Raw genomic sequence first — 112,332 nt, 5'->3', positions numbered from 1 at the left:
TAATTGAGGAGTGTATTGTGAATGATTATATACAATTGCCATCAACAATAGTAATATCTGATGTGGATGATAAAGTTGGATTAAATGTTTTGATTGATAGTGTGTTTCCTAGATTAGAAATGCATGATCAGAATATAGATTTGCTAACAAATAATGCAATTTTGACACTGAGTATTCATTATGTAGATGATATAAATAATGTTTTGATAGATCCATTTGTTGGTGATGTTGTGACTTATTATAGTTTTGATGAATCTATAAATAAAGATGAAAATGATGTTCATAAGGATTTTTAATTTCTTTGATTCCAAATGGATTCCCTCCACATAAATTAAAATTGAAAGTGAATTACCCAGTTGTATTAAGAAGAAATATTAATCCATAAGAAAAACTCTGTAATGGAATACGACTGATATGTTGTAAATTTAATCATTATATTATGGTTGCTGAAATAATTATTGGAGAATATAAAGGAAAGAGTTTTTCTGCATAGAATATCATTTCTTTCAATAAAAAATGTCAAAGAAGTTTTTCACTTTAAAAGAAAACAAATTCCTAGTAGATTGTGCTTTGCTATGAAGATCAATAAAGTCCAAGGACAAATGTTGATTTATGTTGGTGTTTATTTAAGAAAACCTATATTTTCACATGGACACTTATGTTGTAAATTTAATCATTATGTTATAGATGCTGAAATAAATATTGGAGAATATAAAGGAAAGAGAGTTTTTCTATCTAGAATATCATTTGTTTCAATAGGAAATGTCAAAGATGTTTTTCATTTTAAAAGAAAACAATTTCCTATTTAGATTGTGCTTTGCTATGACGATTAATAAAGTCCAAGGACATAGGAGATCATAGATTGACAAAAAAATATTGGTTTCCAAGAATTATTATCCTTGGTATATTCTTAGAGATGATTTTGATTTAATTGTGTTTTAATCCACAAATTCAATGGGTTTTATTATTTTGTTGGTATATTACTACGTAAGATTTGTTTTTTTTGTTTTTTTTTATTCTATGTTTTTAATGAATTGTCTATTATGGATAACAGTGTTTGATTTTTTTGTAGTGTAATCAAATCAAATGGATATAGTTAAAAAAAAAAAAAAAAAAAAAAAAGAAGAAGAAGAAGCCATGTATATATTGGATAAGAATATTAGAATGAAAAGGTAAGAAATTCACCTTTTGTTTTTAATTAATTTTTAGACTGCATATTTTAAATTTAAATGATATATCTTTGTTATATCATTTGTTACATAATTACTGTGATTGTTAAGTTGTTTTGTATTACTTCATCTTGGATGAAATGTATGTTTGTGATAATGGTAATGATGTGCATTAAAGGTGTAATATTTTTCTATGATATTATTTGTGTTCTTGATTGTGTACATTGTTCATTGTGTATAATGATTAGTGAAACCTTTAATTTCAATGTTTGGTGATGGAGATAAGATTCATAAACGACAATCATATATTCATATATCTAACAATGCTTTGTTTGTTATCAGAAAGGGGCTGTAATTTTGTCTTTGTTACTTTCTGATGTGTTTAATAATGATCTGGTTATATTTCTTTTGAAATTTTATCTGAAATTTTATAGACAGACATTAATTCCCTTATATCAAGAAGTTATTTGGAAAATCTTAATTAGGTCTAGCAAAAGAAAGGTAAAAAAATCACATTGGAATTGTTTTCGTTAGTTAATAATTTTTGCTACATGATTATTAATGAATTAAGAAAGGGAGAAAGAGTATTGCCATGTTTCACAAAATAACTTCTAAATTAATTGAATTGTAATGACGAAGCATTTTAGATATACATAACTTTATGAGTTAGTGGAGTGAAAAAATATTGATTCTTTTTTTTTTTTTTTTTTTTTTGTAATATTGGTACCTATAAATATAATTTGTAGGATGTAAATAAATTTTATGAGCTTTAATTTTATAACCATTAGTTTCATTGTGTATTTTTTCAATTTTTTATTCTATGTTTGCAGTTGGTCATTTTTGGGAATATATTTTATGCTATTACATGTAAAAAAATTTACATGGATATTTATATTTTTATTTGTGGGTGTAAATATCATATGATATTTTCTGATAAAACTACGATAAAGATTTGGAGTTGATTTATTTCAAAAAAATTAGATGGACTAAGAAGTTTGTAAATATTTTTTTGTTGTTATCATGTAAAAAAATAGGTAGACTAAGAAGTTTATAAAAGATTTGTAAAAGTTGAATATGTTTTGTGTATGCAGTTTGCTTTGTTCACTCAACTGTTTCTTGTTGTTTATATTTGTATTTATATATGAATAATAAAATAAAAAATTCAAAATAAGAAAAGAACTTTAACATGTTTTTAATAATTTAAATAATATGATGAATAATTATTGATAAAATATGTGAGAAAATTGAATCCAAATATTAGAAACATTGTATTGTATAATGAACGTATAATTTTGAAAATCTATTGATGGTTTAAAATATATATATATATATATATATTTTGTAATTTATTAGATGCTAAATGTTAAAGTTTTAACTAACATAATTTAAGTTTAAAAATTAGATTTTATATAAGAAAAATTTCGGTTACACCAAATTATTAATTTTATTATTATGATTTGTAAATTTTTTTGAAAATTTGATATTTATTTATTTACGTATTTGTGTTAATAGGTTTTGTAAAATTGTTTTTATACTAACAAATTAAATTAAAATTTTATTACTTGTTAAAATTACAAAGTATTGATTTTTTTTTAATAAAACATATTTAAACAAAAACGATTAATGTAAATGGAATTTTTTAAAATAAAATTTAAAAATTCATAAAAAAATAATAATTAACCACGTGCAACAACAGAGGTGGCAAAATCTTGTGTGTGTGTGTGTGTGTATATATATATATATATATGAATTTTGGCTGGATATAATTTTTCTATATATTATATTAGAGGTAAAAAGCAATTCAATGCCCTGCAACTCCAACTTGTAATGGAAAATGCTCTTCATTTTCTCGAGGCATCTTCGTGTCCTTTTTAGCTTTTCCATAAAAGTCTTCCAAATCATGCATATATGCCATGGTCTTATTATTATTTTATTTTTTATTTTTATTTTATTTTAACAAGTTTCGCTTGAGTGCCACTCTAGAAAATGATTGCCAATTTTTTTTTTTTTTTCGCTTACTCAGTATCCCAGAAAGCATGCTTGAAACTTAATGTTTCTCTTTTTGACACCTTTCTTCAATCATTTCATAGGATATATATAATTTAAAAGGAGAGAATGGTAGGATATCTATATTTAGCAAAAGGTTAAGATTATATCTATTTGTAACAAAAGGTTAAGATATCATAATTATACTTTTTTGCCTAACAAGGGGTTCAATATCAAATCATAAATGCTGATGACCAAAGTAGTAAATATATAAATAATATAAATATTTATATACAATCATACTCATATAAAATAAATCTAATGCCAAAATTATTAGTATTTTTTTATCGATTAAAAGGTTAAATTTAAAAATATATTAAGAGTTTAAATATATTCATGTGATATTGATTAGATCCATATAAATTATAAGTATAATTTAAAATATTAAACTATTAAAAAAGATAATAAAAATAAATATAATAGTTTTTTCCATATTAACTGGTAAATAAAATACATATTAAATTTGACTCATATATAAAATACATATTGAATGAAAGGGGGTCGGTCAAAAGTTAAAAGGAAAGAAGAGAAAAAGAGAGACAAAACAAAAGAAATTTTTTTTTTTTTTTGGATGAACGTAAGAAAATAGAAATTTCCATTAGAAAAAACCCTTTTGAATTTGATAAGTTAGAAAAGGGTAAGAGTCCCAAAAAAAAAAAAAAAAAAAATGAAAAATTGGAAAAAGGGTGGTAAGTGAGAAACAGACCAACCATGAAAGTTAGTTTAAAGTGGCGGGTAAAGAGAGGGACCCATAATGTGGGCCCAGTCTTAAGACAGTGGGTGTTTAGGGCACGGAACCCATTAAGAACCCGATACCCACACGTGCACTCTTTTTCATAATAATCTGAAAAAGGTTTTCTCGGTTAAATCCATTATTTATTATTCATTTTTTTTTTCTTTAAATATAACTATCTCTCACTTTTTTCTTTATATAATAATATATATTTAAATCTGAAATAATTGTATCTTGCCTTCTCATTTTACTATACTACCCCCAACATCCTCAATTAATTACAAAAAATCATACCCCCTTTTTTTTGGGGGTAATTTACAGCTTTTTTTTTTTTTTTTTTTAATCAATCACTTCAAAATAATTTGAATTCTATTAATAAGCTATGTTTTGGAGGTTCTAGTCATGGGTTTCCTGGACAACCTAATGCCAAAAATACTAGTTCTTTTAGAAAAATTTCAAAGTTTGGATTCAGCTGCCAAAAAAAAAAAAAGAATTTATAAAAGAGTTTTAAAATTTTATTATGTTATGAAAATAAGAAGTAATAAATATTCCTCCTTTTTAAAAAAAAAAAAAAAACAAAGGAATGGAATACTCTTGAAAACATGTGAATTATAACCAACCAAATTCAACAGAAAAAATAAAAAATAAAAAATTCGACTAAAATGGCATTATGGAGATTAAAGACGAGAAATGGGGTTAGTTTGGTAAAATCGAATATCAAATATTATAAAATAAGTCAATACAATATGAATATATAAAATACAGCCCCTATAAATCTTAAGATTAACAGGTTTTCGATAATCACATAGAAAACTAAGTCAATGCCGTGTTTGACCTCGAAAGCGTTACGCACCAAAATTATTAATTATATAAATAAATTCAGTACAGAAATAATAATAATAAAATAAAATAAAATCTCAGAGGCATACAGAGAGAGAGAGAGAGAGAGAGAGATTTTGATTTACATAAAGATTTTTTGATCGTTTTGAGTACTTCTTTTCAGTCTCTTCTTAAGCTCTCTAATCTTTGATTTTTTTTTATTTTTTTTTTTAAAATATTTGGAAAGCAATTTATAATTCTCGTTTTCATTTTGCTCGGTTCCAATTTTCTCGAGAAAATTCCTTACATTTTTTTCTTGTTTTTGATCCGACAAAAAATCAGATTAAGAACGACTTTTTTTTTTTTTCCTTTTTTCTGTTTGGAAGCTGAGAAAATAATTTTTGGTGGAGATGAGAGGCAACAATGGAGAGTCGAGAGCTGTTAACAACACTTTGGAGACTATAAACGCTGCTGCCTCTGCGATCGCCTCCGCTGAGAATCGTGTTCCTCAAGCTACAGTTCAGGTAAATTATTATTTTCTCTTTATCTGAATCAATCAAAATTTTTTTTTATATATAATATATATATGAAGAAATCAGTTTTCAGTATAGTTCTGTTGGATTTTTATAGCTTTTTGATTGAATTAATTGGAGAACCGAAATGTTGATTTTTTTTTTTTTTAATGGATTTGACCATTTGAGATCTGCGGAATGCATTCATTCATTGATTTTGCCTTAGTTCTTGACAAAAATAATTTTTTGATATATATATATATATATATTTTCTTGAAGTTTCTTTTTTTATGCAACTATGAATTTTTACTGTTTTGAAGGCATTTGATTATCGTTAATATTACTGTTTATTAGTAACATCCAAAAAGAAAGTACTTTTTGTTGTATTTTTACATTGATTTTTGTCTTGGATTTCGTTGAGCCAAATTTGATTCGGAAAAAAAAAAAAAAAAAAAAAAAAACCAGAAAAGGGGAAAAAATTGGTTATCATTTTGTTGAATTCAGATATCCTGGAAATTATGTAGTTTTAGTGATTGGGTTTCGTTGAAAAGTAATCATAAGGACTACACAATAGCTAGGCCTGAAGGCTTTTATAGTCTCAATACTCCCGAGTTTGTTCCGACTTTCTTTTTCTTCATTTTCTTTTAAATAAAGTGAGGTCCATTTGGTAATAGCAGAGCTATGGAAATTTACCATGGAGATGCAAGATGCTGAAGTGTGATCTAACTCTGGTCTTGCTTTGCTTGTTTGTTCTTCTCCATTTTTACTGTAAAAGGTACTTTCTAGTTGATGGTGAAATGAACAAAGTTTTTCTTAGATCATGATTGATGCAAAGGTAGAGTTCATGTTACAGAGTACGTTCATTTAATTGGATATTGGTTTGTCAAGTGCACATACGCTGTGCTTATTCAGGTGAAGTATTGGAATGTTTTGCAGAAACAATTTTTTTGGGCATCCTCTCCTTGGTTAAGTTACAGTTAAGTCCATAACTGCTGTTGCAATCCAAATTCAAGTTTATGGAATGCGGGTATATGGTGTTTTCTATTTGAAATGAAAATGATAGAGGTGGGGAAATGCTAATATAAGACGTTAAGGCTTTCTCATACCTTGTATTGCTTCAATATTTTTCGCTTTTTAACACTCTTTTAGTGATTTAGAGCTTTCATAGGCGAAGCCTTACCTGTAGAATAAGAGCTTGTAGTCAGGGCTAGATATTTTTGCAGATACCAATTATTTGTCTGGTACTTCAATCCACGCTATATTCATTATGAAAAATTGAGTACCTTTTTCTCAAAGAACCTTGCATCAATGAATGAAATTTTAGCTAAGTTCATCCTAGTCCATTTCTTGGATTCGCACATGAAGTGTTATACTTTGATAATTCAGGAAGCAAGATCAATTTCCATGTCCTCAGTGATTAGCCCATTTCCTGGATTTGGAGGTCTAATTTTGGTAGCAAGGGGAGTGCCAGTTTTATGCTCGAGTGAGATTCTTTAGCTTATACTGTTTACTTTAGTAGCCGGATTTATTTAAGCATTTTATGGACCTGCATCTTCTCTTCCTAGTAATAATTGACTCGGAGCAGGAGAAAAACGAGCACAGAAATGCTTAGGTAAGCTAAAGCCTATTCATCAACGGGAGCAGATTTGAGTTTGGAATTATGTTTAGCTGACTAAGTAGCTTTTTAGATTTTTCTTATTAGCCTTGTCTGATGCACATTGGGTTGCTTTTATGTACTTGATGGCTTCATATATACTAAGGCATATAAATTGGTGATTTATCTTTTATAGCCATTAGATAATTGATGATAGAGTGTTTTTCATGTTCTGTTTGCAGTACTTTTCAAAGTACTTTTTGTTTTGCGTTTTTGCATGCAATCACTGGTCTCCTGTCACCTCACACTGCCAAAATAAATAATAATAATAACAAAAAAAAGAAAAAAGAATATGGTATTGGGGATGTTTGTTAACCACATGTCAGAGAGGTCTAGCTCATAAGTAGTGTATCTGAGTTATTCATGTTAGAGGCTTGTGTTACTTTTATATGTTATCAATGATTATTTTTAATCATATAATCAGTTGACATTTCACTGTAACTACGGAGGAAAATTGGTATTTTTATGCTAAAGCTGTCATTATTTGATTTCATGCAGAAGAGAAGGTGGGGCAGCTGCTTGAGTCTATATTGGTGCTTTGGATCACTTAAAAGCAGAAAGCGGATTGGGCATGCTGTCCTTGTCCCTGAAACAATAGCTGCTGGACCTGATGCTCCAAGAGCTGAAAATCCAACCCAAGCTCCTGCAAATGTACTTCCCTTTGTTGCGCCTCCCTCTTCCCCTGCATCTTTTCTTCAATCAGAACCTCCTTCAGTCACACAATCACCTGCTGGTGTATTGTCCCTTACTTCTATTTCTGCCAATATGTACTCCCCAGGTGGGCCTGCTTCGATTTTTGCTATTGGTCCATATGCACATGAAACCCAATTAGTCTCACCTCCCGTTTTCTCAACCTTCACAACTGAACCATCAACTGCTCCCTTCACTCCTCCTCCCGAATCTGTGCATTTGACTACACCTTCCTCACCTGAAGTTCCATTTGCTCAGTTGCTTGATCCTCATATTCGTAATTGTGAAGCTGGTCAGAGATTTCCCCTGTCCCACTATGAATTCCAATCCTATCAGCTTTACCCTGGAAGCCCGGTTGGTCAGCTCATATCACCACGCTCAGGTATCTCAGGTTCAGGTACATCTTCTCCTTTTCCCGATGGTGAGTTTGCTCCAGGTGGTAATCACTTCCTTGAGTTCCAACCAGGTAATCCTCCCAAGCTGTTAGACCTTGATAAACTCTCAAACTTTGATTGGGGTTCAAGACAAGGTTCTGGCTCTCTGACCCCAGATGGCGCTGGAAAGTCCACCACTAGCGATGGATTTCTTCTTAATACCACCTGCAGTATTGAGGTTTTACCAGACCCTCAACCAGACAACAGATCCCAAAATGATGGAATTGTTGTTAACCACAGAGTCTCATTTGAGATACCTACAGAAGATGGTGTAAGATGTGTGGAAAAGAATCCAGTGGTATTGTCTCAGGCCATGTCAACATCATTAAAGCACGCAGCCATAGTAGAAAATGAAGAAGAAAGTTGCAAAGAAATGAATGGTTACGAGTGTCGTGTCGGTGTGACATCCAATGATGAACCAGAAAAAGCTCCAGCAGATGGAGCGCTGGAAGAGGAGGAGGGACGGCAGCACCACCACCAGAAGCATCGGTCGATCACTCTCGGTTCTATCAAAGAGTTCAATTTTGACAATGCAGATGGCAGAGATTCTCGCAAGTCAGATATTGGTTCAGACTGGTGGGCCAATGAGAAGGTTGCTGGGAAGGAGATAGGACCCACTAAGAATTGGTCTTTCTTCCCTATGATGCAGCCAGGTGTCAGTTAACTAGTAATGCGTCACAGTCATAACTTGATGCCTCCTCATCTTTGGAGCATTGGAGGAAACGTGACACTTAGGCTTTCCAAACCATTGGCATCAACACGAAAAGCCAGAATTGGCTCGGATTGTAGGCAGATTTTTGGGTCTAGAAAGTTGGAAAAGCGTGAACCCAGTTAAATAGGCTGTTTTTTTTTTCAGAATATCTTAGCCAGAAAACAGGGGCAGAAAATTACTGAAACAAACAAGTATTGAATAGAGTAGTACCCATCATATCTTCTTAGGCAGAAAACACAGGTTAACCTCCTCTTTTTTTTTTTTTTTTTTCCTTTTTCGTTTTTTAAATATTTTGGGTATTCATGTTTTTAACTGTTTCATGTGTAATATAAATTACATTAGAAAATCTGCTGTTAATAATGAAAGTAGGCGGCTATTGTTTAATGCTGTTGCCTGCTGTATGCATTACATGAGATCAGGTACAAAATCTTGCCCCAAGTTCACATCTTTTTTATTATTAAGGCTGCTTTTGATATTCAAAATTTGGCGATGGAAATAGTAGAATCCGGCATAAAAATCAGAAGGTCGTTAAAATATCGATGATTGGGAACCACGTGGAATTAAAATATTTGTGGGGAATAATTTGAGGTTCATAATTGAAATTCCTAAGATTAGGCACGTTACTTATAAAACATTTTTTTCCCAAAAGATAAAACAAGCCTTGAAACAACATTTTGCTTACTTTAATATCCTTTTTCTCCATGAAGTTTAAGTCTTACAATTTCCAGAGACAATTTAATCACTTCCCATCTCTCTCTCTTTTTTATTTTTATTTTTTTATTTTTATTTTTAGCTTAGCATAGACTAGAAACCAAAAAAATTCTTCTACATAGGTCAGGAATCCAAACCGTTCGATCCCTAAAGAAAATTGTAAACCAAGAAAGAATAAGGAGAGAACCTATGATTTTGAAGACACATAGACTTCTTTCCTTTGAAGCAGGAAATTCTATTTGTTTGTTTTTTCGGTTATTCTTTTCTTTTTCTTTTTTATTTTTCCCAAAAATTCCAAATGATTGTATTTGGTAACCAGAGCTGACTTGCTGTGATGACTGGAATTCATGATTCAACATTAAAATACAGAGACCTTTCTGATTCTGACATGTCCAACATCTATCCACCCAAAAACAAAAAATTCATGATTCAACATTAAAATACAGAGACCTTTCCGATTCTGACATGTCCAACATCTATCCACCCCAAAAAAAAAAAAAAAAAAAAGATTCCTCTTTTATTTTTCTGAATAATACAATTATGGGTACAAATTTGTTGATGGATGTTAATAGATTATCTTTAATATCCCAGTAAATCAAAATATGATAGGTCTTTTTCTTTACAGTCAGAAAATGACAAGTTCTGAAAATGTACAGATAAACAAATGATGCAGTTATATCACTTTTCGTGAAAAACCCATTTGAAAATACTTTTTTGCTTATTCTTCTAAACATTACCAAAATAATAATAATAATAAAAATAAAAGCAAAACAGAAAGGGAATAAATGATTATCTAAAAATAATTATATCAGATTTCAAGTTCACCATCTTTGAACATAGACAAAACCATTTTGACTGCATAGATTTGACCAATGCACACACGTGTGAGAAGACCAAACTATATAGTAAACAATTAGATGAGGAAGCTTCGTAATTAGCCTCAAGAATTTTCATTCATTGATGAGCACTATTGAGAGCTTGAAAACTATGATGAAATCGAAGTTTCCATTTATTTACAGAAAAAAAAAAAGAAAAAAAAAATTGGTGGTCAAGGAAGCTTCCAAATTAACAACGTGTTTTTAATTTGGGAAGAGAAAGTGGATTTTCCACTTTTTGTGTATTACTTTACACTTTTTCCTTTTTTTTTTTTTAAAAAAAAAGGGTGTTAGAAATTAGAGGTTCTAAAAAAAATTAATTAAGAATTAAAAAAAAAAGATTAAATTATGAGTGTAAAAATATAAGACTATTTATTTATGAGTTTTAAAAGGGTATCCTTGAACAAAAATGAGTTGTGCAAGACCGACCAAGCAACAGGTCCAACTTCTACAGCTGGAAAATATTAATTTTTTAAGTAAAAAACCTAAACCCCAATCAATTTTGACTTTCTAGAAGCCCCTCTTTTCTTAATTTTGGCGTTGTATATATAATCCTAATTTCATCTGCTTCATCAAACCGCTGTTAGCTTTTTCCCGCTCTCTCTGTTCTCTCTTGCTTTTTTCTTCTTCAATTATTGAAGCCCTTGAAATCTCCAGCGGTTCGCAAGGGCATAATTGGAGGTTTTCAAGGGCATAATTGGGATTGAGAGGAAAAAGTAAACCCAAAAATGCCGCCTTTTGCCCTTTCAGCTTCTTCTTCTTCTTCCCCATGTGGGTTGCAGCAGAACAACAAAGCGGAATCGAACATAGTCACCGTTGATGTAGGAGGCCAGCTTTTCCAGACAACCAAACAGACCTTATCAATTGCGGGTCCCAATTCACTCTTCGCTAGGGTTTCCGAAATTCCCAATTCGACGACCCAGTTCACCGCTCCGTTTATCGATCGAGACCCTGAATTGTTTTCCATCCTCCTTTCGCTTCTCAGAACCGGTAATCTTCCATCTAAAGCAAAGGCTATCGATCTTCAAGATTTGATTTTTGAATCCCAGTTTTACGGTATCGAATCGCTTCTTGTCAATTCGCTATCGAACCCGTCTCAGTTCGAAGCGTTCAACCTTGAGAAATCCAAGATTTTGTCCCTCAACGGCCGCGACTCGCCGTCGGCGATCGCTACGACGCCGTTTGGTTCGGTACACGTCGTGCACGGTAGCAAAATCACGTCGTTCGACTGGTCGCTGAGGAAGAAATCTACGATCTTGACCCAGTTCACGGCCGTCGATTCGTTGCTGGCGATCTCGCCGTCGGTGGCGGCTGCCGGTGCCACGGATTTCTCGGGGCTCCAGATTCTCGATCTCGAAAGCGGGTTCGTGAGAGAGACTTTGAATTGGGAGAACGTGACGAGGTCTAGCTCGACCGTGCAAGCAATCGGGTCCTCGCCCGAGTGTCTCTTCGCTAGTTTCGAATCGGGTCGTCGGAATTCGAATTCTATAATGGTCTACGATTTGCAGACACTGTATCCGATCACGGAGATCGGTCACTCCGAGATTTACGGAGCAGAGCTCGATTCCGCAATCCCAGCGACGAAATTGAATTGGGTTTCCGGTAGCAATTTGTTAATGGCATCCGGGTCTCACAGTGGTCCTTCAGGTGTATTGGGCAACATCAAGTTCTGGGATATCAGGTCCGGAAATGTAGTTTGGGAGCTCAAGGAGAAAATTGATTGCTTTTCTGATGTTACAGTTTCAGATAGCTTGTCAACGATATTCAAGGTTGGTGTGAATTCAGGAGAAGTTTTCTTTGCAGATTTGAGAAATATAGGATCTGAGAATCCATGGGTTTGTCTTGGTGATGGAAGAAAAATGGCTAGTGGGAAGAAGGAAGGCATTGGGTGCAAGATTGAATGTCATGGAAACCAAGTGTTTTGTAGTAAAGGAGGGAATATAGAGTTATGGTCAGAGGTTCCCATGCGATCTATAAAGAGTACTGGTGATGGTTCTGAGGAAAGAATATTCAGGAAGAACATAATGGGGAAAGTGAAGGATATGGGTGGGTCAAGGATTACCAACTTGGCTTTTGGAGGGAACAAGATGTGTGTTACAAGGAAAGGACAGCAAAATGTGGAAATTTGGCAGAGTTCAATTAGGGGATTTTGATCTCGAAAAAGGTTTTACTGAATGGACTTTGGTTCAGAAAAGGGAAATTGTATTACAAATTGTTGTTGTGTATCCATGGAATTTTGTAAATGAGTTGTCAATTTAATTCAATCTGTAAATTATATCGATTGTAATTTTTTATACAAAGATTTTTATTCCATGAGATTGAGCTCAGTTCTACAATTTGCTGTCTCTGACTCTGAATCATCTTATGAAGATGTATAAATTTGTTGCTCTCTGTGTGTTCATATAAATATATACCAAGGATTCAGATAGGGTAGGGCTGATGCAAGGAATGAATAAAGGGCTGAATAGTTGCAATTGGGAAATAGGGGGATTCTTGTTTGAGGCATCAGAAAGACTGCTCGTTTATGCCAGTTTGTTAAGGTGTCAAGAACAGCAAATAAGGCGTCTGATTTGATTACCCAAAAAAATAAAAAAATAAAATAAAATAAAATAAAAAATGAAAAGATTTAGTTCTATGTATTATGACATTGCTTGTTCAATACAGGTTGATGCTACCGTATCCAAAAAATATATTTGTTACATGGAAAGCAGTTAACCTTATATGTCATATTGTCTACTCAAATTCTGCATTTCATCCATCGTGGTTGAACTGCTTTACCTTCTAATATGCAGAGGATCTATCTTGTGATTTAGGACTCGTTTACTTTAGATTTGTAAATATGAAAGGAAAATAAAGTGTATTAGTATCGAAGCCAACATGGTGCAGCATTTCTTACTTGTGGATGGTATATATCAATTGTCTGGACTGAAGAAATAAAATAAACTAAAAACTCAAGGAATTTTATAATCCATTCCAGTAACTTATTCGAGCTATACGATTACTTTTCATTATTTTGTTCATCATTGTTGATACTAAAGCGTTTCTATTCTAAATCAGAAAGAAAAAGACTATCGTCATGGGCCTCCATCCTAAAACTTTAGAACTGAATATTTGGGCTTTCAGCCATCTAAAAGTATGTTGGGGTATGGCAAGCATGGAAGGGCCATGGGAAGGTTATGGTAGAGATTTTTTTTCGTAAATAATAAAAAGTAGATTTTTGGTGAGTATTTTCAGTTCAGATTTTAGGTAACTGTAGACCATTAGTAGCTGTGTTTTTATAATTATGCAGAAGTCCACAAACTGTCCAATCCACTATCGTCCAGCTGTTCCTATTATCCTTTCCTACAATACTTAGCATGTGGAATCCATACTAAACTTCAGATGGAGCTTGTTAAGAATTGAATCCGCAACTTCTGCAAGTAGGTGTAATAGGTTCGTCGGTTTCCTACCACCTGATCCACCCCTTGGGTGTAGGTTATGGTAGAGATTTTTCAAATGCTTTTCAAAATGTTTGAGTAAAGATGCCTAGTTTGAGTGGCAGTTATAGTTAAACAGAGATTTCCGGTAATTGTTATAAGTCTTGAGTACTTCTTCTAATAACCAGTAATTGTTATAGATCTTGGTACTTCTTCTTATAATCTCCTATGTTTTGACTTTGAATTCAAAGTTCGGGCTATATTCAGTTTGTTCCATACTGAGTTTGTACATCAACATACCTCATAAATATCATTGTAGTAAATTCCCATATACTCTATTTATCATTACCATCATAGACAGATTGCTATTCTTTAATCTCTCTTTTTTTCTTTTTTTCCATATAGAATCTTTTACCAGTTGTATGTTAATTTTTATGTGAGAGTTTTCTTTGCGGTCTCACTGGGCTTCTAAGTTAAACAAAGCTCCTAAAGAATACGTCTAAGTAGCAATAGATTTCATTCCAAATAACTAACATATGTCTCAAGCTTGTAGAAAAATTAGCATAATGGACTTGATTTGTACTGGAAAAATTATCCCTAGGTTTAAAGTCCTCTAGGGTTCATTGCATGGAAAAATTAAGTTGTTTTATAGGTCTTGGTACTTCTCCTTCTAATAATCTCTCGTGTTTTGACTTTTAATTTAAAGTTTGGGCTATATTGAGTTTGTTCCATACTGAGTTTGCTCATCAACACAGCTTACATATATATCAGTCCGGTAAATTTCCATCTACTCTATTTATCATTATCATCGTAGGGAGATTGCTATTCTTTAATCTTTCTTTCTCCCAAATAGAATATTTTACCCTTTTGATGTTTTTTTTTTTTTTTTTTTACACTTTCACTGGGAATCTAAGTTAAACAAAGGTCCTAACTAAAGAATACTACCAACTAGCAATAGAGTTCATTCCAAGTCATTGACTTCTATCTTAAGCTTGTAGAAAAATTACCATAATGGACATGATTTGTACTGGGAAAATAAGCCCAGGATTCAAGGTCTTTCTTGGAAAATTAAGTTTTTCTCTATAGATGGTTTTTATTTTTATTTTTTTGTGCATATGCAGCTATGACCTGCTCTGATACAATGTGTATTATATCATTTCCTCCTTGTCGTGGTGGAAGAGTTCCATCTACCACATGAGAGAGATATTTTTCCTTGGGTTTTTTTTGAAAAGTAATCACTTTCCGATTCAATTGTTGAAATATAACAATTTAAAAAAAAAAAAAAAAAAAAAAAAAAAAAAAAAAAAAAAACTAGCCAACTTTTGTTTCATCATGACTAAAATACCCTTTGTTTTGTTTTTTTAGTTTTTTTTTTTTCTCTATTTTTCCCTTTTCCCTTCCAAAACGCATTCTAGGTTTTTTTTTTTCCCCTCTACTTTCCCCTTTCCCATCCAAAACACATTCTAGGGTTTTTTTTTTTTTTTTCTCTATTTTCTCTTTCCCTTTCAAAAACATCATCGCTGTTGCCACTTTAACCATATTCTAAGGTTGTTTTTCTCTACTTTCCCCCTTTCCATCCAAAACGCATTCTAGTTTTTTCTTTTTTCTTTTTTTTTCCCCTCTACTTTCCCTTTCCCTTTCGAAGAATAATAATCTCCAGTAGCCACTATGACCACTTCACCATTGCCAATTGCCGATGTCATCCTCGTACCTCCATCGTCCCATCAAGAGCCAGAAGCAATCTTCATCCTCGCCGTCCCTTTGTCCCTTGTAATCCTTGTAGCTTTTTGTTTATTCATTGTCATCATTTTATTTAATAATTCATTAAGCTCTGCTTCAATTCCTTCGTATTTCTAGTACATTTCATTTGCTTACTGAAAGATAGGATTCTTCTATGGTTTATTGGATTTTGTTTTATTATTTACTTATTTATTTATTTTCTCATAGTTGTTATTGTTTGAAAATTTTAGAGTGCTTTTGCCCTCATGGAATACAGGATCATTATTACATTGTTGCAATTGGTATTTTGTTTTGGGCACTAAAATGACCATAATGTTCCGAAAGTTATGTTGAAGCTCTTGGTTTTAGGCCTTTTTATACTTAATGGGATAATCATCATAATGCAATAGATATGGTATATAATTGGGGGGAAAAAAAGCCATTCTAAAATGGCTTTATATTTTGATGTGTTACCTCCAACCTATCCAAGTTTATTTTTTTTATTTTTGTGTTTCACATCTGTATGAACATGTCCATTAGAAGTTTGAACAAAGTAGAAGCAATTCCAATCTTTTTTTTTTTTTTTACAAGTCAATTTGTCGCTGTGCTTTGACTTTGCAATTACTTTTTCACATTTTTTATACACTATTTTTTTTATATTATATATTACACTATTTAAATCAAGTTAGCCATAGGATTTCATGATAGCAAATAGCTTTTTAATTTATGCAGCTTCAGGATTTCATATTCAAATTTTGCTTTTCAGAATGCATTTATAAATATGTATGTAGCTAGCAATTTAAATTGCAAAGAGCCATAGTTATCATTGATTGTGTCTTTTTAAAAAAATCCAATGTACTCTATATGCTAACCTATAAAATGTATCCTTACTAAGTCATGGTAGGTTCTTATTTCCTTATAGAGAAGGGGATGAAAAACAATTGAGTTGATTGCTGATAACAAATATAGATGAAATATTATGGGTGCATTTCATGTACACATGGTGATCAGCATATGACTTTTTGTTGCTGACTTGTATATTAGTTGCTTCATATAGTGATTGCTTTCATGGTTTTCTTTTTATTATGAATGATATTTTGGTTATATGCCTCCGCAATATATGATTTTATTTATACTGTAGAGCATAAGTATCATCATAAGCTATATTGACTGCAAGATTTGTAAGTATGTCTTTATCAAGTCCTATAGTTCTTTAAGAAGCTGATGTTCTATTATGGATAGAGTTTGTAACAATGCATGCTATGAGTGATCGCAAGTGTATATCTGATGTTTCATAAATCCTGGATTTTCACATATCTTTTGGAGTGTACAAGAAGAGAGCTCTAATTTATATGTGCAAGTTTCTGCTTATTTTTTGGTTTTCATTTGCATGTATTCTTCTTTTTTGCATGTATTCAAGATTCTTTGCACCTAATATCTGGTATCCTTAATTTATATATTTGTTTTTCCTCATGTAGACGTACAATATCTTGGCCCTTCAAATCTCCTCCATTTTGAAGTCATGAGTTCTAATTTTAATAGATATAGCCTGAAGATTGAAGTTGAAATTCTTGAATGTTGAAGATATGGGAAATTGGGTTTGGAAGTGGTATTGTAGAAGATGATGATGCGGCCATGGTCATGATATGGTATTTCATGTGGCGTGCTAAGGTGTCTCAGTGTTGAGGTGGCTGTGATGACATGGAAATTGTGTATTTTTTATTTTGGCTACGTATTTATTTATTAGTAATATTTTTAGGTATTTTCAAATAGTATTTAATACAATTATTTTTTATTCCCTATGGTAAGGAGCAATTATTAGTGACTATAGAGATGAGTGCTACATGGACACGACTTCGGTGTGGCAAAAACTGTGAGTGAGATTTTTATTAGCAAAAAATATTTAAACTATTATTGCTAAACTAAATTGGCCAGAGCAATTATTTATATTGGCATATTAAGTATAATGGTACTCTCAGTATTTTACTTGATTTTTGCGAAATCTAAGATTTATAATTTTTTTGGATATATAAATTGAACATTTTAAACATGTTATTTTTGCCCATTTATTGCATATGATGATTTCTGGATGTGTGGTTTTGAAAATTTATTATATATGTTATACCGCTTGTGATGTTGGATATTATGGTTGATACTGGATGCTAATACTATGTAATTATTGATATTGGATATTGATTTGACATGTTTGAATATTGGATTCTTATATAATTAGGATCATGGTGGCCCAAGGGCTAGGCTTTATCACTAATTTGGTTTGGCCAATCAAGGAATAGAAGTAGGAAAGCAGATTGGATATAGGACAATACATGGTATAGGTTGAAATTTGCTCTGCCGGATTCTGCTTGGTATGGAGATATCTTTGCCAACTATAAGGAAATTTTTATATGATGTTGAAGTCAATTGTTAGTTTGCTCTTATGTATAGATAATGATGTGTTTTAAGGTAAGGAAAACTAATTTATCTTATAGAAAATGTGTCATGTTTATTTATTAGAATTCCATTAGGCACAAATCTCTTACATCTAGTTCAATTACAGCTTCTGTAAATTTTTCTGCTGGTCGAAAATTTTTTCTCCAAGCGGAAACATTTTCCTCCCATCAAAAACATTTTCCTCCTGTCGAAAACTAATTTTCTCCAGTTGGAAAATCAAGTTCCAATAGATGAGTAAATTAATATTGAGGTGAAAAAAAGGAGAGTGGAGACAAACTACGTTATGAACCTAGTGAATGGAAGTCCAATGGATTTAAATTTAAAGGTAATGATGGATTATTTTGATGTTTATTTATCAAAGATAATAATGGATTTTCATGTAAAAGATATCTAATTAACTGTCTACAAAATGTGACATGTTTATTAGAATTCCAATTTGCACAAACCCCTTATATGCAGCTCAATTCAAGCTCCTGGATAATTTTCCTCCTATCGGAAAACATTTTCTCCTATTGGAAAATGTCAGAAAATATTTGCTCCTATCGGAAACTAATTTCCTCCACTTGGAAAATAAATTTCTAATAGATTATTTAAATTAATATTGGGGTAAAAAAATTAAGAGTGAAGACAAATATTATATAAGATGAAGATGGATTTAACAAAAAATGTATTGACTTTTAAAATCAATAACCAATTGAAAGAAAAGAAAAAAATGATATATATTTATTTTTCTTTTCAAAATCATTTGGACATTTCATAAAATGAGATATAAACTAAAGATTCAAAATCAACTACAGAATGCTTCTTTTCATTTAGGATTAAATACTTTAAAAAAAAATTGCTAAATACGTACTATATCATTGTCACAACATAAATACATTATAACCATCGAGTAGAAAATATAATATCCAAGATATGAAATAATTATCAAAAGATATTAAACCATAACACTAAATTAAAACTTTCTAATTCAAACCATAAGACAATGGATTCGTATATCTCTGTCTATAATGTCCAACATCTACGTCCAATAACATTTTCACCTTGAAATGATATGCATTGCATTCTCGGCCTACCGGCTCGCCTACGTGTTCATCTCAGTGGAAAAATAATACGATTTGACACGTCATCCAGAGCATGCCACTGTGTTTCATCTAACACAGGATAAATGGACTCAACATAAGCTGTACGATATGCATTCGCAGTATAGTAGTGAGAACACATGCCATAAGGAGTAATTTTGCGTTCTCTGTAAGCAGCAATACAATGATTACATGGATATTGATCAAGATCGAAAACTTTGCATAAGCATGTTTTTTATTAGAAGTTAATTGTGCCTCTCAAACTCCCACCTTCCATAAGAAACTCATGCATATTAACGACCTTCACATGTAGTTTTCCAAATTGCGGAGTTTGAGTTGCTCTTTTATATGGTCATTCACAGATTTCGTCAATTTTACACCTGCAGTTTGTCGCTCATAAAACCATATTTGCAGTCGATCACGTATGTGCTCAATTAATGGTACTATTGGCATCTCTCTAGCATCTAGCAAAATACCATTCAAGTTTTCTGCAATATTGGTGGTCATGATAGTGTACCTTCTATATGGAGAAGAGAACGTGCCCACCTTAATTAATGCTACTATTGGCATCTCTCTAGCATCTAGCAAAATACTATTCAGGCTTTCTGAAATAGTGGTAATCATGATAGTGTACTTTCTATATGGAGAAGAGAACGTGTCCACCTTGTAGGGTTACATAATCAGATATACTGGGTAGCCCTACTGTCTTTTGCCTCAATTTGCCTCATATAAAACTCAAAATCTTCAACAAAATATGCATTAGCTGCGAGCATGAAATATTGTATTATTGTTTCATCTTTCGCATGTCCATTTGCTTTAATATTTCTGCTTATGTGGTACGTGCACAGCCTATGGTAGGCACTGAAAAAAACTTTGCGTATTGTTTTTTCAATAGCGGGGTGTCTATAACTCACAAACACCAAATCTGGAAAATCTCCAATGGCATCCTTGAGGTTTTGGAAAAACCATGTATATGTTTACTCGTTCTCTCTATCTCCAACGCCGAAAGCCAAAAGCTATATTTGCTTATTGCAATCTATGCCTGATGCAATATAGTTGTACACTTTGTATTTTCCTTTCAAAATAGTCGCATCAATAGCCAACATAGGTTTTATGTAGGATATAAATCCTCTAATACATGCTCCAATCGCCATAAAGAAATATACAAAATTGTTATTTTCATTTGTTTTGATACGTGTAAGAGTCACAGGATTCTTCGACATTAACTCATAACAATAGGCAAGCAAGTTAGCAAAATTCTCCTCTGGAGATCCCCTAACTGTTAAGTGCATACCCTTTACCTCTCCATGCTTTGTTGTAGCTTATATTCACTTTATATTTTTGCAGAAAATCATGTTAAATTTCTTTGGGTTTGTAAACACGTGCAATCCCTTCATATTTATATTTGATACATTGTTCGATAACTCGGCTACTCGCCTGCTTATGTTCTCGATGCACGATATTTAACGAGCAACTGTGTACATTATCAAAAATTCTCACAACAAATATTTCTCCATTTTTAAATTTGGTTGCACGTAGTCGCCATTTACAAGTATTTTCCAAACATATAACCTCATATCGTTATGTAGTTGACCTTGTCACTTTAAACCCTTTATTTTCATGCATGTAATAGATATTCAGTTTATTTTGTAAGTTACGTTTGTTGCGGACACCAATTAGAGGGCAAGCAAAAAAATGAAGATTACTCCTACTATCTGAAGCAAAGGTTGTTTTATGAACATTTCTAGATACATGTTCAACTTTTGAAATCACCTCAACATACAATGGAAGTCGCATCATTATCATCCCTCCATTCCTCACTTCTTGAAGAAAGCATTTCACATCCCTATCATTGCATATTTCTGTAAGATCCAACTTTTCCTGTCAGGACCCGTCTAGAATTTCTTCCCCGGAACCCTAGACAAGCCCTGATCCCAGGGAAATACCACCGAATCTTCCAACGGAAAATCCGGCAGCACCTCCCCTAAGGGTAGGACTTACCACAAATTACCTGCACTGAAAACACACTTCTATACTCATCCCTTTATTCCTCCCACGAAACTACAAATGGTTCCACAAATTTCAGCACTTCAAATAACAACAGCAGCAACTCAGTGCATAAATAAAGAACAACTATACGTCCAATACAGTATACAGAGCATTATACAATAAATGTGGAATTTATAAAATGGCAGATAAAGAAGCAATACAAGTTCGAGAGGAAAAAGGGAAGAAAAACTTCTTGAACCTTCGGCAACGAACTGAGAGCCCCGGACAATCAACGTCTCCAACCTGGACCTAGGGGAACGGAATTTAAGAGTGTGAGATGCTAATCATCTCAGTGAGTGACCCTATCTACTAAACAATATAATACCACGGTAATAAGTAGATAAATAATAATTATTTGGAAATAATAATTTCTCTCAAAACCCTTACAATTCTCTCAGTTGGAAAAGTTTCCCTTTAAAAACCTTTTCACAAAACCCTTTGTTCGTATTTCCCGAAAACCAAGACATCAATTAATTCACTAAATATCAAATAGAATATAATAAGTCAAGCATCCGACAATTTTAATTTAAAGGAAATTAATTTATTGAATAATTAAGTAAAGAGAAAATTAAACCAATTTAAGAAATTAAATTCCAAATATTTAAATCACACATAATATTCGCCAATTAAATTCCCAAAATTTATTCAAAGGTGGGTCACTCACCTTATGCACGTATCTCAATCAAGATCCTCCGTAGGATCGACTCCGCTACTCGCACGTGCACCTAAAACATACACAGTACACCAAACCACAAATATTAATATTTTATTCGGATAAATTCCCAAATGGGTACCTAGGGAGCGAACACCAAACGATATCTAAAATTTACGAATTATATACCAAATCGAAGCTCGAGTGATGGTGATCACAGATTCGGTGTTAATTTCCGATGATTGGACCCGACGGGGTCGGAATTTCGCCGGAAAATTTTTTGGGTTTCGGCTCCACAATTCTCCCAAACCGTCGCGAATTGGTGGAAACGGATGCCGGATTCGGGTTCAGGAGGTCGAACACAGTGGACTGGAGCCGGCTGGGAAACTGGATACTCGCCGGAACAGTACTTTCCGGCGAGCCGCCCCGGTCACCGGCAACCGTCTCCGGCGGCGGCACGTGCGGTGGCCATTGGCTGTGATTTTTTGTAGACTTGTAGATCATGGGGAGAGCAACCCAACGGGACCGGCGGTGAGGCAAACGGAGGCCGGACAGCGGAGAAATCACGGTTTGAAGATTTCCGGCCCCTCGCCGGAAAACGCTCCGATCCCGGCGCGTCGGTGGTCCGATGGCCGTGAAACTTGGTGGGTCGGTCGGACTTGAGGAGAGGATGATGGGTGTCAGGCGCGTGTGGCCGAAAAATGGCCAGAAGTGGGTCGATTGGCGGTGGCCAGCGGTGGAGGGAAAAACTCGCCGCCGATCTTCGAACGTCCGATCCGGGCGCGTCCGGTGGCCGATCGCCGTGAAAATTTGAGGTTTTTCCGGAAATGGGGAGGGGAAGCTTGCTGGCCGGTGCATGTATAGTAATTCAGCCGGAAAATTTGAAAAATTCCTGCGCCAGTCGGACTCTCTCTCTCTCCTTCTCTCTCCTCTCTCTCTTTCTCTCTCTTCCCCGAGAATTTTATCCAATAAAAGCCACTGTGTGGCACTGTTCATGCCACGTGGACCAATCAGAAGCTGACACATGGCGTTTCACTGTGCACTTAAGCCAGATATAATAAAATAATACGGTATTCGGCGAATTTCAAACGTCCATAACTTTTTAACCAAACATCCGATTTAAGCGTGCCGCTAGTCTATGAACTCGTATCGACGAGTACTTTACAACCATACAAGAATCAACTCAAAATTACACAACAAGAAAAAGTCAACTCCCAGCACCTTTTGGACTATTGGCACTTCAACTTGTTTTGCCCATAACTTTCAAACCGTAGCTCTGTTTTCGACGTGCTGCTAGTTTACGAACTCAAGGCGTCATGCACTTCGCCACGGTACCCTGGTCAACTGGAAATTCCAACTGGAGCAAAAAGTCAACTTTTGACCCACTCGGTCAACGGTCAACCTCGGTCAACGTGCACGGATTCTGGTGTGATTTGGGACGGGGTGTTACATTTCTGCAGACCGTCCATATATCCATTTTAGCTTTAACAAATATTCATTTCGGTCTAGCAAATATTCATTTCGATCTATCTCAATAGAATTGAAAATCTTATCCTCTAACTTTGATTTTGTGCATCTTTTACCAACAGAAACCATTACACTTTTACCATTTTGATACTCCCAATGACCACCATCATTTTCTACTAATGTTCCATTGTATAAAACCGCAATTACAATATCGTCATCTTCCATTTTACTATAAAATTAAATGAATAACGTTAAACTAAATTAATAAATATATAAAAATATGAATAATATTGAATAAACATATTAACTGTTCCAAAAAAACCGCTTTTGTTTTTTTTTTTTTTTTTGGCCAAATATTACGTTTTCCTACTAGAGGAAAATTAGCAGAAAACTGGTAGAAAAAAACTAGCAAAAACTGACAAACTGACGAAAAATGGCGAAAATTCATCTTTTCTCCAATTTTCCTCCGCTTTTACAAAATTTCTTGATTTTTCATATCCATACAATTTTTCCACTATCTTTATACCATATATCATCTAAGTATCTTTAAATGTAAATATAAAAGCTTATAAACTAATTTATTACATACCCATATCAAAAAAATCTTAAAGAAAGTAAGAAAATATAACATTTGCCAAGGAGAAAATATAAGACATGCCCATATCTAAATTTTTACTTGATTTAAGCTTCGAAGGTGAGACAATGTGAGAAAAAAGGAGTGAAACTAGATGAAATGCCAAGGGGATCGATATCAAAGTGAAAATGTTTTTTTCAAAAGAAAACCGGTGCTTATTGGAGAAGGGAGAAAAAGAGAAGGGTGAGAGAAACAACATTTTGTAATTTTAAATTTAGTCAATGACTTTTTTGTCCATAACTGGCTAGTTTTTTTTTTTTAAAAAAAAAAAAAAAAACTTTGCTATTTTCTTCAAAAAACAGTGGCTATTTTTCCCAAAAAAACCCTTTTTCCTTTTTCTTCATTTGAAGATCTGAAAATCTTATGGACATGGTGGTTTGTTTTCTCTTTTGTTTGCATGAAAGATGAAAGAGACAGCATCATCAGCTAGAATGGACACGGGCAAGCCAGGGCCTATGCTATGGAGCTTTTTGGTCATGCTGGACCAATTAAACAAATTGACAGCTATGTTGCAACCAATACCAAGACATAAAATTTGTTATTGGGAAGATAGTAACTAAGGTTGTGAATAGGTAACATGGCATTTCATGATTGGATATTTTTGAAAGGCGCAAGGGTTGGTAAGAATTGTGATTGCAGAAGGTAGTGAAATAAAACCATGTATATTGTTCTTTCTTTCGACTTCTTTTATAATATACAATTATTTTGGGTCAGGAATATGTATGTTCTCACCTTTTGTTAGAAACCGCATGTGCTTAGGTAATAGCTTACTCTTCTAGATCATTAATAGAAATATCAACACTTGATCGTATCGACATAGTTTTTCAAATATTAAAATTAAATATCTATGAACAGTCTAATTAGGTCCTTGAGTCTAAAATTTCATCCGAATTAACGTCCTGTAATATGTTGCAGAAAAAAAATTATCATATAACATGTTGGTTCACATTGATCCGAATAAAATATTGAATATTAATATCAACTCAACTCATGTATAAATGAAAGGAAATGTAGCTGAAAAATTAATAATGAAAGAGATGGAAGACTTGCAGCCAGACAACTGATTAGTTTTGATTTAGCTCTGGCAACGGTACATATTGTCTTACTTTATAAGTCTTCCAAAGGGAGCAAAACTATTTAATGATCCACCTGCAGGCTGCATCATGCCCTAACAATGCACTTCATTCTCTGAAAACCGGTACACGTTTCTTTAATTCTTCAGAATTTTCCATTGGTTGGTATTTTATATATATATATATATATATATTTATATATATGTAGATATCTAAACAGTTTTCTGATGAACATGAATCTTGAAGATTGGCTTTTTTGTTTTTCTGTAAATTAGTATTATTGCTATTATTCATTTTGTTCAGAAAATTAAGTAAAAACTTAGCCAAACTAATTTTAGAATATCCAATATCCATTTGTACTAAACATGTGCTTGATCATGGAGATTGGGAACAGTATTGGCAAAGCCATTTATAAAGAAGGTTATTGATTATTGGTATTTAGGTGGAGAGCAAAGGAATATGGTTTGGGAATAGAATAGAATATGAGCAGAGGCTGAACAAAGTCAAACTAACTATTTTCTCGTACCCTTAATTTGTAGGGCTAAGTGTACACTAACTTCTACATCCAATAATTATTAGGATTGCAGATATGGGACCATAATGTATTTAAAGCAACCTATCAAAAAGTCAAGCCTCATGAAAACTGTTTGTATCTAAATTATATTTTTATTTTATATGCAAAGATTTTAGTGTGTAATATTGAGTCCAGCTTGTGTGGAATTTTTGCTTTGTCTACACTCCAAAAATGCTTGTTTTGTTAATTTCTACCCAAAAAAGAGAAATATTAGGAAATAGGAATTATATAGATTTTGATTGGTATCTCTACTTTGGGTTTTCCTGAGAGAATTCCGTTTTCCAAAATCTATGTGTTGCTTTAGTTTTTCATGAATCACCCATGGTAGAATTTGTGTCCAGCACCACTTAAAATGATTTGTTTTTTATTATTTTTTTTTAATTTCTCTTTAGTAGGGAAGAAAACAAATATCATTTGGAATACAATTAAACCAACCACCGCTATTCTTTTTTATGAATGATTTATGTTCATATATATAAAATCAGTCCTTTATTAGTTAACAATAATAAACTAAAATGTCTTATCACAACCTTTGAATTTCTTTAAATCTTGGATTGGTATGGATCTATATTTTATTAAAAAGAAATTAAAAAAAAAATTGATCTAATATATTTTTGTATAATTTTATGAGGTGGTTAAGAGATTAAATGTCTATATTTAAAATGATGATAAATACTATATTTTTTTTATAAACACTTTGATGAATACAACTGCTATGACAATGTATAAATAATCAACAAATTGATATATAATTTAAATATATGAATAAGACATAAAAATAATTTGGTATTTGTAAATTGGAAAATATTTGGTATATATAAAATAAAATAGAGAAGATCGTGGGGATGAAATTAAGGAGGCAAAATGACACGTGGCAGGTGGTAGTGGTTGGTTGGTACTGGAAGAAGCTGCACGGCCCTTTACCTAATTAATATCTTTGCATGCAGTAGGCCTCACCGTAAGACTTTTTGGATCCAATCAATTTTTTGGGACCGTTTTCTTTTTCTTGAAATTTTCATTTGTTGATGTTTGGTGTGTTTAATTTAATTTGGCTACTACTTTAGGCAGTTTCTATTTTCATTTTATTTTATTTTTTATTTTTTAAGAAATTAGAAAAACAAAACGTGTAAGTTAAATAATATATTATTTATAGTTTGTTCTCAATTTTAATTTTTTTTAAATATTATTTTTAGTTTATAAAGTTATAAGTATTATAGTTTTGAAGATATTTCTTATTTAAAAAAAAAAAGATTAATTCACATTAATAAAGGGTGAATAAGCAAAACTAATTTCTTTTTACTTACTCTGCACATAACTTGTATAACGTACTTAATTAGCTGTTTATTTATTTCTTTCATTGTCGATTAATGATTTATCCTCTTTTTTTTTTCTTTTTTTTCTTTTTTTTTTCACGATCATGCAACCTTTTCTTGACGTAACTCATGCAATATCTTATATATGTATATATATATATATATATATATATATAAAACTATGGTTTTGATGTTTTATTTTGTTTACTAGGTCAAAATCTTATATAAATATGTTTATTCAACTTAGATATACACATATATGTATCTTTTGTCTAGTGTGTGTATATACCATGCATTCATGTGATACATTATACATACATATATATATATATATATGACCGAGGAACATCAAGCACATTCAACTTGGAATATTATCTAAGAATTACATTTTTGAATCTCATATAAATAAAGGAAAGGAGTAACCAGAAAGCAGATGTATAAATTGTAGTATCACAAACAGCTTGGAGTCAACATCATTCGCACAGACCCCCAACGCCCGTGATGATATAGGCTTCACTTTTTCCACACTTGTTTTTCCAGACAGAGAGAGGTCTAATAATTTTTTTTTTTTTTTTTTTTTTGGCCACCGACATTCATTTGCTTTCATGGGCAAACTTGGACAAAATTCAACCAAGTTTGAAAATTTTAATGAAGCTATGAAAATGAGAGATTTCCTTAAATTGACATTTTCTTTTTGATAACATGTAGTCCTCTTGACCATTAATTGGTCAGCTAGCAGTTACGTAATATGTATGTTAATTACATATATCCAAATCACTAATTAATCGTAAAACTTACGTTTTATATATATATATCCATTCAAATTCAACTTAATTATGCTAATTTTTTCTTTTCCTAAAGGTTGGACCGTTGGAGGATTGGAGCTATGCACTTTCACGTGAATAAACAGTATCTTTCATATTAGACTATTTCTTAAAGGACAATTTTTTGTTAATTTCCATATCAATAAGAAACCTACTATTTTTGTTTTTTCTTTTTGAATTCTTCACCCTCAAATTTTCAGTATATATAGAATATTAAAAATTAAGAATATAAAAAATTATTTAACATTGATAAAACAAAAAAAAAAAAAAATAGTCATATAAATAATAGATTTTAATAAAAATTTATTTAAAAAAATAAAAATTTTATTAAAATTTGAAAATTAATTTATTTAATCAATTTATTATTAAATTAATCATAAAAATAATAAAAAATATTGAATAAATATTATATTTTTTAATTATTTTATTTAAAATAAACGTTAATAGTCATAAATACACTATTATTAATAAAAATACAATAGAATATGTAAACTTATCTGGTATAATTTTGAATATTATTTGTTAAATATTAATTTTTTATTTTTATTTACTTAATTTTTTGAAGTTAATTAAAAGATAAAAAGAAAAAAAAATATCAATATGATTAATCTAAGCAAAAACTGTTGCTAAATATTAATAATATTTATAAATTTTTAATAAAAAATCAAATTTAATATATATTTAAAAAAAATCATTAAAATTAGGAATTTTTTAATCAAATTAGGAAGAATTGACATAAATATTTTAACCAAAATTTTTATAAAATTTATAATGAAATTCATAAATTTTCTTGGATATTATGTTTCCGTTTGGAAGTTATATTTTATTCATGTGTTGAAAAATGAAAATTTTGCAAAATTTTTGAAAATATTTTCAATCTTCTATACTATGATTTCAACCATCTATTAATTAGTGAATAAGTTAGCTAGATAATCACCAAGTCAAGTTATAGCGTTGTTGTAATCAATTACATGAATACGTTATTTTTCTTTTCTTTCTTTATTATTATTATTATTTAAAAAACAGACATGCATGATCATGTATTTTTAAATTGTAAAATTGTTTTAACCTGACTCTAGTTGTACATATAAATATTATGTACTTAAACATAGATATATAGATACGTCCAATAGGCACTGGAAACAAATGAAATTACATGACAAGGGGTTTCTAATTATAATGTGGTAGCAATATTACTTCGATCATTCAAATAAAAAACTGAAAACTTTGAAGGGTATATACACAAAACATTAATTAAAAGAATATCCACAAATATATACATGATTATGTAATTAAAAAAATTTAATTGGTAGAAAAGTACTTCATATTGGATGAATAACTAAAATTAATTAACTAAGCTGATGGTTAACATTCCCACTAATTTATGCCCTATCAAAGCTTTATAAAAAAATGTATACTTTTTATGGGTCTCATATCCATTTTTCACGTGTACCCTTTGAAGGTGCTCACGCATAATGCAGACCATCTATATTTTTATATATATAATATATATAGCTGGAATTTGCATGATAAATCTCTATCTCTTTTCTACTGCCTTTTTTTTCTATTACTTATTCTTTTATTATTAACTTTGAAATAGACAAATCGAATTTAGGTTATAATAATCTAAAAATAATAGACACCATAAAGTTATCTTCAAGTTACAAATTTATTTGGCAAATTTACGTTGTTTAATTTGTATAATGTTATAAATTCAGATTAATTCAATAATAAATCATTCATTTCTATATCTTAAAACTTATAAATTTGAAATATCAAGGTAAAAATATATATATATATATATTTTAAATAATAATAAACAAAAAAAAAACTTGTATAACATTATTTTATTAAAAAAATCCTCCATCCTCTTCCATAATATATATATTACTTTTGTTTTTCAGGAAGACATCTCGCAAGACAATGGATCTCACCTTAATGCATAATTAAAAAATAAAAATGTATGTGAAAGGACAACCTATAATCCTGGAGGGCTATGTCACCATGTTGCATGTCTACAATTAAAATTTAGTAGGATTTATAGGAGAATAGAACAACTATTATTATTATTATTATTATATAATCAGTTTATTTTATACTCAACGTTACGATACGAGTAGTTGTATTTGCTTTTAAAGTATTAACGTCTAACCGAATTAGGCAAATCTAAAGAACTATAATAGAGATAGATAGTATAAGAGACTATTAATATGTACATACATATATATATATATATGTACATACATAGAATCCATCTTCCAAGATCATATTTTCCTCTTTAGTTTGGAAGAGAAATTGATATGAACACAAAAAAATGATATCCACATACTAACATGGTAAATTAATTGAATATTTCACTTTTTTTATATGAAGTTTTAAATTTTATTATTATTATTATTATTTAAAACACAACCTGTAAAATCAAGAAAAAGAAAAAGAAAAAGAAAAAGATTATCTAGTAAATTTGGATATCTACAAAAGCATATATTTTACGATAAACTGGAAATAAGTTTATATATTTACATGTATGATTGGGATGCATAATGGTGACCTGAACTCAAGAAATAACCAAACATAGTCTGAAGATGGTCGTTGAAAAAGCATCCTCAAAAGGCCAAAAAGTATAGGCACGTCAAATCTCCATGTCTATGTATAAAATAGTTTCTCTTGCACTGTTTGCCGTCAAGTTTCATGATAAATAACGACGCCGTAAAAGCGGGTATAGAGCCCCAAAATTAGATGTTGGTGGGTCCTCACTGAACCCAAAACCAGTCACATGATCAAAAACTCATCCTATTTAATTAAAAATAAACAAACATATAAAAATGAAGGATTTTATTTTGTTTTGTTTCTTTTTGTTGCTAAAAATGTAAGGATTTAAGCAAGACAATATAAAAACCGACTATATATATATATATATATAAACTACTAATCAACCCACTCATCCATATAATATAAAAATAATAATATAATATTACACAAATTTGTTCTTTTCAAATCTACCTCTTAATTTATAATGAAAATTATAATAAAACCTATTAAGCATTTAGCGTTGGCATATCTCAATCAAGTCATTCATACCACTAATATCGCCCGTTGTAAATTGACAAGTCTCATATATTATGCTATGATAAGAGGAAGAACTCATAAAACGTTATAGTAATGATGTAATCATATCATGTATGGCAATTCACATTATTTAAATAATATCACATAATTTAAATATATATATATATATATATATATATATATATTTAATAAAACATAAGTAGGAAAACCACAACTCAAAATATTCGCATGAACTCATAAATAATTATTATAAAGATGGATGATATAGCTTATTATATATTCTTCACATCAGATTCCTTATTATATTAAAATTTTTTAATTTTAATATAGTAAATAGACCTATAGAAAACGTTTGTGTAAGAGTCGTTGATAATTTTTAAATTACAAAAATCATATAAATCTGATAATTATAAATATTATTTTTCGTAATCTCTTTTTGTAAATTTTTTATCATATTATTATTATTTATTATATATATATATAGATATATACAATAAAAATTTATGAAAAAAAATTATAAAAGATAATATCTATAATTGTTAAATCCGTATAATTTTTATAATATAATGATTTTGAATATCCCTTTTTATAGTCAATTTTTATAATTTTTTTAATATATTAAAACTGTATTTATATATACATTTTTAAATGTAAATAATAGATGGAGATCGGTGATATAGTAGTTTCCTCAACTAATATCATTAACTTCTTCTTCTTCTTCTTCATTGAATGCTTGGCATGCAAAATTAGGTGAGCATATTTCGTTGAGAAATAGAAAAAGAAAGATTGATCAGAAAAGAAAGTCATAAAAAAAGTTAAAAATAATAATAATAATAATAATAACAATAATTTCCACTTTGTGGTGTCTTGTTTGTGTTTGATTAATGAATGGTTGGCTTTTGCTCATCCAGGTTCGAACGCGGGAGATAAATTAAATGGAGAGTTTTAGCATTCATATCGTGTCCAACTGCCAGTTGAGGCATTAATGGTGGAGATGTATTTATTTATTTATTTATTTATTTTTTCTTTTTTCTTTTTCTTTTTCTTTTTCTTATAAGGAGGTTGAGCTAAGCAAGTGAAGCAAGAAACCAACAAAAAAAGAAAAAAGGCCAAAAAAAAAAAAAGAAAAAGACACAAACGACAGAGCCACTTTAAGTCCACTACACCATTTTTTCTTAGCTCTTTGAATCAACAATTTCAACACCAACAGCTGGAATTCTACTCCCTCGACTTTCCTCTATTTATTTATGATTATTGTCCTCTTCTTTTTCCCTCGTTGCTCTCCTTCTATTATAAATCATCATTTTCATTGTCCTTCTCTTTTTCTCTCATATACCCATTAACTAATTCCCTCCTCTTCTTCTTCTTCTTCTTCTTGTTCTTTCTTTTACTCTTCAATTTTCCCACATTGAAAACCCATCCAAACACTCTTTCAGCTAAATCCCCCATTGTTTGCAAGCCAAAACACCATTTCCCTGCATGCAAACATAGAATTCCTCATCTGGGTTTTCCTTCATTTTTTCTTATTCTCAATCCCCATTTTCATCTGGAGCAACTTCTTCTTAACTTCAACATCAGCAGGTTGAAATTTTTTTTTTTTTTTAAATTATTATATATATTATCTTTTCTTATTATTTTTACGTGGTGGAAGCGATCATTGGATTTTTGGGTGAATTGGGTTTTCTTGGCTGCAGCTGCTGATTAAGAAAGTTTCCCTTTTTTTTTGTTTTTTTGTTTTTTTTTTTTTTTTAAATTATTGTTGGTTAGGTACACGATCACATGGAAGCATCAATGGCCATCATAATCTTATCAGCTGTAACTGTATATTTGATATGGTTCAAATTCATCTCGCGATCAATGACCGGTCCACGTGTCTGGCCTGTATTGGGCAGCCTACCTGGTCTCATAGAGAATGCTAATCGCATGCATGACTGGATCGCTGACAACCTCCGTGCGTGTGGCGGCACGTATCAAACCTGTATCTGTGCCGTTCCATTCCTGGCCAAGAAACAAGGTCACGTGACTGTCACGTGCGACCCGAAGAACGTGGAGCACATCTTGAGGGCCCGCTTCGATAATTACCCCAAGGGTCCCACTTGGCAAGCTGCGTTCCATGATTTGCTCGGTGATGGCATCTTTAACTCTGATGGTGCCACGTGGTTGTTCCAGCGTAAAACTGCCGCACTGGAATTCACCACAAGGACTCTTAGACAAGCCATGGCTCGGTGGGTGAGCAGAGCCATTAAGCTAAGATTCTGTCCCATCCTCAAGACGGCTCAGCTTGAAGCCAAGCCTGTGGATCTTCAAGACCTATTGCTTCGGCTCACTTTCGATAACATATGCGGCTTGACTTTCGGGAAAGACCCAGAGACTCTGTCTGCGGAGCTTCCCGAGAACGGCTTCGCAACGGCTTTTGACCTAGCCACGGAAGCCACTCTGCAGCGAGTCATCTTGCCTGAGATGGTGTGGAAGCTAAGGAAATGGCTTCGGCTTGGAATGGAAGTCAGCTTGACTGGTAGCCTTAAAAGCATGGATGCATACTTGTCCAATATAATCAACACACGTAAGCTCGAGTTGCAGAATCAGCAGAAAGATGGAAGTGGGACCCCACACGATGACTTGCTGTCAAGGTTCATGAGAAAGAAGGAGTCCTACACAGAAGCATTCCTAAAACACGTGGCACTCAATTTCATCCTTGCTGGACGTGACACGTCATCGGTGGCGCTGAGCTGGTTCTTCTGGTTGGTCATTCAAAATCCGGAGGTGGAAGAGAAAATCCTACGCGAGCTTTGCACGGTCCTAATGGAGACACGTGGCAACGACCCATCGAAGTGGGTGGAAGATCCACTTGTGTTTGAAGAAGTTGACCGATTGGTATACCTTAAGGCAGCGTTGTCCGAGACCCTAAGGTTGTACCCTTCCGTGCCACAAGACTCCAAGCACGTAATCTCCGACGACGTTTTGCCGAGCGGTGCATTTGTTCCGGCGGGGACGTCGGTCAGCTATTCGATATATGCAATCGGTCGGATGAAATACATTTGGGGTGAAGATTCTCTAGAATTCAAGCCAGAAAGGTGGTTATCACCAGATGGCAAAAATTTTGAGGTACAAGATTCATTCAAATTCGTGGCCTTCAATGCAGGTCCAAGAATATGCTTAGGCAAAGATTTGGCATACTTGCAAATGAAGTCTATAGCCGCAGCAGTGCTGTTGAGGCACCGACTCACTCTGTCCCCGGGTCATCGTGTGGAGCAGAAGATGTCACTGACATTGTTCATGAAATATGGCCTGAAGGTTAATGTGCATCCGAGGGACTTGAAGCCAATCTTGGCAGGTATTTGCATGAATAAGCTGCAGGGTGAGTCTTACCTTAATGAAGGGGTTGAGATGGTAGCTGGGGTTGCTTAGCTAAGGCTTCGTTTGGTGCTTTTTAAGTTGAGTGTGAATACGATGCCTAATAAGAAATATAAAATTGATTAAGGGGTCAATTAATTATTTGCAAAACTATACGTGTCTCTTATATATGATTCATCTTTTTTTATATATTGTGGGGACTTAAAAAAACTAAGGTAGGGTGTGTTTATTAGCGTCTTTCACATGCACAATCGAGGGACAACGGGGGTTGGGGATGGTCTAATTAAGGTATAGGTTTTATATATGAACCGGTTTAGGTCTCTTTCACCTTTATATGTAGCTATTTATATAGCTATACAGGTACAAAGACTACTCATTTCTTGATAGTTTTTGGGTCATTATATATAGGGTTTGTGATGCTCTATGGAAAAAAATAAAATAAAAAATAAAAGGCATCATCTCCAATATCCAACCTTTTTTTTTTTTTTCTTTAATTTTCTTTCTTTTGGGGGAGTTATGTGTAATATTACTTAATAATGTTGAATAAAGAAAAAAAAGGCAAATTCATGTTGACTACTTAGCAAACATTTAGAAAGTCTAGTTTGGTACTATTCAATGATGACATTGTTTCCAATGGTTTTATGGAAAGCCGAATGAGGTTACATATATAGATAGATACATGAACTGCAGTCTTTGATTTGTTCCTTTGAAATTATATATGTTGTGATAACGAGGTCTTTTAATTAATTTCTATAGGGTGTTGAAGGAATTTCATTTTCATATATATATATATATATATATATATTACCTAACCAGATTAGTACTGTCTGTTTAAGGTTGGGAATAAACATGGATACTAATTTGTCATACCAAAGAAAATGACAGAAGAATATGTCAGAAAAGTCCTTTTTGACACTAATTTGGGGGCACATATTCACCTTAAAGGACAATACTAAGATCACTTTATAAATTATAAATTAAGAACACAAATCTAATATTATTTTGGAATGATCAATTTTGTTCCAAAACAAACATTTTTTCACAAAACATGTCTATGGAGTAGATTTATCTATTTTAAAACAAAATTGACCTTCTTAAAATGATAATGTGTGTGTTTATAAAAAAGATTAAGTTCACTTTGTAAATTGAAAGCTTAAACCAAATATTATTTTGGAAAGATTAATTTTGATCCAGAACGAATACTTTTTTTTATAAAACATGCCTACATAGTAAACTTATTTATTCTCCAGCAAAATTAACCGTCCTAAGATAATATTCGATGTTAGATTCTCATATATATAATAAATTTGATTATCTGTATACCAAAACTATCTATATATAGATATATAGATATATATATATATATATATATAAATATATATACATATAAGAGGCTAAGTTTTATAACCACCCAAATTTTACAATAACTAACAAAGGAAAAAAAAATAATAATAATAAAAAGAACTTGGGCGAAATGATATAGATTGCTTGCATGGCTTTAAACCTAACCCAATATAATTATTCATGAATGGATGCCCTGTCCAAAGATTTCAAATAATATCAAGATTAAACAAATAGTGCAGCAAAAATAAAATCGTTTTCTAAATTTATTTACCATACAGTGTGGTATAATAATGTGTCAATCTATAAACTACCGATTGTATGTGGTTGAAAAATTAATATACTTTAAATATAAATAATGAATAAGTGAATTATAAATATAAAACAATAAAATATTGCTATATCATTGGCCGTATCATTCTATCAACAATTGCTTATATTATTTTATATATATATTTTTAAAGTGCTTTGAAACAAAACCATGTATGTATATCTTTCACTTATAATTTTGTCTTGTATAATAGATAGCCCTCATGATCAAGTCACTTTCTTATATATCTTTACGTGCAAGTATAATTAATCTCCTGAAAAAGGAATATATATGAGCATTAAAAAAAGTCCAATTTTTTTTTTTTTTAGTTTTTGGGTGATCAAATTGAAAAGCAGAAAAGGGTGTATTTGGTGGGAAATATTATATTGTATATAAAAGGATCATGAATGTTGAGGGCAACAAGCAAGCAGCGACAACCCACAGAGAGTTTCTCATCCACATCCATTTCTCTTTTGTTAATTAATTTTTTGATGCATTAATTGGCTGGTCGGCAACGTCCATCTTCTTTGATCTTTTGCCTCCACCCATTTTTCCAACTTCATGGAAAAATCTACAATACTTTGGCAATACATATTCTTACACTCATAAACATATATGGGATCTACTTTGCCGTGGAGAATGTATCCATGATCCTTTTGTATACAATATAATAAATTTGTACTATATAATATCGATCATCAAAGATTGACTCTAACTTCAAAATCTACCCTTGAAATTGAAAGTTCATGTTTCCAACATGTGGTGCATGATATGTCTAATTTTGCGAAGGGTTTGTCCTATTGAGTTTCAAAGATTACTTTTATTTCATTTCACTTATATTTTCAGATTAATTTTCTAAAAAGGATTACTGATTAGACTTGACCTTAATTTTATGATAAAGACCGGATCTTAATGAAAATTGGACGTCTATTTATAGGATTATATTGTGATGGACATTAACGTATTACGAGAAATTAATCAATTACCTCAAAGGCAAGTCTCTCTGTCTCACAAGAAAAAGTTGAATTTTGTAGCACGAAAAAGACAAATAAAAAAGGTTTAATTTTCAAATTATGTCAATTTCCATTCTGAAAATCTTCCAATCTAGCTACTCAATCACTAAACATTTCGGTGGCAAAATTAATTGGCATCTTTAATAAAATCAAGTTCCAAGAACCACTCAGAAATTTGATTTACTCACAGATTTGTAACCTCTAAAAGTCAAAATTTCATTTCATAAAGGAGAAGTGGGAAAGCAACTAGAAACTGTTCTGCATGGCTTCTTAAATGCTGCTGTTGGCTTTTAAAGTTTAAAAATATATGAAAGTGTTTAGATTTGGAAAAGCTTTAGTTTTCGAAAGACTTACAATCAAAATCAATAAGGTGTAACTTTTTATAATTTTTTTTTTAAAGAATAAATAAAAATTATCCTAAACAAAGCCTATATATACATAGTTCAAAAGTTATCATGTGTGGCCGCATTTCATTGATCAATATTTTAAACTCAACCAATCATCCATTGCTACACCATTTATTATAATTTCATTCAAGCCTTATTTTACATAATTTTTAAAAAAGTAAGAGCAACTTTTGAGATTTAAAAATTGCTATTAAAAATATTTGAATAATTTTTGAAAAATGCTTGTGGCCTAACCAAAGCTAATTATGAGGAATAACTTCTTTAAAAATGAGTTTTGAAAAACCAAAAATAGAAGTAAAAATTATGATAAACAGGACTTTAGTTGTATAATGGGGAAGATCAAAGCTAATATGGTAATTTAATTAAAAGAAGTTATTGGGTTACATTTTCTTTAAAAAAAAAAAACAATTATTGCATCAGCTATTATCCAATTGATAATTATCAGTCATATTGACAAATAACAAAATAATCTTTTGTTGGGAATTTTAACTACAATAATTTGATAGTTTATGTGCAAAATCCACACCTATTGGTGGAATGGTCGATTGAAGTTTCAAACTCCAAAGGAGGATACCTTGACTTTTTTTATAATTTTACCAAAAAAAATTAAAAAAAAATGTATATATTAAGAATTATATTTGGACCAACCCATGTACAATTGATACCCTTCTTCACAAAAAAGTCCAAACCCAATCCGTGTGGTACTTGGCATATTGGTTTGGGTCAAGATTTGGCATCATTCTGTTGTTCAATTTACTATTCCACCCTTCAAAATGGACTCCAATGCAAAATTCCAAGAAATAGGAACCAATTTTAAATATAATAATTAAAAATAAAAATAAAAAAACCAAAAAGATGGATCTTAACACTTTTTTCCCACCCTTTATACAAAAAAATAATAATAAAAAATAAATAAAATAAAAAAAAGTGAAAAAAAAATAAAAATCACAATTGCGTAGGCATATAATGACGATGGAATATGTTAAATAAGTTGCACTTTAAAAAATTATTTATTTTTAATATTCCAGCTTATCGTATCACAAATGACACTTGAGAGGCTTGATTTCACTACCGACGTTGACTATCGTAGACCTCTGACATCATCAATATTGATTTTGACGGTCCTGATCTGCCAAAATAAATTACTATCATACATCATGTTTCTTGCGGTTATTCCCATTTTCAATAATTATCAATCGCTTATAGTTTTTTTTCTCATTACAAACTTTAATAAATAAAATAAATAAATAAAACGTTCCGACAAAAAAAAGAAAAAAGAAAAAAAAACTCTCTCTCTTTCTCTCTCTAAAATTCATTTTTTTTTTTCTTTCTCTCTCTCTCTCTCTCTCTCTCTGTCTATCCCTTTCCTCTCTGCCTTTTCAGCTTCGCTTCGACGTAACAGACGGCTTTCTGTGAGAGCTTTCTTGGAGCGTCGTCGTTTCGGGCTGTACTACGCAACACTCTCACACCACACAGTGTAAGCAATTGTTTGTTGCTAGGGTTTTTGGTTTCATGCTCTGAGCTCTACTTTCATCTGCCGAATTCAATAATTTTTTAAGCTTTTTTTTTTTTTTTTTTGGTTTTTCTAAATTTGTGGTAAGTTCGGCTTTCTGGGTTTTATTTTTTTTATTTAGGGTTTTGGGCTTCCGAAATGTTTGTGTCCGTGTATGAAAAACTTCGCCTTTCGTACAATTATTGGTAATTTATATGATTGAAAGTTGTATAATCATTCTTCACTTTCAGCTTCAACTGAAGATGGTTTTCTTTTTTTTTCTTTTTTTTTTTTTTGTTGCAAGTTTGAGCTTTTATTTGTTTATTTATTTATTTAATTTTTTCAGTTTATGTAATTGTTTTACAATATGTTGTAGATTTTGTTGAAATGAGTGGATGAATTTTGCAGATCTGAGTTGAGAAAACTGTGCTATGTTATGGGTCATTTGAGCTTTGAGCTTAATATTTTGTAATAATGTGGAAAATGAGGAGCTTGAAGGATCGATCTAATTATAATGATATTGGACTGTTAGGTTGTTCATGTAGTTGTGCTAATTATGCTGATTATTATTATTATTATTATTATTATTATTTTTTTTTTTTTTTCATGGAAGTGTTAACGATACCAAATGAGTTTTGAGTTTGGGTAGCTTTTGTTTGTGAGGTGTGGTTATTAGTTGGTTTATGTCTGAAATTTCTGAAAGCTTTTGGGTTCTCATTTTCAGTTTGACAATTCACCTTCTAGGTTGTTTCTTTGGTACTTGGAGCTGCTAGTAAACAGTGTTCGTAAAAAAATATGAAGTAGAATCCGAAATATTGGGATATCATGTATCCTGAAACTTGTCTTTTCTCCATGTTATTTAATATTGATTCAACGCGGTGCTTTGTGGATCCCAAATTGCAAATGTGTTTGCATTTATGTAAGCTGCAAAATAATAATAGAGTTCCTCAACTCTTTCTATTTAAATTTAAAAAACTAAATTTTATAATTTGAATACAAGTCCTTATAATGTGCAATTTCTTTTGAGTGTCAGATTGCTTGGCATGTGAGAATGGATGTTTGCTCCCGTTTCTGTTTTCCATTGAAGACTTTGTGGATAAGATCATTGGCTTAGATCTGATTGGCAAGTGAATAAGTTGGATAGATGGTCATTCATTTGGTGTAAATGTGACATCTTTTTTTGTAATCAAGGGACGTATTTAGGTCAGAATTTTCTGTAGAAACATGCCTTCTTGGTGGGGAAAGTCTTCATCAAAAGAAGCAAATAAGAAAGAAAACAAGGAGAGTATCATTTATGCAATACAACGGAAATTTAAGAGTGGATTTGAAGATAAGAGCAATAGTAGATCAGGAGGGTCTCGGAGACGGCGTAGTGATACTATCTCAGAAAGGGGGTCTATCTCTAGGGTGCCATCACGATCACCATCACCTTCCACTCAAGTATCACGATGTCAAAGTTTCGTAGAAAGGCCTCATGCCCAACCACTTCCCCTTCCCAAAGTACAACTGTCTAGTGTAGGACGTACTGACTCTGGCATCAGTACATCATCAAAACCTGAATTTGACAGAAAATCCAAGCCAATGCTATTTTTTCCCCTTCCAAAGCCTGAAAATGTTCCAAACAGGGCAGATCCTACTGATGCTGAAGGAGATATAGCCACTGCATCAGTTTCTTCTGATAGCTCCATTGATAGTGATGATGCATCTGAATCACGTATTCTTAGTCCCCTTGCATCTGACTATGAAAATGGAAACAGAACTACCATGAACAGCCCATCGAGGTAGCTTGGATTTATATATGCACCCATTCCCTCATGCACACACACACACACATGCATGCATGCACGCTCACACATGCACATGCACGCTCACACATGCACATGCACGCCCCCTTCCTCTCATATTTTCCTCCCTCTTTTTGATAAATTTTATCTTTATTTTGTTGAAGTGTAATACGCAAGGATCAATCCCCTCTTTTCAACCAAAAGAACACAAAAGAGCTATTGAAGCCAGCAAATCTTCTCTTCAATAATCAAACTCTGTCTACATCACCTAAGCGGCAGCCTCCAGGCATGCATATGCAAAATTTACAAATTCCTCACCATGGTGCTTTCTGGAGTGCTCCTGATAGTTCGATGTCAAGTCCTTCTAGGAGTCCTATGAGAGCATTTGGCACTGAACAAGTTATGAACTGTGGTTTCTGGGGAGGAAAGCCTTATCCAGATACAGCTTCTGCACACTGTTCTAGTCCAGGTTCGGGTCACAATTCTGGGCATAATTCAGTAGGAGGGGAACTATCAGGACAACTGCTTTGGCAGCACAGCAAATGTAGCCCAGAGTGTTCACCAAACCTTAGCCCCAGAATGACTAGTCCTGGGCCCAGCTCCAGGATACACAGTGGAGCTGTCACCCCTCTGCATCCACGAGCTGGAGGGACAGCTGCAGAGTCACCTACAAACAGGCCTGATGATGGGAAACATCAAAGCCACCGATTGCCCCTTCCCCACCCTCTGACAATTTCTAATACTTGTCCTTTTTCTCCTACATATTCAGCTTCAACAACTCCTTCAGTTCCACGTAGCCCTGGGAGGGCAGAAAATCCAACAAGTCCTGGTTCACGCTGGAAGAAGGGACGACTTCTTGGGAGGGGCACTTTTGGACATGTATATCTTGGTTTCAACAGGTTTGTAGCTGGTGAAGTTATGTGCAAAAGACTGAAAAATCTATGTGACAGTGGTTTTGGTTCTTTGTATCTCACTTTTGCATGTATGATTGAGTAATAGTTTCCCTAGCACTTTCGCATTGTAAAACAAGCCCATAACATGACTTAAGCATCATGTATTTCGGAATTGCTTATTCTCTACATGTGTTGAAACTTTAATGAAAATCTTAGCTGTGATGCTGTCAGTCTTTATATTTAGTATAATTTGATTAATCTGTAATTTTTGATCGACAATTTCTTTTCCAACTTTTGCATTCCTGATTTAATTCTTCTTCTTTTTTTTTTTTTTTTTTTTGGGTCTTTAGTGAAAGTGGTGAGATGTGTGCAATGAAGGAGGTAACTCTGTTTTCAGACGATGCAAAATCAAGAGAGAGTTGGCAGCAGCTAGGGCAAGTAAGTTTTGTATGTTGAATCTGTTAGAAATTTGATGGTGAATAGAGAACATGCTTTTCTTTTAGTGATCTTACATCTAATATTTTGTTACTTATTTTTAGCTTTCGACAAAATTTACAGTCATAAGTTTTGTCTTGCAGGAAGTTGCTTTGCTAAGTCGCTTACGACATCCAAATATAGTGCAGTATTATGGATCAGAAACCGTAAATTCCTTGTACTTGTTAGCTTAATTTATTTTATAAGCTCTATGTGGTCTGTTTATAAGTATGTCTCAAGTTCTGACCTTTAGGAAGCTACGGTGCTTATGTTAGTCAATAATATTTGTTTACATGTTTCAAGAGTTGCTCGATATGCTTATTTTAGTGCATTATCACTATTTGGTATGTGGATGATATCATGAGTTCATGTTTGTCCACAAATAAGTAATAAATTGAGGGATCAAAATTGATACTTCAAAATGTATTAATTGTATTTGTCTTTGTGTACTTAAACAGATAGATGATAAACTATATATATATTTGGAGTATGTTTCTGGGGGATCCATCTATAAGCTGCTTCAAGATTATGGCCAGTTTGGTGAAATAGCTATTCGCAGTTATACTCAACAAATTTTATCTGGACTTGCATATTTACATGCCAAAAACACTGTGCATAGGTAAGTCAGTATATATAAAGCTCAGTATGATTGTCCTAGGAAAATCAACTTTGGAGATCTTGTATTTGGTTATGATTATTTTGGAATTTCCATGTTGATAATGAGTATGCTTAAACTATGTTCAGGGACATCAAAGGAGCAAATATATTAGTAGATCCCAATGGCCGAGTGAAACTGGCAGATTTTGGGATGGCGAAGCATGTAAGATTTACTTTTTCCTCGTTATTTTTTATTCTTATTATGCAATAGTTTCTTTGTTAGTTCATTTAGTTTGAATCCTGATATTAATATGTGATTAGCGACAGAAAATTCTGCAAATGTTCTTTGTATGTTTTCTTGACAAGGGAAATAAGACCCCAAAAAACTTTCATAAAATTTGTTTCTGCAACTGGTGAGTGAGTAGGGGAGTTGAATAAGAGGCAAGAAGTTTACACTTTCATAAAAACTGGAAATGTTTCACTTAATTAGGCTAACTGCCATGGTGACATCCATTCGCAATTATGATGCACCTTTTGCTACCAGCTCTATAATAACAAGTACTGTTACAAGTCACAACTACTACCACATTGCTTGGATTGATGCTATGTTACGATCTCATCACATCATCATGATAAACTCTACCATATATTAATCAAGACTATTATCTTTACCATTTCTACTATTATAACTATATTGTCCAACAAGCATTACTGTCACTATTACCTCCACTCTATCATGCTCTCAATCTGACTACCTCACATTTATGTCTACTGCAAAATATAGTTTACATTTTTTTTTTTTTTTTTAACATGAAGATAACTCATTTCTCATTATAACAAAATAGAAAACCGTGAATAGTACCTACAAATCCTAAAGAAGGTTCTGTGAAATGGAATAGACATCTGTGTCTAAGTTAAAACTGACTAATTTCTGTTTCTCAACAATGGAACTATGGGCTCTAATGAAGCTTGTCTGTTATAATTTGCAGATAACTGGTCAGTCTTGTCCATTATCATTCAAGGGAAGCCCCTATTGGATGGCACCTGAGGTCAGCATGGTTTTGATGTGCAACTCCTTTATCTCCATATTTTACAAGGCTTTATAGTAACATTATTTATTTGTTTAGGTTATCAAGAATTCAAATGGTTGTAATCTTGCTGTCGATATATGGAGCCTTGGCTGCACTGTTTTGGAGATGGCTACAACTAAACCACCTTGGAGCCAGTATGAAGGGGTAAGTAGAATTTGGATACAGAGAATTGAATATTATGAAATTCTTGAGTTGTTTTAATGTTTCTCAGTTAGAGCACTTGCCTGCTAGGCATGTCTATTGATAATTCTTCTTCTGTTTGCTTCTTGGAAGGTTGCTGCTATGTTTAAAATTGGAAACAGCAAGGAACCTCCTGTGATTCCTGATCACCTGTCAGAAGATGGAAAGAACTTTGTGAAACTTTGTTTGCATCGGAACCCACAGAATCGTCCTGCAGCATCTCAGCTTTTGGAGCATCCATTCGTTAAAAGTGCTTCTCCATTAGAAAGACCTATTGTCAGTGCTGAGCCTTCTGAAGGACCACCTGTAGTAATGAATGCTGTGAGATCTCTGGTAAAAGCATTAGGTTCATGCTTTTAAATCTGAATTTAATGCCTGGACATTTTTCCAGATCAATTACAAGTTTAATTTGTTTGTCTGCTTTGTGGTAATTTTGGTGCTTTGTCTAATTGTTGATTACACTTGATTTGTTTAGGCTGTTGTAAATGCAAGAGCTAATTCGTCCATAGATTCAGATGGGACAAGTAATCATCAGTCTAGAGCCTCAAAATTTGGTTCAGGATCCAGGTATATATCTCTCTCTTTGGTTTTTTTTTTTTTTTTTTTTTGCATTCATGTATTCCTATTTATGCATGTAGAAGGGATAGAAGCATCAATGTAAATGTGCAAGGGTGGTTTCATTAATGAGAAAATCGCTAAAATGTAATAGAGCCTATAACATGACTTGTTGAGGCATTGGTATTGTTTAAAATTAGTAGTCATGGGGTTTCCATGTATAAAATAAGTGAAAAAGTTTGTCATGTCTATCTTTGATGTGCGATTATGAGGTAACCAATGCTATAGAACTGGAAAAAGTTAATCCAAAGTAGTGGTGACTTGCCAGTTTTGTATCAATGACTGGGTTATGTGGTCTATAATTTGTCTGCTATTCCTTTTCGGACTATATTTTGACTTTTTTCTTTCTTATTTTCTGCTTCTCAGTGATGTGCATACATTAAAACATATTTCATGTCCAGTTTCCCCAACCAGGAGCCCACTTCTACATTCTAGATCACCAAAACATATGAGTGGAAGGATGTCTCCTTCTACCATATCTAGCCCCCATGCTACATCTGGTTCATCCACACCACTCACTGGTGGCGGTGGCACTATCCCATTTCATCACCTGAAGCAGCCAATGACCTACTTGCATGAAGGCAGTGGGATGATCCAGAGGTGTCAAAATAGTTTCTATTCAAATGGTAGTTCACCCTATAATGAGTCGTTGCCCGATCTTTATCGAGGGATGCCACAGGCTTCTCATGCTTTTCGGGATATAATTTCTGATAGTTTTGCACATGGGAACCAGATGGGACGGCCTGCCCCCAGTGACCCCAAGGAGTTTTATGATGTGCAGTCAGTTTTGGCCGACCGAGTATCTCAGCAGCTCTTGAAAGATGTAAAGCTGAATCCATCCCTGGACTTCAATCTAAACTTACCAGTGCTAGATCGTACGGGTGGTATCTAATTGACTTTGAAGTTCCTTATGGAAGCAGGCTTCCAGGTGTATGTCAGATTCCTCTTTGATGCTTTTAAGGTGGTAGCATCACAGGGAACTTCTTTTTTTTTTTTTTTTTTTTTTTTTTTTTTTTTTTTTTTTGGGGTAGAAATTGAGAAGCTGGATGAATGACAATTTGTTTGGTATCCTGGAAGCCTCAGCAGCGAAAACGGACCAAGATTTTGAAAGGCTCAACTGCTCAGTCACCAGGTATGCAGCATTCATGGCAAGAGGATTTAAACCATATACTGCAGTTTTAGTGATTGAAGCGTTTATCCTTTGCAGAGTTTGTGTGGGGCGTCTGGGTATTCAGCAGTTAGCAATTCCTTAAAAAGGGGGAACCTGTCTGCTACTGTAAAGAAATGTATATTTTCATTGCACCTGAAAAAAAAAAAAAAAAAAAAAAAAAACAAGAAAAAAAAAAATCAAAAATGTTAGAAGATCGATTACCGTTTGCCCTGAGAATCATTTTTTGTTTTCCTTTTTTATGGGAGGAAAGAGGGTGTTGCGGCAAAAAAGATTATTGTACAGGAGGCTGGGAACTAATATTGGAGTCGAGATTTTGTGAAGATGGCAATAAATTTGCCAAACTTTGTTTCTGTTAACCAAGTATCAGTTTTATGGCAGATAGTCCATAATGGGCTCGTACTGCTGAATACTTTTGTATCTAAATTATACCCTGCATGAAATACAAGAAATCTAATTCATATGGTATCTCTTCTGTTAGTCCGGATCCTTACCTTGGATTGGAATCTAAATATTCTTAAAATTATGTGGTACTGCAGTGAAAGTTTTGGTTCATACAGGTTGTCTTGGTTGCAATGCAAAAATTTACTGTCAGAGCCCTACGTTTTTCAGTGTCTCCCAAGGGGGTTTCCCGGGACAAAAGAAGGATTTTTGGCCACTACCGATTCCAATGTATGCATGATGCGGTTCTCATGGTCTAGAAAGGGAAACGTTGAAATAGCTATAAGAAAAAATTGCAAAAAGTTTGTACAACTTATGGGATTATAGCCAAATTCTACATCACACGTAGACCATGTTGACATTTATTATTAAAGCCAGTAGAAGAAAATGGTGGGGAAATAATAGAAGAGAGTAGAGAAAAACTAGTTCACTCTCATTATGCAATTTAAACAAAGATAGCTTAAAACAAAAGTACATGTTATACTGCCAATTTTCCACACTAAGTAGTCCAAGTACTTTCAAAATGTCTATGGACACAGGTTTAGCAGTAATTCTGCTCCGGTTTTATACTAGTATGTGTACAACAAGTTTTATAATCCAGATACTGTTGAACTTATGAAACAATCGATTCCGTCTAGTTTGGGCTGGTCAAGTTCAAGCTGAAATCCCATAGTTTCTTAGCCAATTCTGCATCTTTAGCCAGATTGGATGGATTGGCTTTGTTACTGTCCATAAAGTACTCACCGCTAACTCCCTTAACTTGTGGATTCAACGCTACATAGCACTGAGTAGCCGCTCCCTACATTTATGCAGAATGCAATAGAAAACAAGCAAGTTCCATATTTTAGAATTTACAGTAAAACTGCATGCTTAGCGAATTGCAGATACATCACTTCATACACTGGAGTTGAACTAAGACTATGATTTACGTATTCTTACAAAGATATATAAGTAAACATGCAAACATACCTGCTGAACATTTTTAAGCAGAAATTTGCCGAACATATTAGCAATGACTGCATCAAATCACAATACCAAATATGTCAATAAGAAAGCAGATATATCGAAATAAAAAGGACTTAATTGATACAAAATGAAAAATTCACATCTGCTGATCATATTATATTTTATATTTACACAGTGTTCCAGAAAATATAAGAGGAAAATTTATATGAAATTAAAAAATTCATAAAAGGAATGTTTCATAGCAAGAATGTACATTCTACTGGCCGGAAGACAACAGGAAAGAAAATAAGAGAGTTCATACTTTTCATTTCACTTAGCTGTATGTTCAATAGCATATTTTAAGGCTTAATGGCATGTCCCTATCCGGTATATTCAAGACAAGCATGTTAAACTAGATTCATTGACCTTTAACATTGACTGGACACTCCAGGGAAGAACACAATAATGTCTTGAAAGAAAATATACCATTGAAGAAACCGTGGTGGCGTAGAAGATTGGTAACAATGGCTCCAGGATGAAGGGCATTGGCGGTTATATCCACCCCTTCTGCCTGTTAAAAAAGCGAAAATAAATCAACAGTAGATTCTACCTCGCATGATGACATAACTTGTTAAATATGACATAATTGCAGTTAACTTGTTAAACATGACATAATTGCAGTGACCCTTCTATTAGAAAAAATAATCATCTACTGTTTTATACCTATGTGAAATAAGGAAAAGGGACATGCCACTTGTCTCGGAAAATGAATTTATACTAGAACTGTACTTTGGATGCTGTTGTACTTCTAGAAAGTAAATAATAACCAGATACAACTGACTTTTATTATCATGACCTATCACCTTAGAAAATAGTACCTTCAAGATCCTTGAGAGCTCTTTAGCATGCAATATATTGGCAAGCTTTGATTGTCCATAAGAGTATATACTATTATAGCTGAATAAGCAAGTAAAAGTCATTTAGGGAAGTAAACAAGATAATATTGCTCAATGAAATTGCAACAGTTGGGGTCAAAATTGGCCAATGCCCCTGCCAAAGTGTTACCTTGACTCATCATTGATCTTATCAAAACGAATTCCTTCACGATATGCAAATCGGTGACCCTCTGATGATACATGAACAATTCTTCCCTCCTTATTACTTTCACGTGCTGTATTTTTCATGGTCTCCAATAGAAGGTTTGTCAACAGAAAATGACCTACAAAATGGCAACAAGTTCTCTGAGAATCCAATTTGACTGAGAGACAAAGACAGGCATCTTTACATCACTATAATCTTCCTAATAGGAAACAAAAAATGAAATAACTATTAAAGGAAAGCTCATAAGCTTGAGTAAGATGGCAACTTCCCCTTTACTCTGCTTAAGAAAATTGGATGTTGGAAAGTGGAACCAATCTAAGTTTGAGCAATTAAATAATTATGTTTGTTCCAAAACAGTAAAATAAAATAGGAAATGCTGTACACATTTTCCCATCCTGAAATTGTCATCCCTAATCTCCATTTTATACAGTCCTAGACAGACACCAAAAGAACCATTATATAGCATACCTATATGGTTGGTTGCAAACTGCAGTTCAATGTTATCTTGGGAAAGCATGAATGGAGTTGCCATGACACCTGCATTGTTACTTCACACAAAGAAAAAAGATTATAAAAATTCCTTTTAATTGGAAATCGAAGCACTACACAATACACTAGAGAAACCTATGCCAATATGCCTTGTTATTAATACCTAAAACCTCTTGAATTATAAGTAGATGCTTTACTTAATCTTCTAATAAGGAACCAAAAAAAATTAAAACATTGTAGGAAGAAAAATAAGAATCACTATCACCAAAAAAAAAATAATAATAATAATAATAACAATAAAAATAAAAACTCAAAGCATTTGTGCAAGCAAACAGGTTATCATATGCAGCCATTGGAGCATTCAAACTTAAAAGGGGGAAAAATCCCCAAAAAAATAAAAATAAAAATAATGAAAATCAAACCTAACTTATAAAGGCACCCATTCAAAAGTCTTACATAAGGAGATTCAGAGGAAGACCAGACGCATTGTACTCTGACGCAAATTTCCTTACTGATGCCATTGAGCTGAGATCTAGTTCCATGACATCAATTTTGGCAGTGGGGATTTCTTTAAGTACTGTTTCTCTCACATCCTTTCCAGAATTGACATTCCTTACTGCCATAATGACGTGAACACCACGCAATGCAAGAACACGTGTGGTTTCCACACCGAGACCACTTGATGCTCCTGAAAGATCATCAGAGAAGATAAGAAATTAAAATGACAAATGATGGGATTTCACCCAAGGGCTAAGTGAATATCAGGATAAGATTGCATCAGGTCAACAGGTTAATATCAGGATTGTCAGAAAATTACTTCTTGAAAAAGCACAGTGAATATCCTGTAAAGCAATCAGCAAAGTGAAAAATCCAGAAAGAAATACAAAGGGAAGGAAAAGAAAAAGATAAACTAATAGATTAGACTACCAACTCTAAGAAAATGCCCAATTTGGATCTTATAAGCCAAAGGGACAAAAATGCATCCAAAAGAACCAACACAAGAGAATTAGGTGGCTGCCCAATAATCTGAGTCAGTGAACATCCCACATAAAATGCCTGAAGTTGGTAAATCAACAAGCTCCGAATTCCGGTAGTGTACTCTACATAGGTTTTAAAGTTCTTAAGCATAACAATCCTAAAGGATTCCTCAAAAAAGAAAGAAGATCCAACATGTCCACAGCTTTATATTTAATCAAGAGTGATATCTCAACACCTCTTTGAAAATCAAAAAGTTAAGAACACAGCATTGATCCCGCATATGCATACACACGCTACTCATGAATCAAAAGATTATGTCTCACCAAAATTTCAAGCAGTAAGCTACTCTCTCAATAAACAATACCCTATGAACTTTCATGAAATCATAATTACAAAAAAGCACCAAACTTGTCTTTGAAAACCGATGTTAAGTTTAGTCATAAAAAATACCCAGTAACGATCATCAATAGAAACAAAAGTGTAAATGTTGCATCTAGCACATCAATTTAAATTGAGCCTATCGTAGAATAAATTGCAGAAAATACTACATTTCGGATGGATTATTCTATGTACATGTAAGGGAAGAAATGACAACAGAAATCGGTAATCTTTCATTTCCGTGTTCTTCCCTTCATCAATCAAATAGGGGATTGTAAACTGAAAACCCATGACAGAACATTCTTATGAAAGAAAGAACAGCCTTAAGAAAGAAAATCATCATACAAACTTAACAGAAAATATATAAATATATATATATATATATATATAGAAAACAAGACCACGGTCCGCTTGGTTACTTGGTTGTACGCATAATAAAAGTCAACTAAAAAAGCAGAAAAAAGCCATAACTTTCCTTTCCTGTGCTTTTCTCATCTACCAAACGGAGGACGAAGAGTAGATGGAAACGAAAATATGACCAATAATAATAATAAATTACACCCAGATTAAAATATATATACAAAACAAACTAAGAGAGAGAGAGAGAGAGAGAGAGAGAGAGACCTGTAACAATGGCGGTGAGACCAGCTCCATCGATTCCATGAGTAACTTCCTCAGCAGTAGAACAGGCAGAGAACCCAGATGGCCCTTTGAGCCCAAAAATCCACATCGTTCTGAGATTTGCTCAGAATAAATAAAAACCAACCAAATCCAAATATTCGAGAAAGTTGACAATAGAATGCTACACACTCATTAACACTCCCACTCTATCACTCTTCCAACCCCAACTCTGTTCTTTGTATTTTATAGGCCAACTGATTCATAGCACATCAAATCAAACAACAATACACACGTTTATACTGTACCATACGCAATGTTTTATTTTTAAGCCAGAAAAATATTAATAATATAAATTAATAAAAAAAATGGTTGGAACCAAAAAAGATAAAAAAGGAAAAAGGAAAACAAAAACAAATACAAATGTAGAAAGAAAACAATGTTGTTGGCCGGTTATATTCTATATTTAACGATGACTAGTCAAATTTTTGTTTTTTAACAAAATATCTAATATATAACCTATGCAAAATCCTGTATGATTCGAATTCATAATTTTATAAACTTAAATAAAAATGCTAACCAGTGAAACTATTTGTTTTGTCAAGAATTAGCTAATTTAACTTTTCATATATTTTTTAGGTTAAAAATATATTTATGGCCCAAAAAAAAAGTGTATATATATAGGGGGAGAGAGAGAGAGAGAGAGAGATAAATATGCATATTATTCTCTTTGTTTTGTGCCTGTTTTCAATATGTATGTTGTATATTAAGATTTTAGAGAAAATGCCCATTTATATTTTTCCTTTTGTTGCTATTTTATTATTTCTGCTACATAATTCTTTTTAATTTTTGACTAATTTTATGATTAATTGAATTTTTATTAAAATGTATAAATATCAATTGTGAAAACATTTAAACACTCTGTTTTTCGTATAAAAAATTTCGATTCGAAAAATATTTATGTAAAATGATTTTGCAATAACGAAGAAACATGAAAGTAAATTATTTACTCTAATTTTATTTTTTATTTGTTAAAAAATGGGGGAAAGTTGACAGAAATCATTTCAACTTTTTCCACGTTTGAATGAGAACGGATACAGAAGGTTATTACCCTTAACGGGTGGTTTACCGTTCGATTTCAGATTTTGAATCATCAAAGGCACTCAGCACCACAATGGACAATACAAATAATTAGTGGGGTGGCCCCACCATGATGAACTTATGGACCTCCACCTACACCATTACCATTGGATTTGCTCCTTGCAGTTGGAAATTGATTGATGTGATTTGAATCGGACGGACAGGACGTCTAATTGTGGGATATTTCCAACATATTGCTATTTGTCACCCCAAATAAACCATCTTGCCACTAAAATTGGTAATTGAGTGTATTTTCTTTTGTTTTAACTGTTCCAATTAAAAATTTAGCAGGGAAAAGTAAATTTGTTTAAACAATTAATCAAATGGAAAATTTTCATTTATATCTTTCGATTTTGTGTTAATTATATTTAAATTTTATAACTTTTTTAAGTTTTCTATATTTATCAAAACAGATTTATTTGTCTTTTGATAATTTTTATCTATTAATTTTAAAACCAAAATTATATTTTTATATTGTTATTCAATTATAAAAATATTTATTTTTAACTTATCTTTTGTTTTTAATATTAAAATTAAACGGTAAAAACTGATAAATTCATTATATTTTGATAAATATACAAAATCAAAAGGAAATAATGATAATTTTCCAAAGCCTTAAAGTTGAAGTGTAATTATAACAAATTAAGAGGATATAAATGAAAATTGACCTTGATAATATAGGATAATGATATCAATATCATAAAATATGTTAGCTGCACTACAATTTACACATATGCATTCTAAAATGTGTTTTTACTAGCTTCACTAATAATTTATACATATTTTATTTTATCTTAATGATTTAAATTAAATATACATACATCACAATTCATAATTTTTCTTAATACCTTTAGACTTTGTCTGGATGTTGGAAAGATTAAAGGAAAAAAGAAATAGAGGACAAATGAGAGGAAAAAAAATATGAAAGGAAAAAAATTAGAATTTCTCTTATGTTGGGTTCAATAATTTGCAAGAGGGGGAAAAAAAAAATATATATATATATATATAGATATATGCAGTATTTCACATATATGAAAGAGAGGAGAGAGAGAGAGAGAGAGTTATGGAGGAGAGAGGGAGAAGAAAGAGAGAGGAGAGAGATCGTAAGAGAGAGTTATAGGGAGGTGAGGGAGAGAAAAGAGAGAGATGGTGGAGGGGAAAGAACATTGGAAAAGAGACCAAGGGAAAGAGAGAAATGGGATAATCTGTTATATGGTAAAATTTCTTTATAATGATACTTTGTGTTTGAATAATTTCTATCTAATTATAAAAAATTTGATCCTAATTTGAATCCATTATAAATAACAATAAAAATAACACTCTAATAAGTTATATCTTTTTTCTTTTTTTTTTTCCCTATGTTAAGAAATTTTACCTCCACGTAATAATAATCATTTATATATTACAAAAATTATATGGTATCTTATATTTAAGATTCAATATAATATAAAAATATTTATATCAAATTATTTAAGATAATAATTTATTTTTTTAGAGTTGCCACAACATCTATTAACTTGTTGGAATGAATATCTTCTTGTTAACGTTAAAGTAATTTTAACTACAACTCGATTAAATTATAACACCTTCATAATTATAAAATTAATTTAGTTTTAATATATGATTATAAAAAAGTTTTAATGTATATCCAATTTTTTTTTTTAATATTTAAGGTTTTTTGACATATTTTATTTATAGATATCATTGGAATATTAAAAAATTATTAAAATTATGATACTGTTAATATATTTTATATTATAGATAAAACTATTTGTAAAAGAGAGAATATGAGTGTTAATATCAAATAATATTTTTTCTTTTTTAATTTAATATGTTCGTTGAATGATCATATGGGGTTTGGAGGTCAGGATATTATTACTTAATCAGGAGTAATATTGATTTTAGAAACTAATTTTAATAGTAATAATTTTTTTGTTTTTAATAAAGGGCCCAAAAAAATAACCAAAAAGACTGCAAATGCGCAGAATATGGATGCCAAATATTTAATGGTTTTAAAAATATAAATATGAACATTAGATTAGATTAATTCTTATTTGTCAAAAAAATTTTGTTATGGAGAACGCTTTCCATATACATTATATATATAGTTATATATATTGTGATTCAAATTAGATAATATTATAATTTTTTTTAATTTTTAAATTATATCAAAAGTTAAAATTTAAAATTATATTTATCTTATAAGTATACAAAAATCATTTTTGGTAACAAATACTTTTAATATGATTAAAAAAAAAAAGAAAAACTTGAACATGTGAATGATGATTCCAATAATAATATGGATTTTTTTAAAAAAAAAAGAAAAAAGAAAATAATTGATATCATTTTTAAATTTAATAATAAATTTTATAAATTATTCTTTATACTTTTAAAGAACATTTAAATTACATAGGTTTTTTTTTTAATAGAATTAAGGGTTTTTTTTCACTAGAAAAAGAAATAGTAGTTAGAAATTAAGTGTTTTTTTTTTTTTTTTGAAAGGCTCATTTTAAGTAAATTATAATTCATTTAAATTTCCAATTTTATAGTGCTCTTTTAGATATAGCTCTAGAAAGGTCTTCATAAATTTATATATTTATTACAAAAATTTCAAAATTTCTAGTTGTCTTATCCATGTAATTTCTCACCCAACATAGAATAAATACATAAAATCATGTTTATCCATTTTCATCTTCACTTTCTTAGCAATAAATACAAGGTAAAATTTCCAACATTCACTTTTCATGAATTGTGCATCGTGCACTTGGATTGTTTTTAAATTTCTTTATCATTTTTATATGTTAGTCTGGTTTTTTTTTTTTTCCTTGAAAAAAGCCAAAAGGGGAAACCTGAAATCCGTAAAGGAAATAGTCCCATTTCTTATATCACTTCATAAGAAGAGCCCCTATTCATTACTGAAAATGCTAATAAAACAAATTATAAACATCTTCATAACTATGGATTCTAGTTTATCTACCAATAGAAAAAGTATGCCAACCAAACCAAAATTTACCCTTTCAGCAAAAATATTAAAATATAATAAAACAGATAAAAACAAATTGACTTACAACATAAAAAAGAATAATTCTCCATTTAACGCTGTCATGCACATAATTTTGAATACATCACGAATACTGGATAATTAATTTACATATAATAATCTTCACATTCAGACCAGGTTCACATGGAGATTAGTTAAAAAACTACAAAAAGAAGATGAAAATAAAAAAAAGAGATACCAAAATAGGAAATAAGTGTCAACCAGAGATGAGCATGCAAGACTAGTTTCGGAAGATAAATCTAAGCCCTGGTCTTGAAAGGAATGGCTCTGATAACAATCTGGTGGTACACAGCAGCAAGAGCAGCTCCGATGAAAGGTCCAACCCAGAAGATCCACTGTAAAACAATTTACATAAATCTCCATATTCAACCTCAAAAAATGTACAAAGGCTTTGAATAAAAAAAATATACACTTACATGGTCCTTCCATGCATGCTCTTTGTTGTAGATAATGGCAGCTCCAAGACTCCTGGCAGGGTTAATGCCAGTTCCTGTGATGGGGATTGTGGCCAAGTGAACCAAGAACACTGCAAACCCGATAGGAAGAGGGGCCAAAATCTGCTTACAAAGAACCAATATTAATATATATTCCATAAATCAGTTTTCAAATCGTGTAGCATGTAAATCTAGTAGACTCTGGTCTAAAACATTGATACTGAAAGAACAATTTTGCGATTCATATTCACCACAAGTTCCAGAATAATCAGATCTAAAACCAAATTTCCTGCAGCAACTAGTTTTGTAGTATGGGAAAAATAAATAAATAAATAAATATATATATATATATATATATATATCTAGTTATTCAGAGGGAAATTAAAAATTAAAAAAAAAAAAAGACAAAACGATTTTTCAAAGGAATGGAAAATTATATATAAAATATTAAACCCCACAATTCTCCTACAAAATATTAGACAATTAACCAATAGCAAGTTCAGTCTTAAATTAACTACTAAAAAACTATATACATAGCAAACGAAATCCAACAAGAAAACAATTGCCTGAAAACACAGAAAATTTCAAAAAAACATATACAAATTGAGTAGCAAAAAGACAAAGAGAAAATTGAAAGTGAGAGATTTCATACAGGGACATGAGAGTCTCTGGCGCTTCTCTTGGCATCAGTAGCAGAAAAGACAGTGTAAACAAGGACAAAAGTGCCAACAATCTCAGCACCAAGACCATCACCTTTGGTGTAGCCAGGGTTCACAGAGTTAGCTCCACCACCCAACACCTCATAACTGTGCTTTTCGAATCCCTTCACAACACCAGCACCACAGATTGCACCAAGGCACTGCGCCACTATGTAGAAAACAGCTCTTGTAAGGGACAGCTTCCTTGCCAAAAACAGTCCAAAAGTCACAGCTGGGTTTATATGTCCTCCTGTACCAAAATAAACAAAAAGCCATACATACAGATCTGGTTTAGTAAAGGCCAAAACTCACATCTTTCAAATTAATGAAGAAAAAACTAGAGAAAACCCATGAACATTCTCTCTAGAATTTTCAGTTAAAAAACAGTATTCTGCTTTCTTCTTCTTCTTCTTCTTTTTTTTTTTTTTTTTTTGGCGCAAAGATCAAAACTTTGAGCACTATATAGCATTCTAAGAAGGAAATTTAGAAAACCCATGAATAATCACTAGAAGTCTAAAGTAAAAATTCATTTTTTTCTTGTATTCTTTTGTGGAGCTTGAGATTAATGAGAGAAAAGTTTACCTGAGATACCAGCAGTGCAGTACACAAGGGCAAAGATCATACCACCAAAAGCCCAAGCAATCCCTTGAACACCCACAGAGGCACATTTAGAGGGTGACTTAGACACACCCATTACAGTCAAGATAGTGATATAGAGGAACAAGAAGGTTGCCATAAACTCTGCAATCCCAGCCCTATAGAAGGACCATGAAGTGAGCTCCCCTGGCTCAAACAGAGGAGCTGGTGGTGGCTCTTTGTAATCCTTGTCTGTTTGAGCTGATGTGCCCAAGGGTTGCCTCTCTGAGTACTTGTTTGCTCCAAGCTTAACATCCTCTTCTTTCCCCTCCATTGTCACTCACCCCGAAGCTCTCTCTCTCTCTCTCTCTATCTCTCTCAAAAATGTAGAAAGTTGCTTTTTTTCTCTCCCAGAACACTCAAAGCAAAGAAGGATATGTGTAGTGTGAGATAGGTGGGGATGACTTTATAGCTAAGCAGTCTATTATTTGGCCCATGAATTTAATGAGTTGTACTTGAAATTTTAAAAATTTTTTTTTTTCTTTTGCCAATGAAATTTTTAAAATTAATTATGAGAAACAAGTTTTTATTAAGTGTTTATAAAAAGTAATATTTGTTTAATAGCAATTTGTTGGATAATAATGGACATAAAATAAGGGGGGGAATTGGCATCTTGGGGATTGTTCTGGAAAGGGCAGAAGGATGCTGACATGTTTTGGCTGGTTTGTGGTTGTTCTTATCCCCTACAGTTTGTCATCCTTTTTTATTATTTTTTGTCTTTGTGAACTTTTTTGATTTTCTTATGCCTTTTTTTTTTTTTTTTTTTGATTTGTTGTTCTGAGCCATTTGATTCGCATACCTAACCATAATAAAGAAATTGTGTAAACAAAGGAAATAAATTAAATTAAATTGGTTGTTGTCCCTTTGTGGTCACACACACCTCCATCATTTTGAACTTTTTTTTTTTTTTTACGCTTTAATTTTTTCTTTTTCATTTATTAGTTATTCTTTTTGTAGAACCTTCAGCTACTGTTTACTAGTTAACCGACCAGTGAAAACTTATGTTTTCCTTCCCAGATGTGCAAGATTGATTGGCTAAAGTGAAAAATTGGTATAGACTAACTAATTTAATGTCAATATTTTTCACAAAATTTAACATATTGCTTTTCATGCTTTCTCACAAAAAAAAAAAAAAAAAAAGAAGAAGAAAAAGAACTTGATTTCATTGACCCTTTTTCATTAACCTTTGGGACCATAAAACGTCGTATACTTTAAATTAAAAAAAAAAAAACAATCTTTAACTATTTTATCAAAATGAATTTCTATTAGGGAAAAAAAAAAAAAAACGCAAAGCAAAAACAAAAGAAACTTAAAGAAAATTAGAAGATGGTTTTTATCTCATAATAATAGATTTTTTTTTTCTTTTAACTTAAAATTCTTTTTCCTTTTCAAGGTGTGATAGGGCTCCACTGCTATCGCTATTGCATTTTATTACTTTTTGGAAGAAAATTCCAAAGGGTTCTGAAGTGACAGGGTGGGGAAAGAATTCAAATAAATCAGAGCCACATAGGTTAAGGAAAAGAAATCCAACGGCTGTGATTAATTGGCCGTTTTTGTGACCGTTAGGCAGAGTGTAAATGTATTTAGTGTAACCACGTGGCTAGCAACGGCTATATACTACCCCCTCCCCAACGGCTAACATCATCGTTTCTTTTTTCTTAAATAATTAAGATTACTTTTTTCTTATTGATTTTTAAATATGAACTAATGAAATCCATAATAGTTTTCTTAATCCATATAGATGGTCACAAAATGTTATGAAACTAATACTAATAAAATTAACCAAATTCTTTTAAATTTTTGAAGTCAATGAATCTTTTCTTTTTATTATTATAAGTACTTTTCCATTGGCCCTTAATGAATCCGACATAGAGGAATCGTTTTAGCTTTTAAGGTTAAGTGGCCACACAACGCTAAAAAGAAAGTTTCATCTTGATTACTATCAAATTGATTGTTTATGATTGAAATAATTAAATAATGTACATTTGCCTTACTAAATCCATCTTGTTTAAGCATATTTATTAAAATAAATGGGCATTAGACCCAAAACCAAATATATCTTTTGTTTTGAGAACAAGATAATTATTTTTTGGACCTAATATTATAGGACCATATAATGGTATAATAGGTCATATAAGTATCATATCAATTAACAATTAAAATCCCCAAAAAAAATTATAAATGTTGCAACCTTTAATATTTTCTCACATCACCATTTTTTCTATTTTAAGTTAGAAGTTAATTTTTAAAACACAGATTATATATATATCTTTTTCCTTTATAAATTGGTATAATATAAATATACAATTTTACTACGATGGATAATTTTTTATTTTTATGATAAATGTTTTTGAATTATACATTTAATTTAATATGCATATTATCGTTCGTCACACAAAAAGTGAATGTATGTATATAAATTATAGTTATATATATATGTTTTGATCAATGTTAAACTCAAACTTATTAAAATTGGTGGGGGGAAGGATTTCATGCAAATTAAAATTTGAACCCCTTATCATGTATTCTTAAAGATTTTATTATTGGCTAAGTCTATAAATATGTGTGTGCATAATTTGTTTTTTTTTTTGGGTGAAATACATGTATATATTTAATGATATGGATAGGTAGTGGTATTTGTTTTGTTATATATATTTGGAAAAAGTCAGTGAGGGCATGTGGGGGCAAATCCAATTTGATTGTTAATATTCTTTCTTATTGAGCTTTTGATGAACAAAATTTGGCACACCAATTATGCAAGACAACTCATACTCATGGGATACCTTCTTGGTCTTCTGCCCCCCACAACTCACATGCACTCCCTATGCCTTTATCGGTCCCATTGCCAACCATTTTGTCACTTTGAAAACAACAAAAAGATGTTAACTCTAAAAAAGTAATATTATCCACTTTTTATTTTAATAATTTGAAAAAAAAAAAAAAAAACTCTTTCCACTATCCACGTGGCATCATCACGCGCATAAAGAGAAAAAGTTTTATACGTAACTATTATGGGATTGAGAAAAGTGTTGTATTTGCAAAAATATTTAACAAAAATACATTTTGGCCATTGAATCATCACCACACACATAAGTGCTTGAACAATTAAAAATTATAAATAGTTATTATGGTTGCGGGTGATAATTTGCCCAATGGTGCTCCGACCTCACGCTATCCCGCCCCATTTCTCGGTTAATCAGGCGGGGACAGAAAATATAGTCCTAAATATATTATATATATAATAAAAATTATTATTATTTTTAATTTTTCATACATTCAATTATATGTTTCAAAATATTATTTAAAAAAAATATTTCATTTACTTTCGTTAAAGTTTGAGTTAAATATAAAAATATTATTTAGATTTCTAATAAATCATCAACACCTTACGAGAAGTTAAATTATCTCTATATCTTTAATAAAATTAAATTACCAATAAATGTTTTTTTTTCCCCTTTCTGTAAAACATTTTTTTTTTTGATTTTGTAAAAATTAATTTGAAGATTTGAAAGTTTGCTTTATTTTTTTTAACTAATTTTATTTAAACTATGTGATATTTTTTCAATTTTTTAAAAATTATGTGATGATTTTAAATAAATAATCTTTTTAAACTAAGTGATAATTTGTCAAATATATTTAATTAAAATGTATTAAAATATATTAAAATTATAATAAAATATATTTAACCTAAATGTATTTGTCAAAAATATACAATTTACTTTAAAAAGCTTATGTAATTAAAATTATCGCATAGTTTTTTTTAAAAAAAAAAAAAAGAAAAATTATCACATGGTTTAAATAGAATTTAATTAAAAATTAAGAAAAAAAACTTTGAAGTTTTTAAACTAATTATAGTTAAAAAAAAAAAGAAACAAAAGAAATTTAAAAGTAATTTAATTTAGAAGGGTATAAGGATAAATAAACTACTATAGGAGGGTGTTAATGATTTTTTCAATACTTTAAGGATATTTTTATATATATGCCAAATTTCGAATGGTGTAAATAAAATATTCCTTTAAAAAATTAAAAATTTTAATTTTTTTTAATAAAATTAAACCTTTTTAAAAAATAAATGGGGAACAGGTTGGGAACAGAGATACCTGCCCTAACGTAATGAATCCCTGCCTTAATCCGTCTCCAATATAAATGGGGAAATAGATGAGGATGGGGATGAGGATATATTGTGTATATTTATTTAGAGAGAGAAAGAGGATGCTAAGCATATCCTGAAGGAATATTATGAACTGGCTCCTCCTCATTTAATGTTTTGATGGTCCAATCATGGGATATAATGACTTTCTATTTTGTCTTCTAAATAACTTAAAATGTAAGATTTTTTTTTTTTTCTTTTGTTTACATTCAAACGTTAATGTATTGAATATTCAATTCAAAATAATTTTTCTTCTTTGCTCATAATTCATTTTAATTTATCATGATTTTCATATGAACTAATCTCCATAGTCAACACAAAATTTATGCTTGTGTTGCTTATATATGTTGATTTAAGAAATATCTTTTGTTAGTATATAAGTTTTATGCAACAAAATACAAATATTGGTTTTTTGGATTTGGAAGTCCACAAAAAATCTCCACCTCATAAAATATGGTAAAACATTATAACTTAATGCAAGCCCACATGTTCTTTGTCCCTTTTGAGACCCTTGTTAAATTGTTAGCCAGCTAAATGTAGTGCTTTTTATAAATTGATTGTGTTTCCTTTCCTATCACTTCATTTTGAGATGCCATGTGCACAAGAATATCCCCTAAATTATATGTCACTCTTCTGTTTGATTATTTCTGATTCTCCCAATAAATAATTTTATTATTCCTTAAATAATAAGAGAAATTAGATTATTTAAACTATAAAACATAAAAAGTTTCAAATTAGAATTAGTAATATAATGACCCTTAATTAAATTGTTCTTAAAGGGATCAATAAAAGTATACAATCCTTAACGCTCATATGATGTTTGTGTTTTTATTTTAGTTTTTGGTTTACAATTTTTTTCATGCATAATCAAATTGTCCTTTAAATGATTGTTATGGGGTATATTGCACCACTCCCTTAGTTTTCTTATTTGATCTTGTGATACAGCGCATTAGGGTTGGCATCCAAATTCTTTTTTCTAACTTGATCATCGAAGAAGAGTCTATTGTCAGTTCCATATTAGTTCTCTCAAAAACCTTCTAAGAGAAAGATACGCAATTTTTAATTATCAATATTTGTATCAGAAATTAATATACCTCTTAATTAACTAAAAGTGTAAATAAACTATCAAATGGTAAAGTACTAAAATGGAAGCCATGCATTTTAATTATAAAATGAGCTTCATTTTAATTTACATTTCTTTAAGACTATCATAATAATCAATCATTTATATTCTTGTATGCTTGCTCTCTATTAAATAAATAAATAAATATAAATATAAACATTACGAAACAAGGGGTTAGATAGTTGAAAATATATATATATATATATATATATACACATCACGAATAAGGGGTTAGATAATTGCAACCTTTTTGTCTTTTTTTCTTTCAACTAATACTGGGTTACTGAAAAAAGCATGACTTTTGAATATTAAAGTTGATTAACTGAGTTCTCAAAGGCTTCACAAAGTCAGTGGTTCTCTTTACTGAAGGCCTTGGCCTTGTCCCTTGGGATATGGGATGTCAAAGTTCATTATTTGTAGCTTCTAAATTAATTAGCATCCCAATGTCTAAGTACCAACTATTCCAAAAATTGGTATTTTATAAAGAAATAGATGAATATGTGACCATGTTGTATCAAGGCCATATGGCCTAGGCTTGGCTCTTAAATAGTTTTAACGTCCAAATTGTGAAAATTATATCTCCCTGTATGTTTGTTAAGACGTTAAGATGTGGATGTGAAAAACGTACAACTAAGTTAATCCTGTTAAAAATTAAGTGATTGAAATTGTTTGTGTTTTTTCAAATTTTTGGAAAAGCATTTAATGTACTTGAACTTGGAACCGAAGAGAGTAAAGCTATATGGATTACCGAGGACAAGTAGTTTAAGATATTAAAATACATAGTTTACAATAAATTTTTCTTCTACTTTTTAATTCTCACATTGATTAAAATATGTTTTCGATGTTAGCTTGGTTAGTATTGCAGTAAGAATAATCTAAAGCTTTATATAAAATCTAAATAAAAAGAAAAGGTTTTCTATTAGGAAAAAAAAAAAATCAGTAATAATAAATAAACAAATACCTCAATAAGAACTTAGGTGGACATAGAACACACGCACAGATTAACAGAGCCACAGAGAAACTTACATAAAAACTCATGAAATCATTAAAATTAACATAGAAAAAAGAGAAAAAAAAAAAAAAAAGCAATCAAACACTGATTACCAGCAATAGAAACGAATTGAGAACGGGTAAGACCGAAAGCACAAAGCTATTTACAACCAAACTTCGAAGCCATACAAATTTAAACACACACATACGCGTATATATGTCTATATATACATATATATATATATATATATATATATATATATATCATGGTTGGACGCTTTTACTCTCTAATGAATAGATTCTTTTCATAGCAAAATTATTATATATATATATATATATAAATATATAGCCGAAGATAAAACAAAATATCCAATAAGCAAACTAGAAACAATTAAACGCAAAACTTAGGAGAGAGATTGAATTAGATTTTACCTGTTGTTGCTTGAAGAAGAAAATGACAGCACCATTGCAAATTATTGGACCCCTGATATTACAAAAATACCCATCTGGATTTCATAAAATTTACATAGAAATGATATTGGGTTGCATTTTGTTAAGTTGGTTATTTTATTTTTTTTTGTCTACTTTTGCGCTTCACTTTTTTAAAAACTACATGTATCTTTTACTTCTTTTTTTTTTTTTTTTGATGAAAACATGTATCTTTTACTTCACTGTCAATTTGAGAAGGATAAAAGAATAAATTAGATCCAAAGTGCTTTATCACCAAATCTAAGGACTTGATGATTTTCAGAACAATCAGCATACATGCTGGCACCTTTGCTATTTTTTTTGTTGTGTTTCCAAAAAAGAGTCTATTAATGATTATATAGATATATAGATATAATTTAGTGGACCTCGTTTGAGGATAAAATTGATAAATAATATACATATATATCTATATCTATACATATATATATAGTTTTTTGTTTTGTTAGAATTATAATACTTCTATATTAAAAAAGAGGAAGATAACCCAACTTACAACCTCAAAGATATAAATGTAAAGGAGGCTTATTAAATGGATCAACCTCATTTGTCTATTTATTATTCCTATATGTTTCCTCTATTTAAAAAGAAAATAAAATAAAATTACCAGATGAGGGTTAGATTCGAAAATTGTAACCTTTTTGTTTTTATTTTCTCAATATTGGATAATTGAGAAAAAGCATGATTTGGGATATCAAAGTCGATTAACTAAGTTTGCAAACGCTTTCCAAAGTCAGTGGCACTCTCTGTTGAAAGCCATGGCCTTGGCCCTTGGGATTTGGGTTGTCAAAGTCCAATATTTGTATTTTCTAAATGAATTAGCATCCCGGTGGTTAAGCTATCACTTATTCCAAAACTTGGTATCTACAAAGAAATAGATAAAAGTGTAACTTGGCATAAATAAAAAAAAGAAAAAAGAAAAAAGAAAAAAAGAAAAAGCCACTTTTTCTTGGAAACTGCATCTCCCATGTCTACGGCTGCAATAGGCAAACTACTAAATCATAGTCAAAAATAACAAATATGGAATTGAAATTAGTCTATAAACAAAAGCATTTTTTTTTTTTTTTGGGGAAAAAACATTTAAAGTACGTGACCTTGGAACAAGAACCGAGGAGAAGCAGTTTAAGATATTAAATAATATAGTTAAAAAATAAATTTTCTTTTCTTTTTTTTAATAATCCCTTAAAGATTAAAAAATATCTTTCAATTCTAGCTTGGTATTGCCATTTGCTAAAAAGATTAAGAATATTGCAGTTCACAATATGAAGAAAATGAAGATGCACTATTTATACTAAGTCCTGCTCAATTCAAAGGGTAATGAGAGCTTGCTTACCACACTAGAACATATTACACATATGTTGCAAACCGCTTAACCAGATTCCTAAAACATACAAGCCTGTAATATTTTTACAAGGTTATATCCTATTTATCTTGATCGGATTCTTGAGCGTGCTGGAGTTGGATATGAGGACACGGCCTATCTGGTTCTCCCTTGCTCCACAAAATCCTTAAGTCTCTTCTCTTCCTCCCTAATGCTAGAAAAGTCCCTGCATTTCATGTTTCAATTGAAGGAACATATGTTATTTCAACTCATCTAACCTCATTATCGTTTTCAAACTCTTGCTATGTCAAAGAATACAGTATAATGCCGAAGAAGAGGAACAAAGAAAACAAAAAACGTAAAGAAATGAAAGGTTACCAAGTGTGAACGGGACAATGTAAAGCAGTGCTGGCTGGCCATGTCCATCCATCAAGTTCAATGCCACATATGTAATGAGAAGACCTGCAACAAATTTTGTAAAGAAAAAATTATAGGCATGTATTTCCACAGCAGCTAAGCAGCATTTTAAAAATTAGGCATATTGATTTCATATCAAACTTCTCAACGGACTTTTAAGCTCTTTCAGACTGTGTAGCTCTAATTTATTAGAATTTTGATAACCAGTGTGATCTGTTTCTCATTTCTTACCTAATCCGTAAGCTAACATTGCCCACAAGAAGTATCCAGCTCGGAGACTCTTATTTGCGAGCCAATCATACCTGCAAGGATAGTCAGTGGTGTAAATGAAAGGTAAAACTCTTGAATCTTGCAATTTGAATGAATTAAGAACTCACTTGAAAGTATGTTCATCAAAAAAAGGCAGGTCTAATGCCTTTTGTGTGTGTGTGCACGAGCTTATTTTTAGGCGGTTCAAGTGTGACTAAAGCTTTTAAAACAGAGTAGAAGAAAAGAGAAAAATGCACAAGGAAGGCTTAAATGGAATTTCTCAACATGAACAGAGGTCATCGGAGCTCCTTGTCATATTTTCTGGTTCTTCTGCCTTCAGAATTTTCCAACTTGGTTACTAGGATTTATAGTTTATAACTAATTACAAATATAAACCATTATACGAGCTAGAAAATTCAAAGATTTGATGGAACCAGTATAATGAATATTAAATTACCACCTCCTCCCCGATAACATTGAAACAATTTGAAGCACATCAATTACCAGCTATAACCATATAAGCATCTCAAAGTTGCAGCTATAGAACAATGATGAAAATGAATCTCCTGAGCAAGTTAGAAATGGCTCAGAGCTTAAACCTGAGTGAAAATGCTACAAGAAGTCCAGGTAGTAGGATGTCACCAAATCCAATGATGCTGTAACCACCCCATGGATCAAACATGCGTGGGATTTTCAGTAGCATTGGAATACCATCCTCTCCACTCTTGTCACCACGAGCTACCTAAGTGTAACATGGAAGAAGATTAACTCAGCATTGGAAACCCCAGGAGGTTTAAACCATATATCTAAATGGCCTATGTAGAGAGTGGAAATTACAAGGATTACTTACCACAATCATCACACTTTCATGGAACAACTTTTTGGAAACAAACACCCAGAAGATGTCGTACAAGAAGGCACAACTGAGAAGGATTGTACCAACCTGATGATTGACACACCACCACATATCAGTTTCCAGGAAAAAAAATTGCTTTTCTAAGAATTTTTATGTTTCTCACAAGTCACATCCATTTTGCTTAGATCTTTTGAATTGAATTAATATTGGTCCATAATGGAAAGATAAGCAGAGTAATATGGTTTTACCTTGAGATTGGGTATGCGGACTATTTGAAGAACTGTGATTATCAATGCAATTCCCTGATTCAGAAAAAGAGAAGTGTGAAGGAAAATAATCATTTAACGCTGCCCATGTAAACCCACTTGCAATTCACTTTCTTCCCCTTAATACAAATGAAGGAAAATAATCATTTAATGCTGCCCATGTAAACCCACTTGCAATTCACTTTCTTCCCCTTAATACAAATGACATGGGAAACCCTTCACAATTGCCAAATTCAAGCAAACGTCAAAAAAATAAAAAAAGGAAAGGAAAAAAAAAAAAAAAAAAAAAGCCCTATCCATGATAAAAGATGTTTTTTTGAGAATAACAAATTCGTCTTACAAGGATGTCTTGACCTATCCAGGCAAAGGAAACATTGCGATAAACTGCCCAAAGAACAGCAAATACTATGCAGAATGGAGTGACAGCCAAAGTTAGGTACGAGATTACTCCTAAGATAGGCACTTTAACATATGATTCAGCAGCGTGTTTGAACCACCTGTACAAGTAGGCACATTCAGCTTTGGACATATTGTCAACTCTCTCAACTATTATGGCAGGAATAAACAGATAGACCATTCACTATATGGTTAATGAAACATAGAAACATAGAACCATAATATGTTCGAAAAGAAGGCCAAGCTATCTGTTTCATATAACTATAGTGGTATTATCTTTGTCTAGCAATTTATTATGTGGAAAGATACAGTTGAGCCACATCAGGAGTTAAAAAATTATTAAACAATGATAACATATGCAAGAAGCTAAAAATTTTGACATAAATTGCAGCAACTAGAATAAGAAACTTATTCTATAATAGGTCCTCAAGAAAACTATATAAAATTAATCCTAACCAAGAAGGTGTTAATATGCCAAGCCCATTCTACAAAGTTGAGAAGAGCTTCCACCCTTGACTGATAACCACTTCAAACAAATACATAATATACCATCCTCAAATACAGCAGAGGTACAGTTGGGTTGAGTAACACATTTTGATCAACAGGCAACTTAAATTGAGGCACACACTAAGAACAGAACAGCTACAAGTAGATGGTGCTAGTTAGATGCTTAAATAGAAATTCTTTATAACATGCTGAAAGTCCGAACAAGTGAGAAACAACTGTACCTAGACAATAAAGCAACCAAGCAAGTTTGCAAACCCTGCATATACATAAACCATAAAGTTAGAGTTGGCTTGAGAGAGAGAGAGAGAGAGAGAGAGAGAGAGAGAGTGAACAAGGGGCAATAAACAGTATCTTTCCAAATTCTCGGACCAACACTTGAGACAATATGGATTTTTAATGTGCATATAATAAAGTATTTTTTGGTACATACAAATGCATGCATGCATGGATGGTGATTGAAAGTAGGCAAAACTTATACCTCTACACCACCAATGCAGAAAAGAACCACCAAAAGCTCAACGAACCAGTATGACATGAGTTTGTAAAGTACGATTAAAAAACATGAAGCAATAACAACAAACAGGACTGCTGATGTTGTGCTGATGTCTACTACACCACCTGAACCACTGTATTTGGTACTGGGAATTTCATCGGCAGCATCCTACAAAAACAAGATAATTTGTACATCAGTAGTAAAATCATGAGGCAAAGGGAGGAATACTCCCATAGAAGAGTTGATATTATACATCCATATATTATAAAGCTAGGTTACAATAGCACAGGTTGGCAGATGTTGACCTTTAATATCTTGTCGTGTTCAATAGCTGCTTCTCTGGCAGTCCATGCAGACCAATAAGATGCACACAAGATTGTACCAACTGCCATCAGCCACAAAAACACTTCCGCAATGTCGACTATAGGACGCCGTGGAGAGTACAGTTGCACAGACACTGCAAATGGCCTAGCACTTAAAAACTTATCCAGTGAAGGTGAAAGTAATGCTGTTGATTTACGACAATCCCAAATCCTAAACTAAACAAAACAAATTTTTTTTATGGAAATTGTAAAATTAATTTCTAAAAATGAAATTCAAGTCTGTAATCATCCAAAGTAAGGAAAAAAAGCTACCTGAAGAAGTATTCATTAGCATTTTCTGCAAGCTAGCACCAGCATCCTGTGGTAGCATGACTGCTGGTATATGAATATCTAGATCTGTTTCATCTGGCTCACAAACCATCTTGTAAAGTTCTGCAATAGAAAGAAACAAATTTCATATGGACTGAATAAAGATAGCACTGATTTTGGGAAGATCAAAATGCAATTGATCTCTTTATTAGAACCTCTAGTTAAATGTTATTATCATATAGTTAGCCGGAGACTCTGAGACCTGGCCCTTGACTATGTCTGAAAATGAAAATGATTAGTAAAGATAGATGGTTCAATCTTTGTATGAATGATATGACAAGTTGAAGCTGCCATTAACATGAAATTACCATCCGACCATACATCAATGTACACAGCCTGATTACCTTTCTGGTTATTTATGATTAGGACAGCTGAAGCTCCAGCAGCTTGTGCAATATTTGCCTTAGTTGTGAATTTGCACTTTCCCCGGTCCACCATGATGACATCTCCAGCAAGCTAGAAATTCCAAATTACCATTTTTTTTCAAATAATTATTAGTTAAAATATAGAATTTTCTATAAATGTGTGTAAATATGTATGAATAGATAGATTATGTAGTTCAAAAAGAAAGACCTTATTCTTTGGTGTACTGCAACAATCCCGAGGGTCAGAAAGGGTTAGGCGAATTTGATTTGCATTTTTTTCCTTTGATACAATAGTAGTGCCAAATCTGGCACCAACACCAACAAATTCACGATCCTCCACGCCATTAACCCAAGTTTGAACTTTCACCTAAAAAGCAGTAGCAGCAGATTAGTGATAGGCATATAGATAGAAATAACAAAGAAATGACATCATTTACACTAGCCCATCTGGTAAAAAGCTAGTGAAAACCTATTTCGCGCCAACAGATACCATTTATCAGATGCAACACAACATGGTGTATGCAACTAAGGCATGCTTCACAAGACCATCAGTAGATGTCCTCCAAAATTATACCTAACAAAAAGTCTAGAATTACTTATCAATTTAAGGTTTGGGGGGGGCGGGGGGGCGCGCGCGCAAGAAAATTAATAATATAGGGAAAAAAGTGAAAAGAAAGAAGAGTGAAAAGAAAGGATAAGTTTTTGCCACCATTTCTCCCTCTTTACTTTTTCAATTTCCTAAAACCACAATGCCGTAGATGGTAATGTCATTACAACTTCTTGATCTATAACTATAATACAAAATATATACAACACAAAATAAAGCAACGAATGAGAAATAACAACAAACAAAAATGCATAGAACCCAAACATTTCCACCAACCTACAGTATAGGAAATTCTGTTCCTTATAAAATAATTCTGAAAGGGGGCGTAGAATCATCTACCAAACACTATTGCAAGTGAAACAAGGTGCACATCAAATGGAAGTAAAAAAAAGCCTGAATAATTAAAAGAAACAAAAACCCACCGACCTAATATCTATGCCAATACAGAAAAAATAAAATAAAATTGGAAATTCAATCCAAAAGTTTGGGTGCACCAACAGCACCAAAATTGCACAACAATGGAAATTCAAAATCTCTTACAAAAACCATCTTCTGCAACAAAACCATCATTACACAAAAACCCACAAAACCAAATCAGCAGAAAGGAACTCAAATTGAAGCTAAAAACCGAACTTGAAAAGCACAGAAACCGTTAATGAAAGCATCAGAGCATACCAAAACGAAGTCGTTTTCACAACCGGGCTTCTTAGGAGCATTTTCATCATCGTGAACTATATCCCCAGCTCTCACAGAACAAGTATTGCAAAGTAGAAGTAGAACAAAAACTGAAACAAAAACAAACCCAGAAAGCCTTTTCGAATCCATAAAGGATTTTCGAACCAACCACCAGATTCAAGCACCGTTCTTCTTCTGGGTCTGCTTGTTTCTCTGCATCACAAGCTAATTAGCAAAGAAAGGGAGAAGCTTTTAGTTGCTTTTGGCTCTTTCTGCAACAAACAATGCGTGTATGTATATTATTACCTCAGATAGAAGTAAATCAAGTAAAACACAAAATATAAATAAAAAATATATATATTTTTTTTAAATAAAGACAGCAGTGGATCTAGTACACCGTTGTCGGAATCCAAGTCTCGTAAAACACGGTCGTTCCATGCTTGCATTTGCATTTCGATTTTTATTTATTTATTTATTTCTTGTATGAATAAATTATTAGTTGATAACCTGCTGTTGCCGGTAAAGGGCGTCCGTACATCCAAGTTAGTTTAGAGACCCGCGGGAAAATATGTTGAATTATGGTTGGGTCAATGCAGTAATTTATTTTTAATTTATTTATTGACAATAATATCTTATATATTTTGCAATAAAATTTTTATCTTTTATCATGAGAATTTAAATTTATAACCTTTCAAATATAAATATAAACCAATTCACTTAAAACTTTGTTTCACTCCTTTCGTTTAACACCCTACTCTTATTATCAATTTTGTGGCATTTTGCACATTTGGTTATATCCTTTCCTAATCTTGAAGTTTATACGCCTTTTCTCTTAATTAATTTATAAGCATGTATTTAATTTTTGTCTTTTTGTCAATGAAATATTATATTTAAATGAAATACATGAAATTTTGTTTCAATATATTACAGATTTTAAAACTAGAGGGTCAATTGGAAATTTTATAGAACAAAGAAGGTAAAATTACGAATTTGTCTATCCCTATATATATATATATATATATATTTATTTTTTTTGCATTTAAGCCCTCTAGACAAGGAAAGCTGAAAATGGGGTGGCTGTTTATCGATGTTTCGACTGTCCATGTGATGTGCCACATTGCTTATCTACAAACTAGTCCCACACATTATTCACCCAAATATATATATATATATATATATAGTCCCACACATTTAATAAATTAGCAGAAATATTCCAAAGTTAACAAATTGATCAAATGAGTCTTAATTATTGGTAGAACCTAACTTTAATCAAATATAATCATTGGTATTAAGTTTAAAATATAAAGTGGTATGTATTTAATGATTAGTATATATAAATTTATGTGAATCGTGATTAAGACAATGATTTCAACGTTGATATAAATTTGGTATACTTTTTATTTTTGAGGGGGAAAAAAAAAAAAGATTGCAAATTCTTCTCTATAATAATGAGGGTTAATTTGATGTCAAATGAGAATAAAAGTAACAATAAAAAAAAAAAAAATCTGAGAATGAGATGAATCATAGCTTTTCTTTCATACACTTTAGTCCCACCAGCTTTTTCGCATGTTCATATATTCAATGACTTTAAGTACACAGTTCTATCTTTGTCTTTCTCAATAATTTTCAATGTGTTAGGGGACATCTTAATAATTTACACATTGAGATGTATCTCACTGTCTGAAGATATGGTGTTCATGCACGCAGACAGGAATGGTACCATTCTGGATGTATATATATATGTATAAATAACTAATGCCCCTGTTGAGTTTTGATTTGTTGTTTTTATAAATAATTTGTATGTACTACTTGAACCAAGTAATATGGATCCCAAGAGTATATGAAATTCATGTGTAAGCTCATTAATAGAGAGCAAAATATATATATATATATATATATTTTTTTTTTTATCAACCAAAAAAAAATAAAAATTTATATATATATATATATATATAGCGTTTAAAACAATTACTTAATACAAATGTAAATATGAAAATTGAAATTAGGTATTAAGATTTGAATCTAAAACCTCATAAATCACTAATGCTTGAAGGCTTATGTTATACTACTATTTATTCTTCTAAAAACTTAAAGTGGACCAAGTGGGCCACTAATGTATGTGAAACAAATTTTAGATTGTGTGATGTGTAGGACCTTAGAGACACATGAGAGGCTCATATTCAATTTATTGTTTGGCTTGTGGAAGTGTCTATGTGCCTAGGACATTGAAAAACTCATTCATATTTAAGATGTTAAAAATAATAGAAGGCTGGTAACTTGTCTTAATGAAGGTTTCAGCCTTTCTACTTTAATATGCTCTATACCTCCATAGTGGCAGACAAAATAAGACTTTTCTTAATGGAGGAGAATCTGAGTGTGTTGTATAGAATCTTAAGCTTTCAAAGAACAGATACCATTCAGTTCACATGCACTCATTTAAATTAAAAAAATGATTGTAAACTCTAGAATCTCCTTTCCATCTAGAAAATCATATCCAAATCAGAAAGGAAGATTCTTGGAATCCCAACTTTATTAGCTTATTAACATGACTTAAGCATCTCCTTTTGTCTCAGTCAAAGAATTTTTCCCTGCAATGATACTGATAGATTATATGATAAAAAACTGACTCAAAGTAGGGATTCAGTGCATCAAAAGTGATTGAATGAGGCTAACAATTCTCCAAAAAACAAAGTGATTCGTTATTTCCTGAAAATGATCTCTTGTCATTGCTAAAATATCAAAATATGAGAAAAGACAAGTAAAAAATTGAACCTGAAATTCCAAACTGAAAGAAATCAAGAAAGTTGTAGAAAGTTAATATATGTGAATGCAGAATTTTGATTCCTGTTGATTATCTAATGCTGTTGGATACTGTTAATTAGTCCTCTTTAAGGTCTCCAAAGATTTGGAAATGACTTTTTAAGCCTTTGTCATCAGCTTTATTTGTTTGAATGGCTATTAAATTTGTTGCCATTACAATGTTCTGATAAAGCATAGCTTCCTCCAGAAAACCTGATGGCTCCTCCATCCAAAATCAATCCCAGTGGATTGTTTCTTCCTCGGGTTAGATTTTCCAAACTGATCTGGCTTGGAATGTTAAAACCAGTATCTGTACCCTGATGAAGGGGAATAGGTAACCCAACTCCAGTACTTGAAGTAATGGTGCTACTTGAAGTAATGGTGCTTTTTTTATCAATGCGACTCTCATTCCCGGGAAATATTCGAGCAAAGCTTCTATTTCTGTCTTCCTGTCGTGTGCCTGAAAAATATCCAAGATGATGAGCGCTTGAATCGAACATCAGATTTCCTCCTCCTGTATTCATCCCGTTTCTATTTGCGGCAATTGTTGACTGAATATGGTTCTCATAATGAGGATAAGATAGTATATCGGATAGTGAATAGTACATTGAAGAAGATTTCCGATTCAAAGGATGAGATGCAAAATTTGGCTCAATAGAAGATCCCAAAATTTGTTTTTGTTCCTTTCTTGTGGACTCAATTTCTTGATCACAGTGTTTTAGTACTTGAAAGCAATTGGAATCAGTTATCCTTTTGCCTTTTACAGAGTTCTCTAATGACCCACCATTGCAATAGTGAGATATCCTGTGCAAAGAATTGATTTTGTTCGGCATTAGGACATTGTGGTTCACAGTAGAAGATTGAGTATTTTGCTCAGCTTGCAATACCAACCTTTCTTCTCTATTACTTTCTGTTGAGTCTTGCCTATTACCAGCTAAAAAGTCAAATTTTTTACAACAATTATCAAAACCAGCTTCCTCATTGCTCATGGTGAACCTTTCTAATAATCCAGAATTCATGCCCAATTTGAAGTTGCTTTGGTGCTGCAATTGTATATTTTCTTCAAAGGTGTTTTGATGCCTTGCATTGGAAGTCTCCTTGAGGTTTTTATGATCTTGCACACATAAATTCTCATCGACATTGTTCTGATGCTGCTGCGTAAGGGAATCCTTCTTGAAACCATTTTGATTCTGAATTATAATGTTTTCTTCAAGATTGTTCTGTTGATACACTTGGATGCTCTCCTCCAAGTTGTGTTGGTGATCAACTTGGATGTTCTTCTCTAAGTCATCAAGTACATCAATGCTTTTCCCCTTGCGACTACCTTGTCTCTTAGTCTGCGAATCGATATTATCCATCTCCAATTTTTTCATTTCCTCCTTCATCCATGTAAACAAATCTTCTCTTGTCACTTTAAGATCCTCCAATAAGGACTTCATAAAGACTTTAAGATCATCTAAAGCAGCAGCCTCACAGACACTAGGTTTACCCTTTTTCCTACTTACTCTTTTGTTTGAATCCCTCTTCGAGTCTTTATAAGCAAAATCATCCATTTTGCTCTTTTCAATATGCTCTTTTCTACATTTGCCAAAACTGTTTGGACTCTCAACATGAAGATTATGCTCACCATTCCGCTGGACACTACAATTGTTGATGGCTTCATCATTTTCAAGCAAAACCAAACTTGAAATCAGTTTATGCTTCTTGTGAGCTGGCTCACTACTTGGACTTGATTTAGACCCATCAGATGAAGACACACACATACTTTCTCTCCTAAACTCCCACCGCTGTAGAAATTCTACTTCGTTGCCCATGCTAGAACTAGGGAACACCCAATAAAGAGACTACAGCTTCAGTAAATTGGAATCACACAGAGCAACTTTGTAGCAACACCTATGTAATGGATTCAATTATTCAAACTCCTTATAGAACTAAAAAGAAAAACAGATTAATCGTGCTCACTTATCGAATGCTCTACTTGATTCTTGGAGCATAAAGTGTTAGATAACAATACTGCTATCCAATCTAAAGCTTAAACTCAATTCAAGTCAAATAATAGTTTCCAGCAAAGCACACTACCTGCAAGTTGAATCTGTGCAGTGACGGCACCTGGACTGGTTATCTTTCATCTAGTTTCGTTTTTCCTTCCATCTTGCAAGGAATTTTAAAGACAAATATCAAATGGGTATCCCAAGGTTGTTATCACTAAGTAATTGCACAACATGTAATGGAGAAAACAGGAACTTCCTTTTTTTTTTTAAAAGAAGAAAACTAGACTTTCAACAAAGCAAGTTACTAATTAAAAAGCCAACATATTCAAGAAATTCCTTTCCTTTCTCTAAAAATGATTCCCTAAAAAAATTTCTGTACCAGACATCACCAGAAATCTTGAAGGAATTAAGTGAAAAATTTAAACCAGAAATGGAAAAAATGAAAATTTGAAAGTTCCATACCTTTTCAATCAGGTAACTATGAATTGAAAGGCATTATGGAAAAACCTCGTAAACTCTTAACAACTCTATCAGAAGAAAGGACACCAAACAATCAAAGTAAACATTTACAATAACACATATTACAAAACTGACAAAAAAGTTGAAATTCTAAGTTGAATCATTTTGCAGGGATGAGCAGAAAATTTCCACATAACACAAAAAAGAAAAGAAAAAAGGAAAAAAAAATATATATATATATATATACATATATTGGCAGTCCTGCAAACCCAGAATCATAATCAAAAGAACACTCAAAGAAAAGCAATCAACCAATGAAAAGAATATATCAGAGCACAAAGACAAGCAAGGACTTAGTGGGGGCTTTTCTTTTTCAATTTTTTTTATTTATTTATTTTTTATTTTGAAGAGGGGTATTTTCTTTCTCACCATATATTATCACCCTCTTCATCTCATCCATCCGTAAGTCCATGTCTCACTGGTGGGTTTTTGTCTACTCAGAATTTATGTCTTCAAAATACTAGAGGACCCAAAAAAGAAAAAAAAAAAGTGTATATATGATTTTGTCTGTCTGTATTAATTGACATTTTCCATATCAGGCAATGTATTGCTGTACTCGGTGAGTCAGTGAGTTGGGTGGGGAATGGCAGAGAAGTTATGGGGAGATTTCTCTCCTTCCAATAACTTGGTCTGCCAACTCTCTCTGCCTTGATATTTTAGATTTGGATCATTTGCTTGATTTAAATCACTTTTTATTTCACTAAATTGTTATTTTGCTTAGCAAATTCTATTATAAATAATATTATCATTATTGTTTTAGTGAACGAGATAATCAATATATATATATATATATATATATGTGCACTCAATTTCCCAACCCCATTACCTTTTTTAGCTGCTTTCTACCAAACCCTTTCTTTTCATGATGGCAACAAAGCCTTGTCTTTCTGTATCATTACCTTTCCTTTCTGGTCTCTCTCTCTCTCTCTCTCTCTAACTTGGCACCTTTTTTTATTTTTTATTTTTTATTTTTTTATTTTTCTCGGTTGTATATACACAATCCTACTAGATATCTTTTAAATTACACGTGGTTCCCCTTACTGAGACTTTTAATTTAAAACAAAAATACAAGTGGGTCTATTCTCTCTCCGTAGAAAAAGAGTGTACTCTCAATGCCTAAATTAAGCTCAATCTAATGGTTTTGGAGCACCAGAAAATTTTATATGATTAATTTAAAAAGCTAATATATAAAATTATTTTTAAATTTATTTTGTATTTTAATTTTTTAAAATATAAAATAAATTTAGTTTTTTAAATTTGAAAAATTAAAAATATTTTTTATTATTTAATAATGATTAAATTTTAAAACAACTATAATATATTTTATTTGCTAAAAACAAAAAAAAAACTGAGGAAAAAAAACATAATAATAAATATTTATTGAAAAAATAAAAATAAAAAGTGAAAATAAAAAATATTGATAGAAAAGATTTTAAAATTTAATTCTTTAAACATAAAAATACTTTCTATTTAACCAAAAATATTTTTTATTTTTAGAAGATTGTAATTAGTCTAAATTACCTATTTCACTCACAACTTACTCATCCACCCCACGGGACTGTTCTATCACTTGGCATATTAACTTCTTTTTTTCAAATAAACAATAACTTTGTCATTTAGTGTCCCTATCAGAACTACATACTAACTATTTCAATGGCAAACTTAACTTAGAATGTATCAAACTTAACTAGGAATGTTGATACGAAGTTATAAAAAATAATAATAATAATAATTAAAAAATATATATTTTTTGATATAATCCAAAATAATTTGGTACACAAACGGTATTTGGTTATCACGAAACAAAATTATTATCCATCACGAACCTTAAACATTAAAACAAATATAAAGTTGGAAACTCTCCGATTTTAGCATAAGAGCATCGAAAAATATGCCTTCATATTGATTTGTCCTGTCTGTCATTCTATTTCAGTGAATGAGGTAGGGTATGTGGCATATTCACTTCAGGCTTTGATTTCTCTGTTGAATAATAAACCACTTCATCGCCTGGAATTAGAAGAAAATCAATCTTCATTTTCGTTCACATCAGCATATTATTATATAATATGTTTAATTAGCTAGTTCTAATAACAAATACTGTGAAACAATCTTCATTTCCATTCCAACGTGTGAAACAGGGCCTTGAGCCTGTGAATCTATTCGTTCATTCCATGACATACAAATTATAAGTGGTTGTGAACACAAAGTGTAAACAACAAAATCATAATCGCGGAAGAAATCTGAAATTTTTTTGTGGTTCATTTTGCCAATACCAATAAGGTTTTCCATGAAGAACTTGAGGAATTATATGTACACATTTTGGATTAGCCAATTTGGTTCGCATAGATGTTCTACATTTGTTATCCGAGTATTTTGTTTCATTTTAACACAATGCTATTCTTACACCTGCTCAAAAATTTCTACCTTTTATCTCCTTCCTAGGGCTAAACTCTTCAACTTTCTGTCGAACCATACTGCTGATTTAGAGGGCAAATGCTGATCAACAACCTATATATATATATATATATATTCTCACCACATACAGAGAATTTTTGTTAACTCAAAATCCCTTGAAAGAATAACCTATTCTCGAATTTTGAACACTACCTATCCACTAAAGAGCTCTTGCCGCTGCCTTCACTTGAAAGTGAAGTGACTGCACCAAATCAAAGAAAACCAGCATACTTATGATGAAATTTAATTGGATTGAAAGGAAGGAACAACAAAATCTTCTACTTGTTAAGTTACTCACCAGTGTTATTCCCTCAGGGCACTCAACTCCCTATCTCCATTGAAAAGTTACTAATGACTCTCAGGTAACCTGCATTGGCATAGACAAGAACAGAAAAAAGTTTTCATCAAGAAAAGATGATAATTTTTATATTTTCTCCCTCCTCTCTTTCAGTTTTGGTTCTTGCCAGGTACATGTGTTGCAAAATGGATGAAACAAGCGTGACTTTCGTAGTAGGCTATGAACAAGTGGTCTCACTTAGAGGCATTTCAATCTCAAACTAAGATGCTTGTACCATTGTCTAAGTGCACGGTAGTGAATAGGACAAAGGCATGAAAGCAATGCACTGATACAATAAATACGGTAGAGTGAAAGACTTTGGCATGCCTTTTTTTCTTTTTTCTTTTTTCTTTTCCCCCCCAATATCTAAGAGTAATTTAAAGGAAAACATGGTTATTGCAGAGATGCTAAAGTTCTGGGCTATATCATGTTGAAGTAAATAAAAGGATAGCATATTTACCGCCATGGGAATTCACTCGTATCTATTCCAGCTTGGTGAAGCTCATCAACATACTGCAGCGCCTCTCGGCACTCTTCTCGGTCATCAAAGAACTCTGTCTTGTCACCTTCTATCTGATATGTTTCATGACCTTTACCAGCAACCACCTGCATATATGGACAACAGAATCCAAATAAAGTTACCAAGGAAAATATTTTTAGAACCGGAGAGCATCGGCAGGGAGGGCATTGATCATAACCATATGCGTGATGCTTACACATAAACCTATACTAAATTAGATTGGGGCTTCAAGAACTTACAACCATATCACCTTCCTCACCCATGGCAACAGCACAGCGCACAGCTACTCGTCTAATATCATGCAAGAAAAGTCTATGACCATTTGGAAGAGGTGGATAATAATCATTCTCCCCATATTTCAAGTAATCTTGCATTGTCCATCCTACACCAGCCAACATATCATCCAAGATGTCCACTGGTAAAGAGGAAGCATACAAGTGTAAACATCAGAATACCAAGTATCATTGATCTGGAAAAAGTTCTAAATTTATCAGATATCTATTCAACATAAATGCTAGCATATACTTATTACACAAAATCTTAACTGTACTTACAAGGATCTTCATTCCTTGGATTGTCAGAAGTCAGAATAGTCACCTCACTTTTATCTGTTGCAATCTTTGCCATCATGGGTCTTTTCCCTCTGTCTCTCTCCCCACCACAACCAACAACTTCATACAAAGAATGAAAATTCATCAGATAAGAAAATGAGTCTATTCCATTTAGAATAGTGCAATTAAGTATACTGTTGCAATTTTGAAGAATATCAAGTGTGGTTTTGAGAAACAATACAAAAACGCTTATACTCAACATAAAAGACATTGCTAACAGAGCATTCAATAAGTTTTGGCCAAGAAAACCAAGTAAAATGTTTTTACTACATCTTTACCCAATGCATCATATGTTTCTATAACCAATATCTAAAACAACGATAAGGCCAGATATCTAAGTACATCTCACAAATACACAATTAAAAGGTCATCCTAGCCCAAGACAAAGCAGTAGTTATCCTTGCATTAAAAAATTCTAGAAACGAAATATGAAGAAGTATACCAGTAATAATCCTCCTTGGTCTAAGCTCCCTTACTGAATCCAGTAACCTAGACAAGGCATCGGGGGAATGAGCATAGTCCACAATTACTCCAAATGCCTGTTCCTCGTCTATCAACTCACACCGTCCAGGAACTGCATCAACCTCTTCAATTCCTCTAACAATGTCCTCCAATGGTGCTCCAACCGCAATACCAACTGAGACAGCAGCCAATATGTTGTATATGTTATGCCTTCCAAGCAGTCCTGATGAAATCTCCAATATACCATGCGGAGTGTTAACTAAAACCTGTGTCTCAAAGAGAGAGAGTTCAAACTTAAGCGGATGAACATCAGCATTTTTATTCTCCATTGCAAACGTTACAACAGGGACATCAGGATTCCCTTGTGAAATGAAAAAAGGTGCATTCGGGTCATCAATGTTAACTACTTTCCTATGCCGTTCTGGATCCACCATTCTTGAAAATAACTTTGCCTTAGCATTCTGATAGTCCTCTTCAGACTCATGAAAATCCATATGGTCCCTAGTCAAATTCGTGAAAACCGCTATATCAAAATCAACTTCATTGCACCTACCTAGAGCTAGTCCATGGGAAGAAGCCTCCATGACAACAGCTTCAGCCCCATTATGGAGCATCTTCGCCATCATGTTTTGAACTAAAACAGCATCAGGTGTCGTGTTCGGCGATTCCAACTTATTATCTCCATGCACATAATATGACACTGTACTTAACATTCCAGTCCTCAATCCCATAGCTTCATACATTCCTTTTATCAAATACGAGGTCGTCGTTTTCCCATTAGTCCCAGTTATTCCAATCACCGCCATATTCTTCGACGGGTACCTATAAAACGCAGCTGCCAATACGGGAAGGACAGCATTGGTATCTTCCACAATCACCAAAGCCTTACATCCCAAAGTGTCCTCTATATCTATCTCTTTACTAGCCACCACAGCCACTGCACCTCTCTTATCAGCCTCAGTCAAATACAAGTGCCCATCATTTTTCAACCCAACACAGCACACAAACAAATCACCCAAGCTAACAAGCCTAGAATCATGTTGAATTCCAGTAATCTCAACCTCTAAATCACCATAGACCGAAACGGGTACAATCTTACTCTCATCTAAAAGCTCAGCTAAGCTAATCTTAAACTTGGGTTCCAAAATTCTAGGTTTGGCTTTACCATAACTATCAAAATCCAAATCGAAAGAAGAACTTACAGACGAAATGCGATCAGTTTTGCTCACTCCATTGCCTTCGTCATCATCGAATTTCTCAGACCCATGTGAATCCGAATCCTCAGAAGTGACAGTAAGTCCCTGAAGCTCATCAATCTCCTCCAAATCAACGACTTCCTCAGGCTCCAACTCTTCAACATTTTCCACAACCTCCTCTTTCTTCGGATTGGGCTTCAGAAGCCCTTGCTTCACGAACTCCTTCCGCTTCATTGCAATGGCTTTATCGATTTCTCCGAACAAATCGTCCCCGGAATTGTTATCCGAGCTCACCGAGCCCGGATTCTCCGTCGTGTCTTCGACGTCGGCGATGGCGGAGAGGAAAGTGGACTGGTGCTTCTTGAACTCTTCCTCTTGGATCTTCCGAGCACGGGAAGCCTGGCGTTGGATTTGCTGGAACTTTGAAACTCCATGGCCGGAATCTTCAGGCGCTTCGGGTGGGTCATCGTCTGATGGGTTCGGGTAGAACTTGCCGTCGGGTCCAATGGCAGACGGACAACCAACAGGTCGGGTTCGGAGAGAGAGAGGAGCTAGAGGGAAGATGGGTTTGAGAAGAGGGATTCTGGGGTTTAGAGTGAGAAAATGGTGTTGAGGAGTGAGAATGTGTGGAATTGAGAGGCAAGCAAAAGCCATGAGAGTGAGTTGCAGAGGGAGAGAGAGAGAGAGAGAGTGGGGTTTTGACCGTTTGAATCAGTTGGGAAGAGATAGGGGTTTGACTGGATGGGTCAGGCCAAGCCCAAATCTTATCCTGTTCCTTTGGTTGGTAACCAAAAGGCCCTTGTGCAGGCCCACAATACTCCATAATGAACAAATTTTACAATTATTATTATTTATTTTACTTTGGAGGTGGAGGGTTGAAAATTAATGTAAACTAATCATTTTAACTTAATAATTTTGAAAAAATTTTATTTGTAAAAAACTAATTTATATATGAGATTTTTTTATAGGGATAATATTCAACAATAGTCCACAAATCAATCATCTTTAAATTTAAATTCTCAATCTTTAATATTAAAAATGTTGGCCTTTCATATTAGATTATAATTTCGTATATATAAGAATTGTTTTGCGGAATAACTAAGTGTTGATTAATTTCATTAAAGATGATAATGGTGAATGGTTGGAGTCCAGAGCTAAAATAAGATATTTTCTGATTAAGAAATTCTTAGAGTTGTTCAAAGCTGAGCATAAGATGTTCTGTGATTACTTAGAAAACTACATTCAGGTTGGTGTTTCTGATTTAGAAAATTCCACGAATTATGTCATTCCTTCGGCCAAAGAAATTTTAAGAATAGTCAGGAGCATACATCCCATCAAAGTTTTTGGACCAGATGGGGTGCCTCCTTTATTCTTCCAAAGATACTAGAATATAATGGGTGACGCATTATCATTATGATCTAGAACATTTTTTTATCAGTAATCATTTCGAAAGCTATCAATAAAACATTCATTGTGCTTACTCCCAAAGGCCAAGCAAGTTTCCACTTTCAACCATCTTCGATCAATAAGTCTCTGCAATATAATGTACAAGAACATATCTAATATTTTAGCAAAAAGAATTTGCCCCCTTTTGGACAAACTCATTCCTCCCTCCCAAGCTGCCTTTATCCCTGGAAGATAGATTGGTGAAAATGCCATCCTAGCTAATGAAGTCCTACATACTACAAAGAAGAAGAAGAAAAATGGTAATTGGCTTAGTGGTTTCAAAATTGATATGATGAAAGCATATGATCGAGTTGATTGAGGAATGCTAACAAGAATTATCTCAAAATTTGGCTTTCCTTTAAAATTGAATGCACTTGTTCTTGGGTGCATCTCTACTGAATTTGTGGAATTATTATTAAGTGGTAGTGCGTTCGACAAGGTGGAAATGGAAAGAAGGCTAACTTGGACGAGGTTCGAGAGGTGAACATGTGCCTTAACCTTTATTGTAGATAAAGAATTAGAAGGTCAACAACTCTAAGTCTGGTTACTTATTCTCTAAGAATGTACAGGGGAAGATTAAGTCTTCAAAATGAATGAGTTGCTGAAAGAGGCCAAGTATCTTGGCAACTCAATATTTGTTGGAAGAAACCATTTGAATTCTTATGAGGACTCAAAGAGGAAGGTGGAGGCTAAACTCCAAGGGTGGAAGTCCATGCTTTTATCCTAGGCAGGCAGGTTTACCTTGATCAAATCAATTGTCAATGCTACTCCTTTATATGCTATGTTTGCCTACAAGCTTTTAGCAAAATGGTGTAGAAATATTGAAAGCATGGAGAGTAATTTTCTGTGGGATGGAGGACGAATGGTAGGGTTTACAATTCCAATCTCTTGTTCAAAGATTTCTAGGCCTAAATTATTGCTCCTTTAGGAGTTTTTGTACTTCATTTTTTTTTTCTTTACTCCGTCTTTACTTCAACATACCCATACTTTCGTTATGTAGAAATTTTTATTTTCGATTTCTAGAGGTCTAAGTTTAAGAAAATTGAAGGATATGAATTTGGCTCTCCTTAGTAAGTTGGGGTGGTTCTTAGCCACAAATTCTAATAAGCTGTGAGTTCAATCTTTAAATTCCAAATACTTTTCAAGTGTAGCAAGAAGAAGAGCAGCTCTTGAACTTGGAATAGCATCCTCTTTTCTAGGAAGCTTATTTTAAATGGGCTCTATTTTAGAGTGGGTAAAGGAGATGAAACTAACATATGGGAAGACTTATGGGCTCCAATAACCTAAACTTCCAACCAACTCCTATTTCTAGGGATGCTAGCATTGTTTGTGGCATGGTTAATGCTCTTAGGCTTTCGGATGGTAATCGAAACTTAAAGGTACTTCAATATCTGTTTGACAGAGATACAACCAGAAATATTTGTAAGATTCCTTGTACGAACTTTAATTTGGAAGAGAATTTAATTTGGTGCGAAAACAACAATGACTGCTTCTCTATAACGTCAGCCTATAAAATGGGATTCTGGGACAATTTTCATGCATTCCTTTGGTGGAAATACCTTTGGACTTCCAAACTTCACAAGAGACTTAAGTTTTTCTTATGGAATTTGGCCAATCATTGATTACCAATTGCTTCAACCGTACTCACTCATAATTTTGCTGTTTATAATGTTGATTATGTGCATGGCTGTGGTTGTTTAGAATTGGTATGCCACTTGTTCTTCCATTGTCAAATGGCTAAAGCCATTTGGTTTGCTATGCATTAGAGCATTAAGTGGAATATATATGTTGGTCTCTCCCTTGAAGAAAGGCTTAACTTTCTAAGCAACCCTATTGAAATTCTCCTAATCCATCCTAATGATAAAGATGACTTCTTCTTTTATGCTTATGAACTTCTCTTATTCTGGATTAGCTATGGAAAATTAGGAACAAAGCCATGTTTAACAACAAGTCATTCTCCCTCTAGACTAAAAGTTGGTTTTAGGAGGTGCCTTTCTTATGGTCCTTTAGGAACACTAATTTCTTATCTCACTTTGTTTGTGATTGGTGTTTAAAAAACTCCACCACAAGAGTCTTACTGTTGAAAACTTTTCTTAACATTTATTTACTTTTATTTCACAGGAGAGTGGTCATGATGACAACTACTCTTTGTAGGCTCATGCCTTTGGGTTTTGGTTTATATAACCATTACTTCAGGAAAAAAAAAAAAAAAAAAAGTGTTGATTAATTTATTAGTATCTTCGTTGTTTTTTTTTTTTTTTTTTTTTTTTTTTTTTTTTGTTTATGTAAAATCATTAAATCATTTGTCGCCAAATACATATGTTTGATTTTAGTACCAAGGGAAATTTAGCAACAAGAACAACAAACATATATATATATATATATATATATTGTAGAACGATCTACATATCTAGATTAGTAAGAAATATCACAATCATGTATTGAAACACATGGTCATGCACATCTACCTACAATTATATACATATATATATATACACACATATAGAATCATGAATATAATATAATATAGATAGAGAAAGAAAGTTAATTCATCACGTTATTAATATAATAATTATAATATTATCACTATATATATCTCCCATGTGAATAGGATATATTATAACGCTATAATATATAATGTATGTATATCAGTATATGTGTATATGTGTGTAACTATATATATATATATATATATATATATGTACATGTTCCTTTCCGAGGGTTGTTGATTGCCACCGCCCAAATTCATGTCAGCAAGAAAGACAATACGTGCCCCAACTATACCATTATTATTTATATATAAATAATTACTAGATTGCGAGCGAGAGAGATGTGTACATTAATGTACCATCAATATAATGATATTATGATAATGTATAGGGAAAAACTAGACTACTTTTAATATAGAAATCAACCAAATACAATGAATTTTAAAAAAACATAAATGTGTCGAATCGATCGAAATCGAACCAAATAGCCAATAAAGCATGCAATTGTGTAGTGGTTGGTCGTGCATGTGGAGAAGCGGTACCAACAATCCCAACGGTTGTTAGACTTTGTTATCCGTCAATATCTCTAATATATGTATTCATTTTGACACTTTTTTTTTTCTTCAGAAAATATAAAAAATAAAAAAGAATTTTGACAGGTTTAAGCAACCACACACACACACACACACACACACACACATATATATATATATATATATATATATATATATATATATATAGAGAGAGAGAGAGAGAGAGAGAGATTCGTCTCTGATTGTGAATAATCAATTTCTAGTATAGCTAATTAATTTGCTTCATAAGGATTTTTGTTGCTGTGAATATTACACAAATTTTATATAATCGTATGATAATATATACAAAAATAAAATAAAATTGATAAAATTATAAAACATTAAATTAAATAATAAATATATAAATCTATCAACAAAATAATATGAAAATTAATAAAATAATAAATAAATACTGAACAGATAAATAAATATAAAATAATATAATAAAAGGGTTAGAAAGTTAAAGCCTGTATAATAGAAAGGCACGAAACACATCAAATACATTGTCCTAAAGTCATAGAATTCTCCTTAGATATTAGAGACAACCCTATTCCATAAGCTTGACTTTTCAAATAATATGATGACTTCGGAGCTAATTATTTAACCAAATTCACAGTGTTGCAATTGCTCTCAAATAATTTAGTATATAAATATATTAAAATATAAAAAAAATATTGTTTTAGAGAAATACTCTTTTAGATCAGTAAGCACATAGTCTCAATGCCACACAAATCCATGTACAAACCTTAGAATATACTCATATATATATATATATATATATAGGCTTTAGAATTCTTTATTTAATATAAATGTATTTAATGCCATAAAACATATTTTATGGTCTAACGGCTAGTTTTATTATAAATTGTATTAAAATAAAATTATAACCACAAATAAATAAGTAACTCTTATAATAAAATTATAATTTTAATTGTAAAATTTATGTTGTAATAATAAAAATAATAATAACAATAATAAGATTTTCAAAGCTTTATTTCCAACATTTTTACCAAATATATATACAATGCAATCCAAATATATCATGATACTATTCTAACCTATTTGCTTTCTATCCTAATTTATAAAAAAATCAAGATTTTACGATGTGATAATAGTGGTTTTAACATTAGATTATATTCAAAAAGTACATCTTTGGGTTTTTTCAAAAAGGTAAATATATACGAAATATATATATATATATATTTTTTTTTTGGCTGAGAAAAATATATACGAAATATAATTATGAATAGGTAAATATGTACATGTGATATTAATTGTGGTGGGATAATGTAGTCCTACCATTTTGAAAGACGACTGTATAAACCAAGTGGGAAAATTTATGTATGAAGTTAGCTGTCTACTTTAGTACGAAACCATTAATTAATATTCATAAAAAAAGAAAAAAACGAAACCATTAATTAATTTATTTATGTTGTAGGAATATGAAATAAGTGGTGCATTTCAATCATTCAATAATTCTTTCTTTGTGTATTGCCTTCAACTTCATATCCATAAATACCGGAACTGGGACAATTTATGTATTGTTTTAGCAAAAAAAAAAAAAAAAAAAAATCCATTTATGTATATTATAATATATAATAAGGCTCTCCTTTTTGATTTTTTGGGACATTAGTTTTACTGGGTATAAAAATAATGTGGACCTGAACTTTAATATGACTGAAAAAGGAATATTGACAATCTTCTCTTGTCCAAAATACGCACACACACACACACACACACACACACACACACATATATATATACATTTTGTGTCGTTTCCAATTTTTCCTAAGAGACGTGCATTGGTAGCTAGGCCTTTTTTATTTTTTTTTTTTAAAAAAATTTTTTTTATAGCTAATAAGGGTGTGTTGTGATAACCAAAAGGAACAATCATACACAACCGATATGATGTCAAGGAATCAGTCTGTGGTGTGTAAAGCTCCAATTCATTCACAATTTTATATTATAGTCTATAATCTTTACATAGATTTTGAGATAATTGTTAAATTAATATATATACTAGTATTGATCCCCTATAATGCACAACTACAATAGATAATTTTAAAAATTAATTATATTCAAATCGAATCAAATTAATTAACAATATAATTTTTATTATAATAAAAATTGAAATTAAAAAAAAATATTATTTAATAGTTATATGTTTAATTGATTAGGAGTTAAATACTACTTGCTTCATTACTTATTTATAAGTGAAGACCTTTAAATTTTATAAGGATACAAATATTGTTCTGAATAATAAATGTAAATTTTTCTCAATTTCTAAAATTAAACAATTATTTCAAATTAAATTTTTTTTTTCCATTATTTGAATTAACATGAAATTTGACCATGTATGGTCACCAGCTATCTTTTAAGAAGATTAAATAAAGAGATCACTTTTCTTATTGGAATATATATATATATATATAATATTGAATCGTCATTATTCATTTCAAATAATTAATTATATTATGATATTGAAATTTATATATTATGATATTGGAAATAATTAATTTACCTATATTAAATCATTATAATATAATTTAATTATATTTATTATTGTTATTATTATTACCATTATTATTTACCATATAACCTTATAAGATAATTTATTTATGATTAGATATATCTTATTAAGATCAAATAAGGAGTTTAATTTTATTATTGAAATCTATATATTATGATATTGAAATTTCATTTATTGCACATTTATATATGTATATGTATTAATGTATGGAATGTAATTATTAATTATAATAAAATAAATATAATAACCTAACAAAGATATTAATAAAGAGATTATAAATCTATTTTAATATTTTTTTATTTAGACTATCTTTTTTTATTCTTTATAAATAAATAATTTTTCTATATTAAATCATTATAATATAATATAATTATCTTTATTATTATTATTATTATTATTATTATTTACATATATTTTACGTTGTAAGATAATTTATTATTTTAAAATTAAATAAATGTAATAAAGGAATAAAGATATTAATATATAAATTATATAAATTAGAAGATCTATTTTATTATTAATTATTGTATATAAAATCTTATTATCTACCAACAAAATAAAAATAATAAAACATTAAAAATATTAATATATAGATTATTGTTTTTCAAAATAATTTTTATTATAACTATCTTTTTAGATATGTTTTGATTATAAAATTAAAGAGATCCATTTGAGAAAACCACCGATTGTCATTGTATAACTGATAAATTTAAAAAAACTAAAAACATAAGTTCTACGGAAATATGAAAGGTTTAAAATAGAAGTGAGAGAGTAATTTAAGAATTAGATAAAAATGCCAAGGTTATTAATGATCTAGGCTGCATATAGCCCATTGCCCTGATTACTTGATGATGTCATCTCTATAAACATTATAATAATACGTAATATTGACTATTCTATTTTTATACATTATATATATTTCAATTTATAAATCTAATTTAAATTTAAAAAAAAAATATTTAAAACTAATTTCAACCAAACTTACTAACAACTAAAAATGCTTTTTATTTTTTTTATTTTTTATTTTTCAATGACAACTACAATTGGTTTGATTAATGTCGCATATAGTGTGCCTCCATCTTTTTCTACCAAAACTATAAAGAAAAGGAAGTAAAAGAAGGGGAAAACCAAAAAGAAGATAAATACCATTATTACTTTAAGATTATAAAAATTATCTTATAAGTTTAAAAAAATTATTTCAGTGTTTATTTCTTTTCTCTAATTAGATATTTTATTTTTTCTAACAACTCCAAGTCTCTAATTAAACATTTTTTTTTGGGAAATAAATCTCTAATTAAACATTTAAAAATTATTTTAAAAAATAATAATAAAATACTTAAATTGTTTCTCCAAATTACCCTCATTTTAAACACATAATCACTCTCCTACCCTTCAGGCTTCAATTGAGACATGAGAGGAGATGCACACTAACATTCCTTTCAGCAATTCCCCGAGAAAAAAAAAATAATAATAATAATAAAATAATTATAAAAAAAAACCAAAAACATAAATCATAAAACCAATCAATTTTTTCCATCAGCTAGCTGGTTTCAATTGAAGCCCCCCAAAAACATTTTTTCTCATACAGCTCTTGGTTTTCTTATATAGCTCTCGATTTTCAAAAATCAATAAAACAAAAAACTTCAATAACTTTAATAACTAAAATAGAAATATAAAAAAATAAAAATCATTAAAATATTAAACATTGAAATTTTAAATAACTGAAACGTGACACTTAGTAATTTATAATTAAATGTATTTAACTTATTTCGTAAATAAAATAAAATCAAATAATTTGTTTTGAATATAAATCTCACTTTGTAATGTTTAACAATTTTATTCTAAAAATGATATCTCAAATTTTTTTATTGATAAAATAAAATTATATTATTTATGAAAATTTTTTGTGTCCAAATAAAGAAATATGTTTATTAATTATCATATAATCACACTTGTATATATAAAAATATTTAAAATACATTTGACTAAGAGAACCATATATATGCAAATGCACTTTATGACATATATAATATTATAATAATAAAATATATATTTTTGGGTACAACCAATAGAAGGTAAAAATATCATACTCTTTCAATCAATTCTTTCAATTCACATCCAAATCTATTATATATATATAAATACTCTATGTCTCATATATATATATATATAATGGTTATAATAATAGATTTTATATATTTTTGGATACATCCATAAAAGGTAAAAAAATCTCATGCTTTAAATAGCTCTTCAATTTGGTGTTGATTAATATTTTAACAAAATTATAAATAATAGTAAAAAAAAAAATTGATAGTTTATTTTATTGATAATTTTAAAGAAAATTTAAAAAAACATTACGATAACACTGGATTCTTATTCTTTTATATATTATATATATAATATAATATAATATTATAATAATAAGAATAAAAATATATATAATTTAAAAAGGGCAATATTTGCATTCTTGGATAATGATTTTCAAGATCTTTCCTATTGGTCCAAATATACTTAATCAAAATCTGATCTTCCTCGGCCGTCTATCTAATATAATAATAAAAATATATATTAATTGATAATAAAATAAGTTCAAATAATTTGTTTTCAAAATAAATCTTATTTTACTATGTTTAACAATTATTATTTATGATATTATATTTTTATATCTAAATAAAAGATATTTTTATTAATTTTCATGTAACTATATTTGTATATATAAAAATATTTAAAATATATTTAATTAAGGAAACTATATATATGCAAATGTGTTTTAGATATTTGACTTATTTGATAAATAAAATAAAATTAAATATTTTATTTATTTTAAATTTATTTCAAAATTATTAACATATATCATTTTATTAATTATTTGATTATTATATTAAAAATTAATTTTATAATATTTAGGTATAAACATAAAAGGTAAAATAACAAATAAATAAATACATTATAAATAAAATAAAAAAATTGTTTTGGAAGGAATTTTAAAAAACACGTTGTGCATACGGTCTTTTTTTTTTATTTTTTATATTATATAGATAATTTTATCTTACCAAAAGAAATGGATATTTCTACCAACTATTTTTTTAGGTTGAACCAAAGTAATTAAGAGGCATCCCAAACAATAAGCCAGGCAGTAAAAAAAAAAAAAAAAAAGAAAAAAAGAAAAAAAGTTTCCATGGTCAATAGAAGTGCGAGAGAGATATTAAATGTTGAAGATGCATATGGATAGAGTTCGGACAAGAAAATTCAAAAAATTTCAGATAAAAATCTGACACCCAACCAGTACCAATAGAAATACAGGTTCTGGGTTTGGCATTTACAGCTATTTGACAAAGATCTCCCCCACTTCAAGTGTTTTTTGTCAATTTTCTTTGCCCAACCACAAACCCTTCAACAAACTCCCATAATTGCATATATTCAGCCATAAAATGTCCCTCTCCATTTTTTTCTTTTACAGTTTTTCTTTTTCCACTTAATTATTAATGTTAGAGTAAAATTAAATAATCGCTCCACTATATATTTTCTATGATCTGCTCCTGAAACTTTGATATCAAAAACTATATATTATATTAACATTTAGAAGATGATACAAATAAATATATATGTTTATACATAGCGTTTTTGATCACGCATAAATTTTGGGCATATCTATATATAAAATATTATTAACTAATATTTTTTGTTAATAATATACATACATATAATATACACAAGCTCATTCAAAAATATACAATATATATATATATATATATATATACAAATTTATATTGGTTCATTTTGATTGTTTATCCTCCTCCGTAACTCTTTAATTAATCATTAGATTTAGATTGTTTCAATGAATGGTTAAAATTTAAAAATATTTTAGTAATTCATTAAATCTATATAATTATTTTTTTTTTCAAATACCATTTAATTTTTTTCAAAAATAAATACCCTAACAATTGTTGATAGAAGAAGTCCTAAAATAAAACTGTAATATGTGAATATATTGCTTATGTGTAAATATATATATATATATATATATATAATTTTACTCTAATAACATTTAACATCAAGTAACATATTCGAAAGTGGCTTTCCATAACATTTGTTATGTAACATTAAATGTACCTTGTGGGGGTAGATAAACACTCTTTATAACAAAGTTGTATGTATACATGCTGTGTGTAATTTCGCTATAACGAACATACTCAATTTCTCTCTAAAAAATAATTAATTTTTACATAAATTATATGTAATGAAAATTCCCAACATGCAAATTCACCGTAGCATAACAATACATATTATATTGTCAATTTGTATTGAAGAAAGTTTGAGAGCGTAAAAGACAGATATTTTCTTTGGATTGAGGGAACGTGAAGAGAGAGAGAGAGATGAGGACTGATGAGATGATGATGGTTGAATGGGAAAGCTGAGAAAGAAAGAGATGGGAAAGCACAGAAAGAGAGAGGTGGGAAAGCAACTAAACTAAATTTTTTGCTTCACTTGAAAGCTTTCTTCCTCCTTAACCTCTGTGTCTCTTGCTAGCTATTTAATTACCACTCTTTCTCAACCATAAATACCCTTTTTTTTTTTTTTTGGCCCCCCAATCTCTTTCACTCACTTTCTGAATTATTCTCCTCCTTTTATGGCTTTCATTTCCACTTTCTTCTCCATTAATGCCCTTTTCCATCTCTTCTTCTTCTTCTTCTTTTTCTTCCTCTCATCTTGAGGTTGTTCTATACAGTCTCCAAGCAAAAAAGCTAAGCTTCTTTCTATTGCAAAGAAGAGCACTAGAGATATCATATCAGGTATCCCCCTCTATGTTTTTGTGTTTCAACATTGAAAATCTTGCAAACCAAACAGAAACAAAGGAAACATAAAATGGTTTGGTTTTACGAAATTTAGGCCATTTCTTCATCCACCTAATCTCATTTTCAACTATAGCTGCTAAAAGTTCAGCTAACACCAGAAAACAAATTCTGGGTCACTTCTTTTTTTTTTTTTTTTTTTGGGGCCCTTTAATTAAGCAAATTATTTTGTCTGTTATCTTAGGCTGAAATATTTTCTTAAAAGTTTATAGGGTAAGTATAAATGTTTATTGGGCTAGCTGAGTAAATTTGACTTGAGTTCTATATTGCAATACTAAAGGCCATGAATCACTTTCAGATGGTAGCTTAATTTGTCTTTTAGAGAAAAAGAAAAGAATCTTATTTGGTACGAAAAAGATGACCTTTTTGAATTCAAAAAATTTTAAGATTTGGTACTCTTTTTTCTATTTTTGTTCTTATGTGCATGTAATTTAGTGCCTGCATAACAGAAATTTGTCTCTTACACTGACCAACCTTTCTCTTCTGCACAAATCTTAGTTTTTCTAAACCATTATTATTATTATTATTATTATTATTTTTGTTTTATTTTCTGTCTTATTTTATTTGTGGTTGTTGATTGTAGAGCATCATTAGGTATCTACTCCAATAAGTGTTGACTATTGAAATTTTATTTATATAATCTGTCTCACATTTGATATTTGACGCTACTTTTCCAAACCCTGTTTGATTTTTGTGTCATTTAGCTGTTAATTCTCTTGTTTCTCTTTGTTCATTCTTATGCTGAAGTTTGTTCTGGTAGCTGCAGAGTGCTCAATATGACAAGGCTAACTCCACCAAAAAGCCCTGTGGTATCAAAAAAGAAGTCGGGTTGTATGTGGGGTTTATACAGCCTCTTTGACTTTCGCCAAGGTCGATCTGATAAGAAACTGATTTCGTATAGAAAGGGTTTAAAGAAACATGTTGTTGGTAAGTTCTATAGAATGTTAATGAAGTTCTGGTAGAACAGTTAAGGAACTAATGCTACGTTGTAAAGCCAACAATATTGCTTTTGACAATCTTTTTCATCTTGAAGAAAAATCTTATTTTGTTATTATGATTCTCTGTTTGCATGAATATCTTTTATATATGCTGATTTCATTATTATTATTAAGATTGATAGATTTAAAACTTCTGCAGGTGAAAGAAATCTTAAGAGACATGATTTGCTTGACAAATTGGAGGGGAAATGCCAAGGCATTGATGTAAGTTTCACGAACATAATTTCATGAATAAAGTTGGTTCACAATTTATTGAGTAATCTTTATTCAAATAAATTCCCTTTTATTGATAAATTAGTGCAACTAAGAATAAGGATTAAGGAGCATCCATGAATTAGAAATTAAAGAAATTGATAATCAGCTCTCTGAAGCATCGAGGAAACCACATCACATCCACTCAAGACAATTTGTCAAATTTATATAACATTCTAGCTTTTTCTTTGTTTGTTAGATTTATATATTCACTCACTCAGCATCACTTGTTTCTTAATTCCCTTTTCCGTTTTCAGTTTTTCCTAGTTAATCAAGTGAAAGTGTCTTTTGTTTCTCAAAGAAAACAGTTGCTTGATTTTCAATCTTCCATTTGAACCTTTTAAATTTGTAACCTTTAATTTCCAAAACAGATTCTACTCTTCTTCTTATTCTTCTTCTGCATATTCTTTAAGTGGCAACTTATAACAATTTCAGGACAAAAGCAAAAGCTTACTTGATCCCGATATTCAAAACAAAAAGAAACTAAAGGGGGATGAGATTTCCACCATGCAGCAGATAAACTTAGTTGATCCTGATATGCAGTCTTCTTCTAAAGGTACTTGTCAATTACCAAAAAACAATGGAAAGGCAAGAAAAAATTGTCAGAGACCTTGTCATGTAACTCTTCATGGTCAGGCAGAGGCAGAGAGGCATAAGCAACCTTCTCAACCAAATTCAATGGATAGATCTTCACATAAGATTGACTCGGCTGCAACGAAAGAAATATCCTTCAAACAGTCGCGTCCTAAAAAGCGGAGAGGCTTTGGTTGTAGAAATGTCGATTTTGTTGCTCACAGCCAGGTTAATAATCTTGAGTTAGTACAGATGAAAGATGCAGCTGAGGCAGTTGTGAATCAGAAATTCATTGATGGAAAGTACCTAAGCAGTAATGGAGTAAACCAACAGTCTAAACAACTATTAGATGCATTGCAGATTTTGAATAAGAACAAGGAGCTATTTACGAAACTCTTACAGGACCCAAATTCTCTTTTAGTGAAACACATTCAGAATTTGAAGGATTCTCAAACAACAAAGCAGCAGAGAAAATCTTTTTCTGAAGCCAAAATATCAGAATATCATCAGACAGATTGTGCAAGGCAATATGAAGAACCTGCCCGTACAGAAAAGTCGAAGGCTTCTGATAATTTCCAGTTGAAGGGAAGAAATGATCCCCAACTTTCAGAAAGAATAACAGTTTTGAAGCCTGACTTAACAACCATTCAAAACTCTGCTGGTGAAACAAATCGTTGCACCTCTCTACAGTCTTACAATAGCTTGGAAGAAAGTGCAAAAAATGTTAGAATTACATATTTTCCTTTTGGGCGTGTAACAAGGAAATTGAGACATGCTATGGGGGTAAGCAAAAAAGATCAGCAATTGTTATCAACCAATGTTATGAACAATAGATCTCCCTATGAATGCAAGAGATTTGAAGATGGTCATAAAGGTAAAGGAAGGGAAATCACAAGGCTAAATTCTCCAACTATCATGCATGTCGATAATGGTGAAATGGCAAAGTCTTCTAATGATATTTGGAAAAGGGACAAGATTGACAAGTTGGAAGGTTTCAAATCAAGCACTGGACATGAAACGGCTTCAAGTAGCCAAAGTAGCTTTAGAAGCTCAAACTTGATGGTTTTTAGCCATTATAAGAAAAGTGAATCTGACATGGACCTGGAGGCCCTGAAACACCCCTCTGAAGTGTTAAAAACTAAATCTATGGGTCATACTTTTTCCCAAAGTCAGACACCAAAAACCTGGCAGAGGAAAACTGACTTCTTCCGTATACCAAGTCCTGTGAGAGACAGTGAACATGGCTCTATTATGGAAGACATGAGATTCGTTCCATATAGAAGCTGCCAACTTGTTTATGAGAATAAATGGAAATTTCAGAAAGAACAGAAAGAAAGGTATTCAAGTTCATTGAAGCAGCACAAAGAGGCTCCTCCTGATAATAAGAAACCGAACAATCAATTGCAACTTTTCGACACAAAGTCAAATATTTCAGAGACTAGTTGTGCCCCAACCAAAGTTATTGAAGTTGATTCAGGCTTTAAAGGTACTGTTATACTAAAAATTCAACCTTCATTATTCTCTTATGTACTCTTTTATTTAATCAATTGATCAAAATTCTGTAGGCTGTGTGAAGATTCTTGAAGCTATTGGTACCATACACCCAGAAGAGAGAAATCCTATGGAAGTGCCTGCTGAACCAGATGGTACAGACAAGATCAGTACCTTCCATGGAGGAGAAGCTAATCCTTTAGGAGGGATGTCCAAATGTGATAGCATAGGCGATACCTATACTGCAGATGCAAATGACATTATACATACAGCTAGTTCAAATGAAGAATATGAACATTTTAGGTGCTTCAAACAGGTAAAATGTCTCTTATAGATTAGCCTCTTTCTCAAGTCAGATATGAATGGCTTCTTTTTTTTTTTACTACTTGTCAACCTTCTTTTTCCAGTTTAGAATTGCTAGATCATTTGCTTTATTGAATTTTATCCCACCAAGAATTTCAACCTTGTTCAGGATTCGTCTTTTGATGATCAACCATCAACCTCTTCAGTTGATGATGTTTCTTCATCAACCCCTTCAAGCATTGAGACTGTGCCGGATCCTGATACAATTGAAGATAGAAGACATCAGTCAAGTCCAATTTCTGTTCTTGAGCCTTTTTTCACAGATGAGACAAGCCCTGAAAGCACTTTGTGCAATTCTGGTAGACATTCCGTACAAAGCATTACCAAAATTATTTCATTTTTCCTCATCACTTAAATGTGCAACTGAACTAGTCCAAATACATTTCTGCAGCTGAAGATCACAGTTGTTCTGCTCTTTCGATGTCACCATTGAATCCTAAAATCAGTTCAGCTACTTGTTTAGATTATGGATCCATCCCTGACAACATAAGGGAATTGCTGCAAATGACTGGCATTAATTGGGATGAGCTCTCAAAAAAGTTCCATGAAGCAGATCAACTTCTAGAGCTTGACCTATCATCTCTGCTTGACACAGCAAAGGTTCAGGCTAACCAGTCCTGTGATACTCACAGGCTCATCATTGACTGTATTAAAGATGTTCTTCTAAAGGTATATCATAGTCATTTTAGATTCTCCCATTGGGTGTCATTAACCAAACCAAATTTCCAAACACTTCCAGTAGAGAAATTTGTGATTCATGAAATTACAAAGTGCATTGATTGGCACCTGCTCAAACAGCCATCACCAATAACATTGGAGCAGCTCGTTGTAAAAGACTTAACCAGATGTGGAACATGGCTAGATATCCGAAACGATGTTGAAGACATAGTTGTTGAGACAGTGGAAGATGCTTTAGAGGAGTTGATCATGGAAACCATTCTTGAGCTGCAAATTTGAAGTATACTCTTAAGAATGGTCAAGGAAATTAGGCATGATTGATGGGATATATATATATATATATGAACTGAGCTTTTTGAGTTTTCTTGAAATTTCATCTGCAGAGTCCTCAAATCATATAATCCCAGTTTTTGACCATTGCATGGATTAAGGACAAAGTATAAGGAAGCTTTCGGCTTAGTTATGGATGAACATCTTGGTTGGTCAATAGATGGGCCACTGAAGAGTGGAAATAGTCTTTGTCATATTCATAGGTAATTCAACCAGATCCATAGGCTTTGTCATCCTGTACATATAGTGCAAAAAATGTCTTTTCTTTCTTTGTATATTCAATTTTTTAATTTGTTATCCTAAAAAATCCTTATTTGATGGAACAGTGAATATGCCATGCCTTTACAATCTTTATTCCTCTTTCTCCCTAATATATGGTCGGTCTATTTTGTGCTTGATTATTTGTGTTCATTGATTTACAGGTATAAAGAGAGAAAAATATACAAATATTAAATTATCATAACCATCATTGTACAACTTAAAGACTGGAAAACTATAATCTTCCCAGAGTGGTTGTATTTTGTTTGTACAAAAAATAAATTAAATTATTCATCAAGATATATTATAGATTTTTCTTTAATCACCATATGCCCAAATGATTTTATCGTGAAGGGTAATTTTTTTTTAAGTGTAAATTAGGTATCTACCTAATAAAAAGTATAACTTAAGTGTATTTTATTTCTTTTGCCCATTATTATTTTTTTCTTACCCCATAGAATTGATATTTTTATCTACATGAAGCATTTATGGACTATAAGAACAAATGAAATTACTGGACGGTTAGCACTGAATTTTTACTCAAATTTTGGCACTCTTTATTCTCAGCACTCTCTCATACAATCATATAAATATTGAAACTCAGTTCAGTTCTTAGACATATTAAAAGGTCAAAAAGACGTTTATATGATATAAAAGATTTTTACAAAATCTAGAGATCTCTAGTTTTCTATTCAAATTTGATAGAAAAAGGAAAGAAATAAAAATAGTTTAATAAAGTTTTTGAATTATTTCAATATTATTCTTACTAATTAAAAGCTAATTGATTGAGATATTTTATATTTAGGATATTTTTGTAAAAATATAAACTACATTAATTGTTTTTTACTTTTTCTTTTTCGAAACAAATAATTATTATAAATATTTTTTTCCTTTATTTTCCTTTCCTTTCCTCGTTAAACTTATCCTTCCTTTTCCTTTCCACCTTCCAATCCAAACATAGTGTTAGGCATGAATTACTGGAAAATAGTAAAAAAAAACTTTTCTTTCCAGTGTCCATCGTTTTTACAAAGAAAATTGTTAATTAGTTTTTTTAATATATATATATATATATATATATTTTTTTTTAATGTTGTGGAAGTATTTATGGCCTTGTAGCAATTAATAATGAAATTCTATCTCCTTTTCAAAGATGCAAATTGCAATAAAGACCCAAAATTGGCACTCTTAGAGGAACTGAGCAAATATTTGAAGTAGAATCTAAACATGATCAAAAGAACTTAGCATGATTGATGGGATATATGAATTAGCTGTTTTGAGTTTTTCTTGAAATTTCACATGCAGAATCCTCATATCATATAATCCCAAGTTTACTCTTTTTTTTTTTTTTTTTTCCAAGTATAATCTTGAGTATAGGAAGTTTTTTGCTGACTTGTTATGGATGAACAATCTGGTATGGTCACTTGTTGGCTACTTGGGCCACTGAAGAGTAGAAACAGAGCTTTGTCAATACATTCAATACTGAACTTCTGAAGGTAATTCATATTAATTTGAATTAAATATTTTAATTTGTTATACTAAAAGAATCCATATTTGATGGAACAATATATGACATGCTTTGTTTAGAGCATCTTTAATGAAAATGTGGGTTACAAAAATAAACATGTCATATAGGCTAGTGTTTTAAAAAATTTGCTCTTAAATCAATGATAATCTTTAGAATGAATACTAAATTGATATGGATTGAACATTGTTAGGTAAATACTTACTTTTGGAAATTCCATTAAACATCGCATAAAGTTTTAAAACAATTTAAAAAAAAAAATTTTAAATTTTCAAAAAAAATAAAAGTTAATAAAATATATAATTAATTAATAGTCATAAATAGTTTTTTTACATAATATAGTCAATACAGTGTCAATTTTTATGTCACATTTAATGCTTAATCCTCTTTAACATATAGGTCTTAAAAAACCTTTTATTTATTTATTTTTTATTTTTTACATATATCTAGTTGGCATTGAATATATGAAGAAATTATTTGATAAAATAGGCCTACCCCTTTTAGTTATAGGCTCGTCCAATAAAAAATAGCCAATTTATTGTTATTTAACACATTATTTATCTACATCCATATAATCAATTTAAGCACATCGAGCATATTCAGTTTTTTTATAATTATGGTATGTTTGGGTAAAGGTAAAGTTAGTGGGAATCTAATTTCCTTGGAAAAGTGATTACTTTATTTTGTTTGAATACTTATTATGAAGTAAAAAAGTATGGGTACAGAGAATTAGATTCCCAACAATGTAGGAAAATATATGGGAAAGTTGTTCCCATCTATACAGGTGTCATTTTGAGAATTTTAAAGAAAGTTTTAAATTTTTTTTAAAATATATATTTACCTTTAATTTATTATACAATATTAAATTTAATTACTTATCAATCCCAACTTTCTTATTGCTCATCAAACAGATCAAAAAAAAAAAATTCTTAGAAAACTATATCCCGATAATCAATTTCCCTCTCAACTTTGACACTTTCTTAAGGAATACTCTTTTCTAAATTCAAATATTTTTAAAAAACGATTATAAATATCAACAAAAAGATGTCAAGAAAATGTTAAAAAAAAAAAGATAAATAGATACTAGAAAATTTATTTTTCATAACAGAACATATGAGTTTTGTATAATAGCTGCTTATGACGAATCAAATTAACTTGGGCATTATATATATATGGATGTATATATATATATATATATATATATGTTACATATAAGTATTATATATCATATAAAAAGTTCAAGTATTATACAAAAACAAAATTAGAGTATTCATTGTTTTTTTGGGTGAAACTTTTTTTTTTTAAGGAAATTAAATATATTAAGAAAATATATAAAGCAAATTGACTGTTAGTATTTAAAAAAAAAGAAAAAGAAATTACTAATTTTAAATTGATTATTTAGATGTCCAAAAATGACTCTGTTGAATTTTAATGAATTGATAATCTTTAATTGGGCAGGCTTAGAGCTATTGAATTTATACTCGAAATCAAACCCTGCTTGGATTTTTTATTCGTTTTCTTCATTATTAACGATCATTACTATTCGGTAGATTTACCAAAAAAAAAAAAAAGTTACTATTACTAGACGCGGGTTAGAATTGGATTTATGGTCTATACCTCAGAAAAGTATTGAATTTATACCCAAATAAAACCATTTTTGGAGATTCTAATTCCTTTTCTTCATTAATAACAATTAATATTTACCCCAAAAAAAAACGATTAATATTACTACTACACGTTAGCATTGGATTTATGGCCAATAACCAAAAAAAGCATAGAATTTATTCTCAAATAAATATCCTGTTTTCAAGGAGGGAAATTGTAATAGACACAGTTGGCACTCTTATCCACAGGACTTTCTCCTACAATTATATAAATATTGAACCTCAGATCAAATACAGAATACATGATCAAAAAGCCTTCTTTTCTTTTTTTCCCCCTCACTATATATCCACTTTTCAGTATATATATAATTTTTAGTGCAAAATGCAAACTGATTTTGTGACTATGGCTGGTTTAGACCCTAAGCACATTACAGTAATATTGCTTGCAACATTTTCTGTGATTTTATGTGCAGAAGCAGTTCCAGGATGGGAAAAGCTATCCAAAGAAGAAGAACTGGATCTGGATAGACAGCTCAAACTTATAAACAAACCTGCAATTAAGAGTTTCCAGGTAATGTTGCATGCTTACCATATGGTAAAAAATAATCATAATAATAATAATAATATATAAGATTGTTCTAGTGAAAATTGACATGCTTTTTCCCCCCTCAACAGACTGAAGATGGTGATGTTATAGATTGTGTTGATATCTACAAGCAGCATGCCTTTGATCATCCTATGCTCAAGAATCATAAAATTCAGGTCGATTATCATGATCTCTTTTTTTTTTTTTTTTTCCCCATTTTCTTCAAATAAAATATCATAACAAAATTCTAGTTTTTGAGATTAAATAGTTTATGTATTGGATTAATTTAATACAACTTTTTAAGCAACTTATTTTAATTAGCGTTTTCCCTAACTTTTGATTAATATTACAGATGAAACCTACAACCATACCAAAAGGAATAAGAAATCATGAATCCGAGACAACCTATAAATCTTTGCAATATATGCTTGGAAACATAAGTTGCCCACAAGGATCAGTGCCTATCAAAAGGGCTACCAGGAAGGATTTGATAATGGCAAGACATATAAAGTCTATTGGATTTAATCATCCAACAAACACTAATGCCAGCACCTCAGGAATTGATGAAGGAGGCCATCATGTTCGTAAAATTTTCACCAAAACTATGTTAATTAGCATTTTTTGATTAATTGCCAAGCTTCCTAAATGCATAACCAAAAAATCACTTTCTATTTTTATTTTTTTATATGTAAACTGTACTAAATTGCTATATCATTTTTCTTTTTTGTTTTATGAATTTTAGTATGCAGGGGTTGCATATAGAGCCTTTGTAGTTGGGGGAAGAGCAAATATTAATGTTTGGAATCCAAGTGTTAAAGTAAATCAATTTAGTATTGCTTCCATGTCGATTTCAAAGGGCCCTAAACAGCAAATGAACAACGTACAAGTTGGGTGGGGAGTAAGTAATCTCTTATTGGCAAAACATTTTAACTCTTTTTTTCTTTTGTGTAATTTTCAGCTTCCATTTAAAGTTTAAAATATCCTATTTTTGTAAATTTTCAAAAGAATTTGGCAAATCAATCTAGCTTTATCCCTTGGGGTCATATGTTATTTGAATTGGGGTCCTATGATTTGGAATTTTTCTATTTGTCACCTTTGTTCTTAAGAAAAATCTATATTGATTTGGCAAATATTAATTGGTTGCATTTAATATATATATGTATATATATATATGTATTTTTTTAAAATTTTTTAAAACTAAATTTGAGCCTTTGATGATTGCCTATATAAAAGCCAAGATAATGTCCTTTTTTTTTTTTTTTTTTAACTTTTCCACCCTTACAGGTTAATAAAGCTCTATATCCAGATGGCAGCAGACTTTATACCTATTGGACTGTAAGTATCATTTTACATTCTCTTGGACAATTCAGTTTGAAATTTTGTACCACTAAACTCTGTCATATATATATATATACATATATATTGTCTTTTGCTAATTAAATCGGCTAACTCTTACTAATATTCTCCGAATTATTTTATATGGGTTTTGGATAAAAACCCTGAAGGGAGATGGTTACCAAAAAACTGGCTGCTTCAATACTCTCTGTCCAGGATTTGTACAAGTTAGCACTAAAATACACCTGGGGCTTAATTTACGACCAGTTTCCACTTACAAGGGTAGTCAATTTCATATAGCAGTCAGTATACAACAGGTAAAAATAAATAAAAATAAAAATAAAATCTACTTTGATATTTTGAAAACACAGAGAGAGAATCAGTTGAATAAATAATGTTTATATTGATGGTTAGTTTCTATTTATTCAAATTTTTTTTTTTAAAAAATAGGACAATAGTACTGGAAATTGGTTGCTGACATTTTTCAACGAATATGTGGGCTACTGGCCAAAGGCACTATTCACAACCATGGCTGATGGTGCAGATTATATTTCATGGGCTGGCTCCACTTACAGCATCATAACTGATCCTACCCCTACAATGGGGAGTGGTCATTTCCCAAAAGAGGGTGGTTATGGGATATCAGCATTTGTGAATAGCATTCAAATTATGCCAAATAGGTTCTACAAATTTGTAAGTCCATTGTATTATGTTCTTGATACTTTTGCAGATGTACCTCAATGTTATGATGTTATAAAGAATGTGGCTAAGGATCCTAACTGGGGCGCTTATATTTTCTTTGGTGGCCCTGGAAATTGCACATTTCAGTAGGGATTTCTTCATTTTGTTCCCCCAAATATTATGATAATAAAACTCAATGACTTATTAGTATAATAATTACTTTGCTATTTCCTCACAAGGTTTTTACAACACAAGGCATGAAACAAATTATAAACTGTTTGAGCATGCAGATGGAAAATTTTGAACAAAGATGACTTTGTAAATTACCCTTTTCTTATGTAACATCATGATGGATTTGATACAATTCCATTCTCCAATAACTAACATTTAGAATTATTTTCATGGTTGATCCCCTTAATTAATTAAAATGAAAAATATTTTACTCTTTTCATTGTAAGGGTTTTCTTTTTCTTTGTTTCTTCCCCCTCCCCCCCCCCCCCTTCCTTCTTTTTTTTTTTTCGGTTATTTGATCAAGTGATGGAAAATTCGAACTATACGCTTTTAAAGTAAACTGAGTTGTAAAATTGAAACCAAAAAGGTTGCCTTAGTTTATAAATGTATAATTCAAACTTATGGATTGACAAAACACAGAAATATGCAATTTGATACCAATTTTATTGTCAAATAGTGTTTTCTCCAATAATGATTTCAAATGCGAATTCTCATACCTCAATAAATCTCATAACCAAACAATAGAAACTAAAATGCTGTGCGTTTTTGTTCTTTTTTTCCTTATTAGCATTTACATAATTAATATCTTTATGTTCAGAAAAGCATTTATGATATATAGCAATAATACAAGGAGTTAAATATGATCTTCTCAAAAAGATGAAAAAATAATAAAAAGAAAAAGCATTGAATGTATCCTCAAAATTAATTCTATCTTCCCTTTCAAGGAGGAAAATCGCAATAGAGACACCCACTCTTATTGTCAAGACTTATATCATATAAATATATAAATACATATGATATGGGTACTAAAATTCAGCAACATAGTCAAAAAGAAAATTTATTTCATCTTCACTACCTTTTTAAGGGAAAAATGCAAACTGCTTTAGATTTTAAGAAGATAATTATATTTATAATGCTGGCAACAATTTGTGTAATTCGAGGTGCAGAAACAGTTGAAGAATGGGAAAAGTTATCCAAAGAAGAAGAATTGGAGCTGGATAGACAGCTTAAACTTATAAATAAACCTGCAATCAAGAGTTTCCAGGTAATGTTGTAGAGGGTCTTATTTTAATCTATGTTTTAAACTAGAATATTACTAATTAACCTTTTTTAAAAGAAATAAACAAATAATTTTAGTTGCCAAGAAAAGGAGATTCGGTATAAGATTTTTCTCAAAACTGACATGCTTTTTCCATTTTTTTATTTTTATTTTTTATTTTTGCTCAACAGACTGAATATGCACTATGCGAAAATTGATATTTAGCAACACTCACTTAGCGACGCTACGAAACAAACACGTCTGAAAAACAAAACCGCGACTCTGAGGTTAATGCATCAGTAAAAATTTAATAAATATACGACGTACTATATAGATTGTGCGTCGCCTGTTCTCTCCTCTCCTTTTTTTTTTAGTTCTTTTAATTAATCTAATTTTAATTCAACAATAAATAACCCATAAAAATATTAGAGCAACATAACTGAGGTTGTTTTTTTTTTTTTTTTTTTGTTATACGTGTAACAGGCGACGCACCAATAAGATTGTACGTTAATCAATAAAAATATTATTGTACCAAAGCTGAGGTTTTTTTTTTTTTTTTTATATATATAGTTAACAGGCGACGCACCAATAAGATTGTGCGTCACCTGTTCTCTCTTCACTTTTTTTTTTTTTTAATAAAATCAAAATAGGACCATAACAAGAATTAAACCACACCACCAAGTCAAATGACTTGTATGTACTAATGCAACAAAAGATACTTAATATAGTGTTAGGCGACGAATTACTTAAAGAATGAGTCCCCACATAGATGAATAGGCGACGCATTCTTCAACAAATGCGTCGCCTATTCTTTTTTTTTTTTTTATCCCAATTTTTTTGTTCAAACATTTAAAAATAAATAAAATCAAAATAGGACCATAAAAAGAATTGAACCCAAGACCTCTTATACTCTCAAGAAATCACCACACCACCAGGCCAAATAACTTATATGTATTGATAGAGCAAAAACTGGTTAATATAATGTCAGGCGACACATTATGTTAGGAATGCGTCACCAAATAGATGAAACGCATTATTCAACAAATGCGTCGCCTGTTCTTTTTTTTTTTTTCAATTTTTTTGTTTAAACATTTAAAAATAAATAAAATCAAAATAGAACCATAACAAGAATTGAATCCTAAACCTTCTACACTCTCAAGCAATTACCACACCACCATGCCAAATGACTTATATGTATTGATACAGCAAAAATTGGTTAATATAGTGTTAGGCGACGCATTATTTAAACAATGCGTCGCCAAATACATGAACAGGCGACGCATTTTTCAACAAATGCATCGCCTGTTCTTTTTTTTTTTTTTCAATTTTTTTGTTTAAACTTTAAAAAAAAAATAAAATCAAAATAGAGCCATAACAAGAATTGAACCCAAAACCTCCTACACTCTCAAGCAATCACCACACCACGAGACCAAATGACTTATATGTATTGATAAAGCAAAAATTGGTTAATATAGTGTTAGGCGACGCATTATTTAAACAATAAATAAAATCAAAATAGAACCATAACAAGAATTGAACACAGAACCTCCTACACTCTAAAGAAATCACCATACCACTAGGTCAAATGACTTATATGTACTGATACAGCAAAAAGTGGTTAATATAGTGTTAGACGATGCATTATTTAAAAATGCGTCACCAAATACATGAACAGGCGATGTATTCTTCAACAAATGCGTCGCCTGTTCTTTTTTTTTTTCCAATTTTTTTGTTTAAACATTTAAAAAAAATAAATTCAAAATAGGACCATAACAAGAATTGAACCCAAAACCTCCTACACTCTCAAGAAATCACCACACCACTAGGCCAAATAACTTATATGTACTGATATAGCAAAAATTGGTTAATATATTGTTAGGCGATGCATTATTTAAACAATGCGTCACCTGTTCCTTTTTTGTTCCTTTTTTTTTTCAATTTTTTTGTTTAAAAATTTTAAAAAAAATAAAATCAAAATAGGGTCATAACAAGAATTGAACCCGGGACCTTCTATACTATCAAGAAATCACCATACCACCAGGTCAAATGACTTGTATGTACTAATACAATAAAACTAGCTAATATAGTGTTAGGCGACGCATTATTTTAACAATGCATCGCCAATAGATGAACAGGCGACGCATTCTGCGACAAATGCATCGCCTTTTTTTTTTTCTTTTCCAATTTTTTTGTTTAAACATTTAAAAAAAAAAATCAAAATAGGATCATAACATGAACTGAATCTAGGACCTCCTATACTATCAAGAAATCACCATACCACCAGGCCAAATCACTTGGATGTAATAATACAATAAAAACTAGCTAATATAGTTTTAGGCGATATAGTCTTTTAAGAAAGAGTCGCTAAATAGACTAAAAGGCGATGCATTTGTAAACAAGTGTGTCGCCGTTTCACCCAACCAATTTTTAACTTTTTTTTCAATTTGAAAGTTATTTTTAGTAATTTTTTAGTTTTGCAAATATGCTTTTTTTTTTTAATTTGTAAATGACCAATCAATAAAACTAATTAAAGATTAAAAAAAGAAAATGGAATAGGCGACGTGTTTTAATGGAATTGTGTCGCCTGTTCCTTCAATTATTTTTTATTTTTTATTTTTAAAAAAAAGCAATTTAATTGGCTTTCAATTTTTAAAAACAAGTAAACTATCAATAACCACAAACACATGAAAGTTAAGCTCATTTAACATACTTATCTAGATAAATTGGTCAATAAATGCTTGTTGAATTAGAATTCTATATTCGGTATCCTATCTCAACTTAGGTCTTGAGATATTTTGTATCTCGTCTATACACATATATGTACAACTAATAAGAGCATTGACAAAACTATTTTCTATTTTTTGATCAATGGAATTTATGTTCATTGGATTGCTACATGAATATATTTGTAGATGAACAATTAAAAAATTATTTAAATATTATAAAGAAAATATAAAAAAATGAAACAGACAACGCTTTTTGACCATAATACATCGCTTAATCCCAAAATTCAAGAACATGTGATCCTTCTTGAAGAGAATATGTCGCCTATTCTCTCAATTAACAAGAACAAAAATTTTGAAAGACATGCAAATTTTATAAAGAATAAAGGTGTACTTGAAAAACAAAAAAATAAACAGCAATCTTCGATATTTTGCTTCACATTTTTAAGAAATATTTTCAGTTTTTATTTGTAGTTGAAAAATAAAAAAATTAATCAAAGAAAAAAAATGCAATTGGGAGAAAAGGCGCGTTCTTGCCATTTTTTGAAAATTTTTGGTGCGTTTGAAAATTTTTACGTGCTCCTTTGAATCCATTTTTTCTTTTTTAAAACTACATCAAGTACACTACCTAATCGATATTAGATTTGGAAGCAATCTAAGGGAGACTTGAAGAGTGAGATATTTCAGGTTTTATTTTTCATTTGCCTACGTTGTCGTCGGCTGAGAAGCTGGATTTCTCTGTGTCGCTCTTGTGATTTTTTGGTTTTCTTCTTTCTTTGTCTCCATCGTTTAGGTGAGCTTCTTTTTTCTTGACATGAGGTGGGTTGTTTTTTTTTTTTTTTTTTTTTTTTCATTTTAACTGCAGCTTAGGTTCATTGAGTTTTATTAATCTTGCTTTTGTAGAAATTATGTTTGTGATATTGCTGGACATTATTTTGCTAAGTTCAACAAGTATTTTATGTTGAAGACCAACTTAAATTAAAATGGTCTATTGTTTTAACTTCACCACAACATCGTACTTTTGTTGAAGAAGATGTTCTTGGAGATACAAAGATGGCTTACAATCCATTTGTCATATAGTTACCAAGTATTGATGAAAATGATAATGAGGATGAATGTGAGAGTGACTATGTTTGTAATGACTGTAAGGGGAGAAATGTGTCCCGTCAAATCTTAAGAACAATGGTAATATTCTTTAAATTTTCATTTACTAAATTACAAATTTAATAATGATTAATATTTTATTTATTTTGCATAAGTGCTAATAACTTTTTTAATGTTTCCATATGCAGTATGAGGATGTAATATTGTCAACAAGAGGATGTCAACTTCCATCTCAATGAATATGCATTCATGGAAGTTTAATTAATATTAAATTTGTTATGAAAAATACAATAGTTTACAAATTATGTAAAAATGTGTCAATGAGATGATATTTAATTTATTTGATAATTAATTTGACAAAATATTTATTAAAAATTTTTGTATTCTATTTATTTTGAATGAAGCTAGTTTTTGTTTTTTTGTGCTTTAATTATTTTTATATTTTTACTATTTTAATCACTTTTCACAAAATTTAAAAAAATTAAAAAAAAAAGAAGGGGCGACGCATTAACAAATAAAGCGTCGCTAAAAGTGTCGATGTGTCGTTAAATAGGTGACTCTATTAATGCGTTGCTAAATAGGCGATTCTACTAATGCGTCGCTAAATAGTCAACTCTATTAATACGTTATTCTATTAATGCGTCGCTAAATAGTCACTTTATTAATGCGTCGCTAAATAGGCGACTCTACTAATACGTCGCTAAATAGTCAACTCTATTAATGCGTCGCTAAATAGTCAACTCTATTAATATAGTTTTTAGCGATGCATATTTACTTTTAGCGATGCATTAATAGAGTCACCTATTTAGCGACGTATTAGTAGAGTTGCCTATTTAGCGACGCATTTATAAAGTTGACTATTTAGCGATGCATTAGTAGAGTCGCTTATTTAGCGACGCATTAGTAAAGTGACTATTTAGCGATGCATTAATAGAGTCGCCTATTTAACGACGCATCGACACTTTTAGCGACGCATTATTTTTTAATTCGTCGCCCCTTCTTTTTTATTTTTTTTATTTTTTTAAATTTTGTGAAAAGTGATTAAAATCGTAAAAATATAAAAATAATTAAAATACAAAAAAACGAAAACTAGCTTCACCCAAAATAAATAGAATATAAAAATTTTAAATAAATATTTTGTCATAACAAATTAATTATCAAATAAATTAAATATCATCTCATTGATATATTTTTACATAATTTGTAAGCTATTGTATTTTTTATAACAAATTTAATATTAATTAAACTTCCATGAATGCATATTCATTGAGATGGAAGTTGACATCCTCTTGTTGACAATATTACATCCTCATACTGCATATAGAAACATTAAAAAAATTATTAGCACTTATGCAAAATAAATAAAATATTAATCATTATTAAATTTGTAATTTAGTAAATGAAAATTTAAAGAATATTACCATTGTTCTTAAGATTTGACGAAGCACATTTCTCCCCTCACAGTCATTACAAACATAGTCACTCTCACATTCATCCTTATTATCATTTTCATCGATACTTGGCAACTATATAACAAATGGATTGTGAGCCATCTTTGTATCTCCAAGAACATCTTCTTCAAAAAAAGTACAATGTTGTGGTGAAGTTAAAACAATAGACCATCTTGATTTAAGTTGATCTTCAACATAAAATACTTGTTGAACTTAGCAAAATAATGTCAAGCAATATCACAAACATAATTTCTACAAAAGCAAGATTAATAAAACCCAATGAGCCTAAGCTGCAGTTAAAATAAAAAAAAAAAAAAAAACAACCCACCTCATGTCAAGAAAAAAGAAACTCACCTAAACGATGGAAACAAATAAAGAAGAAAACCAAAAAATCACGAGGGCGACACAGAGAAATCCAGCTTCTCTGCCGACGATAACGTAGGCAAATGAAAAATAAAACCTGAAATATCTCACTCTTCAAGTCTCTCTTAGATTGCTTCCAAATCTAATATCGATTCGGTAATGTACTTGATATAGTTTTAAAAAAGAAAAAATGGATTCAAAGGAGTGCGTAAAAATTTTCAAACGCGCCAAAATTTTTCAAAAAATGGCAAGAACGCGCCTTTTCTCCCAATTGCATTTTTTTCTTTGATTAATTTTTTTATTTTTCAACTACAAATAAAAACTGAAAATATTTCTTAAAAATGCGAAGCAAAATATCGAAGATTGCTGTTTATTTTTCTGTTTTTTAAGTACATCTTTATTCTTTATAAAATTTGCATGTCTTTCAAAATTTTTGTTTTTGTTTATTGAGAGAATAGACGATGTATTCTCTTCAAGAAGGATCGCCTATTCTTGAATTTTGGGATCAAGCGACGTATTATGGTCGAAAAGCGTCGCCTGTTTCATTTTTTTATATTTTCTTTATAATCTTTAAATAATTTTTTAATTGTTCATCTACAAATATATTCATGTAGCAATCTAATGAACATAAATTCCATTGATCTAAAAATAGAAAATAGTTTTGTCAATGCTCTTCTCAGTTATACATATATGTGTATAGACGAGATACAAAATATCTCAAGACCTAATTTGAGATAGGGTACCGAATATAGAATTCTAATTCAACAAGCATTTATTGACCAATTTATCTAGATAAGTATGTTAAATGAGCTTAACTTTCATGTGTTTGTGGTCATTGATAGTTTACTTGTTTTTAAAAATTGAAAGTCTATTAAATTGCTTTTTTTTTAAAAAAAAATAAAAAATAATTGAAGGAACAGGCGATGCTATTCCATTAAAACACGTCGTCTATTCCATTTTCTTTTTTTAATCTTTAATTAGTTTTGTTAATTGGTCATCTACAAATTTTTTTTAAAAAAAACATATTTGCAAAATTTAAAAATTACTAAAAATAACTTCCAAATTGAAATAAAAGTTAAAAATTGGTTGGGTGAAACGACGACGCAGTTGTTTACAAATGCGTTGCCTTTTAGTCTATTTAGTGACTCTTTCTTAAAAGACTACATCGCCTAAAACTATACTAGCTAGTTCTTATTGTACTATTACATCCAAGTGATTTGGCTTGGTGGTGTGGTGATTTCTTGAGAGTATAGAAAGTCCTAGATTCAATTCATGTTATGACCCTATTTTGATTTTTTTTTAAATGTTTAAACACAAAAATTAAAAAAAAAAAAGGCGATGCATTTGTCGCAGAATGCGTTGCCTGTTTATCTATTTGGCGATGCATTGTTAAAATAATACGTCGCCTAACACTATATTAACCAATTTTTGCTGTATCAGTACATATACGTCATTTGGCCTGGTGGTGTGGTGATTTCTTGAAAGTATAGGAGGTCCTGGGTTCAATTTTTGTTGTGGTCCTATTTTGATTTTATTAAAAAATCAAAAAAAAAAAAGTGACACACTATCTTATTGGTGCGTCGCCTAGGTGCACTGATATTTTTATTGATTGTTATTATTAAAATAAAATTAGATTGATTAAAAGATGATGCACTATCTTATTGGTGTGTCGCCTAGGTGCACTAATATTTTTATTGATTGTTATTATTAAAATAAAATTAGATTGATTAAAAGATCTTAAAAAAAAAAAAAGTGAAGAGAGAGCAGGCATAATCTTACTGGTGCGCGTATAAGAAAAAAGAAAAACAAAAAAAAAAAAAACAACCTTAGTTATGTTGCTCTAATATTTTTATGGGTTATTTGTTGTTGAATTAAAATTAGATTAATTAAAAGAACTAAAAAAAAAGGAGAGGAGAGAACAAGCGACGCACAATCTGTAGAGTACATCGTATATTTTTTGAATTTTTATTGACGCATTAACCTCAGAGTCGCGGTTTTGTTTTTTCAGATGTGTTTGTTTCATAGCGTCGCTAAATGAGTGTCGCCAGATATCAATTTTCGC

At 31.1% G+C, this 112,332-nt stretch overlaps 11 protein-coding genes and 1 long non-coding RNA gene across 20 annotated transcripts; 7 read left to right on the top strand and 5 right to left on the bottom strand.

Annotated features, from left to right (window-relative positions):
• Positions 1 to 4,850: 4,850 nt before the first annotated feature.
• LOC107429867 (uncharacterized) lies at positions 4,851 to 9,179 on the top strand. Its single transcript, XM_048464256.2, has 2 exons — positions 4,851 to 5,291; positions 7,432 to 9,179. Exons 1-2 carry the CDS (start codon positions 5,178 to 5,180, stop codon positions 8,719 to 8,721), a joined length of 1,404 nt encoding a protein of 467 aa, XP_048320213.1. The 5' UTR covers positions 4,851 to 5,177; the 3' UTR covers positions 8,722 to 9,179.
• A 1,741-nt stretch (positions 9,180 to 10,920) lies between these two features.
• Positions 10,921 to 12,691, top strand: LOC107429870 (BTB/POZ domain-containing protein At5g41330). The gene has a single exon (XM_016040628.4). It carries the CDS (start codon positions 11,084 to 11,086, stop codon positions 12,506 to 12,508), a length of 1,425 nt encoding a protein of 474 aa, XP_015896114.1. The 5' UTR covers positions 10,921 to 11,083; the 3' UTR covers positions 12,509 to 12,691.
• A 2,138-nt stretch (positions 12,692 to 14,829) lies between these two features.
• Positions 14,830 to 17,457, top strand: LOC107429857 (uncharacterized). The gene is made up of 2 exons (XR_001582476.4): positions 14,830 to 15,541; positions 16,969 to 17,457. It is a non-coding gene; the product is annotated as an uncharacterized LOC107429857 (long non-coding RNA).
• Positions 17,458 to 31,780: 14,323 nt separating this feature from the next.
• LOC107429862 (cytochrome P450 86A22) lies at positions 31,781 to 34,716 on the top strand. The gene is made up of 2 exons (XM_016040619.4): positions 31,781 to 32,259; positions 32,446 to 34,716. The coding sequence occupies exon 2, from the start codon at positions 32,458 to 32,460 to the stop codon at positions 34,084 to 34,086; it is 1,629 nt and encodes a 542-aa protein (XP_015896105.1). The 5' UTR covers positions 31,781 to 32,259; positions 32,446 to 32,457; the 3' UTR covers positions 34,087 to 34,716.
• Positions 34,717 to 38,375: 3,659 nt separating this feature from the next.
• Positions 38,376 to 45,865, top strand: LOC107429864 (mitogen-activated protein kinase kinase kinase YODA). 3 transcript variants are annotated; one of them, XR_007238109.2, is made up of 13 exons: positions 38,378 to 38,580; positions 39,629 to 40,376; positions 40,544 to 41,278; positions 41,623 to 41,710; positions 41,851 to 41,913; positions 42,205 to 42,365; positions 42,491 to 42,566; positions 43,333 to 43,392; positions 43,471 to 43,578; positions 43,708 to 43,947; positions 44,090 to 44,181; positions 44,596 to 45,361; positions 45,437 to 45,865. XR_007238109.2 is itself a non-coding variant. In XM_048464374.2 (12 exons), exons 2-12 carry the CDS (start codon positions 39,820 to 39,822, stop codon positions 44,662 to 44,664), a joined length of 2,214 nt encoding a protein of 737 aa, XP_048320331.2. In that variant the 5' UTR covers positions 38,376 to 38,580; positions 39,629 to 39,819; the 3' UTR covers positions 44,665 to 44,798. The 3 variants fall into 3 exon arrangements, 2 of the variants coding, with proteins under 2 accessions (XP_048320331.2, XP_048320330.2); XM_048464374.2 differs by lacking the exon at positions 45,437 to 45,865 and having other exon boundaries at positions 38,376 to 38,580; positions 44,631 to 44,798; XM_048464373.2 differs by lacking the exon at positions 38,378 to 38,580 and adding an exon at positions 39,320 to 39,514 and having other exon boundaries at positions 44,596 to 45,865.
• A 385-nt stretch (positions 45,866 to 46,250) lies between these two features.
• On the bottom strand, positions 46,251 to 50,607 carry LOC107429850 (short-chain dehydrogenase TIC 32, chloroplastic). The gene is made up of 8 exons (XM_016040605.4): positions 50,354 to 50,607; positions 48,830 to 49,061; positions 48,353 to 48,432; positions 47,849 to 48,002; positions 47,662 to 47,740; positions 47,270 to 47,354; positions 46,808 to 46,854; positions 46,251 to 46,637 (listed from the first exon to the last, which is right to left on the bottom strand). The coding sequence occupies exons 1-8, from the start codon at positions 50,457 to 50,459 to the stop codon at positions 46,473 to 46,475; spliced, it is 948 nt and encodes a 315-aa protein (XP_015896091.3). The 5' UTR covers positions 50,460 to 50,607; the 3' UTR covers positions 46,251 to 46,472.
• Positions 50,608 to 54,551: 3,944 nt separating this feature from the next.
• Positions 54,552 to 56,706, bottom strand: LOC107429865 (aquaporin PIP1-1). The gene is made up of 4 exons (XM_016040622.4): positions 56,263 to 56,706; positions 55,635 to 55,930; positions 54,965 to 55,105; positions 54,552 to 54,883 (listed from the first exon to the last, which is right to left on the bottom strand). Exons 1-4 carry the CDS (start codon positions 56,588 to 56,590, stop codon positions 54,788 to 54,790), a joined length of 861 nt encoding a protein of 286 aa, XP_015896108.1. The 5' UTR covers positions 56,591 to 56,706; the 3' UTR covers positions 54,552 to 54,787.
• A 7,622-nt stretch (positions 56,707 to 64,328) lies between these two features.
• On the bottom strand, positions 64,329 to 70,214 carry LOC107429868 (signal peptide peptidase-like 2). 2 transcript variants are annotated; one of them, XM_016040626.4, is made up of 14 exons: positions 69,910 to 70,214; positions 68,836 to 68,994; positions 68,607 to 68,718; positions 68,206 to 68,325; positions 67,876 to 68,027; positions 67,556 to 67,738; positions 67,299 to 67,333; positions 66,515 to 66,671; positions 66,157 to 66,210; positions 65,903 to 65,995; positions 65,652 to 65,794; positions 65,035 to 65,105; positions 64,765 to 64,848; positions 64,329 to 64,612 (listed from the first exon to the last, which is right to left on the bottom strand). In XM_016040626.4, exons 1-14 carry the CDS (start codon positions 70,057 to 70,059, stop codon positions 64,488 to 64,490), a joined length of 1,638 nt encoding a protein of 545 aa, XP_015896112.3. In that variant the 5' UTR covers positions 70,060 to 70,214; the 3' UTR covers positions 64,329 to 64,487. The 2 variants fall into 2 exon arrangements, with proteins under 2 accessions (XP_015896112.3, XP_048320222.1); XM_048464265.2 differs by lacking the exons at positions 68,836 to 68,994; positions 69,910 to 70,214 and adding an exon at positions 68,418 to 68,481 and having other exon boundaries at positions 68,607 to 68,724.
• A 2,454-nt stretch (positions 70,215 to 72,668) lies between these two features.
• Positions 72,669 to 75,846, bottom strand: LOC112493370 (uncharacterized). Of its 4 annotated transcripts, none has more exons than XM_025078943.3 (3): positions 75,588 to 75,846; positions 74,788 to 74,859; positions 72,669 to 74,529 (listed from the first exon to the last, which is right to left on the bottom strand). In XM_025078943.3, exons 2-3 carry the CDS (start codon positions 74,835 to 74,837, stop codon positions 72,849 to 72,851), a joined length of 1,731 nt encoding a protein of 576 aa, XP_024934711.3. In that variant the 5' UTR covers positions 74,838 to 74,859; positions 75,588 to 75,846; the 3' UTR covers positions 72,669 to 72,848. The 4 variants fall into 4 exon arrangements, with proteins under 4 accessions (XP_024934711.3, XP_024934712.3, XP_060674098.1 ...); XM_025078944.3 differs by having other exon boundaries at positions 72,669 to 74,601; positions 75,588 to 75,843; XM_060818115.1 differs by lacking the exon at positions 75,588 to 75,846 and adding an exon at positions 75,162 to 75,577 and having other exon boundaries at positions 72,669 to 74,601.
• A 1,101-nt stretch (positions 75,847 to 76,947) lies between these two features.
• Positions 76,948 to 81,513, bottom strand: LOC107429847 (UDP-N-acetylmuramoyl-L-alanyl-D-glutamate--2,6-diaminopimelate ligase MurE homolog, chloroplastic). Of its 2 annotated transcripts, none has more exons than XM_016040601.4 (6): positions 79,583 to 81,513; positions 79,084 to 79,200; positions 78,769 to 78,944; positions 78,470 to 78,615; positions 77,971 to 78,039; positions 76,948 to 77,225 (listed from the first exon to the last, which is right to left on the bottom strand). In XM_016040601.4, exons 1-5 carry the CDS (start codon positions 81,450 to 81,452, stop codon positions 78,021 to 78,023), a joined length of 2,328 nt encoding a protein of 775 aa, XP_015896087.3. In that variant the 5' UTR covers positions 81,453 to 81,513; the 3' UTR covers positions 76,948 to 77,225; positions 77,971 to 78,020. The 2 variants fall into 2 exon arrangements, with proteins under 2 accessions (XP_015896087.3, XP_015896086.3); XM_016040600.4 differs by lacking the exon at positions 76,948 to 77,225 and adding an exon at positions 77,454 to 77,874.
• A 10,587-nt stretch (positions 81,514 to 92,100) lies between these two features.
• LOC107429856 (uncharacterized) lies at positions 92,101 to 97,746 on the top strand. Of its 2 annotated transcripts, none has more exons than XM_025078703.3 (7): positions 92,101 to 92,628; positions 93,455 to 93,615; positions 93,826 to 93,890; positions 94,374 to 95,997; positions 96,077 to 96,318; positions 96,475 to 96,664; positions 96,757 to 97,746. In XM_025078703.3, the coding sequence occupies exons 2-7, from the start codon at positions 93,465 to 93,467 to the stop codon at positions 97,320 to 97,322; spliced, it is 2,838 nt and encodes a 945-aa protein (XP_024934471.3). In that variant the 5' UTR covers positions 92,101 to 92,628; positions 93,455 to 93,464; the 3' UTR covers positions 97,323 to 97,746. The 2 variants fall into 2 exon arrangements, with proteins under 2 accessions (XP_024934471.3, XP_015896096.3); XM_016040610.4 differs by having other exon boundaries at positions 93,449 to 93,615.
• A 3,388-nt stretch (positions 97,747 to 101,134) lies between these two features.
• On the top strand, positions 101,135 to 103,509 carry LOC112489991 (protein neprosin). Its single transcript, XM_025069268.3, has 7 exons — positions 101,135 to 101,328; positions 101,433 to 101,519; positions 101,696 to 101,923; positions 102,086 to 102,241; positions 102,628 to 102,678; positions 102,849 to 102,995; positions 103,129 to 103,509. The coding sequence occupies exons 1-7, from the start codon at positions 101,140 to 101,142 to the stop codon at positions 103,507 to 103,509; spliced, it is 1,239 nt and encodes a 412-aa protein (XP_024925036.3). The 5' UTR covers positions 101,135 to 101,139.
• The last annotated feature ends 8,823 nt before the right edge of the window (positions 103,510 to 112,332 follow it).

This window comes from Ziziphus jujuba, chromosome 6 (assembly GCF_031755915.1).
Source record: "Ziziphus jujuba cultivar Dongzao chromosome 6, ASM3175591v1".
NCBI lineage: Eukaryota > Viridiplantae > Streptophyta > Magnoliopsida > Rosales > Rhamnaceae > Ziziphus > Ziziphus jujuba.
Note: the sequence above shows the minus strand (reverse complement) of the source record. Positions and strands in the feature narration are given on the sequence as shown.

Coding starts and splice junctions, on each gene's coding strand:
- LOC107429867 (XM_048464256.2), top strand. CDS start 5,178: ATGAGAGGCAACAATGGAGAGTCGAGAGCTGTTAACAACACTTTGGAG. Junction 5,292..7,431: donor TTCCTCAAGCTACAGTTCAG/GTAAATTATTAT, acceptor GATTTCATGCAG/AAGAGAAGGTGGGGCAGCTG.
- LOC107429870 (XM_016040628.4), top strand. CDS start 11,084: ATGCCGCCTTTTGCCCTTTCAGCTTCTTCTTCTTCTTCCCCATGTGGG.
- LOC107429862 (XM_016040619.4), top strand. CDS start 32,458: ATGGAAGCATCAATGGCCATCATAATCTTATCAGCTGTAACTGTATAT.
- LOC107429864 (XM_048464373.2), top strand. CDS start 39,820: ATGCCTTCTTGGTGGGGAAAGTCTTCATCAAAAGAAGCAAATAAGAAA. Junction 41,279..41,622: donor GTATATCTTGGTTTCAACAG/GTTTGTAGCTGG, acceptor TTGGGTCTTTAG/TGAAAGTGGTGAGATGTGTG. Junction 43,579..43,707: donor CTTGGAGCCAGTATGAAGGG/GTAAGTAGAATT, acceptor GCTTCTTGGAAG/GTTGCTGCTATGTTTAAAAT.
- LOC107429850 (XM_016040605.4), bottom strand. CDS start 50,459: ATGTGGATTTTTGGGCTCAAAGGGCCATCTGGGTTCTCTGCCTGTTCT. Junction 47,741..47,848: donor AAGATCAATGATGAGTCAAG/GTAACACTTTGG, acceptor TTGCTTATTCAG/CTATAATAGTATATACTCTT. Junction 46,638..46,807: donor TGCTTAAAAATGTTCAGCAG/GTATGTTTGCAT, acceptor GCATAAATGTAG/GGAGCGGCTACTCAGTGCTA.
- LOC107429865 (XM_016040622.4), bottom strand. CDS start 56,590: ATGGAGGGGAAAGAAGAGGATGTTAAGCTTGGAGCAAACAAGTACTCA. Junction 55,931..56,262: donor CTGCACTGCTGGTATCTCAG/GTAAACTTTTCT, acceptor ATTTTGGTACAG/GAGGACATATAAACCCAGCT. Junction 55,106..55,634: donor CCAGAGACTCTCATGTCCCT/GTATGAAATCTC, acceptor CTTTGTAAGCAG/ATTTTGGCCCCTCTTCCTAT.
- LOC107429868 (XM_016040626.4), bottom strand. CDS start 70,059: ATGGATTCGAAAAGGCTTTCTGGGTTTGTTTTTGTTTCAGTTTTTGTT. Junction 67,739..67,875: donor AACACGACAAGATATTAAAG/GTCAACATCTGC, acceptor TTGTTTTTGTAG/GATGCTGCCGATGAAATTCC. Junction 64,613..64,764: donor CATTGTCCCGTTCACACTTG/GTAACCTTTCAT, acceptor CATGAAATGCAG/GGACTTTTCTAGCATTAGGG.
- LOC112493370 (XM_025078943.3), bottom strand. CDS start 74,837: ATGAAAGATAACCAGTCCAGGTGCCGTCACTGCACAGATTCAACTTGC. Junction 74,530..74,787: donor TGCACAGATTCAACTTGCAG/GTAGTGTGCTTT, acceptor GGTGTTCCCTAG/TTCTAGCATGGGCAACGAAG.
- LOC107429847 (XM_016040601.4), bottom strand. CDS start 81,452: ATGGCTTTTGCTTGCCTCTCAATTCCACACATTCTCACTCCTCAACAC. Junction 78,945..79,083: donor TCCAAGGAATGAAGATCCTT/GTAAGTACAGTT, acceptor CCTCTTTACCAG/TGGACATCTTGGATGATATG. Junction 78,616..78,768: donor GTGAGGAAGGTGATATGGTT/GTAAGTTCTTGA, acceptor CCATATATGCAG/GTGGTTGCTGGTAAAGGTCA.
- LOC107429856 (XM_025078703.3), top strand. CDS start 93,465: ATGACAAGGCTAACTCCACCAAAAAGCCCTGTGGTATCAAAAAAGAAG. Junction 93,616..93,825: donor TTTAAAGAAACATGTTGTTG/GTAAGTTCTATA, acceptor AAACTTCTGCAG/GTGAAAGAAATCTTAAGAGA. Junction 93,891..94,373: donor GGAAATGCCAAGGCATTGAT/GTAAGTTTCACG, acceptor TAACAATTTCAG/GACAAAAGCAAAAGCTTACT.
- LOC112489991 (XM_025069268.3), top strand. CDS start 101,140: ATGCAAACTGATTTTGTGACTATGGCTGGTTTAGACCCTAAGCACATT. Junction 102,679..102,848: donor GACTTTATACCTATTGGACT/GTAAGTATCATT, acceptor AAAACCCTGAAG/GGAGATGGTTACCAAAAAAC. Junction 102,996..103,128: donor TAGCAGTCAGTATACAACAG/GTAAAAATAAAT, acceptor TTTAAAAAATAG/GACAATAGTACTGGAAATTG.